The sequence below is a fragment of the Panthera onca genome, chromosome D3, assembly GCF_046562875.1.
Source record: "Panthera onca isolate mPanOnc1 chromosome D3, mPanOnc1 haplotype 2, whole genome shotgun sequence".
NCBI lineage: Eukaryota > Metazoa > Chordata > Mammalia > Carnivora > Felidae > Panthera > Panthera onca.
In genome coordinates this window covers 27,554,140-27,698,318 of record NC_138350.1, presented here as the reverse complement: position 1 = coordinate 27,698,318, position 144,179 = coordinate 27,554,140, and the positions used below count along the sequence as shown (strand labels likewise).

The window sequence follows — 144,179 nt, the reverse complement described above, 5'->3', positions numbered from 1 at the left end:
CTTTGGGGAGAGGGGCAAGCATCTCTAAGCCTAGAGGAAGGGTCTCTATAAGACTTGTACATACACTGCTAGTGAGGGGCAGTGGAGCCAAGACCCAGACCTCTGAGAAAGAGATGCCCTGAGGCTGGTTCTGTAAGTCTTGGAAAAACATCAGACTGGATTCAGCCTCTTCTGTGAGAATAATCTGTTCTGTCTTGTTGAAGAAGTGTAGCTGAGGTGATGCTCATGGAAACATCCTGTAGTCACTCTCCAGTGTCCTGATGGGCAAAGTCTAATGGAATATTTGCCAGCACAGACGTACAGTTTCCAGAGTCTCAGCCCCAGCACCACAAGGCAGTTTATATAACCGGGGGGGGGGGGGGGGCAAAAGGAAAGAGAGCTGAAAGACAAAACTTAATAACTGGCACAGGAAACAACATGTATCCCAATTAAAATTCTCATGAGACTTTCAGATAAGTGAAATAAAAAAGCCCATAGAGGACTTCTGTTTCCAGAAAGCATCAGAGAACTAACAAGGGAATGAATAATTATGAAGCCAATATCCAAGAAAAAAAAGGAAATGAGAGAGGTTGGCCTGGCCTTTGGGATGCTTTCTCCTGAGGAACATCTGCCAAGCCCAGTGGAATGACTGAGAAGCTAGGACTCCGAGCAGCATTTTTATCACACTTATAACTGTAGGGGGACAAAGTTTAAGTCTGGGAACCATCAAGGAGGTACCCTCATGTATGGTTTGGCGACCACAAATTGTTTGGGATGCCATTCAAATCATGTTAGTCTTTGCCAGCAGCAAACATAAATTCTCTTGGGAGACAGATAACCTCATGATAGGCCTCACATTGTTTCTGCCATTATTCATATGCAGTGATCATGCTCAATCAGAAATAAGTAGATATCCAAGGAGGTAAGACAAATGATTGTAAAACAAGAGAAATAACAGAAAAACAGATCTATAGAGGTCTAGATAATGCAGTTTTCCCAAAGACTTTTTAAGGGCTGTACTTAATTTTATCAGACCTGTGAACTATAAAGATACCCAAATGGGGGCACCTGGATGGCTCAGTTGGTTAGGTGTCTGACTTTGGCTTAGGTCATGATCTACGGTTTGTGGGTTCCAGCCCCGTGTCGGGCTCTGTGCTGACAGTTCAGAGCCTGGAGCCTGCTTCGGATTCTGTGTCTCCCTCTCTCTCTGCCCCTCCCCCACTCACCCTCTGTCCCTCATAAATAAACATTAACAAATTAAAAGAAAAACCAAATGGAAATTCTATAACTGAAAAATATAACTGAAATTAAAAATTCAGTGGATAGTGCTTGTTAGCAAGTTATACGTAGCTGGAAAGAGAAAACTAATGAAGTTAGAGTTAGGTCAGAGTATATATCCAAATCAAAGCACAGAGAGAATAGGATAGGAAATACAGAATATAGATGAATAGAGAGGATACAGTAAGAAGATCTAACATACATGTAAGTGGAGTCCTTGAAGTGGAGAGGATGAGGCAGAAGCAATGTCTGAAAGAATAATGGCTTGGAGTTTTTTTAAATTGATGAAATAGATCAAGCCTCAAGTTCCAGAATCATTACATATTTCAATCAGAATTCATTCAGAAAAAGCAGATCACACTTAGGCATATCATAGTAAACTTGCTGAAAGCTTTTAAAAAATCTTAAAGACAGCCAGAGTGAAAAGACAGATTACTTTCTAAGGAGCAGTAATTAAGCTGAGAACTGACTTCTCAAACAATAGAAGCCAGAACACAGAAGAACCATATCTTCAAAATGTGAAGAAAAAAAAGTTAACCTAGATTTTATATATGAAAAAAAAATCCTTTAGGAATGGTATTTGCAGACAAATGAGATCTGGGGAAGTTAATTACCAGTAGACCTGAACAACAACAACAAAAAAAAAAAAAAAAAAAAAAACCACAAAACACTACTAGATTTTCTTCAGGCAAAAATAAAATGACCTCAAATGGAGAATCTGAGATAAAGGAAGAATGAAATTCAATAAGAAGAATGTGTTGGTAAATCTAAATGAAAGATGACTGTATAGCATAAAATAATAATAACAATGCCTCTGGGATGAAAAAAATATCAGAATTAAAATTAAAATGTATGAAATCATAGTATGTATCTCAGGAGTGGAATAAGCTGATATAAAGTATTCTCATATCAAAATCCAAGCATCATCTGAGAAAAGGGTATGGAGAATTTAGATTTGTAGTAGATTAAATGACTGGTCCCATGTCTTAATTCTCTGTTGTAGGATTCATCCGTACTCTTGCCATGGTTTTGTCATGAACTAAAGTGCCTCTTCACACCTTGGTTTCAGGTGTAGCCCTGTGACTGTCTTTGGCTGATTGAATGCTGGCAGGCATGATTGAAACAGAGGTTTAAATGCCCTCTATTGTTGGGCTTGCACTCTTGAACTTCTGCTGTATCCATGAGTACATGTCCCCAGTAGCGCCGGCTTTTCAGCTTGAAGCTCAGAATGGAGCATGTGGAGAAGAGCCAACCCCAATCTGAAGCCTGGATGCAAGATTAGTCAAGATCATCCAAACCCCAACCAACCCACAGACCTAGAATGAGATTAAAAAAAAAAAGTCCATGTGGTTATAAGCATAAGACATAGAGAGGTTGAGGCTGTTACATTATTGTGGCAATGTGATAATTGCATTATTGTGGTATTATTAACAGATACAGAAATTGGTACCTGGAAATGATGTACTTACATATCAAAACCCAGAAATATATGGCATTTCTTTGGGACCAGGTGGTGTGGTAGTAAGAAGCTGTTTAACAAAACTGAAAAAATGGAGATCTGTCTTATTAACTGACAAAATTGACTCTGGTATATGTTACAGGTTAAACTATGCTCCTCTGAAATTCATATGTTGAAGTCCTAACCACCAGAATATCCGAATGTGACTGTGTTTGAACATAGGGTCTTTAAAAAGGTAATTAAGTTAAAATGATGTCATATGGGTGGACCTAATCCAATCTGACTGGTCTTTATGAAAAGAGGGGATTAGGACACACACACAGAGAAATGACCATGTGAGGACACAGGGAAATGAAGGCCATCTACAAGCCAAGGAGAGAGACCTCAGGAGAAAGACCCTGTTGACAGTTTTGTTTTTGTTTTTGTTTTTGTTTTTGTTTTGAACTTCCAGAATTGTGAGAAAATAAATTTCTGATGTTTAAGCCTCCCAGTCTTTGGTACTTTGTTATGGCAGCCCTAGTAGACTGACTATCTTGTGAAAAAGCAAATGTATCTAATGAACTTTTATCAATGGGTGAAAAGAATAAGGCAAATATTGAAAACACGGATTGCTTCTAGCTTCACTCAATAAGGTTCTACCACATACACACAAAAATGCCCTCAGAAAATGACCAATTTGCAAGCTGAATTTAAAAGCAATGGTGAGAATGCCAAAGTTGCAACGATGGAAAATGAGACTTTCTAAATCAATCAAATGTGCACCACGCAACCTCAGGAAGAAGTCCATATCTAAAACTTGGCCAGTAAGACATTGGCCCAGGGTAAATATCAATCGAAGGTGTAGCTGTGACATATTTTGTTAGGGTGGCACCTGGTAGAGCCTTTCAGCTGGATAAGAGCGCTCCTATAAAGATTATGTTTCTGTAGAAGCCTAATGTGCTCAAAGTAAATTCAGAGACGTTTTGAAAAGAATTTTGGGAATGGTTTTTGGCACGTAGAGTTCACTCATGACTTTGGCACATGGAATCAAATACATGGAAAGCCCACTGTAATGTATGAATGTTTGTGTCCTCTCCAGATTCATATGTTGAAATCCTAATTCCAAGATGATGGTAGTAGGAGGTAGGTCTTTGGGGTGATTAGGTCATGAGGGTGGAATCTTCATGAATAGTAAGATTAGTGCTCATAAAAAAGAGGCCTGAGAAAATTCCCTTGACTTTTTTACCCTGCAAGGACTCTGAGAAGTTGGCAGTCTGCAACTTGAAAGAGGGCCTTCACCAGAACCCAACCATACTGGCACCTCATCTTGGACTTCCATCCTCCAGAACTGTGAGAATAAATTTTTGTCCTTTACAAATCACCCAGTCTGTGGTATTTTGCTATAGCAGCCCGAAGACTAAGACACCCATAAAGGTTTTGGAGTGGTATTGGTAAAAGCACTGCCACACTAGACTAAAAAGACAGCGATGCTGTTTGAGATGAAAAAGATGTCTGGGCCCTGAACTTTCTGCAGGCTGAGTATGCTAAGAAAGCTATCAACCACTATAAGAGCATTTTCTTTGATGTCTTCTTCAGAAGTGGCCAAGGAGAATGATCTCCCAGAGGGTGGAGCCAAGAAGAGTGGACAATGGTGAACTGGGGAACTGTTCACAAGGAGTATTTCCTACTCACAGGGTAGGGATGCCTGGCAACTTATTCCCAGAGATATGTTGTAATTTTTAAGGGCCAGTGACCATTTTGCCTCTCATTCTTCCACTTTGCCACTCTCATTCTTTGCCACTGGGAGTATTTATTGCAGTACTCCTGTCCCTTTTCCACCAGTGTATGTTGGGTGGTTGGGACAGGGAGAGGGGGCAAGTAACTTGTGTAAAATTTTAGTGTGTACATCTATGTACAGCTGATGTAGATCTTGAAATCCTGGACTTCAAGGGTCATGCTGTGATTAATGGAGATTTTGAGGTCTCAGGATGGGATGAGCATATTTTTCATGCTGAATTAAAATGAATATTTGTGAACAAAAGTGTGGGTTGAGATAGTTTGGATTGTTATTCAAGTAATATTTACTTGCTACCCAATCTCACTATTGAGATGAAGTACAACTTTCCCATGGCAATTTTAGGTTTAGCCATATGACTTATTTGGGCCAATGGAATGTAGATGGAAATGACATGGCATGAGTTCTATAACTGGTCCTTTCAAGACATCAGTTACTTCTGAGAGCTTCCTGCTCCATCATGAGCAAAACATGCCCCAGGTAGACAATGTGTCTCCTGTCTGAACCCTCAAAAGAAGTGCATGGACAAAAGACAAAACACAGATCCTGCCCAAGGTTAGGAATATAATAGCATAAAAGCGGGACACCAGATATTGCCCTCAGGGTCAGGATGACTCATCAGCAAGCCAGCTCCACCCTGAGAGGACATCAAGAAAGCTGCTTGGGTGGTTTAACAGGGCAAGGTGGGGAGGACAGAGCTCTCTCTAAGAAGTTGTAACGATAAGCCAGGCCTCCTATACACTGACAGGCCAAATCTGTATCTTTTAATTTGTCCATAAAACCCCAAGCCATGACTTTAGTTTGTGGTGCTCCTAGACTGGTAGTGCCACCTAGGGGCCTGGTTAAAGCAATTCTAGTGACCTTCAGAGAGGCATCTTCATCCTACACCTCAAAACTGTCTTACTGATAATATTCCAAGGAGATTAGTAGCTCACAGTCAACTAATCACCCAAGGAAATAAAGTACAATAGGATAGAACAAGAAGAAATAAAGACAGCAGAAACAGATCCACAAATAACTCAGGGGTTGGAATGATCATTCAGATGGCAAAAAAAAAAAAAAAAAAAAAAAAAAAATTACAGTATCTCAAGAATTAAAAGAGGACTGCTTTGTGATCCAGTAATTCTACTCCCAGGTACATGCCCAACAAAAATACATAGATATATTAATTAGAAGATGTGTATTAAAACTAGAACATTCATTGTAGTACTATTTATAACACCCCCCAAATTGAAACCACCCAAATGCCAACTGACAGCAGAATAGATGAATAAATTGTAGTGTGGTCACACAGTGGAATATTATAAAGCAATGAGAACAAATGATCTAAAGCTACACACAATGTTATGGAGGAAGTTCACAGACATAATGTTGAATAAAAGAAATCAGACATAAAAGGGGATATTTTGTATGATGCCATTCTTTAAAGAGAAAAACAGGCAAAACTAATTTATGTATAAAAAATAGGTTGGTACTTCTGTTTCGTGGGTTTTGTGACTGGAAAGGGAAGGCAGGATAGGTCAGGGATGCTGTTAATGTTCTTTTTCTTGTTCTGAGTGTTGATTAAATGAGTGTTTTTCTTTTGCGAAAATTCGGTGACTTATTCAATTGTATTTTGTATGGCTACATAACAAATTTCCCCAACTAAGCACCTTAAAATGACAAATAATTACCTCATGCAATTTTTGTATCAAGAATCTCAGTTTTGTACAAGAATCTTGAATTTTGTACAAGAATCTGAGTGAGGGGCACCTTTAAGGATCCAACTTCAGCTCAGGTCATGATCTCACAGCTCATGGGTTTGAGCCCTGCACTGGGCTCTCTGCTGTCAGTGTAAATGAAGCCTGCTTCAGTTCCTGTCTCCCTCTCTCTCTGCTCCTCCCCAGCTTGTGCTTTCTCTTGGTCTCAAAAATAAATAAAAACATGAAAAAAAAAAAAAAAGAATATGAGTAAGCCTGCTTCAGGATCTCTCATGAGGTTGTCCTCAAACTGTCAGCAGGAGCTGCATTGATCAGAAGGTTCAACAGGAGCTAAAGCATTCACTTCCATGCTAATTCACGTGGGTGTCGTCGGTTCCTCACTGGCTATTAGGTGGAAGCCTCAGTTTCTCCAATGGGTCCCTCCAAGGAGTGCCTGAGTGTCCCCATGACTTGGTAGCTGTCTTGTCCCAGAGTGAGTGATGAGAGGGAGAAGGAAAAGGTGAAGGAGAGAAGGAGGGGGAAGAGGAGAGGGAGGAGAAAAATCCCAAAGTCTTTTTTAACAAGGTATCAGACTGACACACTGTTATTCTGCTTTACTATGTTATAAAAAGTGAGTTACTAAGTCTAGTAATTTGGACTTAAATTAGTAGTCATGGGCTTGGAAATTAAGCTTCAGTTTTTGATGGGAGGCGTATTGTATTAGCTTGGGCTGCTATAACAAAATACCATAGATTGAGTAGGTAGCTTAAACAACAGAAATTTATTTCTCACAGTTCTGGAGGCTGGAAAGTCTGAGATCAAGGTGTCACCTGATTCAGTTCCTGGTGAGGGCCCTCTTCCTGGCTTGTAGATAGCTGTCTTTCTGCTGAGTCCTCACCTGACAGAGGTGCGTGAGGGAAGAGAGAAAGGGAAAGCAGGAGGGAGAGCATGTAATGTGCCCTCTGGTTTCCTCTTATAAGGGCACTGATCTCATCATGAGCACTTCACCCTTATGACTTCATCTAAACCTACTTGCCTCCTGGGGTGCCTGGATGACTCAGTTGGTTGGGTGTCCAACTTCGGCTGGAGTCATGATCTCATTGTTCATGGGTTTGAACCCAGCATCGGGCAATGTGTTGACAGCTCAGAGCCTGGAGCCTGCTTCAGATTCTGTCTCCCTCTCTCTCTGCCCCTCCCTTGCTCACGCTCTGTCTCTTTCTCTCTCAAAAATAAATGAACATTAAAAAAAGTTTTAAATCTAATTTCCCCCCCAAGGGCATGCGCGTGCACACAGACACACACACACACACACATTTATAATAAGGAATTGTTTTTTTTTTTTTTTTAACGTTTATTTATTTTTGAGACAGAGACAGAGCATGAATGGGGGAGGGGCAGAGAGAGAGAGGGAGACACAGAATCGGAAGCAGGCTCCAGGCTCTGAGCCATCAGCCCAGAGCCCGATGCGGGGCTCGAACCCACGGACCGTGAGATCGTGACCTGAGCTGAAGTCGGACGCTTAACTGACTGAGCCACCCAGGCGCCCAAATAAGGAATTGTTTCATACAGTTAAGGAGGCAAAGGCAGAAGCAGACTGGTCTCAAAAAAAAAAAAAAAAAAAAAAAAGGAGGCAAATTCTCTCTTACTCTGCCTTTTGTTCTATTCAGGCCTTCTGTGGATTGGACCAGGCCTGTCCACACTGGGGAAGGAATTCTGCTTTACTCAGTCTATCAATTCAAATGATAATCTCATCCAGAAACACCCTCACAGACACATCCAGAATAATGTTTAATCGGAGATCTGGCCATCTTGTGACCCAGGCTAGTTGACACATAAAATTAACCATCACAAAAATCAAGGAATTTGTGAACATATTTTTAGAACCACTACAACATGTATGTATGTATGTATCTTCATATATATGTATACAATATTTCATTACAAATTGTTGTAATAAAAGAATCTAGAAAATATCTACATGGAACAGTAAGCCAAAAGAAACAACCCAGCAAGTTTGTTTTTTTTTTTACAGCTTTATTGAAATATCTCAAACTAGACATATTTAAAGTACAATTTGGTAAGTTTCAGACATATAAATATACCCCCATGAAACCCGAAGCATAGTCAAGATGATGAATCTATCCCTCACCCACAGAAGTTTCCTTGTGACCCTTTTTTCATGTTTTTTTAATGTTTATTTATTTTTGAGAGAAAGAGTGTACACATGCATGTGTGAGCGGGGGCGGGGGCAGAGAGAGAGACAGAGGATCTGAAGCAGGCTCTGTGCTGATAGCAGAGAGCACCATGAGGGGCTTGAACGCACAAACCATGATATCATGACCTGAGCCGAAGTCGGATGCCCAACTGATTGAGGTGCTCCAAGGATTTTATATAAATGGAAGCATATACCTTATACTATTTTTGGTCTGGCTTCTTTCATTCAGCATCATTATTTTGAGATTCACCCATTTTGATGCATGTATCAATCTTGTATTATTTTTATTGCTGAATAACTTTCTGTTATATAGATAGGCCACAGTGTGTTTATCCACTCATCTGTTGATGGACATTGTGGTTGTTTCCAAGTTTTTGACTACTACCAGTGAAACTGCTATGGAACATTTCTGTACAGGCGTTTGGATGTTATGCTTTTACCTCTCTTGGGTAAAAACCTAGAAGTGGAACAGATGGGTCATACAGTAGTTGTACCTTCTACATTTTAAGAAACTTCCAAGCCCAACCTGTTTTCCAAAGGGGTTTTATCATTTACATCTGCCAGCAGCGTGTAAGAGTTGTTTTCCCTACATACTCATCAACACTTGATATGGTCACTCTTTTTAATTTTAACCATTCTAGGAGATGTGTGAAGGTATCTTATTTTAATTTTAATAATTTGCATTTCCATAATAATGATGCTGAACATCTTCTCAGATACTTATTTACTACCTGTGTATGTTCTTTGGTGAAATATCTGCTCAACTTATTTGCCCACTTTTAAATTTTTTTAATGTTTATTTATTTTTTAAGGAGAGAGAGACAGAGTGTGAGTAGGGGAGGGGCAGAGAGAGAGGAAGACACAGAACCCAAAATGGGCTCCAGGCTCTGAATTGTCAGCACAGAGCCCAATGTGGGGCGCAAACTCACCAATGGGGAGATTATGACCTGAGCTGGAGTTGGTCACTTAACCGACTGAGCCACCCAGGTGCCCCATATTTGCCCACTTTTAATTGGCTCATCTTACTGAATAGTAAAATATCTTTGGGGAGGCTGGGTAGCTCAGTCAAGTGTCTGACTTTTGATATGTTCAGGACATAATCTCACGATCCGATCCGTGAGATCCAGCACCATGTGGGGCCCTGTGCTGACAGCTCAGAGCCTGTTTGGGATTATCTCTCTCCCTCAAACTGTGAGAGCATGACCTGAGCGAAAATCAAGAATCAGACGCTTGGGGCACCTGGGTGGTTCAGTCCGCTGAGCGTCAGACTTTGGCTCAGGTCATGGCTGAGTGTAGGACTTTGGCTCAGGTCATGATCTCCCCGTTAGAGAGTTTGAGCCTTGTGCGGGGTTCTGTGCTGATAGCTTGGAGCCTGGAACCTGCTTCAGATTCTGTGTCTCTTTCTCTCTGCTCATTCCCCACTTATGCTCTCTCTCTCTCAAAAACAAATAAACATTAAAAAAAAAAAGTCAGACGCTTAACCAACTGAGCCACCCAGCTCCCCACCCCCCCAAATTTTTTTAAATAGTAAAATATCTCTTTTTTTTTTTAAGATTTATTTATTTTTGAGAGAAAGCACGCAAGCAGATAAGGGGCAGAGCCTGATGCAGGGCTCAAACTCATGAGCTGGCTGTGAGATCATGACCTGAGCCGAAGTCCGATGCTCAGCCGACTGAGCCACCCAGGTGCCCCAATAGTAAAATATCTTAATATTCTAGATATAAGCCTTGTATTGATTATACATTTTACAAGTATGTTCTCCCAAACTGGGGCTTGCCTTTTTGTTTTCTTTACAATGTTGTGAAGAACAAAATGTCTTCATTTCTTTTGTAGTAAAACATACATAGCTTAATATTTATCATTTAACCATTTATAGGTATTTAATTCAATGGCATTAAATGTATTCACAATGTTGTGTATCAGATTGACTATGTATACCCAAGATTTTTTCATCATTCCCAACATAAACTCTGAACCCATTAAAAAATAACTTCATATTCTCTCCTCCCCAGCCCCAGAAACCACTATTTTATTTTTTGCTTTTATGAATTTGCCAATTCTAGGTACCTCATACACGTGGAATAGTATAGTATTTGCCCTTCAGTGTCTGACTTTTTTCATTTAGCATAGTATTTTGAAGGTCCTTCCATGTTGTAGCATATTTCAAAGTTTCATTCCTTTCATGGTTGAATAATATTCTATTGTATCCAAATTAGAAAGAAAGAAATAAAATTATCTCTGTAGGTAACATGATCTTATATGTAGAAAACCCTAAGGATTGGGAAAAAACTATTATAACTAATAAATTTAGCAAAGTAGCAGGATACAAAATCAATAAACAAATTAATTGCATTTCTACTCACTAACAGTGAACAATCTGAAAAAGAAATTAAGAAAACAATTCTGGTTACAATAATATCAACAAGAAAAAAAAACACTGAGGAATTAAGTTAACCAAGGAGGTAAAAGACTTGTAAATTGAATACTATAAAAACATTGCTGAAGGAAATTAGAGAACACATAAGTAATGGGAAAAAACAACTCATGTTCATGGATCAAAAGACAATATTGTTAAGATGTCAATACTAGTTAAGTGTAAATCACTAGTTAAGTGATTTACAGATGCAACGCATTTTTTGTTTTTCAGTGTACAAGTTTTCTACTTCCTTGATTAGATTTATTCCTAAATATTAATTTGGGGGAATGCTATTAGAAAATCAAAATCATGATGAGATAACACCTCACAAAGAAGACATCTAGATAGCTAACAGAAGATATCCAGATGGCTAACAGAAACATGAAAAGATGCTCAACATCACTCATCAGAAGCAAAATACAAATCAAAACCATAATGAGATACCACCTCACACATGTTAAAATGACTACAATTAACAACACAAGAAACAACAAATGGTGGTGAGGATTCAGAGAATGAGAACACTCTTGTATTGTTGGTGGGAATGCAAATTGGTGCAGCCACTATGGAAAACAGTATGGAGGTTCCTCAAAAAGTTAAAAATAGAACTTCCTTATGACCTAGCAATTGCACTACTAGGTATTTGGGTACATACCTATAAAAATGCAGATTAAGGGTTACACGCACCCTGATGTTCATAACATCATTGTCAACAATAGACAAACTATGGAAATATATATATAATATTGCTCAGTCATCAAAAGGAGTGAAATCTTGCCATTGACAACAATGTGGATGGAGCTAGAGTGTATTATGCTAAGCAAAATAAGGCAGGCAGAGAAAGACAAATACCATGATTTCACTCATATATGGAATTTAAGAGACAAAACAGATGAACATAAGGGAAAAGGAAAAAAAGAGAGAAGGATACAAACCATAAGAGACTCTAAAAGGTAGAGAACAAACTGAGGGTTGATGGAGGGATGTGGGTGGGGGATAGGCTAAATGGGTGATGGGTATTAAGGAGAGTGCTTTCTTGCTGAGCACTGGCTATTACATGTAAGTGATGAATCACTAGATTCTACTCCTGAAAACAATACTACACTATATGTTAACTAACCAGAGTTTAAATAAAAATTTGAACAAACAAGAAGCAAATTAAAACAAAAAACAGAATCTCTTAATTTTCTTTTTGGATTATTGCTGGTGTACCATAAAACACAACAGGTTTTTGAGAATTAGTCTCATACCCTGTAACTTTATTAGATTTGTATATTCACTTTAGTAGCTTTCTTGTGGATCACTTGGCATTTTCTATATATAGGGTCATGTCATCAGCAAATATAGTTTTACCCTGTTCTTTCAATTTGGATGCTTTTTATTTATTTTTATTGTTTAACAGCACTGGCTAGGACTTCCTCTACAATGTGAACAACAGTGGTGGAAGTACACATCCTGAGCTTGTTTGTTTCTGATCTTAGGAGGCAAAGCTTTCATTTTCAGCCACTGAGTATGACATTAGCTGTGGACTTTTTAATGGATACCCTATATCATATTGGGTCATTTTACTTCTGTTCTTAGTTTTCTGAGAGTTTTTATTATGAAAGGGTTCTGGATTTTGTCAAATGCCTTTCCCATACCAATTGGGATTTTTTTCCCCATCTTTCTGTTAGGGTATGTATTACATTGATTTTCTTATCTTGACTCACTCTTGCATTCCTTGGATAAATTCCACTTGATCATGCTGTTGGATTTGATTTAGTAATATTTTATTGAGGGTTCTTGGCATCTGTATGCATAAAGAATATTGATCTATAATTTTCTTTTCTTGTGATGTATTTATCTGGGTTTGGTTTAAAGATAAGGCTGGCCTCATAGAGTGAGTTAGGAAGAGGTCACTGCTTCTTTAATTTATTTGGAAAATTTTGAGAAGGATTTTTGTTAATTCTTCTTTAAATGTTTGGTAGAATTCACTAGTAAAGCCATATGGCCCAGTATTTGTCTTTGTTGGGAAGTTTTAAATTATTTTTTTAGGTTTTTGTTTTGAATTCCAGTTATTTAACAGAGTGTAATATTAGTTTCAGGTGTACAATTTATTGATTCAGCACCTATATACAACACCTGGTGCTCATCGCAAATGTACTCCTTAATCCCCATCACCTATTTAACCCATCCTCTCATCCATCTCCCCTCTGGTAGCCATCAGTTTGTTCCCTATAGCTAAGAGTGCGTTTCTTGGTTTGCCTGTCTCCTTTTTCCCCCTATGATGTTGGTGAAGATGCAGAGAAAGGGCAACCCTCTTACACTGTTGGTGGGAATACAAACTGATACAGCCACTCTGTACCAGTCCTCAAAAAGTCCTTAAAAATGAAGGTCCTCAAAAGTTAAAAATAGAACTCCCCTATGATCCAGCAATTGTACTACTAGGTATTTATGCAAAGATACAAAAATACTGATTTGAAGGGATATACATGCACCCTGATGTTTATAGAAGCATTATCAACAATAGCCAAATTATGGAAAGAGCCCAAATGTCCATCTACTGATTAATGGGTAAGAAGATATGGTGTGTGTGTGCGTGTGTGTGTATAGAGCTATCTCTCTCTCTCTCTCTCTCTCTCTCTCTCTCTCTCTCTCTCTCTCTCTCTCATGGAACATTACTCAGTCATAAAAAAGAATGAAATCTTGTCACATACAACAACATGGATGGAGCTGGAGAGTATTACGCTAAGTGAAATAAGTCAGTCAGAGAAGGACAAATACCATATGGTTTTACTCATATGTGGAATTTAAGAAATAAAACAAATGAACATGGGCAGGGAGGAAGAGAGAGGCAAACCATAAAACACTCTTAACTATAAGAGAACAAAATGATGTTCCTGGGAGGGAAGATGGGTGGGGGGATGGGTTAAATGAGTGATGGGGATTAGGGAGGGCATATGTGATGAGCACTGGGTGTTGTATGTAAGTGCTGAATCACTAAATTCTACACCTGAAACTAAAAAAAAGAAAAGAAAGGAAAGAAAAGAAAATCTGGAGGCATCACAATTCTAGACTTCAAGTTATATTACAAAGCTGTAGTGATCAAGACGGTATGGTACTAGCACAAAAGTAGACACAGAGATCAATGAAGAGAATAGAAAACACAGCAATGAACCCACAACTACATGGTCAATTAATCTTCAACAAAGCAGAAGAGAATGTTCAAAGGAAAAAAGACAGTCTCTTCAACAAATAGTATTGGTAAAACTGGACAGCAACATTCCAAAGAATGAAACTAGACCACTTTCTTATACCATACAGAAAAATATATTCAAAATGGCCTAAAGATTTAATTGTGAGACAGGAAACCATCAAAATCCTAGAGGAGAATACAGACAGTAACTTCTTTGACATCAGCCATAGCAACTTTTTACCAGATAGGTCTCCTGAGGCAAGGGAAACAAAAGCAAAAATAAAGTATTGGAACTTTATCACAATAAAAAGTTTCTTCATAGTGAAGGAAACAATCAACAAAACTAAAAGACAACCCATGGAATAGGAGAAGATAGTTGCAAATGACATATCTGATAAAGGGTTAGTATCCTAAATATATTTTTAAAAAACTTATAAAACTCAACAACCAAAAATCAAATAACTCAATTAAAAAGTTGAGTGGGCAGAAGACACGAATAGACATTTTTCCAAAGAGGATATCCATACGGCCAACAGACCCATGAAAAGATGCTCAACATTACTCATCACCAGGGAAATACAAATTAAAACTACAATCAGGGGCACCTGGGTGGCTCAGTCATTAAGTGACTGATCATTGATTTCTGCTCAGGTCATGATCTCATGGTTTGTGGGATCAAGTCCCGCATCTGTGCTGTCAGCACAGAGCCTGCTTGGGATTCTCTCTCTCTCTTTCTCTCTTTCTCTCTCTCTCTCTCTCTCTCTCTCTCTGACCTTCCTCTACTCATGCTCCCCCACTCTCAAAATAAAATAAACATTAGAAAACTACAATGAGATATCATCCTACACTTGTCAGAATAGCTACAGTTAACACAAAAAACAACAGGTGTTGGGAGTATGTGCAAAAAGGGGAACCCTCTTACACTGTTGGTGGGAATGCAAACTAGTGCAGCCACTCTGGCAAACAGTATGGAGGTTCCTCAAAAAGTTAAAAATAGAACTACCCTATGATCCATTAATTGTACTACTAGATATTTACCCAAAGAATACAAAAATACTAATACAAAGGGATATGTGCACCCTGATGTTCATAGCAGCATTATCTACAATAACCAAACTATGGAAATAGCCCAAGTGTCCATGGACTGATGAATGGATAAAGAAGATGTAGAATATATATATACAAAGAAATAATACTCAGCCATAAAAAAGAATGAAATCTTGCCATTTGCAATGACATGGATGGAGCTAGAGAGTATAATGCTAAGCAAAAAAATCAGAGAAAGACAAACACCATACGATTTCACTCATTGTGAAATTTGGGAGGTTTTAAATTATTAATTAAACCTCTTTACTTATAATAGGTCTTTTGGGATTTTCTTTGAGTCAGGATAGCTAACTGTGTGTTTCAAGGAATTTGTCCATTTATTCTGAATTATATAATCTGTTGACATACAATTTTTTACAGATATATACTTATATTTTTTTTATCTCTGTAAGATTGGTAGTAATGTCCCCAGTTTAATATTTTTAGTTTTTTGCCTCTTCCTTCTCACTCTAAAGCTGTCAGTTTTGCTGATCTTTTCAAAGAACTAACTTTTGGTTTCATCATTTTTCTCTATTATTTTTCTCTTCTCTATTTTAAATTCATCCTAATCTTAATTATGTCACTATTAGCTTCTATTAGCTTTGGATTTAGTTTGCTCCTCTTTTTCTAGTTCCTTGATTTGGAGAAGTTAGGTTATCAATTTGAGATCTTTCTTCTTCTTCTTTTTTTTTTTTTTTTTTGAGAGAGAGAGCACAAGTGAACAAAGGGCAGAGAGAGACAGGAAAAGAGAGGAAGATAATCCCACTAGGGGCAGAAAGAGAGAGAGAGATGGAGAGGGAGAGAGAGAGAAGTGGGGCTCATGCTCATTTGAAGCAGGGCTCGAACTCATGAACCATAAAATCATAACCTGAGGTGCAGTCAGATGCTTAACCGACTGAGTTACCCAGGCATCCGATCTTTCTTCCTTTTTAATGTAGGTATTCACAACTGTAAATTTCCCTTGAGAACTGCTTTTGTGGTATCCCATAAGTTTGGATATGTTGTGTTTTCTTTTTTATTTGACTCAAGTACTTTTTATTCCCTCATGATTTTCTCACCTTTTTGTTGTTGAAGAGTGTGTTGTTTAATCTCCACATGTATGTGAATTTTTCTCTTTTCCTTCTGTCATTGATTTCTAACTTCATCTTTTTTTTTTTTTAACATTTATTTATTTTTGAGACAGAGAGAGACAGAGCATGAATGCAGCAGGGTCAGAGAGAGAGGGAGACACAGAATCTGAAACAAGCTCCAGGCTCTGAGCGGTCAGCACAGAGCCCGACGCGGGGCTCGAACTCACGGACCGTGAGATCATGACCTGAGCCGAAGTCGGCCACTTAACCGACTGAGCCACCCAGGCGCCCCTCATCTTCTTTTTTTTAAATTTTTTTTCAATGTTTATTTATTTTTGAGAGAGAGAGAGAGAGACAGACAGAGTATGAGCGGGGAGGGGCAGAGAGAGAGGGAGACACAGAATCCGAAGCAGGCTCCCGGCTCTGAGCTGTCAGCACAGAGCCGGATGCAGGGCTTGAACCCACAAACTGCGAGATCATGACCTGAGCCGAAGCCGGACTCTTAACCAACTGAGCCACCCAGGTACCCCTCATCTTCTTATTGTAAGCAAAAATACATTGTATGATATCTATTTTAAAAGATCAATTAGGCAGATGCCTGGGTGGCTCAGTTGATTGAGCTTCTGACTTTGGCTCAGGTCATGATCTCATAGTTCGTGGGTTTGAGCCTTAAGTCAGGCTGTGTTGATACTGTGGAGCCTGCATGGGATCCTCTGTTCCTCTCTCTCTCTCTGCCCCTCCCCTGCTCGTGCTCTCTCTCTTTCTCAAAATGAGTAAACATTAAACAATTTTTTTAAAGAATCTATCAGGACTTGTTTGTGACCTAATTTATTTAGGAATTTTCCAAGTGCTCTTTAGAAGAATATATATTCTGCTGTTTTGGGTGGAGTGTTGGTTTATGTCTGTTAGGTCTAGTTGGTTTCTTGTGTTGTTCAATTGCTTTACTTCCTTATTATCAGCTGTCTGGTTGTTCTATCTCTTTTTAAAAGATAGCCTTTGAAGTCTCCAACCGTTATTGTAGTACTATTTCCCTTTTCAGTACTATCAATTTTTCCTTCATATACTTTGAGGGTCTGTTACTAGGTTTGTAAATAGTGTATCTTTTTTCTGTAGTAAACCTTTTTTAACATACAATATCTTTGTCTATTGTAATCTTTTTTCTTTAAAGTCTATTTGTTTGATATTAGTATAATCATTCCAGCTCTCTTTTATTTACTATTTGCATGGAATATCCTTTTCTGTCCTTTCACTTTCAACCAATTTGAGTTTTTGGACTGAAAGTGAGCCACTTATCGGAAGCATATAGTTGGATCATGTGTTTTAATCCATTGTGTTAATCTCTCATTTGACTGCAGAGTTTAATTTAGTTACATAAAGTAGAAACTAATAAGGAAGGAATTCTGCTATTTTGCTACTGCTTTCTTATATGCTTTATAGGACTTTCATGTATCTCATTCTATTATTGCCTTTTTTGTGTTCAGTTGATTATTTCTGTAGTAAAGTTAAAAACATTTTTTAATGTTTATTTATTTTTGAGAGAGAGGGAGAGGGAGGGAGGGAGGGAGGGGCAGAGAGAGAGGGAGACACAGAATCTGAAGCAGGCTCCAGACCCTGAGCTGTCAGCACAGAGTCCGACTAGGGGCTCGAACCCACTAGCCATGAGATCATAACCTGAGCTGAAGTTATAACTGACTGAGCCACCCAGGCACCCGTCTGTAGTAAAATCTTTATTCCCTTATATCCTTTTGTGTATGTTGTATAAATACATTTTTGTCCTTACCATGGGGATTAAATTTAGTATCCTAAATTTATAACAATCTAATTTGAATTTATATCAACTTAAATCTGTTCCTATACAGCTCATTCTTCCTCCTTTTACTGATGTCAACAATTATATATTTGTATTTTTGGTGCTCAATGCCATAGATTAGTAACTCTTTTTATGCATTTGTCTTTTAAATAATGTGGAAAATAAAAAATGGAGTTACAAGGAAAAATTGCAATAGCACTAGCTTTTATAATTGTCACATACTAATCTTTATTTCCTTTTTTTTGGTAAATGAAAATTTATTATTGCCATGTTTTCATCATCAAAAGTTATTATCTTGGTCTTTCTTTCTTGCCTTTGTATAGGGCCAAAAGAGAGACATTGGCTATTTTAATAACCTTAAAGTGAACTCCAGGAATGTCACTGACAGCATGACCTTTGCAACCAAACCCAGCAACCAGAACCTCATCATTTTCCTCAATAAAATTCAAACAATCACCATTGAGTACAAAGGCTGTGATTTTTTTTGCCATTCTTTTTAAAAAAATTATTAATTTATTATTATTGTTTTTTAACTTACATCAAAGTTAGCATATTATACAACAATGATTTCAGGAGTAGATTGCAGTGATTCATCCCCTGTGTATAACACCCAGTGCTCATCCCAACAAGTGTCTTTCTTAATGCCCCTTTCCCATTTAACCCATCCCCCCACGCATAACCCCTCTAGCAATCCTCAGTTTGTTCTCTGTATTTAAGAGTCTCTTATGGTTCATCTCCCTCTCTGTTTTTATATTACTTTTGTTTCCCTTCCCTTATGTTCATCTATTTGTATCTTAATTCCACATGAGTAAAGTAGTATATTTGTCTCTGACTAATTTTGCTTAGCATAATACCCTCTAGTTCCACCCATGTAGTTGCAAACTGCACGATCATTCTTTCTGATTGCTGAGTAATACTCTATTATATATATATACCGCATCCTCTTTATCCATTCATCCATCTATGGACATTTGGGCTCTTTCCATACTTTGGCTATTGCCAATAGCACTGCTATAAACATTGGGGTGCATGTGCCCCTTTGAAACAGCACACCTATATCCCTTGAATAAATACCTAGTAGTGCAGTTGCTGGATCATAGGGTAGTTCTATTTTTAATTTTTTGAGGAACTTCCATACTGTTTTCCAGAGTGGCTGCACCAGTTTGCATTCCCACCAGCAGTACAAAAGAGATCCTCTTTCTCTGAATCCTTGCCAACATCTATTGTTGCCTGAGTTGTTAATTTTAGTCATTCTGACTGGTGTAAGGTGGTATCTCATTGTGGTTTTAATTTGTATTTCCCTGATGACGAGTGATATTGAGCATTTTTTCATGTGTCTTTTAGCCATCTGGATGTCTTCTTTGGAAAATTATCTATTCATGTCTTTTGCCCATTTCTTCACAGGATTATTTGTTTTTGGGGTAAGTTTGATAAGTTCTTTATAGATTTTGGATACTAAACCTTTATCTGATACGTCGTTTGCAAATATCTTCTCCCATTGGGTCAGTTGCCTTTTAGTTTTGCTGATTGTTTCCTTTGCTGTGCAGAAGATTTTATCTTGATGTGGTCCCAATAGTTCATTATTATTATTATTATTATTTTTATTATTATTATTATTGCCATTCTTGATTAGCTGGAACCTGACACACTTCCTAATGGCAGAATTTGGCTATTTGGCTTCAAGGACTACTTTTTCCAGCACAATTCTTTTGCATGGAAAGTGCCACCAAAAGTGTTGGCCTTCAGGGCTGTGCCAAAATGGGCCTTCTGGCATGTTTATCACTTCTGATCTTGTCGTTGGCTATGGAGCTTCCTGGAAGTATGAAAACTATGACACTTGCCCATCCTGCCAGCACCACAGGCCTGAGCAAAAGAGAGAAGCAGCACAGGAAGGATCCACAAGTTTTACCAATCTTTATTTCTTCATATAGTTTTGAGTTACTGTCTAGCATTCTTTCATTTCAACTTGAAGGATTCCCTTTAGCATTTCTTGTGGAACAGCTCTAGTGGTAACATACTCCCTCAGTGTTTATCCGAGAATGTCAGAATTTCTCCCTCATATTTGAAGGAGTTTTGCTGAATATAGAAATAATAATGGACTTTCTTTTTTTTTTTTTTTTCTCTTTCAGCACTTTGAATATATCAGCACACTACATTCTGGCCTCCAAGATTTCTCATGAGAAATCAGTTGATAACCTTATTGATATTCCTTCTGGTGAGGAGCTGTTTCCCTCTTGCTGTTTTTAAGATTGTCTTTGGATTTTCATAGTTTGACTATAATGTGTGGGGGGTTTTGTTGGCTTGTCTATACTAGTTGGAATTTGTTGAGTTTCTTAGATTTGTAGATTCATGTCTTAAACCAAATTTGGGAAGTTCTCTATCCTTATTTCCTCAAATATTCTTTCTGCTCCTTTCTCACTATTTTCTACTTATGTGATTCCTACAACATATATGTTGGACTGTTTTATAGTGTCCCACAGGTCATTTACGCTCAGTTCACTTTTCTCCATTCCTTTTTCTTTCTATTCCTTAAACTAAATAATTTCAATAGCCTTATCTTAAAGTTTGCCAATTCTTTCTTCTGCTTGCTCCAATATACTTTTAAAACATTCCAGTGAATTTTTATTTCATTTATTGTACTTTTCAGTTCGAGAATTTCTTTTTAAATTTCTACCTCTTTTTGATATTGATGTTCTCATTTTGTTCATACATCATCTTCCTGTCTATTCCCATGTTTTCCTTTAGCTCTTCTAGCATCTTTAAGAAAGTTTTTAACTAGACTTCATGCCCAGCGCAGTGCCCAGCGTGGGACTTGAACTCATGACCCTGAAATCAAGACCTGAGCTGAGATCAAGAGTTTGACACTTAACTGACTGAGGCACCTAGGTGACCCAAGAAAGTCATATTTAATGTTTTGTCTAATAAGTCGATGTCAGTGGTTCCTCAGAGACAGCTCATGGTGATTATTTTGTTCCTTTAAATGGTCTATACTTTACTGTTTTTCTTTTTCCCTTTTGTATGTCTGTGATTTTTTGTTGTTGAAACTGGACATTTGAATTTCATAATGTGGAAACTCTGGAATCAGATTGTTCCCCTTCTCCAGAATTTTCTCTCTCTCTCTCTCTCTCTCTCTCTCTCTCTCTGTTTTTAAAGTTGTTCAAGGGTGTCTTTGCTTGTGATTAGCCTGAGATGAAAGCTCGAGATCTTCTCAGTTCTTTTCTGACACTCTGTTTCCATGGGTATACATAGAAGTTTTCTAAATTTCCCTGTATACATGTCTGATTTTGAATGTCATAATCCTTAAATGTCTGACTCTCGAAGGGGAAAAAAAAGGTAAAAAGAAACAGAGAGAAAAAATACCCCAGGGACTGTTCTTCAGTCCCTTGCTAGGAATTTCAACTGGTGCAAGTTAAAACAACAGTGGCCAGCCTCTGGGCTGCATCTCAGTGGTCAGAAGCAGCAGTCAAAAATCAGAATACTGGGACACCTGGGTGGCTCAGTCAGTTGAGCATCCTACTCTTGGTTTCAGCTCAGGTCATGATCCCAGGATCATGGGATTGAGACCTGCATCAGGCTCCATGCTGAGTGTGGAGCCTGCTTGAGATTCTCTCTTTCTCTCTCTCCCTCTGCCCCTCTCCCTGGCTTGTGTACATGCTCTTTCCCTAAAATAAAAACAAAACAAAAATACTTGCCTTAAAAAAAAATCAGAATACCAAACACCAATATTTGGGGACAAAGTCCTTATTGCCCACAGTGGGCACAGTGGGAATTGCTTATTGCAGCCCTTATTGCTCACAGTGGGAATACCAAACACTAATATTTGGGGACAAGGTCCTTATTGTCCATGGTGGTTCCAGAAAGCCACACCAGGAACATAGATTTGCCTGCTTGCTGTAGGCTTCAATGGATGGAAAATGGGTAGCCATTACTGTGCTAAAACTGAAATTAATAAAAATAAACTGCAATTTACTAGCCAAGCTTTCCCCAGGAAGCTGTAATCATCCATATAGACTTGAGTTCCAAAATACTTACATCAGATGATTTCTGCCAGTATAATTTTTGTGGAAAGACAGATTGTGGAGAGACAGATTCCTGATTCTTCTTACTCTTCTATCTTCCTTTACTTCACTCCAATGTTTTAATGTTGATGACATATATTTTATATTTCTCTTCATATTTCATGCCTTTGTGTTATCATTAAGAATCCCAGTTGCTTTTATAAAAAAATATTATATTTAGGTCTTTACCCCATTTTGAGATTAAAAAAAATGATATGGTGTGAACTGAAGTTCATTATTTAAACAAGTGGATGTCAAATTGTTCCAGCACCATTTGTTGAAAATACTATGTTTTCTTTATTGAGTTACTTTGACAACTTTGTTGAAAATAAATTTACTATATACCTTTGGGTCTATTTCTGCATGCCCTATTCTATTCCATTCATCTATTTATATGTTTTTGTATAAATATCATACTGTCTTAATGACTGAGCTTTAAAAAACTTTTTAAATATTTATTTATTTTTGAGAGAGAGAGAGAGACAGAGAGTGAGTGGGGGAGGGGCAGAGAAAGAGGGAGACACAGAATCTGAAGCAGGCTCCAGGCTCTGAGCTGTCAGCACAGAGCCCAATGCGGGGCTTGAACTCATGAACCATGAGATCATGACCTGAACCAAAGTCGGCCGTTTAACCAACAGAGCCACCCAGGCACCCCAATATGACTAGCTTTAAAGTAACTCAAAATCAGTGTAGGTCTTTCAACTATGTTCTTTTTTTCAAAATTTTTTGGTTTTTCTAGTTCCTTTGCATTTTTGAATAAATTACAGAATCAGTTTGGCAGTTTCTCAAAAAAAAGCTGATTGAAATTTGATTAGGAATAAATTTAATCTATAAATCAAGTGCACACTGGGGTGCAGTTCAGGGGAAACTAAGTGCGGGGTTCTAGAGTCTTGTCCTAGTGGAGTCACACAGGACATGCTTAGTTTCCCCCAACAAAAGATGTCACAACCTGCGTGAAATGTTGTTTATCAAGAGAGGTCATTAGAAACTAAATGCCCAAGATTTTGATTGGGGTATGATCACAAGATAACTTTATTCTGGTGAATAATCAAATTCCAGACTGCCAGGATGAAAGCAAGTGTTCAGCATATACCATATTGTTTGTACAAAAAGTTTAGATTCAACAATCCTCTATTACCAGTTAATGGTAGAAATTCTCCTGAAATCTAAGTTTCCAGACAACAGCCGAGGACCAACCTTATAAGATGCTATCAAAGCATAGCAGTCAAACTAGCTATGTTAATCTTTTTCTACACTGTTACCATAATTTATTTTCTAATCTTTCACTTTTTAACTTTACTATTTTTTTTATTGTGTTAAAATACATATAACATAATTTTTCCCATTTTAAGTGCACAATTAGTGGCATTAGTTATATTCACAATGTCGCATACCATCCATTCACTTTTAACCTATTTGTTTTATGTATAAAGTGGGTTTCTTATAGGCAGTATTTATAGCAGTTTGCTGTTTTTTATCCAAAGTGAAAATCCATGCCTTTTAATTCAGAGTGTTTATACCACTTATATTTTTCATACCATTTATATTTGATTATGGATTAGCTTGGATTTAAGTCTACCACCTTGCTATTTTTTTTTCATTTGTCCTATCTGTATTTTTTACTACTTTTTCCTGCCTTGTTTACTTATTTTTGTTCTTCCTTGTTTGGAATGAACAGTGTATTTTTATAATGCCACTTATCTCCATTGTGGCTTTAATAAGTATAACTGTTATTTTTGTTTTATTTTTAGTGGTTGCACTAGACTTTATACATATTTAACTTGTCACTGTTTACCTTCAAGTAATACAATAGTATTTCACATATAGCATAATAATTTAATGGGGTGCCTGTGTGGCTCAGTCGGTTAAGCCTCCAACTTCAGCTCAGGTCATAATCTCGCAGTTCGTGAGTTCAAGCCCTGCATCCGGGCTCTGTGCTGACAGCTCGGAGCTTGAATCCCACTTTGGATTCTGTGTCTCCCTCTCTCTCTCTGTTCCTCCCCAACTCACACTCTCTCTCATGTCTCTCTCTCAAAAATAAATAATTTAAAATTTTTATAAAAAAAATAATTTAAACATACTTCAAATTTATCCCCTTGTAATCTGTGCTATTGTTGTCATACACGTTATTAAATCCCACAATATATTATTATTATTGCTGTCAACCTGAAGCCAGCAAATTATGATTCACTATCCAGTTGTCTCCATACCATTTGTTGAAAAAAACTTCTCTCCTCCATATAATTGTCTTGACACCTTGTTGAAATCTTGTGATGTCTTTGTCTGGTTTTAGTATCAGAATGATATTAGTTGCATATTCCATTGTATGTATATACCACATTAAAAAATCTATTAATCTGTGATTGGACACTTAGGTTATTTCCACTTTTTGGCTATTGTGAAGTATGCTGCTATGAACGCTGGCATACCCTGTTTTCAATTCTTTAGGGTTTATACCTTGGAGTAGAATTAATGGATCATATGACAAGTCTATGTTTAACTTTTTGATGAACATCTTCAATGATTTTCAATTATATATATACACACACACATACATACATACATACATACACATACATATACACACATATTAAAGTTATATCATTAGTGGTCACTCTAGGACTTACTATACACATTTTAACTTATCAGAGGCAGGTTCAGATTTATACTAACTTAATTCCAGTAAGATACATAAACATAACTATATAGCACTATTCCTTTCCCCCTTTTTGTGATATTACTGTTATATATATTATACCTCACGCATGTTAAGCTCTAAATGCATTGTTGTAATTATTACTTCATATAATTTAATGGCTTTTAAAATAAGAAAATGAAAGAGAGCAAATACGTATCTATAGCTTTAAAAAATATTTACCTTCTTTATTATCATTTCCAGTTCTCTTTATTTGTTCTTGTGTATTTGAGTTGGCATCTGGAGTAATTTCTTTAGCTCAGTACAATTTTGCTGCACCCATTTCCTTTGTGTTATTATTGGCAAGTATTTTATATTTCTATAAGTTATATGCCCAAAGAAACATTATAAACATATTGTTTCATACAATTGTTTTTAAAATCAGCTAAGAGAAGAAAAGAGGAACAAACAGGATCTCATAGAGTTGTGTAGAATACTCCATGTGACAACAAAATGCACATTTTTTTCGAGCACCTATGGAATATAAATCAAATGGACCATATACTAGGTTATAAAACAACCTCAACAAATTTAAAATTTGTTGAGTAACTAGAAATCAACAGTATAAGGATAACAGGATATCCCTAGATACTTGGGAACTAAACAATATACTTCAAAATAATCCATGGATGAAAGACAAAGGCTCAAGGGAAATTTTAAAAAATACAATGAACTGAACAAAAATAAAAATTAAACATAACAAAATTTGTGGAATGTAGCCAAAGCAATGTTGAGAGGGGAATTTTAGCAGTAAATGCTTATATTATAAATGAGGGAGTGGCATCAGAAAGATGGCTTAATAATATTCCTCTCATTTGTGACCCTCCTCAACAACAACAATTTGTCATCCATCTATAGTCTATGGGATCCAGTACTACATACCAATCGATCCAGGAGGAGTCTTGCTCACTGTGCATCAGGTAATAGGCATATGGACCTTAGTCCTCACAGGAACCCTGCAGTGACCCAAGAACTGACTCCAGCCCCTCTTGGCCATGGTCCATGAGCCCCTGGAGAACGCTGTCTTAGACAATCAATTATAGGAAAGAGTCTTTGTGGAAGTCCAAGTTTCCAGTGGAGAAGTTCCATCATACCACTGAAGCAAAAAATATGAATTTAGATGCATTGGAGAAGGCAAGAGGAACACTTTAACTTATCTGCATCACCCCTTCTCCAAGGTGGCACAGCTCAGGGCCAAGATATCTTCTCAGCTTGTGGTTTCTCCTGCAGGGGAAAGTGAGAGTGTTGAGTGAGCACCTGGCTTTCCTAGCTGTGCAGTATGCTGCCAAAGGGGCCTATTTATTCCTCATGCCAGCCAGAGTACTGAATCATGAGTTACATAACTGGAGGGCCAGGAAGAGGCTGGGAATGTGGCAGATAGGACTCCTGGAGGACATTAAAGGAATGAAGATCCTATCAACCACATTGCATTCTCCATCAAAAAGCCCACCCACAAGCTGCTAAGGATGTTTCACCTGCAGATGCCTGCAATCTGGTCCATAGGCACCCCCAGAACTCTGTGTACCTCGCCCACATGCCACATCCTATGGTTGGCTCCCTATGTTTGTTCTCAATGGTGGTGGTAAGAGCAAGCTCTGGCAGATGGCTTGTGAGCATGCAAAGAAAGCAGCCCCAAACTGCAGGCTAGGGAGAGACAACAAACATAAATTTTTTTCCACCACCCTTGGGAAAGAAAAAAAGAGACTGCCAGCACCCACCCTGGTGCATTTCAGGGTTGAGAAAAGGCATACAAACTTAATAATTTTGCCATCAAAGGGAGCAAAAAGTGTACAGTAAGCATGTCCATAGAAGGACCAAGAAAGCCTCAGAATCACTAGCAGAGCTGACAGAGGTATTTCTCTCCTGTGTGCAGTTAGTAAGACTGGAGGAAGTGACTGCTACTTCAAATGCAAAGACATCAACACAAAACTTCAAGAACTATGGAAAATCAAAGAAACATAACACCACTCAGGGATCACTACAATTTACTAGTAGTCAATTCCAAAGACATGCAGATCTGAGATATACTAATAAAGAATTAAAAATAGCTGTTTCAAGGTACAAAAAAGAATTAAAAATAGCTGTTTCATTGAGCTACAAAAAACCTGATTTCAGTGAAATAAGGAAAATATACACAAACAAAATGAGAAGTTTAAAAAAGAGATAGAAATTGGGGCCACTGCCTGGCTCAGTCAGAAGAGCATGTGACTCTTGATCTAAGGATCATGAGTTTGAGCCTCATGTTGAGTGTAGACATTACTTAAAAAAATAAAACCTTTAAAAAAGAGAGATAGAAATAATAAAAAGTAGCTGCACAAAAATTCAGGAGCTAAAGAATATAATAAATGAAGAATGAGATAGAGAACATCAACATTAGAATGGATTGAGCATAAGAAAGAACCTGTAAGTTCAAGACAGGAACTTTGAAATTATCTAGTCAGAATAGAATTTTTAAAAAATGATAGAGTGACAAAAGCCTACATGATATATGGGATACCACCAAAAGGAAGAATTTGTAAATGATTGGTGCTCCAGAAGGGGAAGAAAGAAGAGGGCAGAAAGTTTATTTAAAGAAATACTGGCTGAGAACATCTCAAATCTGGGGAGAGATTTAGATTACTAAGCTAATGAAGTTCATAGGTCACCAAACAAACTCAACTTAAAGAGATTTTCTTCAAGGAGTGCCTGGGTGGCTCAGTTGGTTGAGCATCCAACTCTTGATTTCAGCTCACATCATGATCCCAGGGGTGTGGGATTGAGCCCTGTGTAAGGCTCTGTATTGAACATGGAGCCTGCTTAAGAGTCTCTCCCTCTGCCCCTCTGCCCCCACTGGTTCTCTCTCTCTCTCTCTCTCTCTCTCTCTCTCTCAAAAAAGAGAGAGATCTTTTTCAAGACACATTCTAATAAAAATGACAAAAATCATATTCAGAGGGAGAATCGTAAAAACAGGATAAGAACAGAAGCTTGTACCTTACAAGGAACTCTCATAAAGCTATCAGTGGATTTCTCAGCAGAAACCTTATAGGCTAGGAGAAAGTGGGATTATAAACTCAAAGTGCTGAAAGGAAAAAAATGTTATCCAAGAATATTATATCTGGCAAAGGTGTTCTTCAGAAATGATGGGAAAATAAAGATACTCCTATAGAAAAACAAAAGTTAAGAGATCATGTTGGGTTCTCTGCTGTTAGCACAGAGCCCATTTCAGATCCTCTGTCCCTCTCTCTCTCTTCCTCTTCCCCACTTATGCTCTCACTCTCTCCAAAATAAATAAACTTAAAAAAAAAAAAAAACAACAAAGTGGCTGTACCATTTTTCATTCCCACCAGCAATAGATGAGAGTTCCTGTTGTTCTACATCCTTGTTGGCATTTGGTATTGCCAGGTTTTTTTTTTTTTTTTTTTTGTCAGTTCTTTTACTTTAGCCAAGCTAATAGATGTGTATTAGTTATTTCATTGTTTTTTTGAATTTTTAATTCCCTAATTGAAGCATCTTTTCACATACTTACAGCTATCTGTATATCTTCTCTGGTGAAGTGTCTGTCATCATTTGTGCATTTTTAAATTGTGTTGCTTGTTTTCCTATTGTTGAATTTTGAGAGTTCTATGAAGAGTTTATATACATTGCATACAAGTCCTTACTATCAGATAACTTATTTGCAAATATTTTCTCTGAGTATGAGGCTTGTATTTTTAATCTTTTAACATTGACTTCTGGGGTGCCTGGGTGGCTCAGTTGGTTAAGCACCTGACTCTTAGTTTTGGCTCAGGTCATGACCTCACAATTCATAATGTTCAAGCCTCATATTGGGCTCTGCGCTGACAGCAGCACCTGCTTGAGATTCTCCGTCTCCCTCTCTTCTGCCCATTCCCTGCTTGTGCTCTTTCTCCTAAAATAAGTAAATATTTTAAAAATGATAAAATTGTATTAAAAAACATTGACTTAGAGCAGCATGTTTAAAGTCTAGATTCTTTTTTTTTTTTTTGCATGTGGATATCTAGTGCTTACAACACCATTTGCTGAAAGGACTATTCTTTCTTTCTTCATTGAATTGTCTTTATCAATTTATTGAAAAAATGACACAGGCATCTATCATAAAACCCAGCAATTGTCCTCCTAGGTATTATTTTAAGAAAAACAAAGATGGGGCGCCTGGGTGGCTCAGTCCGTTAAGTGTACAACTTTGGCTCAGTTCATGATTTTGTGGTTCATGGGTTTGAGCCCCATGTTGGGCTCTGTACTTACGGCTCAGAGTCTGGAGCCTGCCTCAGTTCTGTGTCTTCCTCTCTCTCTGGCTCTCCCCTATTTGTGCTCTCTCTCTTTCTTAAAAATAAATAAACAGTTAAAAAAAGAAAAAAGAAAAGCAAAGATGTAGGTTTATACAAAAAATTTAGTAGTTTTAACATATAGTAACAAAAATTGGAATCAGCTCTGATGTCCTTCAATAGGGGAATGATTATAAAAACTATGTAGCAAAACCACAAACTAGTATTTAGCAACAGAAATGAAATATTGATATATAAAACAACTTGAATTAGTTTCCAATTATCCTGAGTGAAGAAAGCCAATTCCAATAGGTTACATGCTATATGATTCCACTTATTTTACATTCTTGCAATGACAAAATTGCAGAAAGGGAGAACACATTAAAGAGATGATGGGGTGAATGGGAATTGTTGTGGCTATAAAAGAGCAACATGAGTCCACTTAATAACAGTAATATATACATTATTCTCAAGTATATATGGAACATTCTCTGGGATAAACTATAACACAAGTTTCAATACATTTAAAGACACAGAAATAATACAAAGTACTTTTTTGACCACAGTAGAATGAAATCACACCAATAACAGAAATAAAATTGGGAAATTCATAAATATGTGGAAATTAAATCACACACTCTAAATGACTGATGAGTCAAAGAAGAAATCAAAAGAGAAAGAAAATAATTTGAGATAAATGAAAACAAGGACACAACATACTAAAACTCATAGGATGCAGCTAGGGCAGTACTTACAGGGAAATTTTACAGCTTTAATTTAATTACATAAACTGGAAAAGAATACACTAAACCTAAAACAAGCAGAAGGAAGGAAGTAATAAAGATCAGAGCACTAATTTATAAAAGAGAGAATATGAAAACCATAGAGAATATAAAGGTAATCAAGAGCTGTTTCTTTGCAAAGGTTAAAAAATTTGATGAGCTTTAGCTAATATTGATCAAGGAAATAAGAGAGAAAACTAGATTATTAGAATCAGAAAAAAAGAGGGAAATTACCACCTTACAAAAATAAAAAAAATTATAAAGCAATACTATGAACAACTGTATGCCAATAAATTAGATAGCTTAGATAAAATGAACACATTTCTAGAAAGACAAACTACTGTAATCAACTCAGGTAGAAATAGACAATCCAAATAGATCTCTAACAAGTAAAAAGATTGAATCAGTAATACAAAAAACCTATTTTCAAAAAAAGCACAGGCCCAGGTGGCTTTACTGCTTAAGTCTATGAAACATTAAAAAAATTAATATAAATTCTTCACAAATTCTCCAAAGAAATAGAACAGTAGGGAATACTTCCCAACTTATTCACTCATTCTGTGACACCCTGTCTCTAAAACCATAAAAGACCTCACAAATAAACTTCAAACCAATATATCTTTTGAATATGGACACAAATACAGTGACATGTAAATAGAATTATATACCATCACCATGTGGGATTTATCTTAGGAATGCAAGGATGGTTCAATATACAAAAAAATCAATTATAATTAGATGAGAACTTTTTCAATCAGGTCTTAAATCATCTTAAAAACCTACAATTAGTATATAATACTTAATGGTGAGAGATTTGGACACATTCACTCTAAGATCAGTAACAAGCAATGGTATCCACTCTTGCCACTTCTATTCAACCTTGTACCAGAGGTTCTGGTCAGAGCAACTAGGCAGGAAAGAGAAATAAAAGGCATTTAGACAGAAAAAGAAGTAAAACTATTTCTAATCACAGATGACATAATCTGGTATGTAGAAAATCTCCAGGAGTTCAGTAAAAAGTATTAAAACTAATAAAAGAGTTCAGCAAGGTTCCAGGATAAAAGATTAACAGGCAAAAATCAATTGTATTTCTATATGCTTGCAATGAACAATCTGGAAGCAAAATTTTAAAAATGTTTCCATTTATAGGGGTGCCTCAATTGGTTAAACGTTGGACTTCAGCTCGGATCATGATTTGGTGGTTCGTGGGTTCAAACCCCTCGTGGTGCTCTCTGCTGTCAGCACAGAGCCTGCTTCAGATCCTCTATCCCTGCCACCTCCCGACTCTGTCCTTCCCCTGTTCACATGCTCTCTCTCTCTCTCTCTCAAAAACAAAAATAAAAACACTTCCATTTATAATAGCATCAAAAAGAATAACATAATTGGGAATAAATTTTTTTTTACATTTTTTTTTAATGTTTATTTATTTTTGAGACAGAGAGAGACAGAGCATGAATGGGGGAGGGTCAGAGAGAGGGAGACACAGAATCCGAAGCAGGCTCCAGGCTCCGAGTGGTCAGCACAGAGCCCGACGCGGGGCTCGAACTCACGGACTGTGAGATCATGACCTGAGCCGAAGTCGGACACTTAACCGACTGAGCCACCCAGGCGCCCCTTTTTTTTAATTTTTTTTTTAATGTTTAGGGAATAAATTTTATAAAAGAACTGAAAAGTTTATATACCGGAAGCAACAAAATATTATTGAAAGAAATTAAGGGATACTTTCTCAACAAAGGGGGTTTAGAGGGAAAATACATCAACATTATAAGGCCACTTATGAAAAACCCACAGCTAACATCATCCTAAATGGTGAAAAAAATGAGAGCTTTTCCTTTAAGATCAGTGACAAGGATGTCCACTTTCACACTTTTATTCAATATAGTACTAGATGTCCCAGCCACACCAATCAGACAAGAAAAAGAAATAAAAGGCATACATATCAGTAAGGAAGAAGTGAAACTGTCACTATGTTTGCAGATGACATGATACTATACATATAAAAAACTCTGAAGACTCCACCAAAAAACTATTAGAATAAATGAGTTCAGTGAAGTTGTAGGATATAAAACTAATACACAGAAGTTGGTTATGTTTCTATACACTAATAATAAAGTAGCAGAGAGAGAAATTAAGAAAACAATTCCATTTACAATTACACCAGAAGAATAAAATACCTAGGGGGCACCTGGGTGGCTCAGTCAGTTAAACGTCTGACTTCAGCTCAGGTCATGATCTTGTGATTGGTGAGTTCAAGCCCTGCATCAGGCTCTCTGCTGTCAGCATGGAGCCCACTTTGGATCCTCTGTCTGCTCCCCTCTCTGCCCCTCTCCTGCTTGTGCACTCTCTCTCTCAAAAATAATTAACCATTAAAAAAAAAACAAAAACTAAAAACAATCTTAAAAAAAAAAAGAATAAGATACCTAGGAATAAACTTAACCAAGGAGGTGAAAGACCTGTACTCTGAAAACTATAAAACACTGATGAAAGAAATTGAAGATGACACTAATGAAAAGATATTCTATGTTCATGGATTGGAAGAATTAATATTGGTAAAGTGTCCATAGTATCCAAAGAAATCTACAGATTCAACACAATCTGTATCTAAATACCCCAATGGCACTTCCCCCCAACCCCAAAACAGAACTAGAACCAATAATACTAAAATTTGAATGGAACCGCAAAAGACCCTGAATAGTCAGAGAAGTCTTGAGAAAGAACGAAGCTGGAGTTAGCACAATTCCAGACTTCAAGATATACTACAAAGCTGTAATAATCTAAACAGTATGGTATTGGCACAAAAATAGACACATAGATCAATAGAACAGAATAAAAAGCCCAGAAATAAACCCATGCTTTTATGGTCAATAAGTCTATGATAAAGGATATACAATGGGGAAAAGAATCTCTTCAATGAGTGGTGCTGGAAAAACTGGATAGCTACATGCAAAAGAATGAAACCAGACCACGTCTTAAACGTACACAAAGATAGGGGCTCCTGGCTGGCTCAGTCAGTGCAACATGCAACTCTTCATCTTGGGTTTGTGAGTTTGAGTCCCAAATTGGGTGTAGAGATTACTTAAAAACAGTATCTTAAAACATACACAAAAATAAACTCAAAATTATTTAAAGATCCAAATGTGAGAACTGAAACCATAAAACTCTTAGAAGAAAACATAGGCAGTGTTTTCTGACATTGGCTATAGCAACATTTTTCTATCTATGTCTCCTTAGGCAAAGGAAACAAAAGGAAAAATTAACTATTGGGACTATACCAAAATAAAAAGTTTTGCACAGTTAAGAACACCATCAACAAAGTGAGAAGGCAACCTACTGAATGGGAGAATATATTTGCAAATGATGCATCTGATAAGGGGTTAATATATAAAATATATAAAGAACTTGTATAACTCAACACCCAAAAAACAAATAATCCAATTAACAAATGGGCAGAGGACCTGAATAGACATTTTTCCAAATAAGGCATACTGATGGCCAACAGACACATGAAAAGATGTTCAACATAACTAATCACCAGGAAAATGCAAATCAAAATTGCAGTGAGGTATCACTTTACATCTGTCAGAATGGCTAAAATTAAAAAGCAAGAAATAACAAGTGTTGGTGAGGATGTGGACAAAAAGGAACCTTTGTGCATTGTTGGTAGAGATGCAAATAGGTGCACCCACTGTGGAAAACAGTATGCAGGTTCCCACCCCCCCCCCCCCCCCGCCCGCAATTAAAAAATAGAACTACCATATGAAATAGTATTCCACTACTAGGTATTTACCCAAAGAAAATGAAAACACTAATTCAAAAAGATATATGCACCCCTATGTTTATGTTTATTGCAGCATTATTTATAATAGCCAAAATTTGTGAGCAAACTAGGTGCCCATTGATATATGGATAAAGATGTGGCATGTGTATGTGTGTGTGTGTGTGTGTGTGTGTGTGTGTGTAATAGAATATTACTCACCTATAAAAAAGGATGAGGTCTTGTCATCTGTGACAACAGAGATGGACCTACGAGTATTATGCTAAGAGAGAAAGACAAATACCGTATGATTTCATTTAATATGGAATCTAAAAAACAAAACAAATAAAACCAGGAACAGACCCATAAATACAGAGAACAAACTGATGCCTGGATTTCAAAACTTACTGTAAAGCAACATTAATCAAGACAGTGTAATATTGGTATAAAGAAATATAGATCAATGGAATGTAACTGAGAGTCTAGAAACAACTCATGTGTCTATGGCCAACTGATTTTCAACAAAAGGGTCAAGACCATTCAATGGGGGAAATAGTCTTTTCAATAAATGGTGCTGGGACATTGGAATGCCACATGCAAAATAGTGAAGCTGGATTCTTAACTCACACCATATATAAAAATTTACACCAAATGGATCAAAGTCCTAAATATAAGAGCCCAAACTATAAAATTCTTGGTAGAAAACACAGCGGTAAATTCGCATAACCTCAGACTTTAGCAATGGTTTCTTATATATGAGACTAGAAGCACAAATAACAAATGAAAAAACAAATTAGATTTCATCAAAACTGAAAACTTCCATGTTTCAACACACTATCAAGAAAGTAAATGTACAACCTACAGAAGGGGAAGAAATATTTTTAAACCTTATATCTGATAAGGAACTTGTACTAGAATATATAAAAAACTCTTACAACTCAAAAATAAAGAAAAATAATTCAATTTAAAAATTGGCAAAATATCTGAATAGACATTTCTCCAAGTAAGATATTTGAATGAGCAGTAAGTACATTAAAAGATGCTCAATGTTTTTAGTCACTAGGGAAATGCAAATGAAAACCACAGTGAGATATCTTTTCACATTCACTTGGTCAGGTAATAAGAATCGTTGGTGAGAATGTGGAGAAATCAGAACCCTCATATACTGCTGGTATAAATGTAAAATGGTGCAGCCATTTGGAAGGCAGTCTTGAAGTTCTTCAGTTAACTAGTCACCATATGACCTAGTAATTCTATTCCTATGTATATATTAATGAGAAATGAAAACATGTCCATACAGAAACTTGTAAACAATGTTGATAGCAGCATTACACATAATCGTCAGAAGGTGAAATCAACTCAAGTGTCCATCAGTGGATGGATAAGCCAAATATGGTACATCCAAACAACGGAATATTATTCGGCCATAAGGAGTGATGCACTAATACAGGCTACAACATGGTTAAATCTTGAAAACATGCTAAGTGAAAGAAGCCAGTTACAAAATACTACATATTCTGTGATTCCATTTATTATGAAATATCCAGAATAGGCAAATGATAGAGACAAAGAGTAGATTGATGGCTGCTTAGGGATTATGGGAATGGGGCATAATAAAGGGTATGGAGTTTCTTTTTGAGGTGATGAAAATGTTCTAATAGTGACTGCAGTGATGATTGCACATATGTGTGATCGCAGTGATGATTGCACATACGTGTGACTCTACTAAAAACCACTGAATTGTACACTTTAAATAGATGAACTGCATATTATGTGAATTATTTATCTCGGTAAAAATTTTTAAGGGGCAACATGAGGCATTCTGAGTTGATTAAAATGTTCTGTATCTTTAAAAACAAAACAAAAACCTAGTAATGGAATACGTGAGTTCTATGGTTAGTGTATATATATATTTTTTTTAACATTTTTTTTATTTTTGGGACAGAGAGAGACAGAGCATGAACGGGGGAGGGGCAGAGAGAGAGGGAGACACAGAATCGGAAACAGGCTCCAGGCTCCGAGCCATCAGCCCAGAGCCTGACGCGGGGCTCGAACTCACGGACCGCGAGATCGTGACCTGGCTGAAGTCGGACGCTTAACCGACTGCGCCACCCAGGCGCCCCGGTTAGTGTATATTTTTAACTTTATAAGGAACTGTCAAACTTCAAAGTGACTACTTTGTCTTCCTGCTAGCAATGTACAAAAGTTCCAGTTGCTGCACGTTCTCATGAATACTCAGTATTGTAATTTTTAACAATTTAAGCCATTCTAATAGGTATATGTTGTTATATCATTGTGGTTTTATCATCTATCACTTACATTTTCTGAATGACTAATGATGTTGAGCATCTTTTCATGTACTTGTTTTAGTTGCCACCCATGTATCTTTAGTAAAGTGTCCTAAGTTTAAAATAATTAATTAAAGGGGCATCTGGGTGGCTCAGTTGGTTAAGCGTCCGACTCTTGATTTCGGCTCAGGTCATGATCTCACAGTTCATGAGTTTGAGCCCCACATTGGGCTCCACACTGACAGAGCAGAGCCTGCTTGGGATTCTTTCTCCCTTTCTCTCTGTCCCTCCCCTGCTCATGTGCACGCTGTCTCAAAAACAAACTTTAAAAAATTACAGAAGTAATTAAGTTAAATTTAAGTTACAAAAGAATAGTAATTTTCACAAAAATTAGAAACTTAAAACCAAAACAGAAATAACATTTAAAGATGAAGAACGATGTGGAGAATAATATTTGCCAGGTATGTGAAAGGACAGGGAGAGTAGATACCATATGTGAAGAGATGATGGACTTTGCTCTTTCTTTTGAGTGTATCTGCTGTGTGTATATATAACCTCTTACTGCACCAACCTAATTTGTAAAATGCTCTGACTCCTCCCATGTGATCTGGAGGCTAAAGTTGGGAGGTGCCCAATATGATCAGGTCAGAATTTTGAGAGGCAAGGAGTCCTAGGCTTGGACAATACAGGCCCACAGTGTTCTGCTTACAAACAAGGTCTATGGGCAGAGGTAGTGGGAAGGTGTGGGGCATCAGTAGATGGAGTAGGGAGGTCATCAGGCATTAGGGGTAGGTGTGAGGAGAAAAGGGACAGTGGCACAGGGGTCACCAGGAAGAGTACAAAAGATAAGGATAGGACAAATTTTTGGCCATTATTTCTCCAAATATTTTTTTCTGTCACTCACTTTTCTATCATGTACTTTGAGGACTTCAATTACTTGTATACTGAGCCACTTGATGTTGTCCCATGGCTTATTAATACTATTTTTTTCTTTCCTCTTATGGACTTTTTCTGTCTTGGAACATTTTTATTGCTATGGCTTTACATTCACAAATCTTCTGTGATGTCTAATCTATTTCATCTTTAGAAGCTTGTGACTTTCTTGTTATGTTTGCACTTAATTTTTTGATCATAAGGGATAATGCTAGAATTCATTTTGGATCGTGTCCCTGCTTCTTTGTGTGCCTGGTAGTCTTTGTTTGGATGCCAGACATTGTAAACTCTACTTTGTTTGATGTTGCATACTTTAGTATTGTTATAAATCCTCTTGAACTTTGCTTTGCAATGTAATTAATTAGCTGGACAATTTGATCCTTTTGGGTCTTGCTTTTTTGTTAGATGAATCCAGAGCACTGTTCTAATTATTCTTCAATATTGAGGCAATACTTCCTAAGTACTCTACCTCAACCAAGCCTGTGAGTTATGTTTTTCTAGTCTGGTTCGTAGGAACAAGTGCTGTTCTTAACCCTGAGTAATACCTAGGCAATTTTCATTCTAATCTGTTCAGGTGGTTTTTTGCCTAGCCTTGGCTATTTCCTCATTTGCACACACTGATCAGTGCTCAGTTCAATATGCACGGATAGGGTAGGGCTTCCTCTGCTGAGTTCCAGGGTTCTCTCTCTACGGAGTTTTCTCCTTTCTGGTGTTATGTCCTGTGAACTCTAGCTGCCTTGGTCTCCCTGGGCTCTAGGCTTTATTTCTTCAACTCAAGTAGTCTGCTGGGCTCTACCTCAGGTTTCCCTACCTTTGCTGCAGACTGGAAACTCTCTCTCTGGGTAGTAAACTGGAGCAGTCATAGGGCTCAATTTTTGTTTTTCCTATTTCCCAGGATTACTGTCCCTTGCTTTCTGATATTCAGTGTCTTGAGATCATCATTTCATGTATGTTGGCTGGCTTTTTTGGTTGGTTCAGGCAGGACGGTCGATTTGGTTTCGGTTACTCCATCTTGGCTGGAAGTGGAAGTCCCTGACATCTTTCTGCTTAACTTTTCCTCTCCAAATAAGAGTGTTAAAACACTGATTGTCAAAATTTTCTTCAAGGAGGTATTAGTTAAGTGTCAGGACTTTAACTATGTGATCCCAGTTAGTCCTCACAACCATGCAGGTTTTCTTAACCTCATCACCATTTGACAGCTGAAAAGCAAGGCCCAGAGTTTTGCTGGTTTGGACTTCAGCAAGCCTGTCAGTCCTGAGGCCATGTGCATTCTGTGGCTCCAAAAATTTCTTAATGCTTTGCTGCAGAGTTGTCTGGGGAGTTGACTGACCCACATAGCATCTCTGGTTCTTCATTCCTTAAAGAAGGGCTCATACTTGTAGCCTGGCTTTTGAGGTATTCATACCCACATGCACTCTGTACTCTGGCTTGGTCAGGCATGCATGTATGCTGGTGTCTCATCCAGCCAATTGACATGAATGAGAAGGCAGTAAGATGGACACTAAGTAAGGAAGCATCCAGAGAGGGTTATCAGTGACCAAAGTCACCCAGGCCTTCTAATTCCGAATCCAGGTCTCTGTTTCCAGACTTGAGATCCCACACAGCTGGCAGGGAGGCAACAATGAGGTGCATAACACAGAGGTAAAGGTGCTCAGTCCTTACCACACTTGAGGTTTCCGTGATTCTAGCTATTTCCTCTCCTGTGGGTCAGCCTCTGGACCACTTTCTAAGAAAATCCCAGCTTTCAGGTAATTCTTCAGAAAACTCAAGTCTGTACTTACTGATTTCCTTCCATGAAATTGGCAAGTCAGCTGTAGCTCTTGGTTGCCAGTATGATCAGAGACCAAGGGGCCCCACCACCAGAAGAACTTTGAGGCATGGCTTGGGAAGAGACTTATGTGAGGTGGCCTATCGGTTACCCCCAGCTCAGCCTCAGATCCTTCAAAGAAGTGACCTCCACAGTGGGAAAGAATTTCTGCACAGAGAGGCTGGGGCCAATAGATGACATCAAAAATCCTTTCTGGTTCTGATGTTCCATTATTGCCCATTTCAGGGGAAGGTGGAAGTTAGAAGGAAAAGGCAGGGGAAGCCAGGATGATTTGGTATCCAATGCGTGTTCATTTATTTTACACTTACAAAAGAAATCGCCCACCCCTCTGCCCCATTCCCCCAAAAAACAGTCTCTTTTTACAAACATTTAAAAATTAAAACCAAATGAAGATAGACAAGTTAATTTCAGTACAATTATTTTTCAATGTAGCTGTCATAATTAGAGTTTAAATTTCCTACAAGTGACCAATGTCCAAGTGACTTATAGGGAAATCCTGATTATTGGCCAAAAGGAAAATTCCATATTACAAGTTAGCAAATTCTAGTACAAAAATAGTCCGTGTTGGAATAGGCTTTCCTTTTACATAGGTCTCAGGGTCAGTCTACTGACTGCATAATACACTAACATTTCAGGGTTCTCTCTCTTTCACAAATGGCTCATTCGTCATAGCTGAAGCAGCACGGTGTCTGCAGTGGCAGGGACTAGCGTCCACCTTGGGACCGTGCTGGAGACGGCAGGCCTGGGAGTGCCTCACTGACCCCAGGGCAGCAGGGCAGGGCCCCAGCCCCAGCTCTGCACAGGGGTCCTGGAGGGAGGGATGAATGGCTGGCAGAGGTTCCCCCTTCTGAGGGAGCAACAGGCCCAGGAAATAGGGGAAGTCTGCCCAGGAAGCTGGGCTGGTGCTGGCACGGGATAGCCCACCTCCTGCCAGTGTCTCCTCGTCCTTCTGTAGCCTGACGAGGTGAGAGGTGGTCCTCTGCGTTGTCAGCGGCGAGAGTGTGGCCCTGCCCTTGCTGTAGCCAGGGGAGGCCTAGGCAGGCTACTTGTCCCTCAGGATATCGAGCTGCTCCTGACACTCGGTGAAGAGGCGCTGAAAACGGAGATTCTGCCCAATGACTGGCAGTAGCTCCTTCAACAGCTCCCTCTTCCGGAGACCCTGTGGACACAAAGAGTGACAGTTGAATTCAAGTGTCAGTGAGGAGACCTGAAAGATGGGGGGGCTTCCCTGGCCTGGCAGAGAAACTTCTGTCTGCCCATCTGACCCCCAGAGACCCCCTGGAGAAACTACAGATGGATGAGAGCAATTTCTCTACATGCTGGCAAGTCCTAGGCAAGCTAAAAGCCTGAGCTGGGGCATGTGGGATGGAGTGGCAGGGAGTAGGGAAAGGACACAGTGCAAGGATACAGCAAAGAAAACCAGGGTAGGTTCTGCTCCTCTGTGTCCCCTAAGTTTGCTGGCATAATCACCACTGGTCTTGAACTGTACTGATTAGTGGCCATGGTAGCTTGGCCTTCCAGACCAGGACAGAAGTAGGACATTAGGGTAGAGGGACAGGTGGATAGCCATCCAGGAATGGCTCTTCCCTCATGTGGATGTTCTCTAGGGGACTGAGGTCAAATTCAAGGGAGAAGAGGCACCTGGGAGGCAGTGGCTGGCCTTGGTTTTATAATCCTGGGGCCTCTGCCCTTGGGCTTTGCCCAGGAATCTTTCATGCCTGGGTGCACTGGCACCATGGTCTGCCTGGGTTCTCCTGCAACATGTACTGTGGGGAGGGGTCTCCACTGCACAGAACCCTGAGGAGCACATCTGCTTCAAAGAAAAAAACCGCCAACCAACAACACTGACCATTGGAAGTGAAGGAAGGCCCAAGATGTTAAAATAAGCATGGTAACAAGACAAGGAATTATAGAAAAGAACCAAGTGTAGATATTAAGTATGAGCAACGTAGTCATTGAAGGAGATGGGATTTGTGGGAGAACAGACACTGCTGAAGACCAAGTCAGAGTAGAGTAAGATGGAGGACCACAGATCATGCTTGAGGAGAGAGGCAAGAGAGGGGAAGTAAGAGGAGAAATTGTATGGGGAAAAGTAAAGGCAGAAGGAGGCAGCAAATGGGCGCAATATCTACATAATGGGTCCCAGAAGAGAGAAAGAAGAGAGTAGGAAATATTTAAGGAAATAATACAGGTGGATTTCACATAATAAAATCAAATGGCCTTAGGTTGAAAGCCTCCATGAATGCTGATCATGTAAGATATGGAAACATAATAAAGGTTATATATGAAAACCACACAACTAACATATTTCAGTGGTGAAAAACAGCTTTTCCTCTAAGATCAGTAATAAGACAAAGGTGTCCACTCTCTCTACTTTTATTCAACATAGTACTGTAAGTCCTAGTCACAGCAGTCAGATAAGAAAAAGAAATAGGCGTCTAAATTGGTAAGAAGTAAAACTTTCACCATTTGCAGATGGCATGACACTATTATACTATACCATTATAATATATTACATTATTGTAATATATTATATTATATGTAGAAAACCCTAAAGACTCCATCAAAAAACTAAAACTGATAAATGAGTTTAGTAAAATCACAGCAAAAAGTTAATATATAGAAATCTTACATTTCTTCACACTAATAACGAAGTAGCAGAATAGAAAATAAGGAAACAATCCCATTTACAACTGCACCAAGAACAATAAAATACCTAGGAAGACTTGTACTCCACAAAAACTGTAAAACATTGATGAAAGAAACTGAAGACACAAATAAATGGAAAGATATTTCATGTTCATAGATTGGAAGGATCAATATTGTAAAAATGTCCAGATCACCCAAAGCAATCTACAGATTTAATGCAATCCCTATTAAAATACCAACAACATTTTTCACAAAACTGGGGGAAAAAAAGATATGGAAAAGCTGGTATCTAGACATGTTAGGATAAAATACACAGAATTTGAGGATATCAAAGACAGAAACATTCTGAAAGTTTCTAAAAAACAAGAGCATATTACCTACAAAAGGAGAGATACCAAGATACACAATAAAGTAGTATTTATAATATACTGGGAAAAAACCTCATAACCTAAACTTTTTTACCCAAATAGGTATTCATATTAAAAGGTGTAATGAAAAGTATTCTTAGGCTTATAAGACCTCAAAAGGTTTGCCACAAAAAAGATCCACCGTGAAAATGTTTTGGAGGAAATACTTGAAGTAAGAGAAGATAAATCCAGACAATGCTAAGAGACATGAAAAGAAATGTGATCAACTATGGCTAAAGTTTATATTAGCCTTAAGAAAACCAAGAAAACAAAAAATGTAAATGGTTTGAGCTTAGCAATGAGGGGAAAAAAAAAAAAAGCTTGTCAGATTAGATAAAATAAAAGCCAGCCATCCAATGTTAGTAAGAAACATATAAACATGGATGCAGAAGGGTTAAAAGTTGGAGAGAGATACGTTAGTAAAGAGTAAAAAGAGAGCGAGTATTTTACAATTACCAAAGAGGACTTCATGACAAAAACGTTGCTGAGGAAAGAGAAAGTCAAAGAGAGGGACAAAACCACCCTCAGGGAGATTTTAATATACAACCAACTAGTGATGGGTCAGAAAGGGAAAAAGCTGCAGATTCAGGTAATCTGAACTGAACATTTAGTAAATAAGACTTAATGGACATATACAAAATGAAAATACACGTTCTTTGGCACACACAGAAATACAAAAAATTGCTCTAAAAGTAAACCTCAAAAAATAGGCATCATGTAGACTGCAGATTGGCATGATCGAATACAGCTACTATATGTTTTTGTAAATAATTTTATCAAAATGCAGCCACACCCGTCCTTTTGTTTATATACCATGTTACAACAGCAGAGTCAAGCAGTTGTACAGAGACTGCATGAATTTGCAAAGCCTGACATGTTTACTCTCTGGTCCCTGACAGAAGAAATTTGCCAACCCCTGATATAGCTCATGTTCTCTAACTAAGACACAAATAGAACCCATGAATCTAATTAATCAATTAAGTTAATTAATGAAATTGTTAATTGAAACTAAAAATGACTTACAAGTGAATGGCAATAAAAACACTATATACTGCGAAAATGGTGAAATGCAACAGAAGAGAGGCTCTTATAGGGATACTTAAAAACATAAAACATCTATCAGAGTACATACAAAAATGACAACCAATTACCTGAGTCCAACTTAGGTATCAGAAAAACAAAAACAACAAAAAAACAACATACATACACACACTACACACACACACACACACACACACACAAATAAATAAAATAAAATAAAATAAAATAAAATAAAATAAAATAAGAAAGAAAAAAGACATCAAAAAAACTTATTTATTTTATTTTGGAGAGAGAGAGATAGGCAGAGAGAGAGGGGGACAGATGATCTGAAGTGGGTTCTGTGCTGACAGCACATAGCCCGATGTGGTGCTCAAACTTATGAACTGTGAGATCATGACCTGATCCAAAGTTGGATGTTTAACCGACAGAGCGACCCAGGAACCCCAAGAAAAAACATTTTTAAAAAGAAAATGAGATAATAAAGAATTGAAATCAATGAAATTAAAAACTTTTGATAGAAAAGACGAATAAAGACAAGTCATTTGTCTGATCATTTACTGATCAACAACTTTATGCCAACAAAACTGAACATTTAGAGAAAATGGACTAATTCCTAGGAAAATATAATTTATCTAAATCAATTCAAGAATAAATAGAAAATAGGAGTTAAATCTTACCACAAGGAAAATAACAGGTATACTAGTTTTGTAAACTGATGTTTAAGAGACTTCCAAGGAACCGATTTTTCCAAATTTATATAAACTCAAAGAACAAAAAAAGAGGAACTACCCCCAATACATTCTATGAGACAAAATAACCTTGATTCTTTTCATTTAAAAAAAAAAAAAAATTTTTTTAACGTTTTATTTATTTTTGAGACAGAGAGAGACAGAGCATGAACGGGGGAGGGGCAGAGAGAGAGGGAGACACAGATTCGGAAGCAGGCTCCAGGCTCTGAGCCATCAGCCCAGAGCCCGACGCGGGGCTCGAACTCACGGACCGCGAGATCGTGACCTGAGCCGAAGTCGGACGCCCAACCGACTGAGCCACCCAGGTGCCCCAAAATAACCTTGATTCTAAAACCAGACAAAAATAAAATGAGAATGAAAGATCCCAGGCCAATTTCACCCATGAAATCAGGTGTACAAATCTCTAATAAATTATTAGCAATTAGTTCTAACAGTGAATGAAAAGATACTATGACCAAGTTATTGTTTATCCAAGAAATTGAGGATAATTTAATCTTAGAAAGCTTATTAATTTAATAGGTTTTAATATTATGGAAAAAGGCACAAGAATTGGAAAACAGGAAATAAAACAACTATTTAAGATGATTTGGCTGCTTACTCTACACAGAAAACACAAAACTAGTGATAAATTAATAATAATAATAATAATAATAATAATAAACATAACAAAAACGTGTAGAAAGATGTTTGGTGACTAAAATACCAAAACCAAATGCACTTATATATATATACAGCAGCAATGAATAATTAGAAAACATAAATAGGACAATATACTGTTTAGAATAGCCACAATTATAAAACATCTAAGAATGAATCTAACAAAAGACGTGGATGGCCTATGTGCTGAAAGTTATAAAACTGTATTGAAAGCCATTAAAGAAAACCTAAATGAACAGAGAGTGCTGATGGGAACAATGGCATAGTTTAGATATCATGATGGAGGCTGCAAAAGGGCAGTGGTGGGCAAAGTGGTGACTGAGAGCTGTAGGGGAACTGTGGACCTGTGGATGCCTATGGAAAGGATACTATGAGTAGAATACAACAGAACATCTAAGGTTATGAAAAGAAGCAGAAGTGAGATTTCTAGGGAAAGTGAAACACTTAAAAGCAGCTATGTAAATGGGGAAATGGAAGAAAAGCACAAGCAAAGACCTGGGAAAAAGGCATCCCCAGAAAAGGCTGGAGGACCAAGAGCCTTCATGACCAGCTGAGTAGGGGAGCCAGTCTGCAAAGACTGGAAAGGTGGCCTTTTTTTTCAAATGCCCAATATTCAGCAAAAGATGACAGGGCATTCAAAGAAACAAAGAAACATGGCCCATTCAAAATAACAAAATAAACCTCCAGAAACTGACCCTAAGGGAACACAGGCTTGGAACTTATGTGACAAAGACTTTAAAACTATTGTCTTAAATATTCTCAAAGAGAACATGAACAGACATATTAGGAAAATGATATGTGAACAGAATGAGAATATTAACAAAGAGACAGAAATTATAAAAAAGAACCAAACCAAATTCTGGAGCTTAAAAACATAGTAGCTAAATAGAAAAATTCACTAGAGGGGTTCAACAGTAGACTTGAATAGACAGAAGAAAGAATAAATAAACTTGAATTCAAGTTATTTAAAATTATTGAATCTGAACAGCAAAAAGAAAATAGAACGAAGAAAAGAGAAAACAGCATAAGAGACTTATAGGACACCATCAAGCAGACCAATACATGCATTATGTAAGTCCCAGAAGAGTAACAGAGAGAGAAAGGGGAAGACAACTTATTTGGAGAAATAATGGCTGAAACGTTCCCAGGTTTGAGGAAAGACACGGATTTGCAAATCCAAGCTCAACAAATACTCCGTGTAGGAAAATCCCAAATGAACTCATACTGTGACACATTTTAATCAAATTATGTGAAGTCAAAGACAAAGAGATAATCTTGAAAGAAGAAAAGTGGCTCATTATGTAAAAAGCATCCTCAATAAGACAATCAGTGATTTCTCAGCAGGAACACTGAAAGCCAGAGAAAAACTGATATCTGAGAATACCATATCCAGCAAAACTATCCTTCAAAATCAAGAAAGAAATGAACACATTCCCAGATAAATAAACTGATGGATTCATTATGATTAGAACTACCCTATAAGAAATGCTAAAGGGAGTCCTTCACGTTGAAATAAAAGGATGCTAGACAATAAAATATAAAGTTCTCTGGTAAAGGTGAAAACAAGGACAAATATAAAAACCCATATTGTGTACATTTGTTTGGTAATTCCATTTTTTATTCTTTTATTAGATTTAAAAGACAAAAGCATAAGAAATTATAAATCTATGTTAAAGGTTATAGAATATAAAAAGATATAATTTGTGCCTTCAATAACAAAGTGGATGGAGTGGAACTGTAAAGGAGTAGGCAATGTTTTTGTATACAAGTGAAATTAAACTGTTATTAGTTTAAAATAGACTGTTAGAACTTTAGAATGTTTTTGTTTTCCCTATGGTTATCAAAAAGAAAATATCTATAGAATATACACAAACTGAAAAGAGGAGAGAATCAAAACATGTCACTAAAAAAATTAACTAAATGCAAAGTAAAATAGTAAAGGAGGGAATGAGGGATAAAAAGCTATAAAACATACAGAAAATAAGTAACAAAATGACAATATTAAGTCTTTATCTGTCAGTAATTACTTTAAGTGCAAATGGATTAAACTCCCCAATTAAAAAAATGGGTAAGAAGCCAGGATTCAACCATATGCTACCTACAAGGAACTCACTTTAGATCTAAGGGCACATATAGGTTGAATGTGAAAGGACAGAGAAAGACAGTTCATGGAAATAGTAACCAAAATACAGAAGAGATGGCTATACTAGTTTCATGCAAAACAGATATTATTTCAAAAACTATTACAAGAGACAAAAGTATAATGTATGTATACGTGTCTCTCTGTCTCTCATAAAGTATACAAGAGACATTGTATAATGATAAAAGGGTCAATTTCCCAAAGAAGATGTAACAATTATAAACATATGCACCAAACATCAGAGCTCCTAAATATATGAAGAAAACATCGAGTTGAAAGGAAAAATATATAGTTCTACAATAACTGTAGGACACTTGAATATCCCATTCTCAATAATGGACAGAACAACCAGAGACAGGATCAATAAGGAATACGAAGACCTAAAAAACAATATAGACCAATTGTACCTTACATACATATATAGAACATCACACCCAACAACAGGATACATTTTTCTCAGGTGCACACTGAACATTCTCCAGGAAAGACCACATGTTAGGTCACAAACAAATATCAATAGGTTTAAAAAGACTGAAATCATAGAAGTATCTTTTCCAATCAATGGGATGAAACCAGAAATCAAAAGCTAATGGAAAACAGGACAATCTGCAAATATGAGACAACATATTGTTAACCAATGATTCAAAGAAGAAATCACAAGGGAAATTAGAGAATATCTGAGACAAATGAAAATGAAAACAATATACCAAGAATGACAGGATGCAGCAAAAGCAGTCATTAGACAGAAATTCATAGCTTTAAGAATATACAAAGAAAAACCTCAAATCAATAACATAACCTTCCATCTTTGAAACTAGAAAAATAAAAGCAAGCTAACCCAAATCAAGCAGAAGCAAGAAAATCACACAAGTGAAAATAAAATGGAGAATAGAAAAATAGAGAAAATAATGAAATCGAAACATATTATTTGAAAAGATCATCAAAACTGATAAACTTTTGCCTAGATGGATTAAGAAAAAAAAAGAGAGAAGACTTGAATCACAATCAGAAATGAAACAGGGGCATTACAACTGATGCCATAAAAGTAAACATTATAAATAAACAATTTTACACAAACAATTGTACACCAACAAACTGGACAACCTAGACAATATGGACAAATTCCTAGAAACACACAGCCTACCAAGACTGAAACATGAAGAAATAGAAAATCTGAACAGATCTATAACTAGCAAAGATATTGAATCAGTAATCACAAATCTCTCAACAAAAAAAGACCCTATGACTGCCCAAATGGCTTCGTTGGTGAATTTCACCAAACATTTAAAGAATTATTAACAATCTTCAATTGATGCAAAAATTTTTTTGACAAAGTTCAACACTCTCTCATTGCAAAAACACTCCAAAGACTAATAACAGAAGTAGTCCACCTCAGTATAATAAAGGCCATATAAGAAAACATCACACTCAATGTTAAAAGACTGAAAGCTTTTGCTCCAAAGTCAGGAACAAGGCAAGAATCCTAGCTTTTACCAGGGTACTGGAAGTTCTAACCAGAGCAATGAGGAGAGAAAATGAAATAAAAGGCATCCAAATTGGAAAGGAAGAAATAAATCTTTCTTGTTTGTAGACAACATCATCTTATATGTAGAAAACCCCAAAGGCTCTATAAAAAAACCTGTTAGAATAAGTGAATTCAGAAAATTTCCACAATAAGAAATTACACAAAAATCAGTTGCATTTTGTACACCAACAACATTCTGAAAATGAAACTAAGAAAACAATTCCATTTACAATAGTCTCTGAGGAATAAAATACTTAGAAATAAACTTGACCAAAGAGGTAAAAGACTAGTACACTGAAAACTATAAAATATTGCTGAAAGAAATTAAAGGTAAATGGAAAGACATCCTCTGTTCATGGATTGGAAGATTTAATATTATTAAGATGTCACTAACACCAAAAACAATCTATAGATTTAATGCACTCCGTATCAAAATCTTAATGGTGTTTTTCACAGAAATAGAATAATTCATCTTAAAATTCATATGGAATCTCAAGGGACCCTGAATAGCCATAAGAATTTTGAAAAAGAAGACAAAAGGTAGAGAAGCCTTTAGTTTCTGACTTCAAGACTTATTTTTGCTCTTCCTAGAAGTGGTCTGAGGTGATCTCTGCAAATGGTCACTATTCACTTGACCCAGAAAGTCCTACAAAATCATGCAAATCAAGAGGTTCAAAGCTTTGTGTTCACTTTATGAATGCATGTGAACCTGCACAGGCATCAAGGGTATGTATATCCGAAAAGCCACCAAGTATCTGAAGACTGTCACTTTATAGAAGCAATGTGTGCCATTCTGTTACTACAATGGTGGAGTTGGTAGGTATGCCCAGGCCAAAGAGTGGGGCTGGACACAGAATCAGAGGCTCAAACAGAGCGCTCAATTTTTACTACACATGCTTAAAAATGCTAAGAGTAATGCTGAACTTAAGGGTTTGGATGTAGATTCTCTGGTCATTGAACAGCACATTCAGGTGAACAAAACCCCAAGATGCAGCGCAGAACTTACAGAAATCATGTTTGGACTGACCCATATATGAGCTCTTCCTGCCACACTGAGCCGATCTTTATTGAAAAGGAGATTGTTCCTAAACCAGAAGAGGAGGTTGCATGGAAGAAAAAGATATCCCAGAAGAAACTGAACAAAAATTTATGGCCTGGGAGTAAATTCCACATAAAATAAATGCAAGTACAAGTAGAGCAAAAACCAAAAAACAACCCCACCAAAACAACAAAGCTTATTTCAAAACTATTGTACCTTTTAATTTTTGAACTATGTGACTATATTACCAGCCAAAATAAAATTTTAAATTAAAAACCTGAAAATTTTAATTAAAAAAAGATAAAAGGGGATGAAGTAAACTGCATAAACAAAGCAGAACGTACTGCCTGCCTGCGGCACCAGGGGCAAGCTGCAAGAGGATCTGCCCTTTGGCCTGAAGGCTTATGTCAATACCAACTGCCACCAAGTACCACCTCCCACTCTGGGCTCTCAGTATGTCTCTCTACTGTTTAAGGCAGCAGCGTGGGACACAGCTCATTACTACCTCTCTGGCCATTGTCACAGGTCCTACCACGAAGACTGGTCCAACTCTTCGACACTGAACAATGATCTTTGAGGGAAAGAGCCTGGACCTTTGGGGTCTCCTGAAGCAAACTGGTAGCTCATATCACAAAGAGTAATTTCCCAGTATATAAAGAGCTCCTACAAACCCAATAAGAACACATGGCAACTAAGTATTTCAACAGTTAGTTCAAAGAAAGGGAGTATAAGTGGCTCTTAAATATATTAAATGATGCTTTCTAATGAGCCTCTTGGGAGGGCTGGCTGCTGAGTCAGCACTGCTGGTTTTCAGTCCACCTTCCATCCACAGCTCCATTTTCCCAGCTACCTTGAGAACCAGTTCCATTTTAAGGATCAATTCTTACCATAAAAGTGCTCACAAAGAAACTCAACAAGAGAGTACAGTGTTCATATTCAAACCTGCCCTCAGTATCTCGATAAAGAGACTGCAAAGCAGTTTTGCTTTTTTAAAAGGAATAAATTCAGCATAGTGCTGAGGTCAGGAGTTGTCTATTTCTACACCTGCTCTAAGACCTCTTCTACATACTCTCTAATTGCTCACTTCCCTAGACTCCCTTGCAACGAGTGTGCTCAAGTGATTCGCTGGTTGCCTGTGAAGCATGGACTAACTTCTGGGTAGCTTTTCCTTTTCTGATGTTGCTAGTACTGGCTTCCTACTATCCTCTTTCCTTGAACTTGGGTATGAAAGCTACCTTGTGACCATGAGGTAAAGGCCAGGAGAATCACAGAGATATAGGGGTACCACCTACCTCCAGATGACTTAGAGAGAGGAAAAAAAAAAAAAAGATTTCAGCACCATTAGAAGGAGTATCATTTACCTGCAGCTGAAAGCATTTGTTATGGATACCAGGGACCGTGAGCAGACCAGCTATATTAGGTAATTTACAGAAGGTAAAAAGCAGGTAGGACTACACCTTCCCTCCTGTGAAGAGAGCTCCAGGCTCTCCTAGACAAAGTTCCAATGAGGTATCCTGCTTGGAGCTGGCACGAACAAGCAGCAGGAAGGAGTGGGAGAAAAGAGCACATGGCTAATAATTGGTGGCTTGCTTGTGCCCCCTTCCATCTGCACCATATTGGCCTAGCATGCTTACCATGAGGCTGAGACAGAAAACTGCTACGTAGTAGAGCTCCAGCTGACATCCTAGGCTAAGGCTCCCAGAGTGGCTGCTGGATCACAGAGTGAACCTCTACAACTTGGCCCAGAGAAGGGTTGGTCAGACATGTGCCAGTCTATCTCTCACCCAAGAAGATGTCCTATCAGGGTGCCCCGGAGGTGATGAGTGGTAAAGAAACAGCTTTACTCTTACTGATAATTCAGAACCCTTCCCGTTGGGGACCTAGCTACACAAACAGAAACAGAATTCAGACAGCTAATGTGCTAGTGACAAAGGATTAAGCTGGCATGTGGAGAAGGTAGAAGGCCAGAGAATGACACCTTTGCCTTAGGAACATTTATTGATGAGAAAGAGGCTGAGCAAGCTTCTGCCAGACTTGAGGGCATAGGGGGATCAAAGCAGGGGCCAAAATGAAAAGTGGGAGTTCCTGGTAAGTCACCCCCCACCTTCTGCTGCCACCCCAAGGGCATGTACCCTAGAATAAGGGTAAACTGGAAGTAAACCAGACCCTGCACAAATGAGTATCTGGCTTTGAATTCCAAGACAGCCCAGAAAACCTAAGCCCCTGAACTGGGTTGAGGGGACCCTGCAGTACTGATGCCTCAAGAACTGGCAGCAGCAAATAAAAGTACTCCAAGAAATAAAGGAACATTACCTAAGTCCTCATATCATTCCTACAAATAATTTTTCAAATAACATGTCCAGCAGACAGTTAAAAATAATCAAACATGTAAGGAAATAGGAATATAAATGAGAAAGCACAGACACATCTATAGACAAGAGAAACAGATCCACAAGGTTCCTGATACCAGAATTATCAGACATACAACTTTAAAATAACTAAACTTACTATGCTCAAGCAGATAAAAGACTAAATTGAAAATCTGGGGAGAAAACTGAAACTACAAAAAATTATACAGAAGATTTTAAAAAGAGAGGACATTACATCTCTCTGATGATGGGGAAAATGGAAAGGAAGATATAACTGAAGAAGAGAACCAAGAAAAATCCACAGTATGAATGAAAGAAACAGACTATGGGCTTTGTAAAACTTCAGAACAATAAGAGAGGATCCCAAAAGAACTTACAAAGCAATGGAAATCAGATTTGCAGCAGTTTTTTAGCAACAACAGTGGATGTTAAAACTGTGGCACCATACCTTCAAAGGTGTAAGGGGAATTGGGACTTTGAAGGTAGGATTCTATTAACTGACCAAATTAAGATCTATTACAACAAAATAAAAATCGAATAAAACACACAGGCCAAGCACACACCATGGCCTATAGAACCTATGAGGTTTGACCCTCCAACCTTTCTGACTACAACCCTTTTCACCCTCCCATTGCTATTCTGCTCAGCTATTCCTTCCACATTGCAAGCTGCCACCTCAGGGCCTCTGAACTTGCTGTTCCCTCTGCCTGGATGTTCTTTCTCCAGTTATCTGTGGGGCTTTGCCCCTCACCTTTTCTGGTCTCTCTGCTCAGTTAGTTAAGGCTTCCTTGATTACCCAATATAAAATAGCATCCTGAAAGTATCCCCTTGCCCTCTTTATGTTTGTCCACAGCACCACCCCCACCCATCACAATACATGTACTTGCTCAGTTGTTTAGAATCTGCTTCTCTGCACAAGAATGTAGACCTATGAAGGTGGGGCCTGTCGGCTTTGTTCACTGCTCACTGTCCCATGCCTGGCCACAGCGGGTGCTCCATCAGTATTTGCTCAGTGACTAAAGAAGAAGCTGGGGAGCTAACTTATATCTACAACTCCCATCCCTGACCAACCTGTTCCTTTCAATGAATTAGCAGCCGTGTGTGCAAGCCAAAAATTCTGGAGGCAACTGTATGCATACTCATTATTCTCTCTTAATCTATTCCACATCCACCCATCCACCCACCAAGTCTGGTTGGATCTGCCTCCAAAATACAACTTGAATCTTTCTCCTTTCCTCTCTCCATGGCCATTGTGCCAATCCAAGTCACCTTCACCTATTGCAAGACTGCTGCAAAAAACAAGCTCTTACTGCTTTGCTACATCAGTTCATATCACTCCTGCTGACTGATCTGGGTCACTTCATGTCACCGCTGCACAAACTCCTCCAACAGCTCCAGCTCCTCACAAGGTCTCAATGATCTTCCTGTTCATCTGTCTCACCTAATCTCACACCACCCTCTCCTTTGCCTACTATACTCCAGCCACAGTGGCCCCCATGTACCATGCCCTCTTTGCATTCACTATCACTTTTACCAGGAGACTCCCAGGTCTCAGCAGAGCTGGCTCATTTTTATCCCTGGGTTTCATCCTAAAAGTCCCCTTCTGGGTCCTCCCTGGCTGCTCATTCCTAGGCACCTTCGGCTTATTGCTCTGCTTATTTCCTTCTTAGCATAATCCATGGTCTAAAACTATCTTGTTGATGGAATTGCTTACTTGCTTCTGTCTGCCTCGCTACCAAACTGGGAGCTCCAGGAAAGCAGGGTAAGATCTTTCATCTTCTCTACTGAACAAACCCACAGCCCCTGGCAGGCAGCTTTCCTCAGCACACGTGCACGCGTGGCCGAGCACTCTCTAGGCCCCTGATGCCAAAGACCCAGCTCCTGCCCACAAGTGCAGTACTGACATCTCAGCCTCTCACTGATGCTGGGGTCCAAGGCGGTGTGCTGAAGAAGTCTAATGGGGAAGAATTTCAAAGCACTTTGACTTATTTTTCATCTCTACCTTCACTTTTTAAGACAGAATTCTTGTGGCAAGAATGAAAGCAGCACCTACCACTACCGTTGACTCCCACTGGCTTCCAGTGGAGTAGTGAACCGGACCCAGTAAGTCCTTGCATATTTCTCGGAGTCGGTATTCAAACCCTAATTACGGGAAAAAACAAAACAAAACAAAAACAACAAAACAAAACAGAAATAGGAACACATTACAAAAAGAAATAAAAAATCAAGAATATGCTAAGTTGTTGTGTATATCAAAATAGATTGAACAAATGTTTATTTTATTGGCTGCTTTGGGCAAAAGCCTCCTGAACGACTCTCAGTTTGGGGCACTGAGACCCATAATGACAGACTCACTCACGAACCCACTCCCTTGATAGCATATACAGCAGCCCCTCTATGTGCTGGGCCCATGGGAAAAATGAGATGTGGCCAGCTCTGGGACAAACTCCCCAAGGTGATGGGAAAATGTGGGAATTGTGGAAGGAGGGGAGTGGGCTGGTCAGATTTGTTTCAGACAAGACATGTTGACAGTGAGAGGAGATCAGCAGGGTCAGGAGGCACCTTCGGGAAGTAAGAGATAGCAACGGTATGAATTTAGAGTGAGGTGGTGATGGAGCAGAGGAGATAGGAGAAGCAGTCACCGGCCCATCAACTCACAGGTTATGGCACAGCCACATGGAGTGCCACAAATGCTGGTGGCAGAATCTGGGGGCCTGTTAGCACTGGTGGCAGCTGAAGCCATAGGGTATGATGAAATCGCCCAAAGGTAAGGGTGGAGAATAAGAGGGTGATGCTGGAATCTGAGGAATTTTAGAAGTGAAAGGGGTCTCCCTTTAAAATTTTAGTCCTTTTATAGTCAAGGAAGCAAGAAATAGAACAGAGGTGACTTATGTTATTGGACGCAGGAACAGATGTGGGAAAGATAGAGAAAGAGAAGCAAGCAGAAGTGATCCCACAAGTAGGTGCAGGCCCCAGAGGAGGCAGTGACTTTGTTCAGGGTGTCAGGATGAGTCCTGATCAACGCCCAGGATGAAGTAAATTAGAGGAGCCAGAGGACAGGTCTCCCCAGGGGATTGGGGTATGAGGCTCAGATGTGACAGGAGCACCCCAGCAAAGGTGTGGGCTTGGGAAGATTGAGTATTTAGAAGACTCAGTGACCACACAGGCTGGGCAACCATGCAGACTGGGCGGAAAGAGGCAAATTAAACTCATCATTGGAGTCTGCTGGGAAGGACTTTGAGTTGGTCAGCCATATTTGTTGTCATCAGAGGTTTATATATACACACAATTATGTCATCAGAGGCAATGTGACATGTGAGCTCTGGAAGTGACACCTGTAGGGGTTCGGAACATTTTTTTTTTTTTCTCTTTTCTGTACTTTAAATTATAAACAAAATAGGGAGGGTGAGGTCAAAAGCAAACCAAAACCAAGAAGGCCAGGAGAGGCTGTGGGGAAGGCAGTTCTGTGACCAGGCCTGGAGCTGTGTGGTCACGCAGGGAGTTTTGGGAGTGCTAGTTCCCAAGCCACAACCCCGGAGGACAAGCTCAAGTGGGAGGAAGGTGGTAAGAAACAACCCCACACTTGCTTAGCAGAGAGATGAAAGTCTATTTATTGTAGGGTGCCCTGACAACAGGATGCCCACCTCTTCCAACACACCGAGCTTTCTGCTGACCAAAAAGGGAAGAGGGGGTGGTGGGAGAGATCAGAAGTGCTGGCAGGGAAAGCTGGGCTAGAAGGCCATGGAGAGGTGCTGGACATCAGGCAGGCCCTTCCAGGGCAGGAGGGGCTTGGAGGAAGAGAGATGCAGGCTCAATGGATATTGCCAGAAGAAGCCCTCCTCTGGGGTGACCAGCTACCACTGAAGCTCCAGGGTAGGAGGGAAGGCAAGAGTCTGAGCCTTCTGCTCCTCTGGAGCATGTCTGTTCAAGCATCCTGTGCCCCCACCCCCTCCTACTGCCAGTCCTCCTGGTCCTCAGGGCCTACCCAATTCAGGGTCTCAGAGTCTATAATAGGGTTGGATGCCTGCTGAGCTGCTTTGATTACAGCTCAGGCTAAGAGATGGGGGCTGAGGGCCATCTTGCTGATGGGGCAGTTGGAGTCCAGGGCCTCTGGGGGTAAACATAGGAGACTGGCAGGAAGGAGAGTGCAGACAGTCCTAGGCCACTGCATCTCTGCCTTGATTCATGGGCTTTCTGGAAGATCATGTTGGGATAGAAATTGAGCCAGACCCAGGAAGATGGAGGGACCACCAGAAACCTCACCTTCATTCACAAGGTACCGAGCGTAGAGGAGGAGCCAATGGCGGTACTCATGGCTGGACTGCAGGGTGAGTGCCGCTGCAACCTGATTCTCCAGGTAGGCCAGGGTGGTCTCCTGCTGCACTACATGAGGCACGGAGAAGAGTCGGGCTGCCTGTCTTCCTGAACTGCAGAGATTGGCAGAGCAAGCATCATGAGGCAGTGGGCACTGCATGGGGCAGGAGGCTGCCACCTTGCGCCCTTGGACACCAGTGAGGAGCCAGTAAAGAGGCAGGTGTCAGACTCCACACTGGCCAAACCATCCCCAGGTCCCAGCCACAGGCCTCCTGGTCTGTCTAGCATCCTGGGTGTATCCCACCCTGTAACTCCTATCAAGGCCCCTGAGGTGACAGGCCAGCAGCCCATTTCCCCACTGCCCTTCAAAATACTGCCCATCATCATGTCCATGACACATAGCAACTCAGACCACCATCTGTGCTCTGAAGTGACAGGGCTCGTGACCCAGCACTGCGTGTTATTACCTAATATGGGCCCACGATCCTTGGCACCCTCGAGCCTGCCTGTGTTAAGCAGTAGCCAGGCACAGGAGATGGGCAGTCAGAGCGCAGGCCTGGGTGGGACTGTGCTTGTGTGACCCAGCCACCTCCCCCAGCAAATTGGGTCACCTACGTGGAGGCACGGCCCTGGACTATGGCTAAAGGTCCGGAGCACAACATGGCGTCCTGGGGAGGCAGGCTGCTCCTGAAGTCTGCACACTGGGCCAGGGAGTCCTGCTTGTCAGAAACCAGGTTCCTGGGGAGGCAACAGTAGGAGCAGAGGTCAGGAAAACCAAGAGGTCCACCAGAAAGGCTGGCAGTGAGGCCACCAAGGAGCAAGCACCACATGACCTGTGGTCAGAGCACCAGCAGAGGCTGAGTGTCACTGCATTCTCTCCATAGAGTGCTCATGGACAGGTTTCATTATGAGGCAAAACTGATGATGGTGAAGGTCACCAACAGGGCTCTTGCTGGGACCACTTGAGCTCCATGGTCTCAGCACTTGAGGACAGAGGCCTGTGTGTGAAGTGTGCATCGGATGCCTGTCTGCCTGGGGCCCACCTGGCCTAGCCCTTGGAAGCTTCCAGGAATGCCAGGCCATAGTCTTCCTGAGCTTCTACAGCATCACAAGCAATCAGCTTCTCTGGACCTTTCACATTTTTGTTAAGAAAACATTCTACCCACACTTTTAAAATAGTTGCGTGCTGGGGTGCCTGGGTGGCTCAGTCAGTTAAGTGTCTGACTTCGGCTCAAATCATGATCTCAGAGTTCACGGGTTCGAGCCCCACATTGGACTCTGTGCTGACAGCTCAGAGCCTGGAGCCTGCTTCGGGTTCTGTGTCTCCCTCTCTCTCTGCCCCTCCCCCGCTCATACTCTGTCTCAAAAATAAACATTAAAAAAAAAGTAAAAAAAAAAAAAAAATTGGGTGCCTTTGTAAAAATGTTTCCAAAATACACAGCCAACATTTCTCTTCTTAAAGAAAAAGCCTATTTCCATAATTACAGTAATCACATATAATATACAAGGGTTTATAACTTGGAAGAGCTATGAATGGGGAGATTTTTTAAAAATATTTTATTTTTATTTATTTATTAAAAAATTTTTTTTAAATGTTTGTTTATTTTTGAGAGAGAGAGACACAGTGCGAGCCAAGGAGGGGCAGAGAGAGAGGGAAACACAAAATCTGAAGCAGGCTCCAGGCTCTGAGCTGTCAGCACAGAGCCCAACAGGGCTCGAACCCACGAACTGTGAGATCATGACCTGAGCCGAAGTCGGACGCTTAACTGACTGAGCCACCCAGGTGCCCCCAAAAATAATTTATTAAGTAATCTCTATACCTAATGTGGGGTTCGAACTAACAACCTCAAGATCACATGCTCTACCAACTGAGCTAGCCAGGGACCTGTTTTTTTTTTTTGTTTTTTTTTTTTAACTCAAGAAAGAAATTTCAGTGGAAGGATAAACTTGTGCCTGGCAACTCTTGACAGACAAGGGCTGGAGGACAGATAGCTGGCTTGGGTATGAAGGACCAAAGGTGCAGGCAGAAGAAAAGAGTGGCTGGTACACAATGTATAGGCTTCACATGTCTCGATTAAGATCTTGGAGGAATAGAGATTTGACAAATACAGAAAAGAGCTCTAAACTCCAAAATGGGCCGAGGAAAGACAGACCATGACACATGGTGAGTGATGGTGCAAACTTACTAATTCACAAAGTCAGCGGAAACGCTACTTGGCTCTTGCTAAGCTACAAAAATTGATGAGTGGTGGCAATGTTGTTGTGAAGCCCACTCACCTATGCTGACAATGCTAAGGACGCCAGGCTGGACATGTGTATTGACAACCAATTTTCTTAATTTACAAAAATTTTTAATTTTCAAATGCCCATTCCAAAGTGACATCAGAGAATAATGCAGAAGGAAAGCACCCCTGCCCAGGGACAGTGGGGCATTATTGGTGGGTTTAAGCTCTCTCTTTCCTTGTATAAAGCAGATAGAGCCCAGCAGGGCTGTCACTGTTGCCTGAACCACAGGGCTTTACTGTGAGGAGAAGCCAGGGCAGGAAGGCCTGACTGCCAGGACCAGAAGTCTATTCCAGCTCAGACGGACACTCTCCCAGAAGGGCAGGGCTAGGGGCTGGCTTACTTACCATGTAGAAAGTGATGGATTAAAGCAGTATGCCTTCCCATCGGACAGGTTCATCACTGGGATTCCATGCTGTGTCAGCAAGATCTGTGACACTGTCATGTCACTTCCTAGGGAGACAGTACAAGAATGGGTTCTGGGTGTGTTCTGATCAGCAGGTGCCTGCATATGACCTAAGGAGAAACATAAACCACGGCTCCCATTGTCCCAGCAACACGTGCCTTCACACTGACTCAGCAACTAGGCAGCTGCTGCTCTTCTGTGCATGCTGGTCTCACTGCCACCCACTAGGCTATTTGTCACCTCTCAGAGACCCATTCAAATGTGCCCCGGGAGAGAATGCATCTTCTCCAACACTGAATGCCTCAGGCTGGGCCCAGAGCCTGGTTCATGTCAGGAACTGAAGCCGCCTAGCCCTGGCATCCCTCCCCACCCCCTCCCCACCCCCTGGGAACAAGGGGTGGTCCACTGCTGAGGTTACCTGCCAAGATGGAGTGTAGCGATTCTTCTTTCACCACAACTACCTGTCTGTGAACATCCCTAGGAGAGAGACAGGGAACAGCTTACTCTCCAGTTGGAGTAAATACATCGGAGTGTGCCTTGGTGGTCAGACCCCACTCTACGGTTCCTGGTATAGAGCCAGCCCTTGTTTCCCCAGGCAGGGGCTCTGTGCCACAAGTGGCTTCCACTCCCCATGTGTCACTACACTACCTCTGTACAAGTCTACAGCTGAGGGCTTAGGCAACAGAGCTGTGGGGTCTGCCACCAACACCATGCCAACTCTGGGAGAAGCGTGGCCAGGCTCTGGCAGCTGAGATCCCATTTCTGGACCCTGGCACAGGCAATCAGGCATATGATTTGTCATGAGGTTTGCTCCTTTAAGGATGGTGGCAGGGGTAGGCAGCCTGCCCCACTTCCTTGCACATCCTCCCTCCCCCAACACGGGATGGCTATCACAAGCAGTGTATGACTGCTTAGGGCCCCTCAGGCATTAAGACCCCCAGACCTACAGGGTCCGAGGACTGTTCTGCTGAGTGGCCTCCTTTGCTTCCTTCTTTGTCCCTGCAGTGAGAGGGGATCTGCACAGCCCTATCCTGCTTGGAGCCCATCCCACCCTGGGCCTGCCTCTCACCAGACAGATAATGTGGCTGCAGCCGTGAGTGCCATGACGTAGGAACCCGTGCAGTGCAAAGTGGAGATTGGGGACGGCAGGAGGATGGGAGGGAGGAGACGGCGACCACAGGCGGAGAACACTGACAGCATCCTCTTTTCACAGGCAACACATACCACGTCACTGAAAAGGTAGAGAAGGGACAGGTGTCATGATGACAGGGAGCTGTGGCAGAGGCAGCAGACTTGAAATGCAGAACGTTTCCTCTTTCTGTGCCCACCTATACTTGCTGTGACCTTTCTTTGAGCAGAAGCAGCAGAGGGAGAGGTGGAGCAAGGGCTTGCCACAAGGATCAGGGTAGCAGGGCTCATGGGAGCCTAGCCTAAATGAGACCTGATTAAAGAGAATGTGTTCTCTTTCCCTTCAGCGGCTGCTTGAGCTTTTCTGAGCTCAGACTAATGTTGATCCAGGGGGAGCCCACAGCAGTATCTACCACACAGGCCTCTTAGTCATTCATGGGTGCCTGGGATTGAGAAGCTCAGTCTACTCATCTTGGCAGAGAATGAAAAGGAGGTACAGAATGATGGTTCCTTCTAGGTGCAACATCATGCACCCGCTCAGAGCCCATGGGAACCGTGACCTAAGATGGAAGGCCGAGTACTTGTAGGCACTATGAAAGCATTTTACATGCAGTCTCATGATAACTAATTAAGGATCTAGTTAAAATGACTGTATCTAAGCCAATTATCTTTGTAAAATCCTTATAATAGTACCAAATACATGGTCCTGACGGCAGATCCTATAATTCAACAGACACCTGAGGAAAACACTGGTCCTCTTTTCAGATCAAGCACATGTAAAAACAGCTCCAGGGGATTGTGTCCTGGAAGCCCATGGGAAGACACTGGATGACTAACCACTGAATTAAGGTCTCCCCTCATACAGAATATGGACAGGGCTGGGCTGGGGACTCACAGGACAATCAGAAATCCACCCTGTTCTCCCTGGATGAAAATCTGGGGTCCAGAGAAGGAACCATTCCACGTCAGAGAGAGCCAGGCAGAGCTCAGCCTGGAACCTGACCAGATAAGGGAATCACAACATTTGGGTTGAAATCCTGCCTTGGGTGACCCTCTAAGACAGTTTCCCCACCTGTAACATGGTGATAATGATGCCGGCTTTATTAGGTCTTGTGGGGACTGAGATGACAGATACACGTCCTAAGCCCAGGGCAAGGCATGGTACAGGCCTCTGTGAGAGCTAGCACGTAGGGCAATGCACCATGCCTCAGACAGTAACAGTGCCACACAGCATAGCACGTGGTACTTGATTGACATTAAAGGCTGGGCTGGGCGAAGACCCTCACCCTTACCAACTGCCAGCAGCAGTGAGGATCCGGCTGGTGAGCACCGTCTCCCACTCCTTCCCTTCCCGGTTACACTTCAAACGACTTAGCTTCACACCCCCCACAGCAGTCACTTCATTCTCCACTTCAATGTACATGGAGGGATCGGAGCTCACCTGGATGGAAGAAAACAAACAAAATGTCTTTTCAGGTGATGGTGGGTCCACTGAGACTTGGGTCATGTGACAGATGAGATGTTCAGAGACCCCGCAGCAGGAAAAAGACACAGAGAAATAGACAGAGCTGGCTAGCCAACAGGACGGTGGTGGCGTATGTAGTAATGGGGTGGGACAAGTAGGACGGAGGTCCAGATGTGTGGCCCCCAGAGAAGGGAGAGGGCTGGGAGCTGGCTCAGCCTCCTCTCTCATGCCTAGGGAGCTGATGGACAGATAGCCCATATGGAAAACCAAGGGAGAAGAGCTGAACAGTCTGCACTCATATGGCCAAACAAGTGGGTGAGGTGGGGCAGAGGGCTGGATGCTGCTGGGAGACGGGTCCCTTCATAGATCCCCAGAAACCAAGAACAGCCCTAAGCGGCACTCAGTGGTAAAGCCCCTGGGTTACAGGGTGGGCAGCTAGAGTTTGGAAAAGGGTTTGTGTGCCCTGTCTCCGAGTACATCAACAACAAGAACAAACCACGTAGGTCCCTACCTTTAGGCCCAGAAAGCCTTGTGGTGGGAAGGGCTGACACCTCTGGTATCCCATGAGGACCAGCTTGGGTGGGGCAGTGTATGCTCAGTAGAAAGTGACCTGTATGCGGGGCCCTAGAAGGTTTCCCAAGGATGTGCATCTGAGCTGAGGAACAAGAGGCATAAACCTATGGCACGTCCAAGGTCAGGTGCTAGACTGAGTGAATGGAAGAGCTCTGGGTATAAAGGATTCTTTGCTCTAGAGCTGTGCTTTGAACAAGCACATGGTCATAAGCTTCTACTCCAAGAGCTCAAACAGCTCTGATGATGACTCTGCTGGGTCCTGGGAAGAGGACAGGGCCAGTGAGCTGGTTGGGAGACAGGCCATTATGATGCAGTCCAACTATATCAAGTCTGAGGCTACCAAAGGCTGAATGTGAAGCTGAAGGAGGCTACCAAAAGGAACAACTGAGACAAGTCTTGAAGGAGCTGGCCATCCAGAAGATGGCAGCAGGACTGGAAGAGCGAAGCACAGAGAAGAGAAATGTGCATGTGCGTGGGCGGGCAGCAAGGGGGCCCTTGGGGAAGAGGCTAGTAATGGGCCCTGATCAGCTACAACTTCCCCCAGAAAGAGATGGAGAGCCCCTGGAACGCAGCCCTAAGTCAGTGACAATTGAGGGTTTACACAGGGGGAGAGTGGAGAGAATGTGCACGCTTGTTGGGGGAGACAGGAAACCTACTCACCTGGAGGGTAAATGCTCTCTGGGGGCCTGGCATGGGCAGCTTCAGTGCAGGTGCTGGTACAGACAAACACACGGTGTCCTTCTCTGCAGTCAGGGCAGCTGGGGACTGGAAGAGCAGAAATGTCCCTGAGCCCCACCCCAGCACTGTAGGGCAATGTCAGGTAAAGGTGAGTCACCCACAGGTGACACCAGGCTGGTTCCCCAGGCATTTCCACCCACTCTGTGAGGGTGAAAGCGCAGATGAATGCTCTAAAGACTCTCACTTTCCAGATGAATAGCTGACCTCAGGGCACTGCTCAAGGACTTGGAGTGGGTTGAGCGCCAGGTGTGGGGCAGCATGGCCTCCATACTACCTCTGGGGGTACGCATGTCTTGCCAACTATTCCCAACTGATAAGGCACACTGTGGCATGCACAGCCTCTCTTATCCCACTTGGGCACATGGGGACTCCAGCACTGAGGTTATGAGGTAGGCTGGGGGAGGCAGCATGAGCCCGATGGCCTCACCTGGACAGACAGAGACACAGGCATGAGCCGAGACTCCTTCCGAGGTCGCCCTTTCTTCTTCTTCTCCACTGTTTCCACCTCAAGCTCCAGTTTTCGCTTGGACAGCGAGGAGGGCTTGGCCACAGGGACTTTTTCGTCGCTGTCACTGCTGCTCTCCAGGAGGTCCCGGGGCCTCAGGTCTTTCACAAGGTTCTGCTCTTTCAACCTGCGCAAACATAGACATCCATGGCTTTCTCCATGTGTCTATTACATTTATAATGATGAATAAAATCCATACTCATCGCCAAAAGTTAATAAATAAAAATTGTAAGAAAGGACTTCTGGTTTCTGCTCCAACATGCAAAGGGGTTGGAAGTTGTCTCTCTCATCTTCAAAGTAAAAGGAAAGCTGAAAAACTGAAAATCAACAACTCTTCTTAGATTCATCAGAGAAGTAAGGTCACAAGGCAAACTGCCACCCTGAAAACTGGAGACACCAGGGGAAGACATAAAGCTATAGCTCACCCGCAGCCAAAGCCCCTGGAGCCCTAACTGGTAGGAAGACTTAAAATAACTGGTACACTGCTAGAGGTTCAGTGTGGGCTGGCTTGTGAGTTAAAACTCTTGGGGGGTCCAGTGGCAGGAGGGTACCCACACTTATGTTAACTTTACTTCCAGGAGCTCCAACAGGCTCTCATGGGTGAAGATCAGCGATGGAAAAATCCCCTGTGTGCTTTGGGCTGGCAGAGGGGGAAGAAAACCAGTTGAAACACACCCAGAGTTCCTTTCTCCTTAACAAAAGCCTGCCTTTAAGAGGAACTACTTTACTAGAGTCCTATATAACTTGTGGGCAGGGCAATTAACCAACTACAGAGTAGCCTTACACACACACACACACACACACACACACACACACACACACACACACACACACACAGGCTAAGGAACTCATCTGAAGGTCATAGCCCAGGGTCTCTGGTCCAAAAAACAAAAGATTTAATCACAAGATAAGAGAATGTGTCTCCTCCCCCAAATCTCACCACCAATTAGACAGGGCTCAGGTATAATAAGGGTAGAATAACTAGTTTGAAGCTAGCAGAGGTTAGTTCATGAATTTAAGGAAAGGAGCTAGTTTCATAACTAAAAAGGCAAGGCAAAGCTTCAAGTGCTAATGTAGAATCTGCAGATAGTTATCCAGAAGATCTAGCTAAGATAATTAGCAAAGGTGCATCAAACAACAGATTTTCAATATACAGGAAACAGCCTTGTATTGAAAGTAGATGCTATCTAGGACTTTTACACTTTTTTAAAGCTTATTTATTTTGAGAGAGGGAGAGAGAGAGCACCCCAAGAAGGCTCCACACTATCAGCACACAGCTGGACATGGGACTTGAACTCACAAACTGTGAGATAACAATCTGAGCTGAAATCAAGAGTCGGATGCTTAACTGACTGAGCCAGCCAACCACCTCTAGGACTTAAAAACAAATTTTTTTTTATTTATCTTGAGAGAGAGAGAGAAAGAGAGAGAGAGAGGGTGAGACAGAGATAGAGATAGAGAGAGAGAGAGAGAGAGAGAGAGACACTCCCAAGCTGACTCTGTGCTTTCAGCCTGATGCAGGGCTCAATTCTCCCACAAACCATGAGATCATGACCTGAGCCAAAATCAAGAGCCAGACATCCAACCCACTGAGCCACTTAGGCATCCCTATCTAGGACTTCCATAGCTAGACAGGAGAAGCCAATGCCTGGCTTCAAAGGACAGGCTGACTCTATTGTTAGGGGCCAATGCAGCTGGTGACTTTAAGTAGAAGTCAATCTTCACTTACCATTCCAAAAATCCTAGGGCCTTAAGAATTATGCTACATCTACTCTGCCTATATCCTATAAACAGAACAAAGTCTAGAGAGAGCGTATCTCTTTACAACATGGCTTACTACATATTTTAAGCTTACTGTTGTGACCTACTGCTCAGATAGAAAGATTCCTTTAAAAATATTACTGGTTCACTGACAATACACCTAGTCACCCAGGAACTCTGATAGAGATATATGAAATTAATGTTGTTTTCATGCTTGCTAGCCCATCTGTTCTGCAGGCCATAGATCAAAAGGTAGTTTTGACTTTCAAGTCTTAATTATTAAGGAAATACATTTTCTAAGGCTATAGCTGCCATAGACAGTGATTCCTGTGATGGATATGGACAAGGTAAATGGAAAACCTTCATCATCTAGATGCCATTAAGAACATTCAAGATTCATGGGAAGAGGTCAAAATAGCAACATAAACAGGAGTTTGGAATAAGTAAATTCCAACTCTCATGGATAACTTTCAGGGGTTCAAGACTTTATTGGAAGAAGTAACTGCAGATGTGGTTGAAATGGCAAGAGATCTAGAAGGAGAAGTGGAGCCTGAAGATGTGACTGAGTTGCTACTATCTCAGGATCAAGCCTGAATGGATGAGCAGTTACTTCTCATGGTTTAGCAGAGAAAGTGATTTTTTTTATGTTTATTTATTTTTGAGAGAGACAAAGAGAGCCCAAGTGGGGGAAGGACAGATAGAAGGGGAGAGAGGATCTGAAGCGAGTTCTGTGCTGACAGCAGCAAGCCTGATGTGGGGCTCAAACTCATGAGGCACGAAATCATGACCTGGGCCGATGTCAGATGCTCAACTGACTGAGCCACCCAGGCACCCTGAGAAAGTGGTTTCTTGAGATGGAATCTAGAACTGAAGATGCTGTGAAGACTGTTGAAATGACAACAAAGGATTTAGAATATGACATAAACTCAGTTGATCAAACAGTAGCAGGCTTTGAGAAGATGGACTCCAATTTTGAAAGAAGTTCTGCTGCGTGTAAAATGCTATCAAATAGCATCATATGCTAGAGAGATTGTTCATAAGAGGAAGAGTCAATCGATGTAGCAAATTTCATTGTCTTATTTAAAGAAATTTCCACAGCCACCTCAGCCTTCAGCAATCACCACCCTGATCAGTCAGTAGCCATTAACACTGAGGCAGACCCTCCCCCAGCAAAAAGATTATGACTTGCTGAAAGCAGAGATGATGGTTAGCATTTTTTAGCAATGAAGTATTTTTTCCCTTAAGGTATGTACATTGCTTTCTTAGATATAATGCTATTATTGAACACTTACTAGACTACCATAGAGTATAAGCAACTTTTACATGTACTAGGAAACCAAAATATTCATTTAGCTTGCTTCACTACAATATTTGTTTTATTGTGGTGGTCTGGAACCTGCAACATCTCCAACATATACCCGTATGCCATTCTAACTCTACTTAAAATAAAACTGGAGTAGCTATATTAATTTCAGACAAAGTAGACACCAGACTAAGGAAAATTATTAAGGATAAAGAGGAGCATTACATAATGATAAAAGGGTCCTAACTGTATACATGCCTAACAAGAGAGTGTCAAAATACATGTGGCAAAAACTGATAGAACTGCAAGGAGAAGTAGACAAATCCACAATTACAAGTGGAGATTTCACTCTACCTCTATCAGTAATTGAAAGATCCAGGAGACAGAAAATCAATAAGGAAATAATTAAATGAAAAGTACTATCATTTGAATTCAGCTGATATTTATAAAATACTTCATTCAACAATAATATACACATTCTTCTCCAGATCACAAAGAATATTCAGTAAGGTAGACCACATTCTGGTTCATAAAACATACTTAAAAAATACATACATTTTTTTAAACATGTATTTATTTTTGAGAGACAGAGAGAGAGCGTGAGCAGAGGAGGGGCAGAGAGAGAGGGAGACACAGAATCTGAAGCAGGCTCCAGGCTCTGAGCTGCCAGCACACAGCCTGATGGGGGGCTTGAACTCACAAACTGTGAGATCATGACCTGAGCCGAAGTCAGTTGCTCAACTGACTAAGCCACCCAAGGGTCTCAACAAATTTAAAAGAATAAAAATCATACAAAGTATGCTTCAAGTCCACAACAGAATTAACCTAGACAATAATAACAGAAAGATACCAGAAAATCCCAAGAGATTAAACCACAGACTTCTAAACAATATATGGGTCAAAGTCTCAAGAGAAATGTAAAAACATTTAATTAAATGAAAAAGTGCAATTTATCAAAATTTGTGGAACACAGTCAAAGCAGTGCTTAGAAGGAAATTTGTAGCAGAGAATGCATATTTTAGAAAAGAAGAAAGACCTGATATAAAAAATCTAAACTTTACCTTTAGGAACTAGAAAAAGACAAACAAGCAGAAGCAAATAAATAATAAGTAGCAATATAATAATATATTAAGGCAATAATAAGCAAGATAATATAAAGCAAATAGAAAAAATAAATAATAAAAACTAGAAGAGAAACCCATGAAATTAAAGACAGGAAAACAACAGAGGAAAATCAATGAAATAAATAACTGATTCTTTGAAAAGAGCAATAAAATTAATAAACTTGTAGCTAGGCTAAGAAAAAAAGGGAAAAGACACAAATCACTAATGTCAGAAATGCAAAGGGGCCTTCACTACTGATCCCCTGGACAATAAAAGGAACATAAAGGAATATTATGAATAAACCCACAGATTGGATAACTTGGATGAAATGGGCCAGTTTCTTGAAAAAAAAAAATCCACTAAAACTCACACAAGGAAAAAGAACTAATCTGAATAGGCCTATTAAAGAAATTGAATCAACAATTAATAACTTTCCAAGAAAAAAAAGTACCAGGTCCACACAGTCTTATTGGTGAATTCTACCAAATATTTAAGGAAAAAATTATACCAATTCTCTACAATATATTCTAGAAAAGAGAAGAAGGGGAGGTATATCCTAACACTCATGAGGCAAATATTACCCAAATAAAAAATCAGATACTGATATTACAAGAAAAAAAAACAACACTATAGGCCAGTATCGCTCATGAACATGGATGTAAAAATCTTCAACAAAATATTGGCATATTGAATCCAACAATGTATAAGAATTACATACAATGACCAAATGGAATTTACTGCAGAAATGCATACTAGCTTAACATTCAAAGTGATTAATGTAGCATTGGTGGTATAGTGGTGAGCATAGCTGCCTTCCAAAGTGATTAATGTAATCCATCACGCCCAACAAAGCTGAAGAAAAATCTTATGATCATATCAATAGATGCAGAAAAGGCATTTGACAAAACCCAACATCCAGTCATGACAAAAAAAACTCGTAGGGGCGCCTGGGTGGCTCAGTGCTGACAGCTCAGAGCCTGGAGCCTACTTTGGATTCTGTGTCTCTGTCTCTCTCTGTCTCTCCCCAACTCGTGCTCTCTCTTTCTCTCTCAAAAATAAACATTAAAACAAACAAACAAACAAACAAAAAAAAACCCCCCCCAAAACCAAACCCAACCAAATTCTTAGCAAACCAGGATTAGAGAGCTTCCTCAATCTGATAAAGAATATCCACAAAAAAACTTACAGCTAACATCATACTTGATGGTGAGACACTAGATGCTTTCTCATAAGGCAGTAAGGATGTCCCCTCTCATTAGTTCTAATATTGTAGTAAAAGTCCTAGCTAATGCAGTAAGGTAAGACAGAGAAATAAAAGGCATACAGATTGGGAAGGAGAAATAAAGCTGTCTTTATTTGCAGATGACATAATTGTCTTTGTAGAAAATCTCCAAGAATCAAAAACAACAAAAACAGAATAAGCAATTATAGCAAGGCTTCAGGATACAAAGTTAACATACAAAAGTCCATGGCAGTAATGAACAACTGGTATTTGAAATTGTAATTACAATACTATTTACATTAGCATCAAAAATGAAGTAATTAGATATAAATCTAACAAAATATATCTAAATTCTAAATGAGGAAAACTATAAAACTGATGAAAGAAATCAAAGAACTAAAAAATGGAGATATTCTATGTTCATGGATAAGGGACTCAATATTGTTAAGATGTCAATTTTTCATAATTTGATCTAGAGATTAAATGGAATCCTAATAAAAATCCCAGGAAATTATTTTGTATGTATTGACAAACTGGTTCTAAAGTTTATATGGAAAGGCAAAAGACCTAGAAATAGATCCATACAAATATAGTCAACTCATCTTTGATTAAGGAAAAGGCATAGAAAAGATAGTCTTTTCAACAAATAATGCTGGAACAACTGGACAATCACATGCAAAAACTGAATCTAGACACATACCTTACATCTTCCACAAACATTAATTCAAAATGGATCATAGATCTATGTGGAAAATGCAAAACTATAAAATGAGAACTTAGAAAAAAACACAGTAGGAAGTCTAGATGAGCTTGGTTTTACATTACAAAGAGCTCACCAGGGTAAGTGTAGTTACCATCTGTCACCACACAAATTACTACAATACTATTGACTACAGTGGCAATGAGTTTTTGATATGATACTGAAAGCATGATCCATGACAAAAAATTTGGTTAGGTTGGACTTCTTTAACATTAGAAAATTACGCTCTGAGAAAGACATTGTTAAAAGAATGAAAGGATAAGCCACAGACTGGGAAAAAATATTTACAAATCACATTATCTGAGTAAGGACTTGTATCCAAAATATACAAAGAATTTGTAGAACAGTAAGAAAACAAGCAACCCAATCTAAAAAATAAACAAAAGATCTAAAGGGGCACCTCACCAAAGAAGATCCAGATGGCTAATAAGCATATGAAAAGATGGTCAACATTAGAAGTGAAAATCAGGGAATTGAAAATTAAAAAAATAAGAGATCACTCAATGATTATTAAAATGGTTAAAATCTAAAAAACTAATAACAAATGCTGAGCAAGGATGTGATCAAAAGAACTCAATCACTGTTGGTGGGAATGCAGTCATTGTGAAATATAGCCTGGGAGTTTCTTTAAAGCTAAACCTAGTTAGTCTTATGGCATGGCCCAGCAATGGCACTCCTAGGTATTTGCCCGAGTTGAAAACATTTATTCACACAAAAACCTCCACATGAATGTTCATGGCAGCCTTATATATTGTTTATACATAACTCCCCGAAATGGAAACTACCAAGATGTCCTTCAATGGGGGAATGGATAAACTGTGATATATACAAACTGTGGTACATCCATACAATGGAATATTATTTGGTAAAAAAAAGAAATGAGCTATCAAACCATGAAAATGCATGTAAGAACATTAAATAGATAATGCTAAGTGAAAGATGCCCATTAGAAAAGGCTACATACAGTATGATTCCAATTATATGACGTTCTAGAAAAGGCAAAACTATGGAGACAGTAAAAAGGCCAGTGATTGTCAGATGTTCAGGGAGGAGGAAGGGATCAATGAATAGCTACAGTACAAGGGATATTTAGGGAGAGGAAATTAGTGTGCATGATTATAATGCTGGATACATGACATTATGCATTTGTCAAAACACATACAACTATACAACACAAAGAGTGAACTCTAAACAATGGACACTACTTCACAAAAAATTGTTAAAAAGCTTTAAAGTATAGGACTAAGTACCCAGTGGAGTGTGATAATGGAATGTGATTATGTAGAACAGCATCCTTGCTTAGGAAGTGCCTCTCATAGGAAGAAGTGTCATGTGTTTATCATATGTGTTGTAGAGTAAAAGTAAAATCAAAACTGACAAACATGACAAAACCTGGTGAATCTAGGTGAAGGGTACAAAGATGTTCAATGGACTATTTTTCCATGTTGCTCAAGGTTTTAAAGTTTCAAAACAAAAGCCTATGAAAAAAAAGCCACTTCCAAGTCCTAGGTGCTGCTGACACAGAAAGTGTCTCATGCATTTTCTTGCACTTCTCCATTTTAATCTGTGTATATGTACGTGTGTAATGTGTTTATTTTTGGTTAATAGCTTTACTGAGATGTAACCCACATACCACACAATTGATGAACTTAAAATATACCATTCAACAGTTCTTGGTGTCTTCACAAAGTTGTGCAACAGTTGCAATAGCAATTTCAGAGTATTTTCATCATCTCAAAAATAAACTCTGTATCTGTTACCACCCCCCAATTCTCCCATTCTAGTCCATTTTCTGTTTTCATAGATCTCCCTGATGGGATGATCTAATCTATTTCCATTTCCAGAGATGTCCCCATTCTGGACACTTCCTATAAATGGAATCACAGAATATGTGACATCCAGCATTGGTTTCTTTCACTTCACATGTTTTCAAGGTTCATCCATGCTGTAGAATGTATTGGTACTTGACTCCTTTTTTATGACTGAATAGTACTTCATTATATGGATAACCACACCTTGCTTCCGTTAACGAACATTTGGTTGGTTTAAAGTTTTTGGCTACTGTGTATAATGCTGATAGGAACATTCATAAAGACATTCAATAAACGTTATTTGCATAGGCATGTTTTCATTTTTCTTGGATATTTACTGAAGACTGAAATTCTTGTGTCGGGGCCCCTGGGTGGCTTGGTTGGTTAAACATCCGACTTCGGCTCAGCTCACGATCTCATGGTTCATGAGTACGAGTCCCGCATCAGGCTCTGTGCTGACAGCTAGGAGCCTGGAGCTTGCTTCAGATCCTGTCTCCTGCTCTCTCTGTCCCTCTTCCACTCATGCTCTCTCTCTCTCTCAAAACATTTAAAAAAAGTTCCTTTGTCAAATGGCTATTTGAACATTCATATTAACGCTCAAATAAATGTTATTTGCATAGGCAGGTTTTCATTTTTCTTGGGTATTTACTGAGGACCGTCAAATGTTATGCCTATGTTTAATTTTTTAAGGAACTGCCAGACTGTTTTCCAAAGTGTCTACCATTCTATATACCCGACAGCAGTGTATGAAAGTCCCAATTTCTTCACATTGATGCCAATACTTATTATCTATCTTTTGATTTCCTAGTAGTGTGGAGTGGAATCTTGTGGTTCTACTTGTATTTCCCCAATGGCTAATAATGTTGAGTATTTTTTCACTTGCTTAATGGGTATTTGTATATCATATTTAAAAACAGCTATTTAAATCCTTGGCCCATTTAAAAATTGTGTCATTAATCTATTACTGAGTTGCATGAGTTGTAAGAATACTTGTATTCTAGAAATAAGTCCTTTATTAGAAATATGATTAGCAAATATTTTTCCCAGTTCTAGTTTTTTCCCCACCATCTTGATAGTGTCCTTTGAAGCACAAGTGGTAAATTTTAATGAAATACAATTTACCTATTTCTTCTTTGCTTGTGATTTTGCTTTCATCTCCAAAAGTCCATTAGCAAATCCAAAGTCACAAGAGTTCTGTAGTTTGGCTATTACATTTATTTCTTTCATCTATTTTGAGTTAATTTTTGTATGCAGTGTGAAGTAAGGACCCAACTTTATTTTTTTGCATGTGGATATCCTGCTGTCCCAGTAACATTTGTTGATAGGACTGTTCTTTCAGGAGCACCTGGGTGCCTCAGTTGGTTACGCATCTGACTCTTAAATTGGGCTCGGGTCCTAATCTCACAATTTGTGAATTTGAGCCCCACATCAGGCTCTGCACTGATAGTGCAGAGCCTGCTTGGGATTCTCTCTCTCCCCTTGTCTCCCCCACTTTTTCTCAAAATAAACAAACTTAAAAAAAAAAAAGACTCCTCTTTCTCCATCCATTGAATGGTCTTGGTGCCCTTGTTAAAAATCAACTGATCACAGAAATGTGAGTTATTTCCAGGATCTCAGTTCTATTCTTTTGACCTATAGGTTTGTCCTTGAGCTAGTACCACACTATCATGATTACTATTGCTCTGCATTAAGGTTTGAACTCAGGAAGTGTGAGTCCTCCAATTTTGCTTTTTTTCCCTCAGGACTGTTTGGGCTATTCTGGGGCCTTTGAGTTTCCACATGAACTTTGGGATCAGAGTGTTAATTTCTAAGCCAGCTAGAATTCTGAAAGGGATTGCACTGAATCTGTAGATCAATTTCGGTACTACTACCATGTTAACAATATTAAGACATCCAATGGAATGTCTTTCCATTTGTTTAGGTCTTTGGTATAACAATGAGTTGTATCATCCAAAATATAAGCGTTATACTGTATTTTTGTTAAATTTACTCATAAACATTTAATTCTTTTCTGTGCTATTGTAATTATTGTCTTAACTTCGTTTTTTGATTGTTCTTTACAAGTGTAGAGAAATACAACTGATTTTTATAGATTGATCCTGTACCTTCCAATCTTGAAGTCATTTAGCCTAGAAACTCTAGTACAATGTCTTGTTCCTGTTCATTTTCCTTAGGAAGAAAGCCTCCAGTCTTTTCCATTAAGTATGATGTTAGTTGTATGGGGTTTTCAAAGATGTCCTTTTATTATGTTGATGGAGTTAGTCTATTCCTAGCTTGCTCTTATTTGTTTAGGTCATAAATGGGTGCTAGATTTAATCATGTGGTATCTGTTTTTATTCTATTGACATAGTATACTGTATCAATTGATTTTTATATGTTGAGCCAAATACATATACACATACATGCATATATACATATATATGCATGTATGTGTATATATGACTGTATTTTTGAGGATTTGTGTCCACAGTCGTAAGAAATATTGGTTTGTATTTTTCTTTTCTGTGATATCTTTGTCTGCTTTTGGTAACCTGATGATTGGCCTCCTAGCATAAGTTGGGAAATGTTCTCTCCTATTTTTTTAAAAAAGATTTTATTTTTAAGTAATCTCTATACTCAGTTTGGGCTCGAACCTACAATCCTAAGTCAAATGCTCCATTGACTGAGCCAGCCAGGTACCCCTCTCCTATTTTTTGAGAGAGTTTATGAAGAATTGGTATTAATTCTTTAATTGATTGGCAGAATAAAGAAATAAAGCCATTGGGGTCTAGGCTTTTCTTTGTGGGTTGTTGTTTACTAATTCAAACTCTTGTTATAGGTCTATTCAAATTGTCTATTTCTTCTTGTGTCAGCTTTGGTAGTTCATGTCTTTCTAGGAATTTTTCCATTTCATTTAAGTTATCTAATTTATTGGTATACAATTAAATATAATACCTTCTTATTTATTTATTTATTTATTTATTTATTTATTTATTTATTTATGCAACAGCCTTCATTTCTTTAAGTTTACCTATTTTGAGAGAGAGAGACAGACAGACTATCCCAAACAGGATCCACACTATCAGCAGGGAGCCTGATGCAGGGCCCAAACCCATGAAATGTGAGATCATGATCTGAGTGAAGTCAGATGCTTAATGACTGAGCCACACAGGTGTTCCAACAGCCTTCTAATTGTCTTTATACTTTAATACAACTTCATATCCTGCTTTTTCCAAATAACACTCCATGTGAACTATTTTTCTATAGTACTTCAGTCTCCATAGATATTAATTAGGGGCTACAAAATCAATAGCTTATTTCCTCAATACTTCTTTTTTGAGGCAGTTGGGTAAATGTGCTCTATTATAATGTTGCAAAAATATCTTTGGACATGACAGAATACCTGGGTCAGACACCATCACTGAACACCTTTCCTCAAGGAGTTCATGGTGAATTATATTCCAACCTAGTCTGAGAGCCCTCATACCTGCTTGCATTCATTCTGCTAACCAGAAAGTGTGACCATAGGCCCTAGGACTGTTAGCCCTTCCTTTGGGCACTACCTTCTGCTGTTCTCCCTCCTGGTAACCCCAGGTCATAGAAAGGCAGACAGGCACACCAGTGTGTACAAATCCTAAACTTTTTCCATCTGTACCCATGTATCAAACTAGGAAAACCCAGGGGCGCCTGGGTGGCGCAGTCGGTTAAGCGTCCGACTTCAGCCAGGTCACGATCTCGCGGTCCGTGAGTTCGAGCCCCGCGTCGGGCTCTGGGCTGATGGCCCAGAGCCTGGAGCCTGTTTCCGATTCTGTGTCTCCCTCTCTCTGCCCCTCCCCCGTTCATGCTCTGTCTGTCTCTCTCTGTCCCAAAAATAAATAAAAAACGTTGAAAAAAAAAAAAAAAAATTTAAAAAAAAAAAAAAAAAAAAAAAAGCAAAAAAAAAACTAGGAAAACCCAGAACCTCCTAACTCTGCTCCATGAAAGCCTTTGCTTTCCTGCTCCCCATTCTAATCCTCTACAGCAGGACAAAACATCCACTTCTGGGTGTAGCTTGATGTTCTAGAAACCTTAAATCAGTGTTTCCCAAAATCCTTTCAAAATTTTTTAGACTTTGTGTAATTATAGCTTTATAAAATACAATAAGAATGTCACAGCAATGTCAAACTGCCACACAAGTTTCTAAATTGATCACTTTCTGAGCTCAATACCAGTGCATGAACCTCACTTTGCTTAGCCTTATACTAGCTCAGGTGGTCCCACTCTCTATGGCTGAAACTTCTATGAGAGTCCTCAGTAGTCTCCCCACCTCCTGCCTCTGACACCCCATTCAGGGCTCCTGACCTCAGGGGCCTCCCAGCCTGTATGGGCCGCTACCACTGGTCACTCAGGATACCAGGTTATATAGATCTATAGCAGCTGTCCCCTAGATTAAGATACTTGCTGAAGAGCACAGTTGGCCAGAGTTGCCCCACTTACACATGGGCTCCATCATAGGTTCTACCTGCACACAGGCCAACTTGTACCCCTCTCTGTACCTTTGACTGATGAACAGACTTAAGGCAGGGTGAAGTAGAGGGCCCACAGGTTCAACTAGAACTGCCACCCTGAACCTGGGAGGATAGCATTAGGCCCCAAGACTCACCTAACACTGTTGGCAAAGAAGTGCCAGGCAGGTTGCAGTGACCAACTGCCAAGCCACCAAGAAGTACAATAAAGGAGTAACAGCAGGAGCTGATATGTGCTGCTCACTATGAGACCAAGATCAAGGCATGGTTTTACAGGCACTCCATCCCTCTTCAATTTTCAAGTTATATTTCCTATAGGTAGTGCTCCTCGGAGAGCCACTCTGCTTAGGAGGAGATAGGCTGAGAAAGCTTGTGTGTCTTGCTTAAGATCACCCCACCAGAAAGTAGAGAGTAGGGACTTAACCTCACAGTATATAGCTCTGAGTGCTGCTCCTTACCATGTATGACACTGTGCTCCCAAGGAAGACCTCTGCTGATGGGTAATTGAAAGGGTTCCCCTTGGCTTTTACTGAGAATCAATACAAGAAACAGCCATATCAAGAAAGCTACATTTTCTGTAAAGCCTTTATTAAAGATAGTGTATTTTATTCTGTTTTCCTTATATAAGTATCCAACCATAACTCCTTAGGATTTAGCACCGAGCTCTTGGAGTCTCACCAGACATTCCCGTTGCCTTGGAGGCAGGAAACTCAGCCCTGAGTAAATGCTCACTCGCTGCCATTTTCAAGTGAGAAGCTGGGAATGACAAACTTGATGCTCCCTTACTCTCTTCTATAGTTTTTCCTGGAGCTGGAGGTATGGCTGAAAGGTCTTGTGAGACCTCAGGTACACAGCTGCTGAGGGACCAATCGTGGTGGCATCAGGGCCCAGATAATGCAGTCAAGACTTTGCTTTCTAGTAGCCTGTTTCAAGGGGTATTCTATATGCTTCCCCAATCAGGGTTTGTACTCTCTAAGAGATGGAAAAGAGTATGACAAAGATCATGGAAACCTGCAAGACAAATGTGGGGTGCCTTCCTCAATGAAAAGAAGAAATTCCTGTCTATGGTGCTCTTAGTTTCTCTAAGGCAGGGATTTAGTTTTACTTATTCTGTTCAGAACTCACTCTGCTTCCAAACTGAGGTTTCAACATTTGAGTTAAGCCTGTGAAATACCAGATACTCCCTCTTGACAAAACTGCTCCACAGCATGCCCTCTTTGGGGGAACTCTTGCTAGGGCACACTGTTCCTTCTGTCTGCCCTCCTATCTCTAGCCTCTCCTTCTTACATTCCACTTTCTCACTTCCATACCAGTCAGTTCCTAAGATGTAATGCTCTGTTCAGCTGGGTTTCATCTGCTGTTGGACATGCTTACCGTGGCTTTTCAATTGCAATGATTTTTATTTTTCTTTGCTAAAAGTAATTTCTGGCTTATTTCCAAGTCTATCTGGTCTTTTTTATGGTACATTATTTCTTTTGAGCCATAATTCACATACCACAAAATTCATCATTTTAAGATATAGATTCAGTAGTTGTTGTTTTTTTTTTTTTTTTTTTTTTCCCCTAACACCAGAGTAATTTCATAATACAGAAACTCTGTATCCACCAGTGACATCCTAACCTCCTCTCTCCTCAGCCCCTGGCAACTACTAATACTTTCTGTCTCTGTAGATTTGCCTATTCTGGACATTTCATAGCAATGGAATTGGACAATATGTGGTCCTTTGTGACTGACTCCTTTTATTTAGCATGTTTTCAAGGTCTGTCTGTGTGGCATAACATTTAAGTACTCTATTCATTTTTACTGCCAAATTATTATTTGTATTACTATGCAAATAGCTATTTGTATTATTGTACAGATATACCACATTTTGTTTATTCATCAGTTGATAGACATTTGAGTTGTTTCCACTTTGTGGCTATTGTGAGTAGCACTGATATGAACATTTGTGTACAAGATTTAAAATAAATATAGGTTTTCAGTTCTCTTAGGTATATATGTAGGTGTGGAATTGCTGGGTTACATGGGGACTCTATGTTTAACCATTTCAGAAACCATCAGATTGTGTTCCAAACCAGCTTTTATAATCCCACACAGCAGCATTTTATAATCCCACCAGCAATTCATGAGAGTTCTGATTTCTTCCCATCCTCACCAACACTTTTCATTATGTGACTTTTTGATTATTGTCATCCTGGTGGTTATGAAGTGGTATCTCATTGTGGTTTTGATTTGCATTTCCCTGATGACTAATGATGTTCAGAGTCTTTTTATGTGTTTATGGGTCATTTATGTATCTTTGGAGAAATTTCTATTCAAATCCTTTATTTTTAAATTGGGTTATTAGTCTTTTTATTGTTGAGTTATAAGTTCTTCATACATTTTGGATCCTAGATCTTTATCAGATGTGACTTACAAACATTTCCTCCCATTCTGTAGAGTGTCTTTTCACTACGCTGATTATGATCTTTGAATCACAAAAGTTTTAAATTTTGATGAAATCTAATCTATTTTTTCTTTAGTTGCTTGTGCTTTAAGTGTTATATCTAAGAAACAGTTGCCTAATCTAGTGTCATATAGATTTACATCTGTATTCTAAGAGTTTTAAAGTTTTAGCTCTTACATTTAGTTCTTTGACCCATTTTAAGTTAATTTTTGTATGTGGGATGTTTACTAACCTTTCCTCACATTTTGTTTTATCTTTCATGTCTTTAAGTATACTTACTTTATAGTCTTTACCTGGCAATTCTCTCTTCTATGATCAAATTTATAAAAAGGTCTAAACCTGCTCATTATGTCTCCTGACATTTGTATGTAATACACTGTTTCTTCATGTGTTTTGTTACTTTGGATTTTGAGTCCCTCTTTGGCAGTGCTTTGTCAGTGGGAATGCTGTACTTGCTGGGGTGAGGGAAATGGCAGTGGGGATTTGCATTGGTTTTTCCAAGGGCCTCTGGGTGTTAATTAGTCAAAAATCTCCTTTTGTGTTCATTTCTTTGCTTGATGGTTTCGAGATGACGTGGTTAGTGTTAAACATCCCCAATCCACAGGAGGGCAGGCCTGTGGCTATACAGTCTGTTTTCCTAACCCTAAGGACTGGCTGAGATATTTCAACTTCTTGGCCATGTTCTCATGCTGCCCTTCAGGCTTTTTCTGTCCTCTCTCTCACTAGAGGTATACTTTGTCAAGAAGTTTGACTTAATGTTAGTGTCTTAGTTCCAACCCACTACATGGCTCAGGCTCAAGGCCCTGTCTTGAATCTTTGTGGCCATTAAAACTCAAGGTTACCATGTAGGTAACCCCTCCCAGCCCAACACCCTGGTCATTTTGTTTACTCTTAGATTTTGGCTCCAGGGGATTTCCCTTACTTTATCATCAACTGGTTACATGTTTTAAGGATATGTATTGCAGTTCATCCACCATTTCAAAGTACTGAGCAGCAGGAAGGTTTTCAGATCCTGCATACTACTAGACAGAGAAACTGCTAGATAAAGAGATCGTGTGGAATACCTGTATACTAAAACAGGCATGATCACACTATAGAGTAGAATACAAGGTCCTGCACCAAGGTCAAAGATGCAGTAGCTGACCTGAGAGTCCTCCCATGCTGGTCTCCAGAGGCCGTTCTCCAAGGAGAACAAATTCTGATTAGACAAGCAGTTTTGAGATCATGAGTCAAGTCCTGGGGACAGTATATTACAGTTTTAGCTCCAAGACATAGTCTACTGCAAGGTCAGGTCTCATCACAAATGCTCCCTTTGTTGAGTGCCTGTTGGTTGTGTGGTAACTGCAAGAGTCTGTGACAAATGTCCTGCATTTAGCTGATAGTGGCAAAGGCTAGGTAGGGTGCTGCTGAGCCTGTCGTGTCAAGCTGGGGTGCAACCTCAAGAGGACATCACTTAAGGCCTTGGCACCTCTGTTAGGAAGCTGGCCCAGCCCACCTCTAACTCCCCCAAACCCCTACCTCACTGGGCTATGCAGTGAACTCTGTGTTGTGGTGGACTCGTGGTCATGGAGCTGGGGACACGCTCCCCAGGAATCAGAAAAGCTCTGTGCCAACAAACCCACTTGCTCTAGCCACCTCAGGAGGACTGTTAATTCCAAGAAATAGGCTACATCCCATGTGGCTTGGTTGCCGTGTGCTAAGGGAGATGCAGAGAATGGGGCGAGTAGCATAGAGCTTGTAAGAGCTCAGAAGCTTATATACTTGCATGAAGACCTCTTCTCTATCATTTTTATCTCTGCTCCCAAACACCTGGTCAGTGTCTGAGCAGGCCATTACTTCCACGATGCGGCAGTATCACAGCTTTCTATTTCCCCACCCAATCTCCCATTCCTCTTCTAGGCAAACTCGGCTCCATTCAAACAATGACCTTGAACTCCACAGAGCCTCTGCACTGACCAGCCCTTGTGGTGTTGTTGCCCTCGATGTTCTTTGTGTCTGTTCTGTACCCGCCATGGCTTCTTCCAATCATTTTCCCACTTGGAAAACCTGCTCCTTTCTCCTTGGACCCAGGGGCTCCTGAGTCCAGAGGGACCAGAGTGTGCTCCTGCATGGGAAAGCAGGCTGCTTGGTGGGAAAGTGGCTGCTGCACTGCTAGCTGAGATTGTGTCCTACTTGGTCTCTCGGGGGCCCACACAGCCACCACCTACCTTTCCACAGTTGTTGGAGTCACACTGGCCAAGGCAGGAGCACCTGGTGTGGCTTTAGACCGCTCCGTGAATCGGGAGTCAAATGCTTTCATGGGTTCAATCTTGGACGGGGTTGTTAACACGGAGGGTGACGATGCAGCAGGAGTAGAGGTAGCATTCACACTGGGGGTGGGGAGTAAGAAGATGGGAGAGTACGTTAAGCACAATCCATCAAGCATTTGGGAGTCCTACATTTGTGTTATCTGGAGCCAAATAAAAGGGCCACAGATATCAAACTTCTATAAATACAATTTCAAGATGTAATCTACTATTCTTATTTCTTCAATATTTTCATCTGTAAAAATCAGGAAGTTTGGCTACTGAGAAGGTCATGAGCAAATGCACTCACATTTGCCCCACTGTATTGTTGTGAGAGATTCTAGAGGTAGCATGAGGCCTAGAAAGTGGCTCTTACAACCTTTCTCACTATACAGCCCTACCTCCACAACTTGAATACAGCATTTCCATCCCAAACCACTCCAAACCAAAGCAGCTTTTCCTACTTTGACTAATGGTCTAACAAGAAAAGTCCCCAACCAGGGTCCTGAAGCCACTGTCTATTCCCAGCCTTCATGCTCAGCCAAACACACTGTGGCCTGGGAAGCCCCTCTCTCATCCCGCCTCGGCAATATGCGATCTTCATACTCTCCTCCAAGTGCTCATCTCATAGCCCTTGTCTTCTCCACAGAGAATAGGCCTAGGCATGAGCCTGTAAGTTTCCCCCATGCCCAAGCACATCACACACGCTGAGTCCCAAAGCCACTGGGCCTCCTACTGACCACATCCACCCACCTGGACCCCACAACAGACACCTGGCAGGCATCCTGGAGTTCCTTCCTCCTCTCCCAGGACCTGCAAGGCCAACTGTTAAAATGTCTCACAGATCTGGAGCTGTCTATCCTTCCCCAGACACCCTTCCTGAGATGACTGGTGTGGCAATGATCTCCACCGTGCAGTGGGGGCCTAAGCCACTTCAAATGTAGAACTGCTGGAAAGTGGGGCTGACCCTGGGGCAGGCAATGCATCCCTGGGTGGTTCGCACCCTTAGGAGTGAGGAGTGCATCTTGGGACTGCATCTTGCCCCAGGAGGTGAAGTCCTCATGGCCCTGTGCATCAGAGACTCACCTGAACAAGGTCTCCCTCCCAAGCAGGACCTCATCAAAAATCAAGCACCTTTCTTTTTTTTATCGAAGGAGCCATGAAGTGTCAGCAGAACTGTGTCCAAATTTGAACTTTCCCCAGGGACAGGAGCAAGCCTTGGCATGCCCACTCACCTGTCCTTACTGACAGTATCACCAGCCGGCCTGGCACCAGCTGTCGCCACAGGCTCTGTGGAGGGCTTCGAGGCGCCAAAGGAGTTGGGGGTACTGGAGTCGAGTGGCAGTAGCTGTGGATTGCTATGAGAGGAGAGCATGGTGCCCGCCAGGGAGCCCGAGAGTGGGATGCTGTTAAAGAATGCCGTGGAGAAGTCCCTGTTGTCAAGAACAAAAATCAGCCTGGGAAATCAGACACATCAAGTACTTTCTATGTTTGAAGTGATTTTTTTCTGGGTCCAAAGGTGAAGTATTTTCATGGAAGAAAATGTGCCAAGTCACAGAAAAGTAAAAAGAAAACTAAAATTATGTCATACATTATGTGTAATCGAACCTAAGATGAACTGATACTTCATGTGCCACTAAGAAAGAAGAGGTTATTACCAAATGTAACTGTCAGAAGCTCCTGATTATAAGATGTACCCTAATCTCAGAAATGTTAAAATATGCAGGCGTGTGTCTCAGAACTCATGAAATGCAGCACACAGAGCAGGACTCTTTCATTATGGGCTGTGTGGATATACGATAATTTACCTAACCAGCCTCTACTGCGGAATGCCAGCGCTGTCTCCCAGCTTTTTCTGTAACAGACACTGCTGTCACAGGTGGCAAGATACTGCAGTGTTAAGGCTAAGGGCCCCGGGCCAACCTGGCCAGGTTTTACTCCTTTGCCATGAACAAGCTCTGGGACCTTGGGCACTTCAACCACTCTGTGCTTCAGGTTTCTATCTGCAAAACAGAAATTCACAGAACCCTCCTGAGGCTGGGACTAACGTGGTTAGTGTAGCACACACTTAGAACGCATAGTAGCTGCTCAAAGATGCACCCTGTCATAATCATCAGTACAACAGTTGTTTCACAGATTACATGAGATAAATTCCTAGAAGTGGAATTTCAGCAGCAGATGGAATGTTCATTGATGAGTTTTGATAAATAGTTCTAAAGTGCCTTCCTTGGAGGTTTAAATTCCAGCTGTGTATCAGAGTGCTTGCTTCCCCAAACCGTCACCAACAGTTTTACCAAATTTTTTGATACTTGACAATTTGATGAAAAATGGTACCTTACTATAGTTTTAATAATTTGCAATTACTTTGATGCGAGGTTGAGATTTTTTCATGCGGAAGCATATGATTTCCTTTATCTGGTGAACTGTTTATATTCCTTATTTATTGTTCTATCTGGTTGTCTTTACTATTGATTCCAAGACCTACTTACATATCTAATAAATTCCTTACACGAGCAGGAAGTATTTTCCCCAGGATGCTGTTTTTTTTTTTTTTTTTTTTGTAAAGACTTTATTTTTAACTAATTTCTATACCCAACAGGAGGCTTGAACTTACAACCCCGAGATTAACAGTTGCATGTTCTTCCAACTGAGCCAGCCAGGTGTCCCCATGATGCTGTTTTGACTCTTTATAGTACAATTTTCCTTGCCCCCAAAATGTTTTTTGTGTGGACTAAATTTTGTGCCATAGATCATAAAAATATTCTTTTAAAGAATCTTCTAAAATTTTAAACAACAAAAAAGTTAAAAAAAAAATCTGAGTTGCTTGGAATGTATCTAATTTTAAGTTGTGAGGTAGGGATCTAACTTTGTTTCTATAGGTAAGTAGTCCTGACCCTCTCTCTCTCTCTCTCTCTCTTTCTCTCTCTCGATGTAATGTAATTTATTACATTAGCTGATGTCTCATCACTGATGCAAAATGCCACATAAATTCCCATAAATATTTGGGCTTAGTTTTGCATTTTCTATTGTATTCCACCACTCTGTCTATTCATATGTCAGTACCCATTTTATTACAGTTTATAAGTTTTAATTTCTGGTGGGGCTAGTCTTCCCTGATTTTCTTTTTCAGAAATATTTCAGTTATTCCTGCTTATTTTTCCACACAAGTTTAGAATGAGCCTGCCTGATTCTGAAAACTCCTGTTGGTTATTTGTATGGGCTCATGTTGAGAGAGATTTATCATCTTTATAATGTCAAATCATCCTAGGGAAGAAATGGATGTACATTTCTAATTATTTCTTTGAATTTTCTTTTAGGTCTCTCAGTAGGATTTTATAATTTTTCTTCATAAAGACCTTCTACATTTCTTGTTACGTTGTAGGCACTGCATTTGTGAAAGTGATCTTCTAAAGGTAGTTGCTGCCACTTGGATCTCATTGTGTTGATTGTATCCACTTTATTATCTTCTTTTATTATCTATGGCAGTTTTCCCAGTTGATTCTCTTGCAGATCACACCATCTTTTAAATAATGATACATCTTACCACCTCCTTTCCAATATATTCTTTCTCTTGACTAATTGTATGACCTAGGACTTCCAGAACAATGTTAAATTATAGTTACCAGACTAGATGCATGCTTAGTTTTTGAATTTACTTTAAAATAAGGTAGTTTTTATCAAGTTAAGGAAGTGCCCATCTATTTAAATAAATTTTAAATCAGAACAATGTTGAATTTAATAAAAATGTCTCTTAGGCATCTATGGAGATGACCATATATTTCTTTTGATCTTTTGATATGCAGAAGCAAATTAAATTTCCCCAAATTTGAACCACCTTGCTTTCATGAAATAAATCTTACCTGGTCATAGTGTATTAACATTTTAACACACTGTAAGTTTCTGTTATTTTATTTAGCATTTTTGCATTGGCGTTCAGAAATGAGATTGATCAGGAATTTATTATGTTCTACCTTTGTCATGTTTTTGATGTAAATCTGTGTTCATTTCAAAAACGGTTTTGTAATGCACTAGAGTATTTTCAAGTATTTTGAATGGTATTAGAATGATCTGTTCCTCTAATTATTAGAATGAAACTTTCTTATAATTTCTCTGTGAAACCTTCTTAGTCTGGTGGCTTTTGGTAGGTTAGTTCTGGGACAGCGTCCTCTATTTCTTCTATAATAATTCATTTGTATAGACTTTCTTCAGTTTTCATAATTTTATTTTCCTCAAAATCACCTACTTTCAAATTTATTTACACAGAATTCAGTAAAGAAGTCTTTTGTCCTTTTGATTTATTCTTTACCTGTGATTACTTCTACTTAAAATATTTGTGTTTTTTCTTTTCTTGCTTGATTAAACTAATCATTACCTATTCTGTTGCTACTTGTTTTAACATGGGAGTCAAGAGGGCAAAAAAGCCTTTAAGACCAAAAGAATCAAGTTCTGGTGCCAGAAATAGGTGTCCTGTGGCAGAAAGCTGGCTTAAGGCCAGGTGGAAAGCCACTAACACCTCTATCTCCTCATCAGGTAGGGCTTGAAAGGATGCTTGGAAGAAAAATGTCACCATCACCACCACCTCCATTACCCTCACTTCCACAGCTTTTCACAGTGTTCAAAGCACAGTCACATGTACCTGTCTCATTTGGTCCTAATAAAAAGTAAGCATGTAGCATTACCCCTGGTAGGTGAACAACGGAAAAAGGCTCGATCAAAGGAAAACCACTCTCTGGGAGGCGTCAGGAGACTTGGCTCCATCTGGTCAGGTCTCTGCCCTCCAGGGCCTCACAGCCCACACCCCCAACATGAGGAGGTCAGATCAGCACATCATATGACAGAAGGTCTCTTCAGACTTCAAAACAACTGCAAAGTGCAGAGGACTAGTGTGGGTAGCACCCTGAGCACACTGGTTGAATAAGTATAAAACCTGAAATCACCTTGACAGCGGGGGGACTATTTCTTTCACACAGGGCCTTACCATCCTTTGAATCAACATGCATTGTTTTGAGGAGAATGACTAATACAAAAGCAAGCCTGACTACAGACTCTGAGACAACAGCAAATGGTGACTGAGTCCACTTTTCCCCTACTTTTCCCCCCTCAGGGAAATGTGCCTCAGAGCCCTACTCTCTGTCCAGTAATTCCACTTCTGGGAAGTATCCTGTGGTAACAGTCATGGGTGTGCTCAAAGATTAATTTACAATCACAAAACACTGGACACAAACTACAAGTCTACACTTAAGGGTCTGGTCAAGTAAATCATGGTGCATTCACAACCTGGGAACCTGGACAATCAGCAAGTCTTTGCTTCAGAGGACTATTTATTAAAATGGATGCAAGGTCAAGATACAGGAACAGGTGGGGAAAAAGACCGGAGATACAGATACCAAAATGTTAACAGTAATTATATCTGAGAGACTAGATTAAGGGTAATGTTTATATCCTTCTTTGGGTTTTTACTATTCAAAAATGTGTATAAAAGGGCAAAATGAAACAAAAAAAAATCAGTCCAACTTCTCTCCCTGGTTTCTTCAATGCCCCACCAACAATGAGGCAGAACTGGCCGTGTGGACACACAGGCCCTGTGAAGGTGCCCTTGCCTTCCAGCCTGTCACAGGCTCCTCCCAGCCCACCTTCTGCATGAGTCAAATGTGCATAAGGGCTCTGTAGGAAGCACAGGGCTTTGAGCCTGGTGGGAAGCTGGGCTCTACTCCCCCATTTCCAGATTCTAGGGGTCAGATTGACCCAAGAGCCTGTGAAGACCCTGATTATGAAAGTGCTAACTGGTGAAAGGAGAAAGGAAGAACTCCCCAGATAAAGCCACAGAAAGCTCGGTGAGTGAATAAGTACCCGGTGTCCAGCTGTGCTATGCAGAGAGGTGTGATTCTTCTGCGACCATCTGCAGTCCGAGTCTCAACTTGTTTCTTCAAAAGATTCTGGCAAAATAGAGTGACATATATGAATGGAAAAGTTTCTCCCAAGCACCTCCACATATAAAAAAATAAGGCTTCTAAGGAAATGAATTCTAACTTCCTTTTCTATGGCCTTCTGGTCCAACTAAACTCAGCCACTGAGCAAGCATTTTTGTCAGGGTGAGCATTCAACTTCCTGCACTGTAAAGCAGCAATGACAGAAAGCTCCCAGTTGAACTGGCTTCAGTACCTTGCTCTCATCACCTGCACAGCAGGCCTGGCCAGGTTTCCTAGGCAGTGAGCATATGCCAGTCTGGCCACTCTCAATCAGCAGCCGAGGGAACAAACAAATGAAACCTGTATCCGTGAGCCACTCTTGTCTCTAAGTTGTGATTTGCAAATCTTCTTTCATCAGAATCATTTCTTCTACTGAAGGCTCATAAAACCAAAGGTTCCCAGTCACACATTGTGTCCAAATTACAGATTTGTTGCCCTGTATAGGTCCTGGAGATCATTTAAGTTCCCCAGGTGATCCTGACGTTTCCTGCTCTGTTCCTGCCCCATCTCCACCCCCTCCCCCAGTGAGACATGGGCTTCCAGAGGAAGAAGGGGGAACCCATTGATATATCCTAAGGACAGAACCTGACACCCACTGTTCTCAGTATCTAAAATTTCCTAAAAAGGCTAGAAGTGAGGTTTGGAAGCTCCTATAAGAAATGATATCCTCTACAGAGGCCTTTGATAAAGTGCCTTAGGCCCCATTACTACCTCATGCAGCTGATGGCAATGGGGCCAAGTGGCCCCAAACTGGCTTACCCCTGGGTCCTGTTCTAGGCACAGCATACACCTGCTTACCGAATTGTGTCTGTGCTATGTTCAGACTGCTTGTTCCCCCTGCTCTGTCCCTGGGTGTGTACCCATGTCCTCAGGGCTATGGGGATGAGCCCTCACCTTCCTAATGTCTTCTAGACTCTCCCCATTGACAACGCCAGCAACTGAGGTAGCTGAACTTGTCTCTCTGGCCGAGGCACTCTTGTGGTCCAGCTGCTGTTGTTGCTGCCTGCGCTGGTATTTGAGCATCTCTGGGTTCTCGATGACAGCTGTGGAGAGCTGGGCCTCAGTCATGATGGCCAAGCTCTTGCCATATGTAGACTGGTGAATGCGGCTCTAGGGGAAGCAGAAAGAAGTGCAACAGACCAGCTGTGAGCAGCAACGTGGTGGCTAGTGCCCACCAGTGGGTGAGTTGCGTGTTGACTCCCCTGGTTCTGAGAATGGAAAGGGTCTTGGGCAGTGGTCCCAGGTTCTTAAATCACCCCAAGTACCCCAAACACTTTTTGGGAATCAGACACTGAAGTTCAGAGCCTTCTCACACCATTCTTGTTTGCTGTCATCAGTTCCATGTGAATGGAAGTTACCATGGGGCTGCTAACAGTATCTAAGAGTAAGGGAATGTCTGGCATAGCAAACCTGGGGAAATCTTTCTCTGCCTCTCCTGTCCCCCAACATGTCCTGACCCTTCTGAGCAGGGTCCCTCCCTTCACCTTCCTAGGTCTCATTAATTCAATGCCACAACAAGCCGGACAGGACCCCATGTTGGCAGGGATAGCATCCCCAGCACGTTAGAGTGATTAGTGTGATGAAGAGTAGACTCATAAGGAAGGCCTAATGACCAACACGGAGGCCAGCAGGACATATGCCTCACAGCAGAGGATGCTGGGCAGGGGGAGGTCACGCCTTGGGATTTGTTTCTGCAGGGCCTGGTGTGTTGTGTGTGGCTGGGAACTTCCCTCCTTTGCTACCTGTCCCTTCTGCCCTCAATCCCTCCCCTGGAATCTGGAGGAGAATTCAGAGTTTGGCAGATGTTTACCTGTGTGTCTCAAACATGGGGTCCCTGCCTGCCATTTGGGAAAAGGTAAGCTAGATGGCGTTATTTTGTAGCCCTCCCTGCCAGTGCCCTCCACCGGACTCTCCAAGGGGGAGGAGAGTGCATAGGGATCCCAGGTTACCTGATGACAGTGACAAGGCAGAAAGACCTGAAGCCACTGAGACACTCATCCCTTCATTGGCAAGTGACTCTTGGGGTGCCAGGCCATTTTAGGTGCTGTCATCAAGGCAGACCCCTATGCCCAAGGGGTTTACTTCATAGCATGAAGTCCACACAGTAGCTTATGAGGGAGCCTCTACCAGTAATTGCAGCTCAAAGGGGAGAGCTGCCCACCTGCTCTGGGCTTTCACAAGGCTCCTTTCAGACAAATGAATACATTCCACTGAGTGGTGGCAAAGGCCCATCTGTAGAAATGTCTGCCTTCTAAGTCTATGGTCCATAAAGCAGGGCCTTTCCTAAAGTCCTTGAAGAAGGGCACATGGGTCACCCTGTCCTGGGCAGAGAGCACAGAGGGGAGGAAGCCTATGGGCCTGGCCCATGGTTCTGTTCTCATACTTAAGGGTTGTGTATGGTCTTGGCGAAGAGTCACACTATTTTCCGAGGCTTAGTTACCTTGTTGATAAAATGAATGAGCCTTGCCTTGAAGGGTTTTATAGAATCCAAATGAAATAATACATGCAAAATACATAGCCCAGAGTCTGGCGTGCAGCAAGTGCTAAGAAACCATCAATGTTACTGCTCTATGGCAACTATGTTTGTATGACACAATGGGGAAAGGGACGTGAGCAGGAACCCTTAGGAGTCACTCTTGCTATCTCCCACATGTGAAAACATCCCAGTGTGTGGCTAATTATCACCTCAAGAACAGATGCCCAAAGTTGTTTTATTCTTAGTTCCAAAACTGATTTCTGACATGAATGAGAGCCTCATCTTTATTTAATCTATTAAATTAAATGTAAAATGTTCATTTTACATTTACATTAAAATGTAAAAAAAAAAAAAAAAAAAAAAATTACCATCTGTACGAGACAAATACCCAAGAATACTTTAAGAAACAATGTGTCTGTGTATGTCCTAAGGAGAGGGTCCAATCGAAGGGGCTGTGGTGGCCATTTCTGTGGCCCAAGAGCAAGCGCAGCACTCAGGCTACCAGTTGGAGGTGTACTGTTCTCCTACCTTCTCCTCCTCGCTCAGGGGGTCTCCAAGCTCATCCTGGGAGAAATCTAGAAACGCCACAGAGCCATCCATGGAGCACACCAAGATGCCCAGCCCATTCAGAGTCCTGAAAAAGGTGGCTATTAGCAGTCTGGGAGCAAGTCCCTATGGGGCTTAACCACACCTCCAAGGCTGGACCGGGAGGGTAGCATGCAGGGTTCTTCTCAGATGCCAGAAACCCCTTGTTACCTTCTATGGCATTCTTTGGTAGGGTGGGGGCAGGGGAGACAATCACACTGCAGAAGGTTCTGGTGCCCTTTAGTTCTTTGCACATGTACAAAGTATCTCTCACCATGTATTCCGTAAGAATTTCACTTTTATTTATTTTGAAACCATGTTTTAAAAAAACATGAAGGAATATACATCTAAATGAGGTCATTGAGAAGCAACAAATGTGTCTTCATACTTATGCTAATCTGGTTCATGCAATGACAGAGTGAAGTAAAACCAGGATCACAGCACTTTTTCCCCAAATGTCAGTTTGCCTGAGGAAGTATTTTCCAGGGGCAAATGCCAACAAAGCAGGAAGCACAGCAGCTGACACTCTCCCAATGTCAGGCCCAAGCTGCCCTTTCTTGAATCATCTGCTCTGGCTACCACACCTGGGGAGGGGGGTGGCCCTGGCTGCCTGACCCCAGTCACATCTGGAAGGCCTCATGTTCCTGTGTGTAGCTTCTCTTTTCCTAGCCTGTGCACTGTAATAAGAATCCATCTTACCAGGAAATATCCATGATGGATTTGTCGAATAGCTCATGGATGACAACCAAAGGCCGTTTCAGACACGTGAGCTGGAAGGAAAGAAGCAGCAAAGGTTAATGTAATGAACAAAAACTGTTTTTTGTGCACTCAGTTCTGTTAATACCAACAGTTCTAGAAGCTTGGTCTGAGTTTTTGTTGACATACAAGGCATATTCAACTCTATTCAAACAGCAACCAGCAAGATCCAAACCTGTGCAAACCAAAACCTGACATTTTAGTGTGGTCTCTGTCTGAAGGGCTCGCTGTAGTCTGGCTGGGGAGATGGCTTCATAAATGGACAATCTAGAAGGGAGAATGGGGTTCCAGAAAGGCCATGACCTGAGCAGAAGTTTACAAGCAAGGGATGGGATGCCAAGGCCTGGGCAGAAGACGAGGCAGCAAAAGTAGTGCCCAGGACAGGAAAACAGCCTCAGAGAAGCCAGCACATCTCCTCTTGGCCCAAGGAGTTCTGGTACATATGTATGCAAAGCTGGGTGTAACCGGTTACATACATTACACGGGCTCATTCTACAAAGTATGTGCAGATAGTTCAGAAACACCAAAAACAGTTTAAGTTGCCCTGAATCCAGATCTAAAGTTAACCACTATTAACACTTGGATGAGTTATTTTCTTTCGGTCTTTCTTGTGCAAATATTTTATTCTTTGGCACATAACTTTTTTATTTAATACATTATGTCATTAAACACCCTGTAAAAACCTGTCTTTGATGACTGCACAAGATTCACCACATGCACACTTATATCTAGTCACTCAAAGTTTGGGCTATGTGCTGTCTCCCTGTTCCCACAGCTCATATACTAGTGTCTGGCCACCCTGCTGACAAGGTCCTGGGGCCACAGTGCGGTGGGTGGGAGGGAACACCTTTTGCATGGCTCCCATCAAGTGCTGCTTCTATAGGGGAAGAGTTGCTGTGGCCACCCTAGTCCTGAGGAAAGGGAGTCTGAACTACTTGGAATCCACAAGAAGACTCTTGTCCTTACTCTAATTCCACTTCCAGAAAAAAATAGCACTGTCTCTCCTCCCAAAAATGTGCCTACAGACCACTCAGAAATCTGGAACCTTTATGAACATCTGACCTCAGCATTCTAAGAAAATGAATATATGATCAGTGATGTTTTGGGTAAAGCACCACAAATGAAACTCCAGGCCAGAAGGAGCCCAGGAAGAACACGCCTGGAACTACCTATGGTAGGGTTCAGGTTCTGAAATGTCACATGAATACGGGCCTAAAAAAAAAAAATCAGTGTACACACAGCAATCAATTTCTCTGTGACAAAGAACTGTAATAAATGCTGCCAGAGGATAACCTTCAAGTCTACAACTATAAGTCCACTCTGCTTACAGGGAACTTGTAATTAGTTAGCAATAAACTAATGCTAAATTAGCTAAATGTTAATGCTAAATGCAACAACACACATGCATCTCAATATTATGCCAAGTGAAAGCAATGCAGGACATAAAAAGTAAACACTGCACAACTCATCAATGTGACAGACATTGTTGGAGTGGCTGCCTTGGCCAAGGGGTGTTGGGAAGTGGGTTCTTGACTGGGCAGGGATGAGGGGTTCTGGGGTGGTGGTTACACTGGTGTAAACATGTATGACAATGCATTGACCTGTATACTTCAGGTGAATACATTTGCTGTAGGTTATATAAGGATACAAAGTTTTTCTAAAAGGAAGCAAACATAGCATGCCAACTGAAGGTATTCCCTGAATCTGGACATAAGAGTTGCTCTGACTGGGGCTCAGGGTGGCCTCTCCTAGCTCGCCCCAAGCCTAGTCTTCAGCACTTCCTTCCTCCTGGGGTAATGAGAGGGCCTGACCCCATATCTGGGGCGGAAACACACACTGAGCACCACTGAAAGTGGGGGGTAGGGGAGTCACTCCAAGCTTCTGGGCTCTGCCTCCTTCACCAGTTCCTTCTCCTTTGCCCTGCAGGAGCCACAAAAGGTCTTGGTGGGGGAGGTGGGGAGGGAAGGAGTGGGGGCTCACCCAGACAGAGAGAGAACGGTCCTTGCTGCCAACAGCACAGCAGCAATATGGGCAGCTGGGCTTTGCAGAACTCCCATTCTTCTGCTTCTTTTTGAAGATTTTTGGGTTGAATTTCTAAACCAAATAACAAATGTTAAAATAATTAATCAAGCATCAAGCACAAACCCTATGCCCAGTATCAGAAATATAGCACAATACCAGTCTATTGGTGGGAAACCCACACTGACATTCTCCCAGCCCCAGGCACTCAGCATACTTTATTTCATCTTCATAACTACCCACGAGGCATTTTGCTGAGGATGAAATGGAGTCTCAGAGAGGCCAGGAAACATGGGCTAAGTCACCCAATGAGTAAGTGGTGAGACAAGGATTTGAGGCTGGCTCTACCAACTCTCCATTTCTGGGCTTGCAGCCAGGTTGATGGCATGGGAGCTACTGAAGCTTGCTCTCTGAATTCCTCCTGGCCTGGGCAAGGCCAGTTCCAGGACGTGGCTTTAGGGATAAAGTCCTGACAGAGGTCAATGGGACTGTCAGATGTCTACTCCATTAATCCCTTCCCCTTCACTGTAGTTGTTGCTCGGAGTCAAAACTAGCAGATGCTGATCAGCCCCGCATGATCTCACTTGGCCAGGACAATGGCTAAGTCACACTAAAGTGCACTCTGGGGGTTATCCTCAGTGTAACCTGGGTGCTGCTTTTGGCAAGGCTGGAAGCACACAGAGAGCTCCCTGCCACATTCCTGAATTGAAAGGGTGGGAACTCTAGAGTCAGAGCTGGAATCCCCACGCCAGGACAAATGAGGAGGAAAGGTGGCTCCGGGGAGCCTGATGTCAGCTGGCCTGGCCCAGAGGGGTTCTAATCCCAGAGGCTAGGCAAGAATAGCCAGGTGCACAGAGACCAGAAACATAGAACCTGGAGGTGTGCATCCTGGGCTTGAGTCTTGGCTACCCTGGGTTGGCTGAGAGGCCTCAACACCATGATCTCACAAAACTACTCTTAAACAGTGCCTGTGAGGACCACTTGACAGAGTCATGTGGAAGCACCGTGCTAACCCGAAGCAGTGATTTTTCAAACATTTTAGTAACAAGGGCCTGGCTTTGAACAAAGTCCTACATGGGCTCTAATACAAAAAAAAAATTAAAGAAGTAATATTTTATTTGTATAAAAGTTATAAATATTTTAAACTACAATATATAGTATTTATCATGAATTTAAACAATGGTAAGGATGAGCCCATTTTAAGGAATACAAAAAAACTGAGATCAGAGTCCTGGATGATCCTTCACTTTTACCAACCTTTAGCCCACCAACTTATTTTCTTTGTTTTGGTTGCCCAGTGCTGAGAAAATCCTCGTTAATAGTAGCCCGCATCTGCTGGCTCCCATGTCGACTGGGCGGGGCAACTCCAGACTCAGGTGATCCACAGCACAGCCTCATAGCTATGACTGTCCAGTGCTGGGGTGCAGGAACATGTGCTCAACAGGCACACGGACTGCACCTGTGCTCCCGAGTCTGGCTCGTGGGGCACTTGTCAGGACCAGTATGCTTGAGCACCGTGACCTGACCCAAATGTGTAAAAAGGCGAGTGTGGAGCTACAGTGTTCCCAATCACAGATTGATTTTGGTGGTACTCATTAAAACATGTGAATATATATTGTTTTGTAAAATCACTTCAAAAACTGTGAAACGTAAGTATTTAAAATGAAACAAGGATGTGGCATGTGCTGACTCTCAGAGCCCACCACCACAGTCCCACATTTGACCCAGCCTTGAGGCAAGGCACCTCCCAGGCTGAGGCTAAGCACACTCACAACAACAGTCACAGCTTTCCGGTGCCCGACAAAGTCCATGTTGGTCTTCCAGCCCTCCCGTTCAATGATCTGGGCAGTGGGGCCAGAGTTGTTCATGGCGTGGGCAGACACCAGGTAGTGACCGTCAGGTGACCAGCTGAGCCGCAACACATGGGTTGTCCCTCCACACTGAAAGAAACATCTGCAGTTGGAAGGAGCTCAAAGCCAATTGTGTGACCAACACTGTGGCCTCAAGAATAGAGGTGAATTCTGATTTATAAATGTATGATAGCAGAGCATGTACCCAAGTTTCTGGCTACATGAATAGCTGTAACTCCAGTCTCTCCAGATGATGTAACAAAAAAGGTGCTGTTAGATGAGACTGGGAGCTGCAGCATCCTACACTCCCCTATGGGAGCTGAACACCACACAGTGGCATAGGCCTCAGGGGATCTGCAGGACAGCCACCTCTTTTAACTCTCAATTCTGCATGGGTCAAATCTATCTGGTCACCGACCTCTTTCTTCTGCCCAGCATGTTAACCCTACCACATGAGGTCTGCAGAACATTCACTTCCGTGGAAGAAGAGTCCTATGGACCCTCAGGAGCCAGTCTCTGTGAGGCAGCCAGTAACCATGAGCCACTATGTGCTCTCTTGAGCCTGCCTCCTCAACTGAAGCCTGGTGGTGTTACTAGCAAAGGGGAAGAGCTTCATAAAGTCCATATAAACTATAAAACACATAGCAGAAAGGCACGGTTTACCTGACCTGGTCTAGGGCTGAAACAAGACATCTTTCCACATTATTACTGCAAAGTAAGATGATATGGGCCATAAAACCAGCCCCCTAAAGCTCAAGGTTGGCTTAGGGCAGTTTTAAAGACTTAAGAGTCAAGATCTTGGCCTCATAGCCCCAGAAGAGGGCAGGACAAGGTGGGGCCTGAATGCAGTGACACATCTGCCTCAACTTCCAGCTGGGTCACAGACCCAGGCAGGACAGGCTGACCCCTGAGGCTGAGGAGTCCTGTCTGCTCCCACTGGGACTCCAAACACCCCTGCCCACCTTCCATAACTGCCCACAGGAGCCTCGCTAGTGGGACCCCACTACTAGTCACTGGAACCCTGAGGAGGAGCCCCAGAAGGCATGAAGGCCCATGTCCCCTGTTCCAGACTATAGCCAAGAAGGGCAAGATTAAGTAGGGTGAATAACAGTGCTAATGTGGTGCTGTTGGTTTGGGGAAAACGGAATACATGATTTCTACCTTCCTTCTACAGCCAGCCCTGAACCGTGGGGGAACGTCTATTCCTCCTGCAAAACTTTGCTCACAGCCCTCACTCTGAGAAGCCTTCCCTGATGCGATCACTCCTCCTGGGCTATTTCTGCACATTCTGAACAACTCCACCACCATGCTCACAACTGATGTGAAAGTCTATCTTTCCCACGAGGCTCTAAGCTTCAAGGGAAAGACTCCATCTTAGTCCACTTTCATTTCATTTACCTAACACTGCCCTTCTCACAGTAGGCACTTAAGATCTGATTCCATATGAAATGAGAACCCAAATAAAGGAAGAGACAGTAAAATACTTTACAAGGCACTGCAGTTCAACCTCTAGACATTGTGCACACTGTACTCATAACGCTAGCCTAGAAAGATGTTGGATGGCCTGCAGAGTGCAAGTCAGTGAGCAAAGCCACAGCACAGTTAGGAAAAATAAAAGAGAGGGTCTCCTCCACCTGTGTGGCACAATGGTGAGGGAGCATTGCTAAGGGGTTTTCTTCAGCCTTTTCTCACTTCAAAGTTGGACATTTAATACCATCTGAGAAATGAAAGATTTTCATCATCTGACTCTTTGGGGCAGAGGGCCTGCCCCAGAGAACCCTGACCAGTCTGCTCAGGCCCTGGAACTCCGCATTCACCCATGAGGTCTGGACCCCAGCCAGTTCCTCCTCTGTGCACTGAGGCCAGTGGGGGCTGATGGACCAAGCTCCTTGGGCTGGATCCTTACCTCATCAAAAGGTTTGGTGATGCTGGTCTCCAACTGCCAGTCCAGCGTTCTCCACACCTTCAGGCTGCGGTCGTCAGCTTGAGAGGCAATGTATTTACCAACAGGGTCCCAGGTCAACCCCTTTACCAAGCCAGAATGGCCTCTCAGAGTAGCGAGAATTTCTGTGGAGAAAAAGAGATTGGAAAGGTATTAGCTAGGGGAAAATGATGAGTCTGTCTAAACATGAGCTGCAATCCATGGGCTATGGAATGGTTAGCCAAGAGAAGGGATCTCAGGAGTCTACCTTCGTCAGCTCCCACCCCTGGGCACAAGCAGAAGAGCCCCCTAATCTGATCTCTATCAAGGCAAAGCAACTTGAAGGAAGGACTGCACCCAGGAGGCAGGCACGATGCATGAGCCCCCTAAAGGGCAGGCAAGGAGGGACACAGGCTTGGGCCAGAGGCAAATTCTGCCTCTTGGACTTGTCTGCAGTTGGTAGCTCTGCCAGTGGTTTCCCTTTCTGAACAGAAGGTCATGCCCACCTGGGCTCTGACATCAGCATTTCTGATGTGAACCTCCCTGGCAGCTCCCCCCATAAGGAGCTGGCCTGACAGCTCAGGGGAAAGGGCACTGTGCTAAAAGTCCTTTGTAAGTCATCACTGAGACACAAGGTGTGTGGGATGGCACATCCTAGGGATCTATAATCTAAATACTACTCCAGCACTCCATGACCAGGATGAAAATGGACCTACACATCTTGGTAGCTTATAAAGAGAGAAAATGACTTGGATCAAGGTCACGGGGGATGCTTCTTAGCCCATGAAGAAAACATATTCCAGATACTAGCAGAAAGAGGATATGTATCTTACCAGTTATAATCTGCAGTGATATGCCAGGTTATGCCATCTGTTGTGACTTTAAACACATTAATAAGAAAAATAATCTTTTGCAAAACTGGATTTGTTAGCCTGTATGTGCTCAAAGGCTTCAGAGAGTAGATGGCAACTGAGCGAAGGCTGGACCCCAGTGGCGGGAAGCCATACCCTCAAGGGCATATGTGTATGTGGGGGTGCCAGGTGCCCAAGTACATGCGATGCCATCCTATCAGCCTCATGATCTGCAGCACATCCATGCTAGCACTCATTTACAATTTTCTTTAACATAAACCTCTTTTAAAACCTTAAACAAATGTCAATGATGCAGAACAAAAGAACGGAGTCTCTGACAAGACAATGTGAATCCTCATCCACTATGAGACACTTGTTGCCACCAGCCTAAGGAGACCAAGAGCCCACGCTGCTCCAGATGAGCGGCCCATTTCTGCCACCACCCAGTCAGAGGCCCAGACCTGGGAACTTCACAGCGTTCCAGATGACGACAGTGTTATCCACGCTGCACGAGGCCAGCCAGGCATCATGGGGAGACCACGCTACATCCATTACATCTGGAAGACAGAGGGCTGGTAGTGAGTCTCTTACCTGGTGCACAGACTTGACTAGGGGGGCACTCAGCAACGCCTGTCTGCCAAGTGGGCCAGTACCCCTAGCATTCCATGTCTGAGGAAACTTGAGATCATAACTAGACTATTTCTTAAAAACCAATCTGCAAAACTTCCCCACTAATGTTTTTGAATTGGTCATGACATTTGAAGCATCCAAGTGACCTCAATCACCCCTTTGACAGATGAGGCAACTGAGGATCATAGCTGAGAGGTTGGGGCTACGTAGAAGAACCCTGGCTCTGATACCTGCTGGGTCTGTGGCCTCAGGCTCACTAAGCTTGCTTCTCTGATCCCAATTGGGCCTGAGAGCCCTTTGAGCACTACAGGTACAGCACCTGGCAGAATGTCTGGCACACAGCACTCAATAGGTACCAAATGAGTGGGACCATCTTCAGGCCCTTTGCACGAACCAGACCTCATCTCCAAGATCCTGCCAGAGCATCCCTCCCCTACAGAGCCCCCAAACACAATTATTCATATTCACTTCTTTTGTAACTCAGTTTTCTCATGTGTAAAATGCAGATTAAAAAACAAAAAACAAAAAACAAAGCTCAGAGGGTTATTACAAGGATTAAATGTGAAAAAGTGCTGTAGCACGGTGCCAGGCACACACCAAGGCATTGATATAGATCAGCTGTGACAGTGACAATGACCAGGCCCATCTCACCATCCAGGTGTGACTTTTTTCTAACCTCTGTGCCTGGTGCAGTGCTAGGTATGAGAATGGCTGGTGAGAGATGAAGAAACAGAAACACGGCATCAAGTTAACAGCTTTCTAGTCCTCTCCTCACAGGACTTTTTAAAATGTGTAAGCAAAATATTCAAAAGTTCTATTTTGTTTTTTTCTATTTTTAAAAAAAATCTTCAGGGACAGCTTAATGCATTTTTTCCCACATGGTATTGTACTTGGTATTTCACACAGCATACACACTAGTGTGCTGCACTTAGTATTCCTTTTAATTAAAAAAAATGTTTATTTTGAGAGAGGAAGAGAGTGTGCATGAGAGAGGGGGAGGGGAGGGGGAGGGGAGGGGGAGGGAAGGAGGGAGGGAGGGAGGGAGGGAGGGAGGGAGGGAGGGAGGGAGGGAGAGAGAGAATCCCAACCAAGCTCCACGCTGTCACAGCAGAGCCTGATGAGGGGCTCAATCTCCTGAACTGTGAGATCATGACCTGAGCCGAAATCAAGAGTCAGATGTTTAACTGACTGAGCCACCCAGCCACCCCACGCATTTAGTATTCTAATAGCCTATGTGATCCTGAGGGCTTCTCCTGTTTTGCTCTGCATTCTTTGTCTTTTTTTTATTTATTAAAAAAAAATTTTTTTTTAACGTTTATTTATTTTTGAGACAGAGAGAGACAGAGCATGAACAGGGGAGGGTCAGAGAGAGAGAGGGAGACACAGAATCTGAAACAGGCTCCAGGCTCTGAGCTGTCAGCACAGAGCCCGACGCGGGGCTTGAACTCACGGACCGTGAGATCGTGACCTGAGATGAAGTCAGACGCTTAACCGACTGAGCCACCCAGGCGCCCCTGCATCCTGTCTTTGAGAGCATTCACTACCATAAATAGACCTAATTTAACAATGAACTATAACTGGCTTCCAGGTTTTCATGCTAATGAACACACAGCCATATGCCACTCTCTACACTCTGGTTTATTTCTTGTGACTGATGTGGCAAAGTGGGACTCTGGGTAGAAGGCCTAAAGGTTTTCCTAAGTCTAGACTCTCTTAACCCTGTAGACTGCATTCCACAGACCTCTAGAACTTTACACTTTTATAAGCAGGATGTCCATCTCAAATTCTCTTATTAGCTTGAGGGTTATGATTTTTCCCTTCTAACTTATGAAGTACATTTTTATATTTTAACTTCACTTTGATTAGTAATGAAAGTGAAGATTTTTCACATGTTTGTCTAACAAAGTTGTCTTCTTAGACTATTTTCTTCCTTTCTTGTCTGTTGGGAGGTTTTTTGTGCAGCAGGTCTGACAAGCACAAATGTAGTGCCTATAAAAATGAGGAATAAGAACCTCCTCTAGGAGCTTCCAGGCCAGGAGGGGCAAATGTGTAAACATCAGAATTTCACTGCGGTACCTAAGTCTTAGAGCAGAGAAGTAGTCAGCTGAGAATTCCAGAAAGGAGATTTCATTTTCTTAGCAATTTTCATAGACTATTGATAATACAGGCATTAGCTGCAAATTCTATCAGTTTTAACTTCCTAACACCGCAGGCGATTTATGACGTAAAGTCTGTTATTCTCCTTAGTGATGTCTTTTATTGCCTGTTAACCTTCAAAAATATTCTCTCTGCTAGAGGTTTGATAAATATTCAATTCTTCTGCAACAATTCAATTGTTTTCTTCTGCTTTAATTATTTAGGATGTTTCTCTCTTTAATATCTGGAATTTATTTCAGTGCATGCTGTACTTAGTGAAGCTCTATATTACTCTCCCCTCATCCACAAACTGTATAATGGTTATTCTATCACTTGTGATAGAATCTCCATAATTGATAACTGATGCCTCCTTCACAATACATCAAGTTGTTAGGTACATGTACCTGATTTCAATGTTGGTTAAGTTTTGGTCCCAAACCCATGACATTTTAAATCACTGAAGCTTTGAATGTTTTCTTCCACAACCTTCCTTATAATTCCGAATGCCCTTCGGAGTCACTGCTAAGTTATGCTGTAAATCCACATAAGTGACATAATTTTCTCCCTAAACCCCTGTTTTGGAGTTTCAGTCTTCAGACTATACCACTCCCTCTCCTTCCCATTGCACATCTACATATATCTGACACCCTCCTGCACTTAAAGAGTTAAATTTCTGGTCACATGTCACTCCAGAAACTCTCATCATCATCCTTGCTGATTCTAGGAGGATAATCTTTTGTTTTGTTTTGACACAAGGCTCTTGGATCCTTAAACTTCACAGCCTCCTCCAGTGACCTTGGCTTCTACTACCTCAGGCACTCATTCCCAGTCATGCCCAGAGACCCTCCCTGACAGATCACTGCAACTCTTCCCTGGTCTCATTCCAACCCTCCCACACTCCTACCATCAACCCAGTGCTTCCAGCTCCCTCTCAACTCCAACAGGGCTTGCAGGTGCTATGGGCCTTCTGCTGTCTCCCTATTCGGATTAGAGTCCACCATAACCCTCTGCTCTTCTCCCGTGTTTTCACATGTGCCTGACAAAACCCAGCCTGGTTCAATCTAGCTATTTCCTCCCCTCCCCATCCCAGTCTTTCTTGAGCATCCTCCAATGAGTCTTCCACCCAACAACACCAAAACGAACAGCAGTAGCCAAGGCCATGGGCAGCCTCCATGCCATCAAGTCCAATGGTCAATATCCTCACCCTTACCTGACCCCCAGGCAACATGTGATGCACTGCTTAATCACTTTTCCTTCAAATGCTCTCTCCGCTGTCTTAAACTGGCCTCCTCTCCGACTCAGCCTGTTTCACTTGTTCCTCATCACCCCAAAGCCCAACCTCTACCCTTGGCCTCCAGTCCCACCTATGCTTCTCCCCTGTACTCAACTTTCACATATCAAAATGCCTATGCAGCAGGACACTTACACCCCTGCTAGACAATGCAAACCAAACATGCCCCAAAGCATTTCTAAACATTTCCCCCAGCAAACATTTCTGTCCCACCTACACACTTTCCATCAGGTGATGGCATATGCATCCTTACCACCCTCCAGGCCACAGTCAAGGAAGCCGTCCTGATTCCTTTGCTTATCTCACATACCCTACAACCCATCCACCAGGAACTCTGCCTCTGACTACCGCTCCTTGTGACTTCCACTGCTACAACCCAGGTCCACTGTCTCTCACCAAGATTATGTGAGCAGCCTCATCAGTGGTCTCTCTAGTGCCGTCCATAGTCCATGCAGCTGCCACAGGCCTTGCTTCTCTGCTCAAAGCCCTACTGAGCCTTCCCATCTCACTCAGAGAAGAGCCCCTCCTAATGGCCTAGAAGGCCTGTCCCTGCTTCCCTCCCCTGTTCACTCCTTGTGTCCTAGTTCTCTGAATACACCAAGCACACATCCACACTCCAAGGCTGTTGCCCTGGCTATTCCTTTAGCTTGGTAAGTTCTTTGGATGTGCACACAGTTGTCCCTTAACCTCTACCTGGTCTTCCCTTGCATGTCACCTTCTCAGTGAGGCCTCCTCGAGAACCTCGTCTTATTTTGTTCCCCAGCACTTAACTTCTAGTTTCTGACATGACTAGTTTATTGTCTGTCTCTTTTAAAAGAACGTAAACTCTCTGAGGGTTGAACAGTACTCAGAACATACTGGGTGCTCAATAAATATTTGTTAAAAGAATTTAGGAAAAAATTGTGTCTTTATTTTATTCAGTTTTTCCATTTATCAAGTGGTCATTTTATCTCTCTCAAAAAAGGTTTGTAGTTTAAGTCTTACAGACCTCATATATTTCTTGGTAAGATTATTCCTGGGTATTTACAACTTTTGTTCCTGCTGTATAAGAGTTCTCTTTTTATGATTAGATATTCTAATTTGCTATTACTAATGAAAGATGAATAATTAAAAATTTTCTTGGGGAGCCTGGATGGCTCAGTTGGTTAATGTCTGTCTTCGGCTCAGGTCATGATCTCAGGGTTTGTGAGTTCGAGTCCCGTGTCGGGCTCTGTGCTGACAGCTCAGAGCCTGGAGCCTGCTTCGGATTCTGTGTCTCCCTCTTTCTCTGACCCTCCCCTGCTCGTGCTCTGTCTCTCAAAAATAAATAAGCATTAAAAAAAAATTAAAAAAAATTTTTTCTTATAGAAGACCAATCCAATGACTCGTTTTTATTAGTCCTAAGTACTTTTCAATTTTTTTTAAGTTCTAACAACTGTGAGTTATAATATTTGCCATTGGTTTGAAAAAGACATAGGACACTTTCAGGTTAAGGAAATAACTTCCTATGGCCATTTTAAAAACATTTTTTAGAAATTGATGCTGAATTATCTGATATTCCTTTCAGAATACCTCCTAAGATGACTGTCTTTTTAAAAGTAGGCTCTATGCTCAATGTGAGGCTTGAACTCATAACCTTGAGATTAAGAGTCGCATGCTCTACTGACTGAGCCAGCCAGGTTCCCCAACTATCTTTTCTTATTTAACCTCCTAGTATGTTGTTAAGAGTAATAGATTACCTTTACACAAAATTCTTCCAAAGTTACCAAATTCACCTGCATTATGTTTCTTATTTTTCTATCTTTTTTCATATTCATCTATGCTGTGTGTGTGTGTGTGTGTGTGTGTGTGTGTGTGTGTGTGTTCTTTTAAGTTTTGGAAACCCAAAGTTATAGCTTCCTTTGAAGAATAAATATTTCTACATTTTGGAATAATTTTTCTTAAAAGCTTGAAATAATGCATCAACAAGTCAACAAATAATTTAGTATTAGGAGTCATTTCTGATGACTCCAACTTCTTCATTGGTTAACTACTTTAAGAAGTTTTCCTTAACCTTATGGTATCAATTCTGAAAACTTGCATTTTCTAGATTATATTTTTTTGGAATTTTATTTTATTTTTTTAGTTCAAAAAACATTATGCTATACTCTGATGATTTTTTTCCCTCTAGGTTAAATGTTTTTCTAGACCCTTTACTTCTAATTTCATCTAGGTCTTTTCTCCCTATCCCCCTATTAAGTATGCCAAGTGTATGTTTTTCACGCTTTGCTTTTTTTTAAAAAAAAAATTTTTTTTTTTAATGTTTATTTATTTTTGAGACAGAGAGAGACAGAGCATGAACAGGGGAGGGGCAGAGAGAGAGGGAGACACAGAATCTGAAACAGGCTCCAGGCTCTGAGCTGTCAGCACAGAGCCCGACGCGGGGCTCGAACTCACGGACCGCAAGATCGTGACCTGAGCTGAAGTCGGCCGCTTAACCGACTGAGCCACCCAGGCGCCCCTTTCACACTTTGCTTTTAAAACCCAGTGTTTTCTATTTATTTCTGCTTTCCCACTGATTTTTCTTCTTCCAACAGTTCTGCCCACCGCTGCTATCAGGACCACTGAATAAGCAGTGGGTAACCCTGCTGAAAGTGGGCAACCCTACTTGCCTGGTAAAGAAGAGCCCTGGAGAGAAGTCGAGGTTATGGCTCAGCTCAAGTCTCAGGTTAGGAAACCCATCAAAGGTCTCATTGAGGCCTTACCCCACACTTGAACACCTGCATGGACACTTTCTCCAAGTTCCAGAGGAGCCCAACTAGATAGACCTTGCTGTGAGCAACTGTGAATAAGTGAGGTTAAGTTACACGTTTTTATGGCTATCAACAATTACACAATGCTACTCTGTCAGTTTTCAAAAATGCAGAATTAATCTATGGTCACCTAGAGGCAAGTCTGTTCACCTTTAACATGTCTGTAGAGTATTTGCAGAGCATATCCTGTCAGCAGATTATAGGTGATGCCTTCCAAACCTCTCACTCTTGTCCCATCTTCTCCCAGGGCTCCAGGCTCAATTCCAATGGGTCTTGTGACATTCTTCCCGATCCCCGCTCCCCAAACTCAGCATATGCCACACTGAACTGGTGTCCATCCCTGTAAGCCCACTATCATTATGGCCTGAGAGAGGACACCACTGGTAATGTAGGCACCAGCTAGGAATCTCCTTCGTCCCTCACTTGCTTTGTCCTAAGAATTTCCCAAGTCATTCTCCCTCTCTATCCCAATTATCCCAGGCCTGGTTCAGGCCCTTGCAGTTTTCATCTGAACCACTAAAACAGGCTCTTCTCTAACCTGTCAGAATGATCCCCCTCTTATACCTCAAAGCTTTTAATGTCTCCTGTCTCTTCCACGATAAAGGCCACCTTCATTAACGGGGAGCAAGAACCATCTGTGTCCTGGTCCTTGATACTCAGCCAGCCCCACTCTGTGCTGCTCCCTTGCCTTGTATGTAAAGATCTAGCAGTGGTGAAATGCTGCCAACCCACCATGCACGTCAGGCCTTTCTGGCTTCTGCTGTCACCCTGACTAGGAAAACACTTCAGGCCATTCTTGGGCAAGACCACAGGCTTCTATTTTGAGGTATAGTCCCTCTAGTATCCCTGGCATCTGAGTGTACAGCACATGGCTTATGACAGCTATTGATTGCCCTTCTTCCTCTTCAGTCCAAATCTGTCCCTTTCCATTCCAAATCTATTAAACATTTTGCGAAATTACTCAAGGTCAAGTGAAAAACTTTTCCTTGAGCCCCTTTTTATGTGTGCTCGTTTCTGTGGAATAAATAAAGTGTGCTTACAGACTTAGTGATCCACTGATGAAGGTAGTGATTCAGTTCACCAGGAAAAACAGCAGAACGTGGGGATTCTACATTGAAGATATAAACATATACCCCATGAGGGCAGGAGTGGGGGCGCTGAATGCAGCTGGAGGCAGGCAGTGGGGATGGTAACTGCACAGACCTTGAGGGACAGGCTGGGTGTGACCGATGGTGATGGGGAGGGATGGCCCAGACGCAAGGCTGCTTTAAGAACCAAAACAGTCCACGGGGGCTGTGGAGGTGCTGCTGCTGATTTCAGACAGCTGCCAGGGCCACCCACCCCAACAGGCAGCCCCACTCACCGCCTGAGTGACTCCGGAGGATAGAGACACATCGCCATTGCTCCACGTTGGCAAGCTTACCACTGGAGCCGAACACAGTGCTGGGGCCGATGTACCTGTGTGAAAGAGGAGTTAGGAAGGCACTCCAGGCATGCTCTAGGCACTGCACAGAGATGCTCACTGCAGCACAGCTTATCATGGCAGACAGAACAAAGCAAAACCAGACAATGGCTGGAAAGCATTGAATTGGTGAACAACGGAGGCTGATTAGGTAAGTTATGTTCCATGCACTTTATCAAATACCAAATAGCCATCACAAATCTTGTGGTAAAAGACTATCCACTGCATGGTGAAATGTTCACCATATATAATTAAGTGAAAGAAGCAGGCCACAGGACATCTTATACAGCTAGATAGCAGTATGTAAAGAAAAAGAATACATGTAACATGGGTATCATCTATGCGTGGAAAATGGTTAAGACACACAAAAAATACCAAAATATTAACTTTGGCTTTCTTCGGGTGGTGGGATGGTGATTTCTTTTATATATTTTTTTCAGATTTCCAAATTATATACTAAATATGTTATTTATGTTGACTAAAGCAGCAAAACCAACAGTCTTTTTAAAGCCCTCTTGGAAAGCACTCATAGCTCCTGCCATGTGAGCAGTTGGGTGGGTCCCCATGAAGGTGGTGTTAACACCACTGATGCACAGAGCCTCTGTTAACATCCTTTGCTCCCACAGAACTCTTATAGACCCACAGAAAAACTTCACCGAGTGGACCAAAGGAGACAGCATGTCTTTGCTCTCATGGCCATGTCCATGGGGCCACTTTGGCTAGGCAGTGGACTAGGGTCTGGTTCCCTAGTCTGACTAGCCCCCAGAGTTACCTGGGGAGCTGGTTATGAAACAGAGTCCCAGGACCCACCCTGAGAGACTCAGTCTAGGTTTAAAGAAAATGTTTTCTAGGTGATGGTTAGTTCATTGTGGGTACAGAGCAGGACTTTGAAGGGGTACTCCTTACTATCCCAGGGTGAGGCTGACAGAGAATGAGGTGAATGGCAAAGAGGGTGGGCTCTGGGTCCCCTCCCCCAAATTCCATCAGAGCACCTTGATGTTTACCTATGTTGTATGTTGGAAAATTTCATTTGGAAAACAAAACAAACAAAACCACCAACATCAGCAATGGACAGAATGAGCTTTACAGGTAGATACTCTGCAGCCCTGTAAGGGGGTGATTGAGCAGGTCTCCAGGCAGGTAGGTGGCCTCCTGACACCCTGGTCAGGCCCCAGCTACTCCTGGCCTACGTGTCTTCCTGCTACTCAGGAAGTTGGAGCTCTATGGACTTCAGTGCCAGAGTGGGAAAAGGTGACTGTGATTAAGACCAGCCAAGAAGCTTCTAAAAATAAAATGTGAAGAAAGGAAAATGATGCTTACGTAGCCCGTTTCCACACCATAATCAGTTTGTCATCTCCCCCAGAAGCTAAATACATCCCACTGTTTGACCACCGCACACAGTTCACACATGCTGGGAAGAAAAAAAAATAGGGTGATGAAAATCCAATAGTCACGCCCATTTGCTTTATGCAGAGTCTGGCAAGATGCAAAGAGTTTATAAAACCTACTCTGTCTCAACTATTCAAGGCATCCACTGTGGGTAAGCCTCAGAAGAACAATCCAGTTCAAATACTATTCTACTTGTGTTGTAATAACAAATGACCAGGACAGAGTTTGGAGGGCAACACTCTGCACAACCTGAGAAGTGTTAGTGCTGGATCAAATAGTCAATAGGAGAAGGTAATTTTCCATGAAAATTGATAACTAAATCTCATTATTTCAAAAGGGCTGTCTCATGATGAGATATGTTTCTTAGCAGGGAGAATTCTTAAAATGAGGGCAAGTACTAAAAAGGCTGAGATGCCCTTCCCAAAACTTTCAGAGGAGCAGCCTGTTAGAGCATAAATCTCTGACTTCATCCCATCTGTAGCCCTTTTAAATTTGGATTTTCCAAACTTGTCAGCACTGCAGGTTGACTGGTTCTGCACTTATAAATTAAGACCAGCAGAAATGCCTCCTTGGCTCCTGATGGGTCAGAGCAACTCACAGCTGGGCCTTTGGGAGCCCTGCAATACAAGGGACACTATCCAAGTTGTAGCCCACAAACGGCTTGCCTGTGACTTGTACTCCACGTCGGAGGGCACTGAGAGACAGATGGGAGAGCAAGAACACACAGAGTCAAGGAAGGGAGGACATAACTGTTAATGGAGCATCTCCGGGGAGGCAACTAGGTTGGAAACCAGAGCCAGATACAGTCACCCTGTTGCTCAGAGGCAGGAAACTAAGGCGCTAAATGTAGGAAAGGAAACCACAACACTGTCTGACCAACAAAAGGGTCCTGGCAGAGGGCCTCAGAGTGACACAGTGGCAATCTTGAGACATTTTGGTGAGTTGTCTTTAATACACCCTTCCCCAGAACCCTACTGCTTCCAGGTCACTGGCCCCAAAGCCCCATGGTATCAGGCAGTAACGACTCATGAGCAGGAAATCACCAGAGGTACCTGCAGACTGTCCAAAGATGGTTCTGTGGGCGGGCCGAGTCTTCTGCCGAATAACTCACCCAGGTGTGCAGCCAACATCTGTGCCTTCAGACAGCAGGCCGAGGGGAGTTACCGCCGCACGGGGCCTTATCTTTCTAATTACAAACACATGTGCTAACCTTGGGCACTCTGCCAACACGCAAAGCCTGCAAAGGGCCACTCTGTAATACCTAAGTGATTGTCCATCTGGCAAAGCATCTTGGGAATATTTTCATCCTTCTCGTCATCCTCCTGGAGGACTGGAGACATATTCCAGATCACAACCTTCCCAGAATCCTGTCCTGGAATGAAGGAGCAAAAATAATTTCAATGTGCAATAAGCAGAAATTTGATATTAACTCTGAGACACAGTCCTCATTTAGCTTTCATAAACCATAATGGACTAGATCAGAGGAGACTAAATTTGCATTATTAATATATGGAAAAGATGAAGAAACAAGTGTTTATGGGGATCAAAACCGATGTGGATTTAGTAGTAGGCTGAGGCCAACCTGACTTTGAAAAGAACTCTGCACTAAAAAACAGGAGGGCACTGAGGTCTGGTCTGGCCTCTAACACAGATCTCTCCAGACTCCCAGAAGGTCCTCATCCAGGCCCAAGACCCAGATTCCTCATCTGTAAGATGAAGAGCTGCAAAAGTTGATGTCCCAGCACCCTTTCAGGACCCAAGGATAGCAGCACATCCCTGTCGATACTTTGGTCCCTTTCCAGATGCTGCCTGGGTCCATGGCTGAATGAAATGTGCCCTGAACATAGGAAAAAAGGTTCATTACCTTATCTGCCCTTTGCTTTCACCTGCAGATGGGAGATCAACTGAAAGAGGGCATTTACTGTTCTGGTGTTATAAGGTGATACAGTATTCAGCTAAAAAATTTATGTGTGCATCTTGGCAATGATTTTTCTTTCTAAGCTTTCCATTACTGATACCTAATGAAAAGTCCAGCCCCTCATTGAACTAGTTTAGAGTAAAAACCACTAAATGCCTACGAATGGACAGATAAGAATTACCATAAGGCATACCTGAAACTGCCTATTGGCCACTATGTAAAAATATTTCCTAAACAGCTCTTCTTGACCTTACTCTATTGAGAAGGGTGGGAAGGTATGCCTCTTCTTATGGATGAGGAAAAAACCCAGTCCCTCAGCTTAGTCCAGTGGCCGTAGGTGACATGATGGGCACCTTCTGGGTGCAGCCCACAGCATGCAGGAAGGAAATCAAGACCTCCCTGCATACCCCTGCAGCAGGAAGTCTATAGACAGCCCACTCTGCAGCACCCAGCCTGAGGACCTGGAACTCACAGAAGCACTCTTATCCAGGGAGTCGCTGGCCAGAGAAAGACACTGTTCTGGGGTGGAAGCTACCAGGGACTGGACTCTGGGAATGCTATTTTATGCCACCATATATATATCTTGGTGTAGTGGCCTGATAAATGACTTTCTAAGCAGGGCTATTATTGTGACACCGCAACACTGGATGTAGTACATTGACAATGCTATGGACCGTATTTTCAAATGGCATGGGCATTTTACTTGCCTACAGCATACTTGTTCTCTAACTCAGCCAAATTCCTCTGAACCCAGAAAATGGGCCTAATAACTACACGACTACCTCCATAGTTCAGTCACCTCCTCCTCCTTTTCAGATGAGCAAGTGTTGCCAGAACAAAGATGAGGAACCAACCTTAGTCTCTGGGACTGGGGCTCTATCCACGGGACCACCTGCCACTCTCTGTGTTCAATAAGTTGGGGCTTGGGGATGCAAACTGATTTTAATATTAGCCCAATGAATAGGAATTAAAAAGATACACCCACTACCAAAATATTTATACAGAGCAAGCACACTAGAGCCAAAAAAGAATTTTTATTTAACCTATTCAGATAATAGATTATAATTATACATTTTAAATGGAATCTTATCCATACTGAAAAACAGAAGTGTTCTATTTTCAGCTCAGTGGACAACCAGGAGAAGCAGAGTAAGGTGGCAGGGCTGTGAGTACTCCCTCTGTTACTCTGTGAACGTACCTTGTCCTCCAGTTGCGAACTTGGTCCCGTCAGGGTGAATATCAACTGAAAAAATTGGCTTGCCTAGAAACAAAGAAAAAAACACACACACACAACGTCTACCTTGGCTTGTATTCATTGGACAATATCAACAGAGTCAAAAATTTTGAAATGGTGGTTATCTGAGTAATATCTTTAATCACTGCTCCTAGGAAAAAATAATAGGCTGTTGATAAATTATCTGTAAGAGTGGAGTGATCTAACAGTTTCAGTTAAAGTAAAAACTGCTGGAAGACTCTCCAAGTGACATTAAATAGCTTAGTCTAAAAGTGGCACAAAGCATTCTGTCACTAGAACAACTGAGTCCACAGATCGCCTGGGCGCTTGCACAAATGTCCAGCAGACAAGAGCTGGCCACCTTCTGAGGACACACAGTTGTAAAGGCTATGAGCAGGTCACGACAACAGCTGAGTCACAACGGCTATACCTCCAGCCATCTCCCCATCCCATGGATCTGCACTTGGCTGACAGCCTGGACACATAAGCACCCTGGCCTTTTTGCTTCGCTGACAGCTGGGTAGGACCAGTAGCTGACTGCGATCACACGCATCACTTCCCTCATCATGCTTCTGCTTCCAAAAGACCGCCTATACATTTGTGCTGCATCAAAGCCCGTGGAAAGTCAGCATTCTCAGCATCTCCTCTGGCTGAACTTCCTCTACAGGATGAGCCCTCATTCAACCAGATGTTCAGTCTGTCTAGGGGGAAGGACTATAGCTACTAGCTCCTAGAGTGCAGGGTGCAGACCCTACCAGGAGCCCATGAAGCTAGGTAGCTAGCTATAGTTTGGTGGACCAGACTGGCAAAGGCGTCGTGACAGCCTGAAACCCAGCAGACTAGAAGTATTCCTGGGGCCTGGGGCCTGTGGGCATTTGTCTGGGTCCCTCATCTGCTTTCATGGTAAGAGTGGCATGTCAATTGTTGTCGTGTTTGTTACCACATTCTCAGCTTCTAGCATAGGTCTGGTGAGTGGTTGCTCAGTAACATTTGGTTAGTGACAAATTAGATGCATGATGAATACCAGCAATCACTGATATAGTCAAGGTGCTATTGCTGAGGAGTATCTTAGTTGAGGATGCTTTGTCTCTGTTACCCAAGAGGAGTTGGCATGGACACCAGAACGAGGGTTACCAGCTCTAGAATCACATGGTGGCAAGTGCAGGCAGGGAGGGGCAGAGGCAGGTGGTGGCTGCCTAAGAGCTCAAAGTCCTGCTAGGGCTAGTGCCTAAGTGTAGAAAATAAAATATTGGTACTCAAAAAGGCAATGGCCAGCATGGGCCCCAAGAAACAGCCAGCTCACCTTACCTTCTTCTGGATAGCCATACCCCTGCAGGCAAATTGAGCCTGAGCTTCCACAAAACAAAGGGAAATGTGCTCTCTTTCTTGTCATGTGGTAGTGGGGAAAACAGCTGTGCAAGGCCAGTATCAAGCAGGTGTGCCAAATGCAAGGGACCCATTTTGTCTCAGAGAACAAGGAGAAACCCTAGGAAGGTTGGAAATCACATTACATGTTATTTCGTCTACTTACTGAAATCCAAGACAACACAGCCTGCTACAAGCCCCTGACATCATACTGGCAGCTCCAGTCTGGTCCCTGAGACCCTCCGTCACCTCCAGGTACATACTCAAGAGTCAGAGCTCTACAGTGAAAGGTGAAACTTAGCCAAGTGGCTACTGATCGCCTTCCTAGAGCACATGCATACTCAAAGCTGTCCCAAACATATAGGAAATTCAGCCCTGGTCTGATCTGAGCTTTTACTCCAAGGGTTCCCAAGACAAGCCCCAACACAGCTCGGTACTCTTATAGCTTTGAAGGAGCCAGAACCAGCAGTGGAGCACACTCGGGGGGCATGAGGAAAGAGAGTTATTGCAAGTTGTTCTTCCATAGTCTAGATGGCAGACCCTAATTAGTCCCACCTTCATCTTCAAAAGAAGAATCCAGAAAACAATATACAGTAGGTAAAAGAAGGCAGGTGCTAAGAACACAGGTGAGAAGGACTGGGAATGCTCAAACTGGTACCCCTGTGCCTGTGCACTCACAACTACACTGGCACACCACACCCTTCCTGGGTCAGGTGGCTGCCAGGTGTGCTAAGCCAGAGAGCCTGAAATGCTGCTGCTGAGAATGTGCCACACTTTTCCACAGGCTGAGGACCTGGGAGGGAAGCAGTAGCAAGAAGGTGGATTTCTTGCCCATCTGGGCCATGACAAATGCCTGATAGGGAAGCCTCAAGAAACAAGAAAGGACAGTAGGAGCTCTGGGCCCAGGCTGTGCAGACCACGGCACTTAGTGCTGAGACTAAGTGAGGTTCAGGGTCCTGCCAGACACCAGAGGAAGGCAACTGATTAGTACCACTAAGAGCCTCGTGAAATTCAGAAGAGCAGATGTCTCCCAGTATGGTGAGGGCAGTGGCAAGGAGTGTCAACCCCATTAGCACCACCATCTCTACTCAGGACCTCTCAGGAAGCTGCAATGGGCCAGTCCTTGGAGGTGCCAGCCAGTTACTCGTTCCAGGAGAGGCAGAGTCACACTGGGGTAAGCCCTGTGGACCTCTTCTTCCCAGTCCATGACATGCTCTAATGAGCATCTGATGTGCCACTCAAGCCCTGCAGGCAGCACAGCCCAGGATAAGTTTCACACTGTCCTCTGAAGTAGATAGTTCTGACATCCTCATTTGACAGAGGGGGAAACTGAGGCACACAAGTTAGGAAAGTTGCCCAAGGCCACATAAGCTGCTTTTTCCAGAGCCTGAGATTCAAGTATGGAAATGTACTTCTCCTCCAGGGGAAGCTAGGAGGGGATACTCCTGGAGATGCTGGAGGGCTAGGATGACACTGCCTGCAGGGAAGTGACTTAAAGCCTACAGATGAAAGGTGAAGTAGAGAGACAGAGCACCAGTGAGAGCTATGCATATGTGTACAACTAGTCCTGATGACCTGGGCTTGGCCTTGGACTTGCTATACTGAGCACTGATCACCCCAGACACCTCAGTCCCACAGGCCGGGGGAGGCAGCTATCTGATTAGGCTCCACTGAACCACATTTCCCCAGGACTCCTGCCCTTGTGTGTTTTCCTCTCCTTGAATTTGGGCTGGTTCTCTGACCTGCTTTAACAGAATGTGACTGAAGTGATGCTGTTCTAGTTCTGAGCTTAAGCCTCAAACAGGTCCAGTTCAACTTTTGACTTCTGCAGAAAGCCAGCTGCCATGTGAGAAGTTAAAGTACCCTGAGACCACCATGTAGAGACCTCCAAGCTGGCCACATAAAAAGGGTCAAAGAACCCAGACAACAGTGAGAATCAAGGCCCTGGCACAGGACCCAGACTGACGTTTTCTGGTCCCAAGCTGCTCTAGCCACCCCAGCAGATTCTATGCAGAACTAAGTTGAGCTGTCCCTGCTGGGCCTGGCCAGGTTTCACAATCACAAATAAATAATAAAACAGCTATTGTTTTAAGCCAGCAGGTTTTGGCGGTAGTTTTTTATACAAGAGGCTACTCAAAATGCTAATTCATTCACTTTTCTGCCTAAGGTAACTGGATCTGCATACTTATCATTTTCACCAAAAAAGTTCTAGCTGACTCAGCGACAGTCTTGAGAAGGCCATCAGGGAGGAGTATCCACCTGACTATAGGAGTGCTTTTCAATTCCTTAAGTATATGAGACATTGTATGTCCCCTCAAGAAGTACATCAAAATCACTTAAGTGCAAGCCAAAGACAAGCCTGACTCCCCAAGAACACTCAGAGTAGAGGCTACCTTAGCAGAGGGGCTCTGTTGCACAGGTACTCGTCATAGCACGAGTCTTGACCACTAACCCCCTCATAGCATCAATAGGATGTTTTCTCATCCATCCACCTTGGTGGTTGTCTACTATGAGCCTGCTACTGGACTAAGTCGAGGGAAAGTAAAGCTATGAATGGCTCAGCTCTGCACTCAGGAAGCTCCTAGTGATGGATGTCTGCACAGGTGGAAAGCTACCTAAGCTTGGCCTTCCTACAGAAATCACAATTGAAGTGAGTCCCAAAGGTTGAGGAGAAGTCAGCCAGAAGAGGAGGGAAGGGAATGTCAGGCAGAGGGGATATGGCATGAAATGCAGAATAAGCCTGACAAGCTGCTGCAGAGTGTGGGGAGAAAGGAGGCTTGGGAGAGGGGCAGGGCCCAGCAAGGCACCACTGTGGAAAGCAGACCATCTTCTATAGCTATCTCTGAAGCAAAAGAATGCCACGATCAGATTCACATTTCAGCTCCACAAAGCTGAGTGGAATGGGCTTTTGTTAAGACTGGAGGGAACTGTTAAGCTGGAGGGGGCCTTAAGGCTCCAAGGGAAGACAGAACTGAGGGCTGGAAATAGGCCTGGGTTAGAGCAATGAATGCACCTGGGTGGAATTCTCAGCCCTATTGCTCATAAGTTATTTAATCTGAACAATGGGGAAGACACAGTCACCCTTACAAGCACCTTCTGAGAGAGATTAAGAGGCCATGTCACATTGCTTCGAAGACGTCACATTTCACACGTGAACATTTGTGAGATCAAGATGTGCTTTGGTGAAAGGTGTGACTGGGGTAATGGGCACCGTGTTTGCTTTTGTAGAGATGTGCCACAAAGCAGAAGAAATACTGTAGTGCACCTACACAAAGCCACGAGCATAGTGCTGGCTCCCTACCTCCTTTTAGCACTAGATTCTTCAGTCCAAGAAAAACAGTGGTTCACATTCCCTCAGTAGAAACAGACCTCCTTTTTTCTAAAGGGCTCTTTGAGGTACAGCTGAGGAAAAGGATCTATGGCCTGACTAGTTAGAAAACCCTTACTGTGGCATAGCACAATGATAAAGATGAATTCCCAACTGCCTCCTGCATTCCATCTTTCTTTGTACTGTGACAGAGACAAAAGAGAAAGTAATCCATTCCCTGGATCCTAGAGCTGCCAAGCAATATCACATCCTCTGAATGACAACGGCCAGCATCCTCTCCCTGCACACCCACTAAAGTCCGTTCTCCTTGGGGCTCTGCTTCCAGGTCCCCCCTCCTGGACACCTTCTTGCACCCCTCCTCAGACCACACACAATACCCTGTTGTCACTCTCTCCACGGAGCCATGACAGTTGTCCCCTGTCCCCTGCCTGGGGGTTGCTGATCTGATGACTGCAGCACAAATGTTCTGCATATAGCAGGAATAAAGAGTCAATCTCAGAAGCTGGGTTCTGACCAGGTGTGGTAAGGTAGAATCCTCCTCCCTTGCAACAGAGGAAAAGATTCCTGGAGGAGCCCACATGTGGAACTTGAAGTCCAAACAAAGAGCAATGGCCAGAGAGCAGCAGGAAGGGCCCAAATGAGAGTAGCCGGCCCTCTCAGTGGCCTTCAGACCTTTGGTTTGGGCTCCTGTCTCCGAGCCTTTATGCTCTGACAGCTCACGAGGCAGATCCAATGATACATCTGTGATGTGAGCATGCCCTGCTGAAATGGAAGCTTGGGGGAATTTGAGGTTTTTGCCCAATGCACATTGTTCCTGGAATCACTTCTCTCCTGTATAGCCCATTAATACCTGGTTTTAACAAATTTTGGTAAATCTGTAACTAAAAATGAAACACGGGGAAATGTTTGAAACATTTATTAAGTGAAAAAAGTTACAAAACAATATTAAAATATAAGATGGGTGCAAAGGACATGATCTACTATATAGAAAACCTTGAAGATTCCAGAGAATAGATGAATTTAGTAAAACTGAATGACACAAAATCAACAAACTTAGTTGCATTTCTATACATTTAACAGTGAAAAATACAAAACAGAACCAAGAAAGCAATTCCATTTAAAACAGAATAAAAAAATACTTAGAAATCAACATAACCAAGGGGGCCAAAGAGCTGTACAGTGAAAACTAGAAAACAGCGCTGAAAGAAATTAAAGACAGAAATAAATGGAAAGACATATTGTGTTCATGAACTGAAAGACTTAATTCTGTTAAGATGTCAACAATACCCCAAATTCTACACATTTAATTCAATCCCTAACAGAACTGCAAGGACAGGGGTGTCTGGCTGGCTCAATTGGTCGAGTGTGCAACTCTTGATCTTGGGGTTGTGAGTTTCAGCCCTGCATTTACGTGAAAAAAAAAAAAAACAAAAACATGCACACACACACACACAAAACAAAAAATTGCAATGACATTTTTGGAGAAATAGAAAAACCTATCCTATAATTCTTATGGAATGTCATGGGACGCCAAATAGCCAAAAGAAACTTGGAAAAGAACAAAGCTGGAGTCTTAATGCTTCCTGATCTCAAAACTGACTACAAAGCTACAGTAATCAAAACAGTGTGTTACTGGCATGAAGACAGATAAATAGACCAGTGTGGCAGAATAGAGAGCCTAGATATAAACACTTGCATATGTGGTCAAGTGATTTTCAACAAGGGTGCCAAGACCAGTCAATGGGAAAGGGACAGTTTTATCAACAAATGGTGCTGGAAAAAATGAACATCTGCATGCAAAAGAATGAAGCTGGAACCTTACACCATATACAGAAATTAACTCAAAATGGGTCAAGGACTCAAATATAAAACCTAACACTATAAGACTTTTAGAAGAAAACATGGGGGAAAGCTTCATGACACTAGATATGACAATGTTTTCTTAGACATGATATCAAAGGCACAGGAATTAAGAGGAAAAAAAATAGACAAACTGGACTTCTTGAAAATTAAAACCTTTTTGCCCACCAAAGGATACTATCAACAGAATAAAAAGGCAACCCACAAAATGGGAGAAAATATTTGTAAATCACATAATCTGATGAGGGATTAAATGTCCAGAAATATAGAGAAAGCTCAATGACAGAAAACAGAAAAACCCATTCAAAAATGGGCAAAGGACTTGAACAGATATTTCTCCAAAGATGATGTACAAATGGCCAATAAGCATATAAAAAGATGCTCAACATCATTTGCTACCACAAAAATGCAAATCAAAACCAGAATGAGATTATCACCTTACATCTATTAGGTTGACTACTATTAACAAGAGACAGAGAAAGTAACAAGTGCTGGTGGAGATGTGTAGAAATTGGAATCTTGTGCATTGCTGGTGGGAGTGTAAAATGGGACATCTGCTTTTAAGACAGTATGGACATTCCTTAAAAAATTAAAAATAGAATTACCCATGATCCAGCAATTCTACTTCTGGGTATTTATCCAAAAGAATTGAAAGCATGGTCTTGAGGAGATATTGTACACCCATGTTCATAATAGCAATATTCACAATAGCTAAGAAGTAGAAGCAGTATAAGTGTCCAGTGATGGGTGAATGGATAAGCAAACTGTGGTGTATATATACAATGGAATATTATTCAGCCTTAAGAGATTCTAACGCATTCTACAAAGTGGATGAACCTTGCAAATGTTATGGTAATTAACATAAGCTAGTCACAGAAACACAAATAATGTATGACGCCCCTTATATGAGGTCTCTAAAGCAGTCAAATTTATAAAGACAGAAAGATGGTTGCCAGGGGCTGGGGGACGGAGAATGGGGAGTTGTTGCTTAATGGGTATATAGTTTTAGTTTGGCAAGATGAAAAAGTTCTGGAGCTTGGTTACTCAATACTGTGAACATACATAACAGTACTGAATTACACACTTGAAAGATGGTTAAGATGGTAAATTTGGTTATGTGTATTTTACCACAACTTAAAAAAATGCTAATTAAAACCAAACCAAACCAAATCAATCTACGTATCTATATATCTGTATAACTACCCATCTACCTACCTACCTGTCTGTAAGGTACAGGGGCATGGGAGGGTTATAACAAGTATTAATTAGAACTGCTCAGTAATGAGGGAGGGACCAACATGGCAGAGAAGTAGGGAGATCCAAACTTCCCACGTCTCTCAAAGAAGGGTTGAAGCCAAAGGACTTTGAACCCCAAGAGGCTGGGAGGAAAAGAGACTGAGTCGCTACCAGGGATACACCAGGACAACCTGATGGGCCATAGGGCTACTCCAAGGAACAAATCAAAGCACACCTGGTGGAGGGTCCAAAACACCACTACAAGTAGGGAAATAAAATAACCAAAGTCACAACAACAGAGAGCAAGTAACACTCTCCAAAAAACACCTTCTGAAGGGCGAGGCCCTGGACAGTGTATGACCCCCCCCTTTAATATAGCAGTGCTCGCAGGGGTAGAGCACATAACAAGCTTTTAAAACATGTAAGGGACAGAAAACTAGCCAAAATGACAAAATGGAAGAATTCTCCTCAAAAGAAATTCCAGGAAGAAATGACAGCTAATGAACTGATCAAAACAGATATAAGCAATATAACTGAACAAGAATTTAGAAAAATGGTCATAAGATTAATTGCTGGGCTTGAAAAAAGCATAGAACACAGCAGAGAATCTATTGCTGCAGAGATCAAGGAACTAAAAAATGGTAATGATGAAATAAAAAATGCTATAAATGAGGTGCAAAATAAAATGGAGGCGGCCACAGCATGGACTGAAGAGGCAGAGGGGAGAATAAGTGAATTAGAAGATAAAATTATGGAAAAAGAGGAAGCCGAAAAAAAAAAGAGACAGGGACGCCTGGGTGGCTCAGTCGGCTGGGCAACCAACTTCACTCAGGCCATGATCTCACAGATCGTGAGCTCGAGCCCCGCATCGGGTCTGCGCTGACAGCTCAGAGCATGGAGCCTGCTTCAGATTCTGTGTCTCCCTCTCTCTCTGCCCCTCCCCCACTCACGTTCTCTCTCTCTCTCTCTCCTTCAAGAGTAAATAAACATTTAAAAAAAAAAAAAGAGAGGGGTGCCTGGGTGGCTCAGTCGGTTGGGTGACCGACTTCGGCTCAGGTCATGATCAAACGGTTCATGAGTTCGAGCCCCGTGTCGGGCTCTGTGCTGACAGCTCAGAGCCTGGAGCCTGCTTTGGATTCTGTGTCTCCCTCTCTCTCTGCCCCTCCCCCGCTCATGCTCTATCTCTCTCTGTCTCAGAAATAAGTAAACATAAAAATTAAAATAAAAAAAGAGAGAGAGACAAAAAAAAATCCTGGATCACAAGGGGAGAATCAGAGAACTGACTCAATCAAACAGAACAATATCCGTATCATAGGAATTCCAGGAGAAGGAGAGAGAGAGAGAGAAAGGGGCTGAAGGTGTACTTTAACAAATCACAGCTGAGAACTTCCCCAATCTGGGGAAGGAAACAAATACTGAAATCCAAGAGGCACAGAGAGCTCCTCTCAGACGTAACTTGAATCAATCTTCTGCACAACATATCAGAGTGAAACTGGCAAAATACAAGGATAAAGAGAGAATTCTGAAAGCAGTTAGGGATAAATGGGGCTTACCATACAAAGGTAGACACATAAGGGTAGTAGCAGACCTATCTACTGAAACTTGGCAGGCCAGAAAAGAATGACAGGAAATCTTCAATGTGATGAACAAGAAAAATATGCAGCCAAGAATCCTTTATTCAGCAAGCCTATCATTCAGAATAGAAGGAGAGATAAAGGTTTTCCCAAACAAAAACTGAAGGAATTCATCACCACTAAACCAGCCCTACAAGAGATCCTAAGGGGGACTCTGTGAGTGAAATGTTGCAAGGACCACAAACTACCAGAGACATCAGTACAAGCATGAAACCTACAGATAACACAATGACTCTAAACCCGTATCTTTCAATAATAACACTTAATGTAAATGGACTAAATGCTCCAATCAAAAGACACAGTGTATCAGAATGGACCAAAAAAAAAAAAAAAAAAAAAAAAAAAAAAAAAAGACCCATCTATTTGCTGTCTATAAGATACCATTTTAGATCCGAGGACACCTTCAGATTGAAAGTAAGGGGATGCAGAACTATTTATCATGCTACTGGAAGTCAAAACAAAGCTGGAGTAGCCATACTTATATCAGACAAACTAGACTTTAAATTAAAGGCTGTAACAAGAGATGAAGAAGGGCATTACATAATAATTACGGGGTCTATCCATCAGGAAGAGCTAACAATTATAAACGTCTATGCACCAAATTCGGAAGCACCCAAATATATAAAACAATTAATCACAAACATAAGCAATCTTATTGTTAAGAATGTGGTAACTGCAGGGGACTTTAATACTCCACTTACAACAATGGACGGATCATCTAGACAGAAAATCAATAAAGAAACAATGGCCCTGAATGATACACTGGACCAGATGGACTTGACAGATATATTTAGAACTTTTCATCCTAAAGCAGCAAGAATATACTTTCTTCTCGAGTGCACCTGGAACATTCTCCAAGATATATCACACACTGGGTCACAAAACAGCCCTCAATAAATAGACAAGAATTGAGATCATACTATACACACTTTCAGATCACACTGCTATGAAACTTGAAATCAACCACAGGAAAAGGTTTGGAAAACCTCCAAATGCATGGAGGTTAAAGAACATTCTACTAAAGAACGAATGGGCCAATCAGGCAATTAAAGAAGAAATTAAAAAATATATGGAAACAAATGAAAATGAAAACACAACAATTCAAACACTTTGGGATGCAGCAAAGGCAGTCCTAGGAGGAAAATACATTGCAATCCAGGCCTATCTCAAGAAACAAGAAAAACCCCAAATACAAAATCTAAGAGCACACCTAAAGGAACAAGAAGAAGAACAGCAAAGAAACCCCAAACCCAGCAGAAGAAGAGAAATAATAAAGATCAGAGCAGAAATGAATATAGAATCCAAAAAAAAAAAAAACCCAACAGATCAACGAAACTAAGAGTTCAGGTTTTATTTATTTATTTATTTATTTATTTATTTATTTTCAACGTTTTTTATTTATTTTTGGGACAGAGAGAGACAGAGCATGAACGGGGGAGGGGCAGAGAGAGAGGGAGACACAGAATCAGAAACAGGCTCCAGGCTCCGAGCCATCAGCCCAGAGCCTGACGCGGGGCTTGAACTCACGGACCGCGAGATCGTGACCTGGCTGAAGTCGGACGCTTAACCGACTGCGCCACCCAGGCGCCCCTAGGTTTTTTTTAAAAAACAAACAAAACTGATAAACCTCTAGCCAGGCTTCTCAAAAAGAGAGAGGACGCAAACAGATAAAATCACGAATGAAAATGGATTTATTACAACCAATCCCTCAGAAATACAAGCAATTATCAGGGAATACTATGAAAAATTATATGCCAACAAACTGGACAACCTGGAAGAAATGGACAAATTCCTAAACACCCACACACTACCAAAACTCAAACAGGAAGAAATAGAAAATTTGAACACACCCATAACTAGTGAAGAAAATAAATCAGTTATCAAAAATCTCCCAACAAATAAGAGTCCTGGACCAAATGGCTTTCCTGGGGAATAGAACTGCTCAGTGTCTACTATGGTAGTGGATACATGAACCCACATAGGTGAAAAACTGTATAGAACTAACGTGCCCCCCGCCCCCCGCTCCCAATGAATACAAATACAAGTAGAAAAGTCTGAATAAGAGATGGATTGTGTCAATATCAATGTCAATGTGGTATTATACTGTTGTTTTACAAAATGTTACCAGTGGGAGAAACTGGGCAAAGTGTACAAAGAATCTCCTAGTATTATTTCATTTGTGTGAGAATCTACAACTATCTCAATAAATAAATACACACATATATATGGTCTGTTTTTAAATATGTGCGTGTATGTATGTAGTAATATAAAAGTAAAAGGAAAATATCAAAACATAAGTGGTTGCAAATAAAACTGATTCCTTCTGCAGGTGATAATATGCACTTTTACATCTACAACCAAATATCTCTCTGCACCTAAGCGCTCTAATGTGCAGCTAGCTTCTCTATCCAGCTGTCTACAGACATCTCATCTTCATCTTCTCTACAACAGAACTCCTGATCTTCCGGCTCAAACCTACTCTAACCTGTCATCTACCCACTGGCTAAGTCCATGCTTGGGACAGGGGAACCAACAGGCCCAGCACAATGGCCCCACCAGCCCCACGGCTTTTCTGGCCTCATCTTTTGCCTCTTCACCAGTCACTGGCCCAGAGCCAAGGCCTCCCCTCTGTTCCTAGACTGTGAAGGTGTGCTTCCACCCAGCACCCTGCACTGGTTCCTTCCTCAGCTGGAAGCTCTTTTCCCAGACACACACACAATCCTTTCTCACCTTTTTTTAGTCTTTGCTCAATGTTGCCCTCTCACTGAGTCCTGCTCTAATCACCCTAGTTGAAAGTATTACTCCTCAACTTGGCACAACCACTCCCAATTCTCATCTATTTTTTTTCTTAACAATTTTTTATATACTGTATAATTTCCTTTATTGCATGTTTGTCCACCCCAACCACCAGAATGTAAACTCCAAGAGCTCAGCAATTTTTGTCTGTTTCAGTCACAGAGTCACCATGGTACCTAGAGCTGTAGCTTGGCACACAGTAGGCACTCAATAAATACTTGTTAGTGGCTGGAGAAAGCCTACAGCAGAGGCCCAAAATTCAAAAAACACTTTCAGTATCACTAGCATCCCAATCTGTGAAAAGCAGGCTCCTCATCTCCTGAAGTGGGGACTCAGATGTCACCAAACACCTGCAAGTAGAAGTACGGTCTTGGCTGGCTCACAAAGCCATCTGCTGCTGTTACGTCTACTGCTTTCAACCACAAAAACTTCTCCTCCAGTCTCCTTAAGTAAGCACTACCACAATGACATCTCACAGGTATCAGGTGGCTGAGAGATTCAAAACAGCACAGGAAGGAAGCTGTAGAAATCATGTAACCGTGTGTGTGTGTGTGTTTGCCACAAACTAAAGAAGAAAGTGACAGGTATATCATTGACTTCTCCAGTACTGTTTGCCAATACATAATCAAGGAAGCTTTGGTAACAGTCATTATCTATTTCTTCATACTCTTTTCTCCTCTATTTTTGCAGAACAGATAAATTCCTTAAAAGTTATCTGCAAATGGATTTCTGTAAACATAATAATCTCTTCTATACAGTTCCATTAGAAAATTAAAAGCAATTAAAAACAATGTTCCCACAGGGAGGAAAACGTAGCTTTAACAATTAAGAAAATAACACTACAGTTGATAATACTGTATCCCATACTTGAAAGATTTACTATCTTAAAAGTTCTCTTTGCAAGACAAAAATTCTGTAATTATGTATGGTGATGGATGTTAAGTAGACTTATTATGGTTATCATTTTGCGATATATACAAACATGGAATCATTACATTGTACACCTGAAACATTAACGCCATGTTAATTATATCTCCATTTTTAAAAAAGTAAAATATAAATAACAAACCTACAATAATATTTAAGTAGAAAATGCAGAGCAATATTTTAATTACTCCAGTTATATGTGCAATGCAAGATCTGAAGGGAGGCTACACAATAAAAATACTGAATTTGCCATGGTATCAGGGATTTAGCTAAGATCTTAAAGAATGCAGACACTTTTGCAATGTGTTATGTACACTAAATAAAACGTGTGTGTTTTTTTAAAAAGCACCAAGCCACCCAGTTATTTTTTTCCAAATAGTCTCAAAGACCATTTAAAAAGCTTTAGCAATGTGTTTGTTTTCCTTTTTGCATTTTCTATTTTTTCCTAAACTGAACAGATATTACTGTGATAAAAAAAATAATTTTACAAATTAAAAATACCCAATCACAAAATGCTTCATTATCTAGAAACACGTATACACCATAAGATGTATCCTAGTATAATTGTATATGGCAACTAGCCAAAATATTGTCCTATTCCTTAACAACAGTTCTAGGATGGAACTCTATAGTGTTTTCAAAAGGGAGAAGATAAAGAAGCTACTTAAATGGGCACCTGGGGAAGGCCCTGTGTGGTGGCCTCATTTGGTCTACCTCCTCTAATTGAATCCTGGCTCTTCCTCTCTGTTTGCCTTGTTCACAGTCTTACTGATCTCACTGGACAGCAACCCTGCCCTTCACCTGGGAGTCACTCCATTTCACATCCCACATTGTACCCTGGTGACTATCTTCACAATATATCTGTAACTCAAACTTTCTAGGGAGGTGCAAATGTTCCGTATCTTGAGTTGGGAATGAGTTAGAGAGTGTATTTATTTGCCGAAATTCATCCAATTGTCTGTATACAAATTGTCTGTACACTTCACTGTAATTTTATAAAATAATGTATGTAAATTATACCAAAAAACATATACACTCATATAGAATCCAGCTGTTTCTCACCAGCACTATTACCTCCATCATCACTCCTTTATCATCACCCTGGTCCAAACCACAGTCATCTCTTGCCTGGATCATTGCAACTGCCTTCTAATGGGTCTCTCAGCTTCCCCCCTTGCCCCAATACCCATCCTAGTCCCCGTGCAGCAATAGGGGGGATTTCTAAGACCCAAGTCAGACCATGTTACTCCTCTGCTCACAAGGCACTGTGAACTGAGGCCTAGCAGCCACCAGGCCCTCCCAGTCAGCCCATTGCTCTCTCGAGCCTCATTCCTTGGTGCTCTTGTCCGTGTGCAGCTCCAATCACAAGACATCCATACTATTCCTCAAACCTGCCAGGCAAGTACTCTCTGCCTGTAATGCTCGTCCCTCAGAGGAGCCTTCCTCACCTCCAAGGGGCCTGTCACAGATGCAGTGGTACCTGGCTAGGCCCCCTCCCTCCAGGAATGAAGCACCTGCTCCCAGCTATGGGAATGTTGGCAGCCTGTGAAAGCTCCCAGCTCAGACCTTCTCCATAGGGGACCTGACCTCAGTGGAAGAACTGCTTTGACCAAGGTCAGGTCCCCTCCTCAAGAGAGCCTGTGCCCAATGACTGTGGACATGGAAATGGAAAGACTGGCCCTTCACCTCAATTCAGGACAATTCACAAGGACTAGCTGCAGAGCTAACAAGGTCAGCTGCAGCTTTTGTTGCACTTGCATCTCAACTCACCTTCTCCCTGTCCAGTCCTGCTTCCAGCACTCCCCTATTCTTTTTTTTTTTAATTGTTTTTAACGTTTATTAATTTTTGAGAGACAGAGTGTGAGCAGAGAGAGAGACACAGAATCCAAAGCAGGCTCCAGGCTCTGAGCTGTCAGCACAGAGCCTGATGCAGGGCCCAAACCCATGAACTGCAAGATCATGACCTGAGCCAAAATCAGACGCTTAACCGCTTAACCGACTGAGTCACCCAGATGCCCCTCCATTAATAATTCTGCATGCCAGGCCTCTCACTCTTAAGAGTCTGCTTCCTGCAACAGTCTACTCATGTTACCTTTGCACTCAGGCTTTCCCAAAGCACCCTACTTAAAATTCTCCCACCCTTGGGGTGCCTGGTTAGCTCAGTTAAGCATCCCACTCTTGACTTTGGCTCAGGTCATGATCTCACAGCTCATGAGTTCGAGCCCTGGGCTCTCTACTGTCAGTGTAGTCTACTTAGGATTCTTTCTCTTTCTCTCTCTCTCTTCCCCTGTCCCCCTCCCTCTCTGCCCTCGCCCGCTGGTGCTGTCTCTCAAATTAAATAAATGAACTTAAAAAAAAAAAATTCTCCCACCCTCCAACCCTACCACAGTGCTCCTCATCTGTCGGCTGTTTCTCCACATACTCACCCATCTAATGTTCTCTGCAACTGCTTGTTTATGATGTCTGCTGTCTCCCCCATGTGCTCCTCTCCTCCCTCTCCCTGTCTGCTTAGACAGGATGCTCCCAGCAGATAGCCCTTCTAGTCTCACTGGCTAAATGCATCACATGCTGCTCCTCAAAAGATCCTGCTATGCTGCTTGGTTCACTGTTACATTGCCAGCACTTAGCCCCTGGCACACAATCTGTACTCATTATTTGTTGAATGGATGAATTCACTGAGTGCCTCTCTTGTGCAGGACCTTCTGATGGATGATGCAGCAGACCTAGAGACCACTCCTATGAAGGTCTTTTCCTGGCCTTCAAATGGGGCTTGCTGCCTCTTGTTTGTCTCTCATTATAGTAGCTCTAGCCAGGGCAGCCTCCCTGTGATTTGGTCTATCCTAGGTTAGTTAATGCATCAAAACAGGTATGGCTTTCAAAAGCAGCAAGGTTTGACCCAAATGGGTTTTCTTTAAGCCAGAGGTGTTCTGAACCACTTGCTATCTGTTTGTTTCATCTACTCCCTTTCATAAAATGCTCTCGATCTTCCCCAGGCTTTTCCTTCTGACACTTCCACAGCAGCAGTGCCTTTTCCACCACCACAGTCCAACCCCATCAAGGCTCACCCACAAACAAGGCCCTTGTCCCCAGCACTATTGTGGCTCACTCGTGTAGCTCCTGGTTTCCACCTGCATCGTAGAATGTAGTCTGTACGTCCTTCTCTCCCACCTACTACACAGCCTTCCATATATAGGGGTAGCCTTATTTACCTCTGATCACCATGGATCTTCTCTCCAGAATGGCTCAAAGTTTCATCCATAAATAAGTGAAAGATCCACATGTATATTATCTAAGTTAAAATCTCACCCAGTTTTCTTCTGAATCTTCTTCAAATGTATTCTGGTTCTTTTTTTTAAATCAACCTACTGTCTTCAGGCATAACTCAATGAGTTATGGAGAGAGCTTGGGTTTCCTGAGCCTTGATAGGTGGCAGGTGTTATTGGCTTCATTTAACAAGTCAGGAAATGAAATTAAAAGAACCTCTGTAACACATATTTGGTGAGCAGCAGAGCACAGAGATTCAAGAACAAGACTATCTGACTCCAAAATAAAAGATAAAATTCTTGTCTTCACGAAACTTATACTCTATACTTACACTCTAGTTGGAACCATACTTCACGAAACTATACTTCATGAAACTTATACTCTAGTTGGAACCATGAGACAAATACATAAAAAGTCAAATAACAATAAAAATGTTCTGTCTAGGGGTGCCTGGGTAACTCAGCTGGTTGAGTGACTAACTCCTGATTTTGGCTTAGGTCACGATCCCAGGGTCATGGGATCGAACACTGCGTCAGGCTCCGTGCTGAGCATGGAGCCTGCTTAAGATTCTCTCTCTCTCCTCCCTTCTGCCCTTCTCCCCCACTTGCGTGCTCTCTCTCATATTTAAAAAAACAAAATAAAACAAAGTTCTTATGTGGAGTAGGGTTTCTCAATCTCAGCACCACTAACATTTTGGGCCAGATGGTTCTTTACTATGGGGGAATGTCCTGCATGCTGTAGGGTGTTCAGCAGCAGTCCCACCCTCTACCTACTAGATGCCAGTAGCACCCCCACTTCAGTTGTTTTACAACTGTTTGGTTTTACAACCAAAAGTGTTTCCAGGCATTGGCCTGTTTGAGAACCCCTGACGTAAACAAACTGCAAAGCTTATCTTAACGACCGCTGCAATCATAAAATATCACCATTAGGATCCCTCCCAGGCTGTTCTCAGAGATAAGTCTGCAGTGCCCCTCTAGCAACCACGCAGGGCCTTTCCACACCCGCTGCTGACTTCATTACTGTACTATCCTGCTTGCATTTCTCCTTCAAGCTGACTTATTTTCACCCAGATGCAGTATATGTCTCAGGAAGATGTCTTGAAATCCCTTCTGAAAGGACATAAGGTAGGGGGAAAAATAATCCAATTAAAGGGCAGAAGCAAAAACATACACCATAAAGCAATGTGATTAACTGACAAATTATCCCAGTGTTGAAAATTTGCCAAATGCCTTTTTACAACAATGCCATCAAAGTGTGAGCCAGAGGCCAAGGGAGGACAAGAGTTCTTTCAGTCCTGGCCCTTCTGGTTAGAATGGGCTTCCCTGAAGAGCTGAGCATGAACGCTATCTGCTCAGGGGTGAAAAATTCCAGAAACTCTCAGGAACAAAGGCCCAGGGATGGGAAGAACCATGAATTTCTTTTTTTTCTTTTTAAGTTTATTTATTTATTTTGAGAGAGAGAAAGCATGCACATGTGGAGGGAGGGGCAAAGAGAGAGGGAGAGAAAGAATCCCAAGCAGACTCCATGCTGTCTGTGCAGAGCCAGACCCAGGGCTCAATGCCACGAACCATGAGATCATGACCTAAGCCAAGATCAAAAGCAGATGCTTAACTGACTGAGCCCTCCAGGCACCCCAAGAACCATGAATTTCCATGAAATTTTCTAAAATACAAACTAACCTAACTTATAAATGAACCTTATTCTGTCCAAGCCTAAAATAAAATTAAATATATATATGGAATACAATATCCAAGAACACAGAGTAAAATGGGTATAAACAGTGGCTGGTACATAACTCCTATGTAAGTAATAAATATTATTAGCTTTTATTATATATCTTAATTTAAGACAGTCTTTCATATTTGAGTACAGGGTGAAATAACAGGAACAAATCTTTACATTTCCTCAACTTTACCAAGGCCTAGAAGTGGAGTCACAAGCCTAAGTATTTACAGGTAATAAATGATGGTATCTTGAATCCAGTCTGATTCCATGTTCAAGGCTCATTTCACTGTGATATGACACACCTCAAGATTTATTAATTTACTGGTCACTTTAAAGCAGTGATTCTCAACTGGGGGTGATTCTGGCCACCAGGGGATACCGGCAACGTCTGGAGACATTTTTGGTTGTCACAACTGAGTGTGTGTGTTTGGGGGTGGGGGTGGTACTGGTATCCGATGGATTGAGGCCAGGGATGTTAACATCCTACAACACACAGTATGTTCCTCACAACAATTATGTGACCCAAAGTGTCAATAGTGCTGAGGTTGAGAAACCTGGCTTAGAGAAAAGTTCTTACCAACATTATTAACCAGGAAGATGGAGACCAAAAGAATGCTTACACGCCAACAGATATTTCTTTCTTTGCCTTTAACCTGCTCTATTCTAGCTGTCCTCTCCACCATGTGTGAATGGATTCTGCCCCCACAGGTAATATGCTGGGCTCTCTGCTCCTTCCCTCTTTGGACTCTCAGACACCAGAAAAAGTATGTTCAAGCCACAGAACGGGTCAGGAGACATGAATGCAGCATCAGGAAGGCAGAAAGTGCAAGGATGCACTCTCCAAAGCACCACGGTCTTTTGGGTTTGTTAATCCAAAGTAAGTGTGATTTTACTGGCCACTAGCCACAACTCTGGCTTCTGGCTAAGCAGCCCCTGTTCCCTGCAGCAACTACTATTCACCAGTCTTTAAAAGACTGCTCAGTAGTGATCTAGATCACTATCATGTCCTTCAGATAGTGGCAATCTACCCTGACAGTCCTTCTGAACACTTGAAGAGACAGAGGTTGATTTCAGGATATTTTAAAAGAAAGTTATATCCTATCCCACCAGTCTTAATTTATTATTGTCTCTTAGATTTCGAAAGCACTTTATATTCTACCTTTTTTTGTGTCTACCTTTTGTGTCTACCTTTGCAACCAAAGATCACATTTGTACTGTGAAGAAAGCAGAGCAGATATCATCCTGTTCTATTCTAGGACCATGGAGAGAGAGAGACTATAGCAACAAGAGGCCAGAGCCCACTGCTCTGCCCACTCTGCCAGGCTGGGATGTTTGGCTGCTGGCCTGGTTGCAGACTCTCTCTCATTTGTACCTAATCGCTTAAGCATCTTGACATACTTATGCTTACATAGCATAAAACTTGTGTCTTACAAAGGAGTTTATCACAAAGTTAGAAATTATATGGCAAGAAGTAAAAGAGACTGAAGAGGGGTAGACCATACACAAAAATTGATCTAGACAAAGCGTTTTAAAATAAAAATTCCTTCAGATCTTCACTTACACAGCAAACTAGTTCATAATAAAATGTTTCCTTTCCTGACTCACAAGCACCATAATTTATAATTAACGAACATTTGCCCAATTCTCCAGGGAAAGATCTACACGCTACACATCAGGAAATGCTCTTGGAGATCAGCACAGGAGAAATGAAACTCAAGTTCACCACTTTTGCTTTCATGCACAGTAAACCTAATTGTGTCTTTGTAAATTATGGAAACCTCAGCATACCTCTTGTACCCAATATTTACCACATACCCTTTGTGTGGGAGGTACTGCTGAGTTTAGCAGGGAATACAGAATGAGGCCCTGCCCTGGGGCAGGGGCAGGGGCAGGGGCAGGGGCAGGGGCAGGGGCAGGGGCAGGGGCTGGGGCTGGAGGGTGAGTAATATGAAACGTAAACCCACAGGGACAGGGCACATCAAGTGGAATACAACAGGAGAAATGGGAACAACAACAAAAAAGGTGACCTCATCGGGACACTGAAAAATAAGAAAGATGTCACACAAGAAGATGGAAGGAAAGAGCACTTCTGACTGTAAGGACATACAGTTTCAGTTCAGTTCAGTTGCAATAGTAGAAAACATCCTGGGATTAAGTTCAAAACTAAAAAGCTACACATGTATAAAAAAGGGGCTTCTACCTGCTCTCAAAGAAAACACTAGCTCCCTCTAGTCGCATTGCAAAGTAGAAATGAGGAACAAGACAGAATCAGGGTGACCCTTTTCCTGTCAGCAGAGACAGCCTGGAATCAGGGCTTCAGGCCTTAGGCTGGAGAAGTGCTCCCTGGGCTTCAGTGCTATCAGCAGGGAGATTGGGGAGGGGGGTGGCTCTTTCTCCTCACCTCCCTGGAGAGCAAAGGCCAATTCCTGCAGCAGGTGTGCCAATCAAGTACAACTATGACAAACTGTGCTACCAGTTTTGGGTGCTTATCTGTACGCAACCAGAGGATTGAAAGAGTCTGTTCCCCAAGGGTGTGCTCTGGAGCCACTGCCACAGGGCTAAGGAAAGCCCTCTCCTAGATCACCACTCGCCTTATGAGCTCCAACCCAAGTCACCCTGATGTCTCAGTACAGAACAAACGTGGTTCGTTCAGCTGTGGGACTTGGGGCCCGAGCCACAGTCCCCCAAATGGGGGCACTGTCACCAGATCCTGGCAGTAACAGCCCCTTCACCAGGGCAGAGATACGCATATTTCAGGTGTTCACCCTGCCACTGAAAGGCCACAAGGGGGACTGGGCCCCAGTTTTAGACACTGAACCATCTGAGCACATCCTGGCTGATGCAGACGAGTGTCAGGAGCTGGCTGGCGCCCAGGGCCGCTCCCCGGAGGCAGGCCGCGGCTCCTCCACGGACCACGGGTGGGCGACCGAGGGCTCAGTGTAAGTGCCAGGGGTGAAGGCGGATTCGCTGAGGGCAAGCGGAGCACGTGCCCGAGCTCGCCGGCTTCCCCGTGCCGAGGACAAAGTCCGCTCTCGCCAACCCCGCGGTTTGGGTACCGGGCACCGGGCGCGTCGGGGGACGAGGCGGGCACGGCCTGTGCGCGGCTCTGACCCTACTCTAGACCCCGACCCCACTCCAGGCTCGGCCTTCCGCGACCACTGCGCGCACTCACCATTGTGGTTGACCCAGGTCGGCTTCAGGAGCTTCATTGTTCGGCCGCCGCCGCCGCCGCCGCTGGGCTGAGGCGAGAGCCGTGTCCCTCAGCGCGCCCGGGCCATGGAGCCACCGCTGCTGCTTCCTCCCGCGCCGCCCTCCGGCCGCCGCCCGCCCAGCGCCCTCAGCGCCGCCGCGCCATCGCCGGCCCGCGCCCCCCTCCGCCGCCACAGCCGCCCCCCGCGCTCGGCCGCCGCCGCCGCCGCCACAGCCGCATCCCCTGCGCCGCTCCTCCTCCGGCGGCTCCCGGGCAACGCCGGAAGTCACGGCGCGCACCTGCCAAATCGCCCCGGCGGGAAACCGCTCCCTGCGCGGACGGGGCCGCCAGGCTCCTTCTTGGGTAGGGGCAAAGCAGGCTGGCTGCGCTTGGGGCCCGCCCTGGCGCGGCTCCCGCCGAGGGGGTCGGCTGAGAGTGCGGCAGGCGAACAGGGCCTCGAGTTGCAGCCCGGGCCGCCGGAGTCGGGCGGGGTCAGGATGGCGTGAACGGCCTCTCTCCAGCTCTCTACCTCGCTGATTCCGAGTCCGACTAATTAGCTAGCTTCCGTCATTCATCAACACGCGTTTATTGGGCATCTCGAGAGCGCCAAGCCACGTGCCAGAGCCGGGATGTTGTTGCCGGCAGGGGCCGCAGCCCCGGGCTCAGACGAATACGGGGGAACGAACTAGTCCCGGGAAGGGTCAGGGGGATGCCGAGACGAACGCGTTTATGGAAGATCGGGGCCGTTTTCACAGACGGAGGCACTTGGACCCAGAAGGACGCCCTCTCGGCCACTCCGGCTGCACTGTGGGGTCTTGGCCCTCACAGGGGCGCAGGCCGACTAATTAGGGGAACCACTGGCGGGGTCGTGTCCTCAGCCGGGGAGGGCTCTCCGCCGCAAACATAGGCGGAAAGGAAGACGTCACGCGAGGCGCTAAGCGCTCAGAGCTTGCCCGCGCGTCGTCGGGACGTGCGGGGCGGGGCCACGTCGGGGGCGGGCCAGGTGCAATCCAGCCCTCCTCAGCCGGAACGCGGGAACGCGGGAACGCGGAGCCACGGGAAGGCCGGACCTTTGCGCGGCGCACGGCGGGACGGACAGCCAAGGGTGTGCGCCCGGAAGGAGCCGGTCGGCTGCCAGAGGGGCCATGGCTGTCGCAGCGCTGAGAGCTTCCGCCCGCGCTCTGCGCTCGGGGAGCTGGTGAGTGCGGACCTCAGCAGTGTCTCGGGCGGGTGCCTCGCCTGCGCTCCCTCCCTGACCACTCTTGACCACTTTATCTTCGGGAGGAGCTAGCTGATCGCGCCTCTTCCTGTGGTTGGAAAACCAAGGACCCTGGCGAGCAGGGACCCTGCCCAAGTGCTCTCTAGTGTGAACGGGTGGGGGGGGGGGGGGCGGGTTGAAGTCTCCCACATTGACCTCGTCGTCACATCCAATAGTTACAAGGGCCCCAGATTTTGAGTATCATATTTTTTTCCCTTTTTCCTGTTCAGTGGGGAGAATCAGACATATATCTTATCTCTTTCAGGCTTCTGGGAACTTGGCAGACACAGATTAGAGACACCCACCAGCGAGCTTCATTATTTTCCTTCTGGGAACTCATTCCCATGAGGTAAACTACCGTGGGCCTGACCTCTTTGGGGGTGTCAGCGGGAGATTGATGTGCATATGAACAGAAGAAAGCAAGAGACCACTGGACATTGTTTGCAAAATTAATTTCCTGCAAATTTTCTCAGTAAAATTTTGGCAGATGCTTTTCTGTCTTTCAGCATTCTATATGTGGAACACTGCTGTCTGTAAACACAAAACAAAAATTTAACTTAAAAGTGGTTTAAATAAAAATTAGTTTTAGAGGGATTCTTGTATGTTTTAAAGGACACAGCATAGACTTGTTTCTCCATGGGCCTTCCATTTCTGGTTCCCTGGAGAGGTGGGGAGAGGCATGAGGACTAGATTTCCCACCTAGGAGTCCGGATACTTTCTAGGGACTTGATTCACAAAGCTCAGTCTTGATGCTAGAGAATTTAATTTTTAGTAGTATATTATCACCAGAGGATATATGTTCTCAGGAGTACATCAGACTTTTGTCAATGCTCTAGGATGGGGAAATTTGTTAAGAAATCCTGAAAAGTAAATAGGGACACGCCAGTCACTTTTATTATACTGTCTTAGTCTTACTAAAATCACTTTTAATAAAAAAATCACAAATCCATTTATAACATAATGATTTTCTAATTCATCCGTTTAGTATTTTCAGTTTCCATTGCAACCCCAAGTCACACCTGAACCCAACACTAAAGATGAGTACTTTTAATTTATATCCTGATGCCATATGAAGTTTTTCTAGCCCTTCCTGGCTTAACAGTACCCACAGTTCTCACAAGGATCCTGGATTGGAGGCCATCTCCCTTACACACTCCACTGGTGAAGTTAGACCCTTGCATAGTTCCTTCCCCAGTGGAGAGCTCAGTATAAGTTCAGGGCACTTCACCTAGTGCCATGTCTCAGCATGTTCCTGAGCCTGAAGAGGAAAATGTCTAATGTTTGCTTTTCCATTAGAGCAGAGCCTCTGAGAAAGAAGAAAAAGGTAGATCCTAAAAAAGACCAAGCAGCAAAGGACCGTTTGAAAAAGAGAATCAGACGACTGGAGAAAGCTAGCCAGGAGCTAATCCCCATTGAAGATTTTATAACACCTGTGAAGCTCTTGGATAAAGCAAGGTAAGGGTCCTCTAGGGTTGAGGTTCTCAGGACAAAAGAGTTCCATCATCTTTGGCTAGTTTTGTCTGCATTTCATGCCTGTGACAGGAAGGGGTGAGTGGGTGTGGGGTGACTAGGTCCTGGACTGAGTCCTTTTCTCCTTGACTGTCTTGTGGGAGTTGGCAAAAGCATTCTTTTTTACCTTTTTAAATATTTATTTTCAAGAGAGCGAGTGAGCACAAAAGCCGGGGGGGGGGGGGGGGGGGGGAGACACACAGAGGATCCAAGCAGCTCTGTGCTGACAGGAGAGAGCCTGATGCAGGGCTTGAACTGGCGAACCACGAGATCATGACCTGAGCTGAAGTCAGACACCCAGCCAACTAAGCCACGCAGGCACCTCAGTTGACAAAAGCATTCTTTGGTGGTGCTCTTGAATGGCTGAAATGGGAAAGAAACTCGGAATAACTGTTTGATAAGCCAGTTCATATTGTTGCTTTCTTGCAAGAGGAGTTTTAGCTGTATGACTGATGACTTGGGTCTTGGGTCTGCAGCCCTTGCCCCATCTTGATGGTAGAAAACACTTAGCCTCAAGCTTTATGATACAAATGCTCATAGTTGGCATGTGTTGTGTGTAGGCTTGTTGTGTGCTGCCTTGTAAAAAGTGTACCATTTATAAAGTAGCACTTTGCCATACCTACGGGACATGGCACGTGCTTTTTTGGTACTCTAGTGGGCTGATCTGGGCTCTTGACTCCCTGGGATTTGGGTGTCCATTTTCATAACACCACTTCACTGAAAAGTCACCTCTCACCAAAGGTAGTCTCAGCCTGGGGCAGAGGAAGTGCTGCCAATTTTCTTAGAGCATCACTGTTTCTTGCGTCCACATAAAGCAAATAGCACTGGCTTCCAGCGTCAGTTACAGCTGTTACACCAACATTCCATTCTTTACTTTGTCCCTAACTTCCATGTTTTTCTCAAAGTCTTATCTGTTTCTGGCAGTGGGGAGGGCTGGGTCATATGCAGTCACCCAGACTGCCTGGCCAGTGACACTGGTGATCCCCAACTTCACACCTTTGGATTTGTGTGTTCCCAGACAGCGGCCTCACATGGAGCTTCCTTTTGAGGAGAGTGAGCGGAGAGCTCTGCTTCTGAAGAAGTGGTCCCTGTACAAGCATCGAGAGCATGAGATGGAGAGAGATGCCATCAGGTCCATGCTTGAGGCCCAACAGGAAGCTCTGCAGGAGCTGCATGTCCTGTCCCCAGAGCTACATGCGGAGGCCACCAAGCGGGACCCCAATTTATTCCCCTTTGAAAAAGAAGGGCCAGATTACACGCCACCAGTCTCCAACTACCAGCCCCCTGAAGGCAGGTACCATGACATCACCAAGGTGTACACACAGGTGGAGTTTAAGAGGTAGAGCTGTAGGCTGCCTTTAGAGCCAGAACAGGACTCAAGCACGTTGTGAATAAATGTTTAATCAAGTGTCTGTTTTATGTTAGAGTCAAAATTAATTCACCTGAGAATGGATGGGGGTGAGAGATGCTACCCTTCCTTGTCTGGTATTGGGGAGTGAATGGCCAAGACTTTGAGTAAAAAGATTCCAATCCTGTGGGGCAGACACCACCAGCAAGAGGCACAAAGTACCTCAAGGAGAAATGAAGGATGTGCAGGTTGTGTACTGTGTATGGCACGCCTGTGCAGACAGGCAGAACCTTCTCATTGGGGCAGATGGAGCACTTGGGTTTCCTCGTATCTTTGGCAGGGCCAGCTTTGGGTTTTAGGCTGGGAAGGGAGGCTGAAGAGACTGGAGCAAGCCTGGGACACACTAAAGTTGCTGTGTCCCCTAGGAGCACATGGCACCCCTCTTATTCAAGTGCTGTTAGTCCAGAACAGTGAACGTATTAATGTGCTGGGGCTGCCAGAACAAAGTACCCTAAACCAAGAGGCTTGAACAACAGTTGTTCTGGAGGCCAGAACTCTCAAGATCAAAGGGGTTGGCAGCATTGGTTTCTCCTGAAACCTCTCTCCTTTAGTTTGCAGAGCTGCCTTCTCTGTGTCCTCACAGGGTCATCATCCTTCTGTGCCTCTCTTAATAAGGATACCAGTCAAATTGGATTACAGCCTACTTTAATGATCGCATTTTAAGTTAATTACCTCTTTCAGCATCTTATCTATAAAGTCCTATTCAGACATACTTGGAGTTAAAGCTTAAACATAGGAATGGGGGAGGGGGGCACAATTCAGGCCATAAATAGTGAAGGTCAAGTGAACAAATAGAGCCTGCTAGTGACTTACATAGCCACCTCAGAAAAGCTTTGGGTTCTTCACTACCTTAGTGCTGATAAACTGGGGAAACAATTGAGTAAGACTTCAGGTTTTCCTAGTGTGTGGTTCACTTCTGGTTTACTTAGATAAATGTTTTTACCGGAGAAAAACCTGCCTAAGGATTCTAAGTTCTTTGGCTCTACCTATGAGCCAGTCACTGAATCCAGCCACTTTTCACCTCATTGCTACCTCTGAGGTCCACGCCATTGCCAACTTTTGCCCGTTCCACTGCAACAGCCAACTCATCTCTCCATGTGGGCATTCCCCTTGCCCCTGCCAAGCTCCTCTGCAAGGCAACCAGAGGGCTCTGTGAAGCACAAGCCAGGTCAGGCATTTGGCTCCTGACCACCCTGATTACACCTTACAGTAGCCCCCCATCCACCTTCCCCTGGTCTGCACATGGCACTTGCTTATTCCTTGTGGCCTGTGTGCCCCTTTCTTCACAAGGCTCAAGCCTCTTAATCCAAGTCTGGGCTCTGATGTTGCCTTCCCCACCTCCCTGCCCACTGCAGGTGCTTTGTAGTAGTGCTTTTCAAAAGGTTTTCATCCACTAGGTTATATAATCAATTCATGGGGTCATGGCCAGCAGTTTTAACTTTTTATTTTGAAGTAGTTACAGATTCACAGGAGGTTGGAAATAAGGATGCAGGGAGGGGCTGTGTGTGGTTCTCCCAGTCTCAAGTGTCAACATCTTAAACACCAAGTAGTGTCAGTACCCAGAGACTGACATAGGTACAGCCTAGAGTGTATTTAGGTTTCCCACTACGTCTGCAATCATCTGTGTGTATGCCTAGCACTACAAAATGTCATCACACATTCAGCTCTGTATATGTCAAGGTTCCATTACCACAGAATGCCCTTGTGTGCCCCTTAATAGCCATATCCACATCCCTCTTCCCATTCCTAACCCTTGGCAGCAGTAACCATTCTCCATCTATAATTACATCATCTCACCAATGTTACATAAATGGAACTATCATATGTATCCATTTAACTCTGCATGGTTTCCTTGAGTTTCACCCAAGTTGCCACATGTGCAGTTTATTTTCAGTGGCACAGAACTGAAAATGTCAGTGTACCACACACTACACAAGGATTGTTTTGTGAAACTTGTTTCAACCATATATGCCATATACAAAGTATGTACAGATCATAAAACCCTTGTTATTACGGGTTTCATGCAAGAGATCCTGCTCTATTTTCTTCACAGCACTTAACATTACTTTAGACTTATTTAATGATGTTTAAATGTTTTGTCTGTCTCCTAAACTCAACTAAAACTCTTTGAAGTAACTTGCCCATTTCAAGACTGCAATCCTGGCATGTAGCAGGTGCTCAGATGTTGTGAAGGGTGAACACAGGAGCAGGTGTAGGAACATTCTGTGCAATGATGATTGTCAACGTGGAACTCATTGAGTAGCAGAGAAGGAATAAGACTTAACAGAGCAGTCAGTGGCAGGCAGCCCCCGGCCCTAAAGAAGCACGTAGAGTGTGGATCCCTTGAGGTGAGCCCTTCAGGACTGCTGGCTGCTATTGCAGCCCTGCCCCAGGAAGCCCAAGGGATCATATGCAGATTGGAAAATTCAAATATCCCTGATGTTTCCGAGTGAAGAGAATGCCCGTAGATCGCCAGCAGCCTTCCCTCTCCTTCTTGGCCTGAAATGCTCCAGAAAGTAGCCACACCACAAAAGAGATACCCTGGTTGACTCAGATGTGAAGGCACCCCACCCTGGGATGGGCTCTTTATACTCACCTCTGTTCCTGGGCTCCTATGTGCACACCCACACCACTCTCAGGGACACACACACAGGGAGGAACCATAGGGAACCTGTGTACACACATCCCCACCACTCAACAGGTACATACACACACAGGAAGGGGTTATTGGGGTCCTATGTGCACACCACTCCCCCCCTCACCTCACAGGTACAAACATACAGGGGGAGGCTACTGGAACCTATGTGCACACCCCTCACTACTCCTAGGTATACAGTCACAAGGAAGGACCACTGGGGACCTGTGTGCACATTCTCCCCTCGCCCCCCACTCACAAGTACATACACACTCAGGAAAGGCTACTGAGGACCTACACGCAGATCCCCTAACATTTACAGGTACATGCAGTCACAGGGACTCGGCATAGCAAAGGAGAAAATGCACATGAAAAGGCAAAGTTTTCTTTAATGTATGCCTTTCTGAAGTGATGGGATTATTTTGCCCCGAAGAATGTGTTAAAAGATGGTGGAGTTAAAACATGTCCTTTCTGGCCAGGTTGGGGCCCAGTCGTGAAGAAGTACTAAAATGCGGTGGGCCCGGGGCGCCTGGGTGGCTCAGGTGGCTAAGTGTCCAACTTCAGCTCAGGTCATGATCTCGCAGTTCGTGGGTTTGAGCCCCGCATCGGGCTCTGTGCTGACAGCTCAGAGCCTGGAACCTGCTTCGGATTCCATGTTTCCCTCTCTCTCTGCTTCTCTCCTGCTCACACTCTGTCTCTCTCTCTCAAAAATAAAATAAGCATTAAAAAATAAATAAATAAAATGCGCTGGGCCTCAATGGCCAGAAAGGAGCAAGGAGGGTGCTGGGCACAGGGCCAGCCTCACCCTCAGCACCATACAATAGGGCCTGCTATGCAGCCACAAGATGCAAAATCATTAGTAATAAAAAGACCTCTCCAAGAACTAGAGTTCTTGTTGGTTCATATGCATATATTTTTAAAACATCTACAAGAGTATAAGCACACAAAATCCCCAAACTCTCCCAGTACAACAATGTCAGGTGCTAAATCTAACAATCTCAACTATTAAATTGTGGATTTAATGGTCAGCTTTTGTTTGGAATAAAATATGTGAAATGGCTTTTGATATAATCTACATTTTCTAAAAATGACCAAGGGATATTCTGAAGGAAAGAGACCAAAATTCCATTGTGTCTCGGGCTTGGCTTTCCTAAGCCAAGAGTCTATGAACCCTTTTAACGCAAGCTTATGTATTCTGTACCTGTGTGCATTTCTTAAAAACCAGAGTCTTCAAGAGGCCTATCTCGTAGAAGAAGAAACACCCCACCTGTGTCTGCAGAGGAACTGAGTGAGTGGGCTGTAGCTCTGTGTAAGCACCAGGGGCTGGCAATGCAGTTTCACCAAATCGAGGACCAGGAAAGGCATTCACTACAACACAACCATTTAGCTACCTCATTCTGATCCCCCTACATGACCACTTGGGTCAGGGCTACCACTCAAGAGTTTACCTGAGAATGCTGCTGTCCCCAAGAGGGGAACACGAACCAGCCTGACCTGGCTGCTCACTGGGATCTGCAGTGGTGTCTGGTATCCTGGAAGCTGTGCAGTGGGTGAAATTGTCTTTCAGAGCATTGCAGCAGCAGGTGCAGTTCAGGTTCAGTTCACTCTGAATGCAGGTGAAGGGTGCGCAAGTAGGGCTGGAGACCTCAGGCTCTGTGTTCTAGGCGGTAGAAGCTTTCAGGGACCGACTAGACTCTTTTGGCCAGTCACTGTCCTTAGGGTCCTGCGATAGCCCCACTTAGATCAGGGGAAGCCATTCAGGAGTGCTCGTCACTGGTCTTTCTCCTCCTGTGGCAGAGGGAGGTGCCAGTCTGCAGGAGGGCTCTGCCTCAGGGCCCACACGAGGGTGTGTTTCCGTGCAGCCTGGACTCTCGCACGCTCACTCTCACAGAGGGACTGCTGTGCAAAGGAGACCCCAATCACTTCTGGCTCACATGGCCCCTGAACCTCCCTCCTCCTTAGCACCCTCCCAAACACAAGTCAGACAAATTTGGCTGCTTCCACCTAATAAACCTTGGCGATTGTTCCGTATTAGAACACACACATATAGATCATACTTTCTCCCAAGCTACTGTGAAAAACTATTGTGCAGTTCACCATAATTTGAGTAAATTTTAAAATGTCTTCTCCTGGGTCTCAGGGCTTGATGCTTTCGGTCGACTTAATCAGGTTTACCTCCTGAGACCAGGATGGGGCTGAGAAGAGAGACAAGAGTCTGAAAGAGTGGCTAGAGTGGGGAGGGTAAGGCAAGAGACACATGAGCAGGGAGCCCCAGACAGGCAAGGAGGAATCTAGATGAAAGATAATAGGTGACACTCAACCAGCAGGCTTTTCTCTGCCACTCCCGCACCTCCCCCCACCTGCTCCCTGCCAAATAAACACAGGGCAGTACCTTACCACCATGAAAGGTGCACTTGGTAGGCACCAGGTGTTCTACTAGCCTTTTTACACATATAATTTCACCTTCTCTAATTGTCTTTGCTAGAGCTCAACTGTCTCAATGTTTTTGTTCTTGTTTAAAAAGCAATCAGCAATGCAAAGAACATGAAAAACTCCCAGACTTCTGGAACTGAGGTGAAATTCACAGCTTCCTCAACACAATTTTAGAACTAAATTTTAATGCTACACATTTCCCTGATGATGGAATAATCTACTGGCTACTGTACTTCCTCGGTTTTTCACTAAACCATATACTACAGGTTCCTTTCCCTGCCCAGATAGATTCGCTATTTATTCTTTTTAATGGCTATGTAATACCCCACTGTTTGGAGGAAGTTATTTGGTTAAATGTCTATTAGTGGCATTTAGGATGCTTTCAGGTTTTGTGCTATCACAAATAGTGATGCAATGGATATTTTAAACTTTTAACTGTGCACTGTTACCCAATTACTTCCCTAGGATGGACTTTCAGAAGTAAAACTAGGGGGTCAAAAGGTATTCGTTTGGATAATCAGATGGAATTGTTGGATAATCAGAACACGTAACACTCCACAAACACTTGCACAAGTACCCCTGCTTCTCCACATCCTTACAGACACTTCTGATGTGTCACTGGGCAGAAACCACTGGTCATCTGACCTTGTATCCCAGGCCATTTGATTTTTTTGAATGAATTCCTTCTTCCTGCCCTTTGCCAAACTTTTCTATTCTGAAATAATCCCCATTTAATCTTTTTTTAAATGTTTGTTTAATTAGAGAGAGAGAGATGGAGAGCAAGCAGGGGAGGGGTAGATAGAGGGGGTAAGAGAGAGAATCCAAAACAGGCTCCACACTGTCAGCACAGAATCTGACTTGGGGCTCAAACCCACACCATGAGATTATGACCTGAGCCTAAACCAGGAGTCTGACACTTAAATGACTGAGCCACCCACGCACTCCCCATTTTTCTTACTGATATATGAGCTCTCTCTTAAAAAAAAAAAAAAAGTCATTAACCTCTTCCTATATAGGCTATAAGCTATTGTTTAAAATTTTTTGATTTCCACTTATGGATTTGTCATCACTTTTATACAGGAGCTTGGTTTCCATATCTGTTTGTCTGTTTCAATAATCACATACATTTAACCATGCTGAAGCAGTCCCCAGTCCTGCTGGGCCCTCACCCCTTTCCCATGAGCACTGCACCTTCAAGCTTCTCTCCATCTCCCCAACCAAAAACAGCTCTAAGGCACGGAAGGTGCCAGAAGGGCAGGGGCTCGGTTTTCATCACTCCTGTATCTCTAAGAGCTCCCATCATGATAAGTATCTGCTGAATGAATGGAAAACTAGAACTATCTCCTCATTGGTCTCTTTGCCACTCCATAATACATTCTCCCACCGTGGCAGTCAGACTGACCTTTTAAAGATATAAATCAAGTCATGCTTCCCAGCACACGTTTACACTTGAATCTAAACCCTTTTTTAAGGCCCACCAGATACCACCTGGTACCTCTCCAGCCTCACCCCCTACCTCTCTACAGCCCACCCTCCTTCTGCTCCAAACACCTGGACCTTCTTTCTGTTCTTCAGATGTGCCCGCCTGGGTCTGGGTGAAGGTTCTTAAGGCTGGTTTCTGGTTTTTCAGGCCTTCCCAATATCCCCTTCTCTGCAGGCCTGCTAAGAACACTAACACTCTCTCCCTCCAAACTCTAAATTCTCCTCCTTTGTCTTCAAAGTATGAAAGCCCCGTTGATATGCTAATTTTTCGTATTTCTCAAAAGAAAGGAAGCACAAAAAGAGGAGGGACCCAGTGAGTACTCCTCTCCGGCGTCTCAGGGCTTGGAACGTGGGAAGGGCGTGATCCGTGCACTCGGACGCTTCAGCAATACACCCCCTCGGCCCAGCGCCACCCCTGGCTCCCTGGCACACCTGGGCCTCCGCGCTCCGGCGCTCCTCCCACTCTCGGCAGTTGGCCAGGTCGCGCCGCCACTGCTCGCAGGCTGGCCGCTCGCCGTGGACGTAGTAGTGGTGCAGGAAGTGCCTCGCGCTGCGGCAGAGCTTCCATTCAGCGCTGTAGGTCTCGCAGGGGCGCGGCGGCTGCAGTGAGAAGCTCGCCTGAGCCGGAGGCCTCTGCGCCGCCCGCCCAGATGCCCATCCCGCCTCCTCCTTGGAAGAAGGCTCGGATAATCCGGTCACAAGGTCCGAGGAGGTTCCCCCCACTTCCCGGGCGCCCCCAGCACTTACCCGCCAGCCGCCACCATCCGCCATTACCGGGCGACTGCCGAATCCCGCCTCTGAACTCGCTAGCCAATGAAAATTGAAGAAAGCCGGCACCGTATGATTGACGGATTGACGAACCAATGAACTCAGAGATATGCCGATAACTCCTCACCCACCTCCTAGTCACGAGCTAACAAACAAGACCTCAGGGCAGAACAGCCAATAACACCCGGGGGCGGTGGCACGTGGAAAGGCGGGGCCCATGAGGCCCAAAGGATGGGGGGGGGGGGGGAGGGGGGCGTGTCCCGAGGGTTACTAAAGTCTGTAGTCCTTCCTGGAGGCCAAAGGAATGACAGCTGCCTGGTGCCTGGCGGGCGGCCCAGGTAGCACTTCGTTACCTATTTCTGAAACCACGGGGTTCAGGCCGGTTTCATTTTCATAAACCTCAAAAGACAGGGCTCATTTTCATAAGCACATACTGAGCATCAACTCCATGTGGCGAAGCTGCCACGTCTGCGGCTACAGTAGTTTCACTTGAGTGTCCACTTGAGGGTGAGGGTGAACTCACAAAATAACCTGTATTGGCTGGGCAGGGGTCTAGGGAGCCCAATGATGTCCTGAAGGAACCCAGGCTAGTAGTGGAGGCTAGCGAAGGATGTTTCCAGCACAGTGGCAGGCTGGTCGAAGGCATGGAGGCTGCGTGTGACAAGGGGCAGAGAAGAAGCCTTATAAGTATGGGGCAGCTTGTATGTCTGATTAGGAATGAAGGCTTTACTCTGAGACATGGGAAGACATGGAACGTTTGTAAACAAAAGAGGTGCACAAGAGGAAATAAAAGCAAAGAAGCTAGTGAATCTGAGTAGTCCTGCAATACCTATGCAGTGGGTCTCCAACTTGGGAAAACTTACTCATCTGCTGGGGAGCCTCTTACAATGCAGTTGCTGGACCCACCCCAGGAATGAGACAGCGTCAGACTCTCAAGGTGGGCCAGAATGCTGCAATTTTACCAGGAGTCCTGCCAAGCTGGCTCATAGACCAAGCTTGAAGACAGAGAGGGCTGCAGACCAGGGGGCAGCAGTAATGACAAGGTGACCCCTGGTGACCCCTCCCCTCTATATCACCAGAAGGCCCACCAAAAGAGTCCACCTGCAGCCCAGGCAAAGAAGTGTGGCTCCAGCAAGGCACCAGGAGTGGTTTTATTGCATACACTGTAGATGTTGCTTAGGAAAGACAAAAACCCAAGGCCAGTGCCTTACTTTAATATTCATTATGCATCAAATGATACATTAGCCAGTGTGATCCTGCAAATGGAGGCTGCCTACCCACCAAGGAGGGCTTCTATTTCAGCTAGTGAAAGAGAGATCCCCTTAAGTGGAGGGTCAGGGAAGTCACAGCAGTGCTTCATGCCTCTTAATACCTTGTCCATCATCAGTGGTGACAGTCTGGGCAATAGTCCAGCTCTTGTCTTCATGACAATCATCTATTCTCTTGACTTGATGACATGTGGGTGGACCCTGGAGCAACCATCCTGAAGGGGGCATCCTCTCTTGAGTGTTCAAGGAGCTCTGTCCAGAGATGGAACCCTCTGTTTTCAAGCAGGAGTCCTGGTACAAGAGGAGACCCTGCTCGGGCTGACAATCCCAACACAGGGTTCAGAGAACCTCACTTCTCCCTACATTCTCCAGAAGTCCCACACAGAAGCTCTTTTCTAATGGCAGGATGGAACAAGGGACACCTGCAAGCAAGTCTTCCTCCAACTTCTGGTTGGAGGCCCGGTTGGGGCAACCCATGTTGGTACCTAATCAAACATTTGGAAGCAATCCAGGTTTTAGTCATTGCCCATTTTTATTTGAAATTCTTGATGTAAAATTATTTTCAAGGAACAAAAGAGATTAAATTAGATTAACATGTCAAAAGATCTCACATTATAGAAAGTGATCTGAGACCAAATTAATATTAATAAAAAAGATAGGCCAGCAGAACCGTGGATAATTTAATACATTAAAACTGGGAGTGGGAGGTAGGGAAGGAGAAAGAGGAATGTACCTTTAGCACTTATTTATTCTAATTCGTATTTGTGCTTCATCATGAAGTTGTTTTACTGTAGAACAGATTCATTTAGGTTTATTCACTCATATTTCCATATGAAATCAAAATACAAGTGGAAATGTATTCAGATCAGGAATCCACCTTCTGATGGTTCTTTTGAAAAAAAAAATCACTATGTAAAATAAAAATAGAAACACCCTTCCTCATATACTTAAATTGCAGCCAGAGTAATGGGATAACCACTATTTATAGAGCACATATCTAGCCATTTTTTCTAGGCCAAAGGCAATGTTCTAAGCTATCAACCTGGGAAAAGAGAGGATTAAGTGAAAAAAGAGAAACAACACCTCAAGTTAGAGCAACCCAATCCCCTCCATTGGTTTTTATCAGGAAT

General features: G+C 42.3%; 3 protein-coding genes and 1 pseudogene across 9 annotated transcripts; 1 reads left to right on the top strand and 3 right to left on the bottom strand.

Annotated features, from left to right (window-relative positions):
- Positions 1 to 18,196: 18,196 nt before the first annotated feature.
- On the bottom strand, positions 18,197 to 19,786 carry LOC132665096 (small ribosomal subunit protein uS12-like; annotated as a pseudogene).
- Positions 19,787 to 38,808: 19,022 nt separating this feature from the next.
- On the bottom strand, positions 38,809 to 130,498 carry HIRA (histone cell cycle regulator). 5 transcript variants are annotated; one of them, XM_078435519.2, is made up of 25 exons: positions 130,271 to 130,498; positions 108,928 to 108,990; positions 107,073 to 107,183; positions 105,743 to 105,833; positions 104,324 to 104,418; positions 96,594 to 96,689; positions 95,267 to 95,427; positions 93,283 to 93,450; positions 91,472 to 91,585; positions 89,435 to 89,505; positions 88,679 to 88,784; positions 86,569 to 86,784; positions 85,556 to 85,641; positions 80,941 to 81,138; positions 79,628 to 79,789; positions 62,452 to 62,656; positions 61,947 to 62,051; positions 60,541 to 60,689; positions 59,190 to 59,351; positions 58,539 to 58,597; positions 58,062 to 58,167; positions 56,047 to 56,169; positions 55,381 to 55,544; positions 53,171 to 53,259; positions 39,467 to 39,700 (listed from the first exon to the last, which is right to left on the bottom strand). In XM_078435519.2, the coding sequence occupies exons 1-25, from the start codon at positions 130,305 to 130,307 to the stop codon at positions 39,584 to 39,586; spliced, it is 3,054 nt and encodes a 1,017-aa protein (XP_078291645.1). In that variant the 5' UTR covers positions 130,308 to 130,498; the 3' UTR covers positions 39,467 to 39,583. The 5 variants fall into 5 exon arrangements, with proteins under 5 accessions (XP_060468958.1, XP_060468959.1, XP_060468962.1 ...); XM_060612975.3 differs by lacking the exon at positions 53,171 to 53,259 and having other exon boundaries at positions 38,809 to 39,700; XM_060612976.3 differs by lacking the exons at positions 53,171 to 53,259; positions 108,928 to 108,990 and having other exon boundaries at positions 38,809 to 39,700.
- Positions 130,499 to 130,731: 233 nt separating this feature from the next.
- On the top strand, positions 130,732 to 134,467 carry MRPL40 (mitochondrial ribosomal protein L40). 2 transcript variants are annotated; one of them, XM_078435523.2, is made up of 4 exons: positions 130,732 to 130,988; positions 131,812 to 131,895; positions 132,843 to 133,001; positions 134,074 to 134,467. In XM_078435523.2, exons 2-4 carry the CDS (start codon positions 131,891 to 131,893, stop codon positions 134,396 to 134,398), a joined length of 489 nt encoding a protein of 162 aa, XP_078291649.1. In that variant the 5' UTR covers positions 130,732 to 130,988; positions 131,812 to 131,890; the 3' UTR covers positions 134,399 to 134,467. The 2 variants fall into 2 exon arrangements, with proteins under 2 accessions (XP_078291649.1, XP_060468972.1); XM_060612989.3 differs by lacking the exon at positions 130,732 to 130,988 and adding an exon at positions 131,008 to 131,486.
- Positions 134,468 to 135,889: 1,422 nt separating this feature from the next.
- On the bottom strand, positions 135,890 to 141,950 carry CD3H22orf39 (chromosome D3 C22orf39 homolog). Of its 2 annotated transcripts, none has more exons than XM_078435525.2 (3): positions 141,761 to 141,950; positions 141,446 to 141,613; positions 135,890 to 138,994 (listed from the first exon to the last, which is right to left on the bottom strand). In XM_078435525.2, the coding sequence occupies exons 1-3, from the start codon at positions 141,782 to 141,784 to the stop codon at positions 138,869 to 138,871; spliced, it is 318 nt and encodes a 105-aa protein (XP_078291651.1). In that variant the 5' UTR covers positions 141,785 to 141,950; the 3' UTR covers positions 135,890 to 138,868. The 2 variants fall into 2 exon arrangements, with proteins under 2 accessions (XP_078291651.1, XP_078291650.1); XM_078435524.2 differs by having other exon boundaries at positions 135,890 to 138,997; positions 141,761 to 141,940.
- Positions 141,951 to 144,179: the final 2,229 nt, after the last annotated feature.

Excerpts from the sequence above, each read along its gene's own strand:
- CD3H22orf39 (XM_078435524.2), bottom strand. The coding sequence starts at position 141,784 with ATGGCGGATGGTGGCGGCTGGCGG. Across the intron at positions 141,614-141,760 it reads CGGATGGTGGCGGCTGGCGG|CCGCCGCGCCCCTGCGAGAC; the intron begins GTAAGTGCTGGG and ends TTCTCACTGCAG. Across the intron at positions 138,998-141,445 it reads GCCGGAGCGCGGAGGCCCAG|CAGTCCCTCTGTGAGAGTGA; the intron begins GTGTGCCAGGGA and ends TCCTTTGCACAG.
- MRPL40 (XM_060612989.3), top strand. The coding sequence starts at position 131,434 with ATGGCTGTCGCAGCGCTGAGAGCTTCCGCCCGCGCTCTGCGCTCGGGG. Across the intron at positions 131,896-132,842 it reads TGGGAACTCATTCCCATGAG|AGCAGAGCCTCTGAGAAAGA; the intron begins GTAAACTACCGT and ends CTTTTCCATTAG. Across the intron at positions 133,002-134,073 it reads AAGCTCTTGGATAAAGCAAG|ACAGCGGCCTCACATGGAGC; the intron begins GTAAGGGTCCTC and ends GTGTGTTCCCAG.
- HIRA (XM_060612975.3), bottom strand. The coding sequence starts at position 130,307 with ATGAAGCTCCTGAAGCCGACCTGGGTCAACCACAATG. Across the intron at positions 108,991-130,270 it reads GACCTGGGTCAACCACAATG|GCAAGCCAATTTTTTCAGTT; the intron begins GTGAGTGCGCGC and ends CTTTGTTTCTAG. Across the intron at positions 62,052-62,451 it reads CTGTGTCTCTGTCTGTCCAG|TCCCCAGCTGCCCTGACTGC; the intron begins GTGAGGCCATCG and ends CTGCTCTTCCAG.